Here is a 142,183-nt window from a genome sequence, read left to right as displayed (position 1 = left end):
AATTATAGTGTTATTCGCTAAGCTGGCTGGACCGTGAGCAAGTTTTTCCTCAATTTTCTAAACTGTGTAGATGGTCCTAATATTTTTATAATAAAAAGCCTAGAGCAAAGTATGGCAACTCCAACTGAAATCGGACTTAAAAAGCACTAAAATGGAGATATACATGTAAGGAATTTAGTATTTCTTAAGCACCCAGGTAAGCAAGGCTCTGAAATACACACAATATGCTATCTACCATGCACAATGGGTCCTCGAAGCAGGTACTATTACTCCCTCTCTACATATGAGGAAACAGCCTTAGAGAGGTTAAGAAACTTGCCTAGGGTCAGAGTTAAAAGGTGACAGGACTGAGTTGCTGCTGGACTTCAGATCCCTTGCTCTTCCTTCCACATCCCCATCCCATGTCACCAAATAAGGTCAATCCATGTGGAAACGGCACTAAGCTTCATGGCTGGGATTAGGCCGGAGCAGTTCCTGTCGTCTGACAAAGCTCTGAGGAAGCATGAAAAGAAGAGACCTTCAGGGGACAAATACCTTCCTGTGATTCTCCGGATCAGCAGAGAGTCTGGGATGCTGAATTCAATCACAGAATCAAGCTTCTCTTTCCTCTTCTCCATGAGGCCATCAAGCTGTAAAAGAGCGTGTGGCCCACCTAAGCTACCAGAGCTTGATAAGACCCATTTCCCTCAAAGGAATACAGAGATAGAGGGCCAGGATTTGCTTTCATGCAATGGTGATACAAAACCAAGCCACTCACCATTTCTGCCTGCCTCACAGTCCGAGGGAAGCCATCTAGAAGAAAACCATTTTTGCATGGAGGCGTCTCCAAATTCTTCTCAATGAGCTCCACGACCATTTCATCGCTCACCTGGAAGTCAAGAACAAAACAATCTTGGGGGTAAATCCATTAACTAGGTGGCATTAGCCCAACTCCAGGGTCATAAGTTTATGTCTGTATAACCTGATTACTAAACAGGTTCTTGACCCCAAAGAAGCAAAAATCAGAGCAAATATGGAGTGGCTCCATTTGGAAGATTCAGTTTCATGATTATTTCTGTGGTTGCCATATACACATTCTCTTCCCCTGAGATTCTCCTGTGTCCCAGTAATCTGGGTGAGGGAAGAGGAGTGCCTATCACCCCACCAGGAGACCTCCATTTCTCAGGTCCTGAGGGCCTCTCTGGCCATTAGTCAGAGTCCTAGCAGTCAGAGAACAGCTCCTCAGCAATCAGCTATCTTCAAGACATAAGTGAGGACATATGGCTGAGAGACCACCTGAGGAGGGCTCCAGGAGAGAATGGGCGTTGACCAGAATGTAGAAAGGCACCAACTTTACCTGTTTCACAATTTTGATTAGGCTAACAGTAAAGTGACCCAGGCTATCTCGGACATGAAGCAACAGAGAAGTTCACTGACCTTGGCGAGACTGGTTCAGAACCAAGGAACCAGGAAGCCAGCCCAACACTCCTCTGAGCCTCTCTAAAAACCCCAACAAGGATCCTTCCTAGCTTCCAAACACTGGTTTTCCTCCTGGGCTTTCACTGCAAGAAAAGTTCCCTGCCAGTATTAGAGTGAAGCCTGCCCATTTTGGTAGCTAATGCTCTTATCTCCTGGGACCAGCTGTGAACTTGGGGACAAAGTATAAGCTCTGCAACTAAGTGAAGGCTGGAGATAAGTAATCTCATTGCCACAACCCAATTTTTTCTCAGTACGGGATCTTCTACCAAGACCCAAAGTCCAAAATATCTAGCTTTATGGCTTGACTTACGGCCTCACTAACATGAAGGGAAACCTAGAAGTAAAGGGGCAGCTGGGCGCACAGGCAGGGCTACCCCAGGTCCAGAATCTCAAAGCCTGACAGGAGGCCCAGCACCCGCCCCAACCAACATTCTAAGATACGTAAAGACCAGAGAGCCAAGCACAAAATGACTTCTTCCCAAGGCCAAGTCCCAGAATAACTCAGTTACAATTAAGCTCTGGCACTAATCAAAAAACATTTAGTAGGTAATAAATTGTACTTCTCCAATCAGATCAACTGGACTAAAAACAAGAGAAAATGCTATTATATTCACCAGATAAGAAGGATTACTTTTGTCAACTGCCAAGCAACCCCTCTGTTAAAGACACAGAACAGAATCACAAAAGTAGATTAAAAACACTTCTGAGACTACCTGAGTCCTCTCTTGAGTCACCCTTGAGTTCTGGCCTAGGGATGGCAGCTTCATTCTTGGCCTTAAAACTGGGTATATTACAAAATGTGCCAGCACAAAGGAACTTCAAGAATACCGCGAATAAAATAAGTGTCGTAAATTCAGAATGAACCAAGTAACTTGCTACTGTAAAAGTTCACATAATGTGCCAGTTTGTTAAAATACCCCGCTGTACAGGGCTGTCCAAAAGAACTTTCTACAATGATTAAAATGTTCTATATCTGTGCGGGCTAGCAAAAACTTGAAATGTGGCAAGTGAAACTGAGGAAATTAACTTTAAATTAAATTAAATTAAAATTAATTTCAGTAGTTACATGTAGCTGGTGCTCACCCTATTAGGCAGGGCAGATCTAGACTCTGAGGAATATCAACATTCACTGGTACCACCAAACCTACCAGTTTCCCGGCATCCATAGTTGCCTTCAGCTTTTTTCCCAGCTCTGAGCCAGAAGCCACCATGGCCCTCAGCATGTCCCCAGTAGCCAAATGGCAGACACAGAAGTTTTCAGCCAACTTGGGTGCCTACGAAGGGGAAGACAAAAAACAAGATAAGGTTAACAGTGCAGGCCTTGGAGTTAGACTGCCTGGGTATGAACCTGGCCCTGCCACTTACTGGCTATGTGAACTCTGACAAATGCCTATTTCCTTACCTGTAACTGGGATAAAAGTACCTTACATTATATTCTAACATATGACTATAGGGTTGTAGTTAAGAATTACATGAGATAATACATATAAGGCACTTAAAACAGTGCACCTAGCACAGGAAGCCATCATAAATATCAGCTATTATCACTACCTCCACTAGACACACTAGTGACACGTAAGCCTCAGTTTCCCCATTATAAATGGGAAAAACAGAAACAGCAGTACCAACACTTCACACGGTTGCTCTGAAGTTTAAATGAGTTCATGTATATAAAGCACCTGGCACAACGGCTGGCATGTAATGTGCTGAATGAATATTCGCCAAAGGGATGGACGTGTGGCTGTCAAGTACTGTGGTCACCAGTGTGGGAGGCAGCTGGAGCCACGTGCAGAAGTCTCCCTCAGGTAGACTCGGTTCTTCCCCTTCCCTGTCACTAAGTAGCTGCATTATCTGGGCCAAATCACTTAACCTCTCAAGAGGCTCAGTTTTCTCATCTGTCTAAAATGAAGGCAAAAAGTCTCTGTCTCAGAAGGTAGCTGTGAGGATCAGATGAGACATATATATGAAGAGCACCTGGCAAACAGTAAGTGCTTAGTAGCTTTAGGGAGCAGTATAGCCTTTTGGCTAAGAGCATAGGCTTGAGAGTCAAACTGCCTGGGTTTCAGACACCAGGTCCACCAATGACTGGATATGTGACTTGCGAAGAATTATATCACTTTTCTAAATTTTAAATTTCCTCTAGGTAAAATGGAGATGTTACCTATATCACTGGGTTGATGAGATTATATAGAATTCCACATATGCAGGGCCAGGCACATTGTAAGTGCTCAGTGAACATCAGCTGTTACTGTAACCCCTGTCAATTCCATATTCATTCATACAGAAAGAAAATACTAATACTTCGAAGATGCCTCTTCTAAGAACCTTGCTGGGTACCAGGGAAACAGATGAATAGGAGACACAGACTCTGTCCTCTATGAGTTCATAGTTTGGTGGACTATACAACAGAATGAAGACTAGAAGAGAAGTGACCCTGGAGAGTTCGACATTGGTTTTGTAGTGGCCAAAAAGAATGCAGAATTCATGAGGAACAGAATCAGTTCAAGGAGCCTAACACCTTGCTTTCTGGTTCAATTGTTTTGGAAAAGAAGTAGGGTGGGAACCTTGTTCAAACCAGTTCATTGGGAGCTTTCTTAGGTGCACATGGTAAAGGCTAAATAGATAGGGCTCAGGGCAACAAGTGCTGGTTTGTGACTCATGGACTGATTCAGCTCAGAGAACCGACTGCATAGCAAAATGGAACCCAGATGAGGTATTTAAAACCGCACTTGGGAAACCAGTGAAGGTCAGGACGCTCTGGTGATAGAAAACTTTCTGGTCCTTCGGGCTGGCACAGTGGCCACAAACTCAGAGAGCTGTGCTTTTCTGCCGATCTTTCTCCTTGGTTGTTGAAATTAACTTGGGTGAAAAATTGGGAGGTCAGGCTTGTTCCAGGGGAAAGAGTAACCAAAACACCAGAGAAGAGCTGTTAGCACAGAACCTAACCTTCCAATTTTTACCACTCTAAACCATAGGACTCTTCTGTGCTATTTCAGGTGACTAGACTCTACGGCTGTGTGGAAGCACACTCCCAGAGGGAAGACGCGGCATGGCGGAAGACTAGCTCCTTCATTTCTTGCTGGCTGCACGGGAGTCAATGGGGTGGGCTGCAAAGAGCATGAACTTTGGAGTCAGGCAGATTTGCACATGAACCCTGGCTGCCTTCAATAGCTTTATGACCTTTGGTTAGTTACTTAATTTCTCAGAATCTGTTTCCTTACCAGTCAAATAGGGATAATGTCTACTTCACAGGGCTGTTGTGAGGATAAAATGAAATAAAGCACCCAAAATATCAGACACACTGTAGGCATTCAGTAAATAAAAGACCTCCTTTCAAGGTCTTTCTTTTTTGCATTACTCTTTACTTGCAAACTATAGAAGAAGCCTGATGAAATAGCTGTATTTCATTCCCCTTACACTTCACGCTTATACTTTTTTTAGAGGAATGCTTCTCCTACTCCAAACCACCTGAGGGTACTGCTAAAATGCAGATTCTGATTCTACAGGGTGGGCCCTGAGCATCTGCATTTTAAACAAGCTTCCAGGCCTGGCTGTGCTGCTGACCCCTGGGCCACACTCAGCTGCTGCTGAGGCCCTGAGCCACATGTGTCTCACTAGCCATGGGCTACTGTTGAGCCCAAGAAATAGGCCCCCCCTCTGTATGAGAAACCTGTGGTTTGGGAAGGGGGTGTGGTTCAGAATGGCTAAAACCACTAGGGAGGCAGCATGGTGGGGTTAGTGTTCTCAAACATCAGTGTATTATCACAATCATCCGGGGCACTTGCTAAAAATACAAAGCCAGGCCTGCCCTTATAGTGTATGATGGAGTGGTTTTCAGGTAGCGTGGTGGGATTCTGATGCACACAGATTGTGAAGCCCTGGGGCAGGGGTGCAAGACTGGGTTTTATAGTGGTACAGATCTGGGATTTACAGTTTACTCACTGTGTCACCTTGAACAAGTTATATAGCCTTAGGCCTCGGTTTCTTCATCTCTAGAGTACAGTAAGTCCCCTCCATACAAACCTTCAAGCTGCAAACTTTCAAAGATGCAAACGTGCATTCACATGTCCAATCATGTAAGTTAGTTCACGTGTCTGGCATACACTGTCACGTGCATCCTCTACAAGTGGTTGCGCTTTTGTGTACCTTACCGTACAGTACTGTAAAAGAGTACAGAAGTATAGTATCTTTATTTCAAGCCCAGGATGTCCTGAAACAAGTGTAAAAGAAGCGGTGATGTAGCTGGTACTAAGAAGTGCCAGGAATTGGAGGCCCAGAGAAAGGACGAAGACAGAAAAGAGGAAGAAGTAACTGAAGAACTGAAGAGATTCACGATGCAGGAAATGGCAAGGGGATTTTCTTTATTTGAGGAGGCACTTTTAAAGGCACAGCACCTGAAAGCAGAATGGTACACGAAGGTTGCAGCAGCTGTTCAGAATGCAATCCAGTGGTACTGTGCCATCTATGACGAGAAAAAAAGAGCTACTACCCAGACATCACTGGATCATTTTTTCAAGAGGGTAGATAGAATTGAATCCAGCTAGGAACCAGAACCTGTGCCATCAACGTCAGGCGTGAGTGAAACTGCAGCTTGCCCTCTATCTCCTACTGCCGACGATCCTTCAGCTCTACCATCTCCCACCTCTTCTCCCTCCTCCAGTCAGTAGTAACTCTTCTTGCCTGTTCACCCGATGCCCCTGTATGCCAGCTGTTGTACTGTACCACTGTACTTTTCAAGGTACTGTACTGTATGATTAAAAATGTTTTATTTTATGTATTACTGGTGTGAAAAGTATTATAAACCTATTACAGTACTATATAGCTGATTGTGTTAGTTGGGTACCTAGGCTAACTTTGTTGGACTTACGAACAAATTTGACTTACGAACGCGCTCTCGGAATGGAACTCATTCGTATGTAGGGGACTTACTGTACAGACAACAATGTCTACTTTCAGAGCTGTTATGGGGATTTGGCAAGATCATATACGCAAAAGAATCCAGCATAGTGCCCAGCATTTAGGGAAATAAAGGGAAAATGTCAGTCTTTAAGATTTGATTTAATCAAGTTCACTTGTTTTCTTACCTCGAAATCATCTTTCTGCTGCAGTCTTTCCCACTTCCACCTCCAATGCTTCTGCACATGCAGCTGCAATCATCTCCTAAAATACTGCTGGACATACTACCCACCCCCCCAACAAACATACATTCAGAAGCCTCAACGTTCCCCCAGGGCAACAGGGGAGAAGTCCCAATACCTTAGTCCAGCACTCCGTGTCCTCCACAGCCAACTTCCTATACCTCCCAAGCTACTCAAATTTGCCTCCACAAGTCCCCTACCAGGATGCCCTGCACAACTGCAAACAGCTGCTCTATATATGTTTTCCAATTACATAACATAAGCCTCTGCATGGACCTCGGCTCAAGATCCTCTCTATGCAAGAATGCCCTCTCCCTTCCTCCTACTGATCCAAGCTCTACCCTCCTCTGTAGTCAAATTCTGAGCATATCTCTCCCACCAAAAACCTTCCCCAACTACCCTTTCTTCCTCCAAGAAGGAATCATATCAACATCAGCTAACTGGGTGTTTGCAAGATGCCATGCAATTTTTCCATGCATTGTTTTACAGTATTTAGTATGTATAATACATAACAAATATGTGAGGTAGTAACTATTTTTATCTGCATTTTACAAATGAAATTCAGAGGCTAAGTTGCCCAAGATCACAAAGCTAGTAACAGCAGATCTGGCAACTGGCCTCAAGACTGTCGAGCCCTAGCTCTTATCCGTGACACCACATGGCTTTACTAACAACAACACCACCCCTCCACCCCAGAGCCTTAGTGGCTGTCCTTGGGGAAAGTGTGTGTATATGTGTGGATGGGAGCACAAGGAGGCCTTCACGGTGCTGGCAATGTTCTGTTTCTTCATATGGGTATAAGCTACACAAGTGTGTTCACATGTGAAAATTCATCAAGCTGCCCACCTAGGATATCTGCACCTTTCTCTATGTATATTATACTTCAATTAAAAAGTTTTTTAAAAGCACAGAAACCTGTGTTTGAATTTCAGCTCTGCCTGTTAATTGACCATGTAACCTCAGGCCAGTGATCCTTTAATCACTATAAATTGGATATATTAGTACCAACATCACTGGGTGTGTAGGAGGAAGAATGGAAGACTCTCAACAAATTATAGTTCTTTTCTAACCCCAAACTGTCCTAGCATTTGTCAGTCACTCATCTCACACTTCCCATATGGTACTGTGCACTAGTAAGTACTGCTTGCATGCATGTTCATTTCTGCCCCTACACCTAGATTGATAGCAACAATAAGATGGTAACGCTGTTCAAGAATCAGTCACGAATTCAAATCCTATCTTTGCTACTTTATGTATGTCCTGGGGCAAGATACACACTGGGCCTCAGTTTACCAGGCAAAGGCAAAGATAACAACAGGACCTTCCTCCTAGGGTTGCAGGATTAAATCAGATGACACCTGTAACATCTTTGGTTGTGGGGGGTAGGGTCTGTCACATAACCCAGCACACGGTGACTATTTTGCAATATTAAACCCTCCTGAGGGCAAGGGCTGCCCTGCATCTCTCGCACGGAACTTATCCAACAAAACATGCATAGGGCAGGAGACAAATCTAACCCAGGGCAGCAGACAGCAGCAGAAAGAGCAGGAGCTTTGAAGTCATTCAGATGCAAGATCAGCCAATTACCTGCCCTGTAACCTAGAGAATAAGCTCTTTGAGCTTTAGTTTCTCTACCTGTAAAAGGGGGAGTAAGAGCATGGGTCTCACAGAATTGTTTTTGCACTGTGAGCGTCAATGCACCGACATAACTGACAGAGCCTGACCTGCAAGATGGCAGGTGACGGCCTAAGCGTGCTGGCCTTGAAGAACTGGTGACAGCTGGACACATGGAAGAAACTATGAAAGGGGCTGGCAGAGGAAACAGAAAACATACCCCTGTTTTGGCCACACCATAGGAACATCTAACCCTAAAAGGGAGACAGGGAAGTAAGGTTATTTAAACAAAGCAACAAATCCAAGTGTTCCAGATGTTTTAGACATTATTATGTTGATGCAAAAGCAGGTAGTTTTAAAATGTTTAACTATTTTAGTTAAAAATTAAAAGTTTTAAAAGGAAACAGATTATTTCAGTCATGCCAACATTAAATACCTAAAATACTGAGTTATGCAGGTTTAAAAGGAAGCACTAGTGGGAAGAAAACAAACATTACTGAGCAGGCACTAGGCACTAACCCAGGTTAGGATTTTACATCAAAGATCACAAACATTTACCAGGCAGGCAACACAAATGAAGCGGGTCAAATATAAGCAACAGGCAGTAAAAAGGGCTATGCAGGGGACAGGAGAGCACATGGACCACCCAAAGCGGCATCCCCACTCAACTGCGTGCCACGCTGGAATGGAGGCCCAGAACCACCAGATCTGTCTTCTCAAGAGAAACGAGAGCTCTGGATTTTTAAGTGAAATTTCACAACTGAAAACACTGTGTGGTCAACTTATTATTTGGAAGGCTGACAACTTAAAGGAATAAATCAAGCATTTAACCTACCCTTACTGTACAAACCATACCAAATAGTAGGTGAGAAGTTTCTCTTTACAGAAATATTTCAGCTAATAAATGAAAAGGGAATGATATAAGTAGAACATCACCATTTTGCCACCCACAGTGAATTCCTGGACCCAGGCATTGAACACCAGAGATAAGCAGACACAGTATGCCTCCTAATGGACAGCACACCACCACCTGTGATGTAGTTGGGCCAAAAATTGAACCCAGATCTGGTTAATTGTTTTTTTACAGGAAAGAAAGAGGAAGATGTTAAATATGGCATGAGGATACAATAAAAAAATTCTCAGAAAGAGGGATACTCCCAGAATAAACAACTTCCACAAAAAAGCTGCAAGGAAAAAAAAAAGGGGGAACCTGTAAATTAAAAGGGACTTGAAATGATCATATTTGTGAGACAAATGAATGGAAATGTAAACATTTACTGTTATTATTGTTTTTAGGGGATAGTGTGCTTGTTTACAAAAAAGAATTCGTCTTTTAGAAATACACATTGAAATATTTACAAATGAAGTGTTATAATGTCTGGGAGCTGCTCTAAAATAATCTGTGAATGGAGAGAGGATGGGGAAGGAATGGCCATCAGCTGGGGCTGGATAATGGGTACATGGGGGCTCATTACACAATCCTGTCTTCTTTTGTGTATTCAAACTCTTCATAATAAAAAGCTGGGGTGTGTCTGCAGGCTAAATTCTGCTGCAGGCTGCCACTTTGCAACCTCTGATTTAGGAACACTGTTTTTTAAAACTCCATAAAACTACAACCACCAGTATTCCTATTGTTCCAGTTACGGAGAGAAAGGTGTACAGAGGTTAAGCGACTTGTGTAAATCTTACCCTTAAGTCCCAGCTCTAATCACATCTCCTCAACTTCCACAAGGCCTTCTCTGACCAACTCCCATCATACATACACCCTTATAAATCAGCTCATAGTATAATTTTCTTCAAAACTTCCTGAAACATCACCCTTTACACCGAGATACAGCTGAGCTGGGGGGTGGGGGGATGTGTTACTAAGATAGGGAATCAATAATTGGTGAACACCTACTATGTGCCAGGTTGTCATCTAGGTGTGCTTTACACACATATATAACATAATTTTCCAGTATCCTTGTTAACTTTTGGTCTAGGGGGGCAAGGATCTTATCAGTCTTCTTTACTGCTGTCTCCAATGTTCGGTGCTCATGACATGTTGAATGAGTAAGGTAAGTATTAGCCCCATTTTTCAGGCGAGAGCAGTGAGGCTTAGAAGTTACAAAGCTTGCTAAACTATAAAGCCCTTGTCTCAGCACAGGGATGGGTTGTCCATTTCACAACTACTGAAATTATTAACTTCAATATGAACTAAGAAAAAACAACTGATGCATTTGAGCTACCTTGTTTATCTCGGTCACTCACAGCAAAAGTCCGTAGAGTTTGGGATTAAACATTCCTAAACTGCAGGTTACCTAATAACTGAGGGTGGTAGCAACAGGAAAGAGGAGCATTCAATGTTACTGAGGACAAGGGGGTTAGGTAACAATGACCCCCAAGGGCAAATCGGCTCTGGCTATAGAGAGAAAAGGGAAAGTGGTCTTTCTTCACCTAGTAGCCAGAGCCAAAAAGCAAAGTCACAGGAATGAACTGAATCTCCAAGACTCCCCTTCTCCTCATCATCCACATGAATCTGTGTTCATCCATTTCCAGTAACCTCATCAAATAATGTGCTGGGTGTCACGGGAGCCCCAAAAATGAGTAAGACAAATGATCTGTCTGCCAGGACTTTGCAATCTTTGCAAGGGCTCAGAAGAGAAGAGGGGGCACAGAGCAGCACCCAGAACCCCATACCCTTAGCAGCTCAGACTTTCAGGAATTCCCTCTTTAGACCCTAACAGCAATCAAAAACTTGAGCGCGGGTGGCGGGGGTGGTGGGCAATGCCAGACCCCAGGCAGGAGGAGGATATTGATAATCCAACCTATGGGCTTCGAAATCCTAAGTGAGATCATAAATCCCAACCTTGATCTATGGGCCCATTATGTCCCAGGTGCCAAGTGAGGCCCCACGGTCAGCAGAAGGTAACTTCAGACTCCAATCACTTAGAGCCCTGAGGTTCCAGGCTCCATGAAGTCAATTTTGCTAACTTGAGAAAGTCGCCTGACCCCTCTGGGCCTGTTTTCTCACCTGTATATTGAGGTACTCTCTCCCATCCCCCCAACTTAACTGTCTCAGGCAGGTCATACCTCACTTCTCTTAGCAGTACTCCTAACCAGCACAGGCCAGCTCCCGCTTTCCCCCATGAGCGGGAGATGCTACTCCACCTTCAGGCGTTAGTCACTACCAGAAACGTCCCCCTACCCCGAGTGCCTGGAAGTAACCCTCGACAACCCATTCCAAATGGCAGGCAATCTGGGGTCCCTGCGTCCACTCGGGTTGTAATCTACATGCCTCAGCCCAGGGCTCACCTTACCCTTCAAATCTTCCCAGCTTCTAAACCCTTAAGGGATCTAATCAGTCCTTAGGATCACCTAACACGGCACCTCAAGCCTGGGTCCCTCAAGATCTCTAACTCAGACTCCCTCGACCTCCAATTTGGACACTCCCCCAAACACCTGCTAGAATCCCAGACGCCAGCCAGGGTACCCCTCCTGGCTTCAGCCAGCGGCCCGGCTCAGGGGCGACCCGGACCTCCGGCAGCCCTGACCTTGGAGTCCCACGGGCTCTGCCGACAAGCCCGGCTCAGCAACTCACCTGGGTACCCTTGCCGGCTCCGGGCGGCCCCAGAAGCACGGCCCGGATGCCTTCAGGACACTCTCTGGCCGGTTCGGCCACGGACACGCTGGGAGCCATGGCCGCCGAAGCCTCTCGCTGCTCAACCCGCCTGCACTCCTCGCAAGTCCAGCGCTTCCAGGCCAGCGCGCCACGCACGCCACGCACGCCCCGCTCGCCGTTCACAATGGCCCGTCGACACGTCCGTCAGTCCGCTACGCCCACCCCTGAGCGCGACGGACACTTCATCTTACCAACCACTCACCGAGACTGGGGAAGGCTGCTTTTGATTGGACAGAATCGGTAAGGGAGTAAGGAAGGGGCGGGCCATCGTGGACGTGGGTGTGGGGCGCGCGGAGGGTATGCGGAGTGGGCGGGAAAACATGAAGCAAGCTTAGAGGCCCGGCTGGGAGTTCTAGGTTGGCTTTTGACAGTTAATGACACCGGCAACCCCAGTGAGTCCTATAAAATTGCCCGTGGGAGTACAAATGGGTGAAATCAGTCTTAGAAGACAAATTGGCAGATATGTATCAAATTTCCTTTGGTCCAGCAATTCCACTTCCAGGAATTCAAAGGACATAATCTACGATATACGTAAAGATCTGTCTAACAAAGATACTAATTGAAGCACTTATAACAGCCCCAAAGTCCAAAACAAGTAAATAAAAAAACAAAAACGAAAAACAAAGGCAATATGCTAAATGTTCAACAATAAGAGCTTAGTTAAATAAATTGCAACAAATTTGTATACTGGAATCCCCCCCCCCCATTGCATAAAATATTTAATTGCATGGGAAAATGTTCACCAAACGGGATACAAAACTACAGTTGCAACAAAATCCCAATTTGTTTGATAGTTACAAGTGATGATCTCTGTATAGTGTGATTACAGGAGCTTCTCCCCTTCTTTGTGCATATTTATATTTTCAAAAAATTCTATAATGAATTCTGTAATAAACAGGAAAAGGTAGTTTTTCTCAAAAGAGATGACCTTCTCTTGGACAGATTTTTGGTGTGTGAAAGTTTCATCCACACCCCCATGAAGCAACCCCTGAGGTCCTGGCAAGACCTTTAGTCCAGAGAGTGATTATAAAACAATTATGTTTCCCCACAGGCTTACTGCAACTCATTTCTTTTTTTTTCTTTCTTTCTTTTTTTCCTGCCGCGCCACGTGGCATGCAGGATCTTAATTCCCCGACCAGCGATCAAAACCCATGACCCCTGCAGTGGAAGTGTGAAGTCTTAACCACTGGACCGCCAGGGAAGTCCCAGAACTCATTTTTTGTATCCTGGAAATGAATTTTCTATCTTTTCAGCTTGGTCTCTTCTATTCTACCTCACAAAAGAAGTTAACATTCATTCCTCATGCCCGCACTGGACTTTTACAAGGTTCCTGACCTTGAAGGATGCAGGAATTTTTATGCCCATTTTTCAGGAAGATATGCAGTGACCAGCCCAAAGTCACACAGTAGCAGAGTCACAATTAACACTGAGAATGGCAAACTGGTGCCCCAGAGAGCACAAGATTCATGGGCGTGAGGGTGGGGAGCAAGCATATTTTCTCTGGTGGAAGCCTCTATGTGCCCCAAATTCACCTCAGTCCAAGAAGACCAGAGTTTATCAAGGTTTCATGTGCCCGAGGCACCAGACAAGAGGGAATAAGAACAGCCTTTCCCTTCTACCATCACTCCCCACAGTGATCCTGACCGGGCATGGAGCCCCCGGGAGACAAAGCAGCTAAGATTACACAGAAATACAAAAAACATCAGGTTTATTCATTCAGGTTTTTTAAATGTCCTAGTTTTGGGGCATGCTAAGGATCATAAAGGGAATATTGATAGCCCAGGGAAAGGAGAGAGTACTCCATTCATTTATTCACTCAACTATTACATTTAAAAAAAAATATTTTATTTACTTATTTATGTATTTACTTGGCTGCGCCAGGTCTTAGTTGCAGCACGCAGGATCTTCGTTGTGGTGTGCAGGATCTTTAGTTGCGGCACATGTGGGATCTAGTTCCCTAACCAGGGATCGAACCTGGGCCCCTTGCATTGGGAGCACAGAGTCTTATCCACTGGACCAGCAGGGAAGTCCCCCAACTATTAAATTTTAATAATAGCTGCTATCATCTACCTGATATTGGGTACTGTGTGCCAGCACTGTGCTCAGCACTTTATATGCATTGTCTCATTTAATTCTCACAACAAATATAAATGAGGTAACTACTTTATTATCTGCATTTTTTAATTTTTAAAAAAATTTTAAAAAGATTTCTTTATTATTATTTATTTATTTTACTTATTTTTGACTGTGTCGGGTCTTAGCTGAGGCACACAGGACCTTTTCGTTGCAGCGTGCGGGCTTGTCTCTAGTTGTGGCGTGCAGGTTTTCTCTTCTCTAGTTGAGATGTGTGAGCTCAGTAGTTGTGGTGCGCGGGCTTAGTTGCCCCACAGCATGTGAGATCTTAGTATCCTGACCAGGGATCAAACCCACGTCCCCTGCATTGTAAGGCGGATTCTTTACCACTGGACCACGAGGGAAGTCCCTGCATTTTTTAAATAGAGGAAACAAAGGCACAGAAAGGTTAGATCTGTCTGACTGGCTGGTACCCAGCACTGCCAGGTGACAAGACAGTTTCTGCAGATGTGGGACTCATGGTGCAGATGCGTTCCAGCCAGAGGGATCATGGAGGTTTCTGTGAGAGGGACCTTGAAGGTTAGAGAGGATTTGGTTTTGGAGTGGGGGAACATTTCAGGCTGAGAGAACGTTTGGAGCAAGAGTCGGGTGTGTTATGAGGTTTATTCAATGGGCTTTGGGGAATCAGGAAGTTTCTTAGGTAGGATCGTCATGACTAGATTCACATTTTATAAAGATCACTTGCAGGACAGACTGCAGAGGAAAGAAATGAACGCAAGACAAGCTAATAAATCTTTCTGTTAGTGTTTTGTGGTAGACAAAATAATGCCCCCCAAAGATGTTCACATCCTAATCCCGGAATTTATGGTCATTTTACCATACTTGGCAAAATGGACTTTGCAGATGTGATTAAGTTAAGGATTTTGAGATGGAAAGATTATCCTGGATTATCTGGATGGGCCCAATATAATCACAAAGGTCCTCATAAGGATAAAAGGGAGGCAAGAGAGCCAGAGAAGATGTGATGACACAAGCAGAGGTCAGAGTGGTGTGATTGCTGGCTGGGGACCACAAGTCAAGGAATGATGGCAGCCTCTGAAGCTGGAAAGGCAGGAAACAGTCTCCCCTAGAGCCTCCAGAAGGAGCACAGTTTCTGCTGACACCTTGATTTTAGCCCCATAAGACCCATTTTGGACTTCTGACCTCCATAATTGGAAGATAATACATTTGTGTTGTTCTAAGCCACCAAATTTGTTAACAGCAGCAATAGGAATGAATGCATGTTCTTGGGGTGCAAGCAACAGAAACAGACTCTGGCTACATTAAGCAAGAAACAAGTTAATCGGGAGGATACAGCTGTACAACTCCCAGCCCCAGGAATGAGAGGAGCCAGAGCTGCTTTGGGTAATCTACAATAGATTTCAGGAACAAGGGGACAATGCTGAGGGGAATGTTTATTTCTTCCTCCAGCTTTTTTCCATGTGGAGGGACCCCTTTTAGAGTAATACTCTTGCTTCCTGCCACACCCCTCATCCATCTATCCTCCCCAGAAGAGGAGGAGGAAGAGTGACTTATCTGATTGGTAAGTTTAGGGAGAAGGAATGGAGCTCAACTCAGCTCTTCCTCCTTCTTTCTCCTTCAGATCCACCTGCCCACAAGAACCATGTTTTTTGCTCTCTTCCTCAATGTTCTAAATTTCCCAGGGTCTGGCCCTCACAGGAAAGACTACAATTTTCCAGCACTGCCTAAGACTGGGTGGAGAAGATTAATTTGGGGGTTCAGTATTAGTAAACCCGCTTGTCAATCGGACCTAAAGGGACATCCCCTACAACTTTGTCAGTAATAAAGCTGATATTCTGATCTCCCTCTACCCTACTTCTGTAGCTGTCTCTCTTTTGGTTCTAAACTTGGGTGAGGCTACCCCCAAACAAACAATTTCTCATGGATGCTATGATTGGAATGACTCAGCTCAACTGTTTTCTGTATCTGTGCCATTCCATTCAATAGTCAAAGTCCTGGCTTGGCTTGGATCTCATGTTCGCCCCTTGGCAAATGTGGAGAGTATCTTGACTGACAGTCTTCAGGACTGTCAGAAGGGAGAAGTAATTCCCCCAAAGCAAATGATGACAGTTTCCAAAATAAAGAGGGAAGAACTGTTGGACATGACAGCTGTCAAGTCACAGGTAGCTATTGCAAAGGTCCAGGAGAGAGGTAATGAGGAACTGGACTCTTCTATGGGGGTAGAATTAATGGGACTTGACACCAGACCAGATGGGGATGAGAATGTCCCAGTCTTGGGCCAGGTGAATAGGGGGATGCTGGTGCCATTAATATTCATCTCATTCATTCTTCAGTTGATTGATTCAATATACACTTAGTGAGCATATATTATGTGCCCAGTATTGTGCTTGGTGCTAGGGATCCAGTGGTGGACGAGAAGGGCAGGGTATCCACCCTCACAGAACTTGCAGTCAAGTGGGGAAAAAAGACAAGATGGTGAATTTCAGTACAGTGACGGAGGCTATGCTGGGGAAAGAACGGGCTGCAGCAGGAGTACAATGGAGTGGCACCTAGCCCGGATTTGAGGGGACGTGACATCTAAGAGAGATGAAATCTCAAGAATGAGGAGGATCTGCCTAGAGAGGAGGGAGGAGACAAAGAGAACAGTGTGTGCAAAGGTCTGGAGGCAAGAGAGACTATGGCAATTTGAGGGAACCGTGGTACTCAGCAGAACGCCTCTCTTACGTCATTGGAAATTCTATGCTGCAAAGGGCTTGGGGAAAAAAGAGCCATGGCTCACCTACAGAAACTGAAAGGGTGGAACCTTGCTTGCCTTCCTGGCAACTGGGGAATGAGCACATAACCAGGCCTGACCAGTGGGATGTTCCTGCCCAGGACTTTGACCTTTGAGAGAGAGAGGTGAAGTGGCGGAGCCTGTTCTTGGGGGGAGGGGAGAGTCCCACAACAGCTGGTGGTCAATGGCCAGTAGTGGCCGTCCAACCAGGCTTTTCCTGTGCCACGTCTTTGCCTGTGTTCTTAGCCTAACTGCTTTTGGTTCCTATGCATGTTTGGAATTCATAAACACCCCACGTTATTCAATCAATTCCTTCACTGTTTAGGTTAGGCACCAAAACCCTGATGGGTACAGAGCTGAGAGAGGGTCAGCCTGGATGCAGCTACAACTTGAGAGGGTAAGAGAAGAAAGAAGAGGGCGGGGAGGAAGGGACTCACAGGAATTTTCCTAGGGGCTTCTATGGAAGGCTTTCTTCTCCAGTAAAAAGAGAGATGCCCAGGAGGAACATGTCCCTTCCTGCTTGCTTTTGGGTGTTGAGGGAGGATGCAATACTTAGCTTGACAGCCATCCTGGGACCATGAGGGAGGAACCAAGAGACTCAGAGAAGCTGACCCAGAGTCTGACATTACTGAGCTGCTCAATTAAACAATCTAGTAGCACCACCTTCCTCTAAGTTTCTTGTGATGGGAGATAAATCCCTCATGTTCAAACCACATTCATTTGGGTACTCTGGTACCTGCTGCTGAAGGCACCATATGGGACGTGGGCAAGTTACCTAACCTCTCTGGGCCTCAGTTTCTCTTTGCAGAGTGAGGATGATCATACCTGCCGCATAGGATCGTGGTGAGTATTGAATTAGATGATGGATATAAAGTATTTAGCATAGTGCCTTAACTATTACTACCTGCATCAAAACCACGGAGCAGATGCATTTGTCTTAGGATAGGGTAGAGAGAGGAAAAGGGGAATGAAGACTAAATCAGGGGACCCAGAACTTAAGGGGAAAGAGGTAGCCAGCAAAAGAATTGGGGAATGATTAGAGAGTTAAGAGGAAAACTTGAAATTTCATTCTACCAACCATAAGTTTTTTCATCTGGAAAACTCCTACTTTTCCTTTAAAGCCCAGTTTACTTATTCCCTTCTCTATGAAGTCTTCCTGGGCACTTGACCCACAGCCTCACACTCTGAGTTAGTTGTCCTGATGCTCTGGCTCCCAGAGCACACCCTCCTTTTCTTGCACTTGTCATGATTTATTGTAATTTTCTGCTTTTATTGTGATTCCTGCCTCAGACTGCAAATAAACTCCCTGAGAGCAGGGGTGCCCTGACTGGATCTTTTGCTCCTAGTGTGGGGCCTCGTGGCTAGGGGTAATAATACAAGCTAACATTTAATGATTGATTACCCTGTGCCAGGCACTGTGCTAAGTGCTTTGCACATATTAAATAATTTAATCCTTGTGACAACTTTATAAGGTAGGTGCTAATATTAGTCCCATTCTTCAGATGAAGAAATGGAAGACCTAAGAGGTTAAGTAATTTACCCAAGGTCATGGCTAGTCTATGGCAGAGCTGAGCTGGACTACAAACTCAGGTGGCCTGGCTCCCTAGCCTGTACTGTTAACCGTATGCCACATTGTCTCTCATATACCGTGGGCACTGATAAATGTTTGTTGATTGAAATGATAAGAAGGAGTGTTATCAAAGCCAAAGAAAGAGTTTCAGGGAGTGCATTAGTCAGCTTCAGCTCAGTCATGCTGCAGTGACAAATAACCCCAAAATATTAACTTACAGAAAAGGGTACATGTCAGCTGCAGGTCAGCTGTGGTTTTGTTATACATCGGGGATGGTGGCTGAGCAGTCCTTATCGAAAACAGTGCTGTTCTCAGGGGAGGGACAAAAGGTACACAGCTGTGTTAGAAATGGCTTGTACTAGTGACAGCTGATAGTGTGAATATCTTCCCAAGTCCATGCTCAGTGATGTCACATTGGTAGCTTGAAATCAGTCATAGTGGGAGCATTTATACTATAGAAATTGGCAAATACTTTTTTCCCCTTAGAGGGCCTGTTGTTTAACATTTACCAGCCCAGCACTAAAAAAGGACAATGATGTTGGGTCTTAAAGCTTCTGCCCAGAAATGGCACAGGTCACATGCACTCACATTTTACTTGCCAAAGCAAGTCTCATGGCCATACTGCAGGCAATGAGAACAGGAATATACTTCTCCCACTGGGAGGACCCCAGTAGAAGGAGCAGTGACTATTCATGAACAATAATATAATCTGCCTTCGTGAAGGAGTCAAAATGAGGACTGAGAAAAGCTCCTTGGAACTGGCCTCAAACAGTTTGTCCATGACCTTTAACAAGGGAGCAGTTTCAGTTAGAGTTTGGGGTGGAAGGTAGATTGAGGTGGGGGAGGTGTGAGTTAAGATTCCGCATCCTTGAGGCTGGGCGGGGAAAGGACAGAGGCAGTGGGGAGCTGATAACCTGAAGAGTAGCCAAGTGGAAGGCAAGGTGTCTTCTAGAAAGAGGCAGGCTCTTTATCAGCCTGTCATTTTTAGTATCAACCAATCTCTTTCTGCAACTATGGTTTTTCCACCTTCATGCTTCATGCCAGGGATGACACTAGGGAAGGCAAAGAAGGAAAGAGAAAGAGTCTCATTTGAGGATGCTAAAAGTTGAGGTCCCAGCCTAAGGAAAAAGAAAAACAGAAGAAACAGAATCCGTTCCCCACTGCCAGAACCAAGCATTTTCATAAATATGGGGAACCCTGGGGGTAGGTGGTGTGGGGAGTGGCAATAATAGGATTCCCAGACAGGTGTGGGAAATCCTAGAGCAGATGAGGATCTATCACTTTTCTGGGGGCAGGATTGTGGGGTGGGAGGGGGGCAAAGAAAGCAAAGGATCTCAGAGTCCCACCCCCACCCCCAATTCAGGGCAAGACCAGGGACCTGAGACACCCCCATGGGCCCCCTCCTGACCCGGTGTGCTGCAGGGCATCAGGATGTGTAGTTGCCCGTTGTGGGTTGGGGAGTGGTGGGCACGGGTGACCAGTAGACTAGAAGAGGCCTTGAGGGGGTTACAAGGAGCTCGCAGTAGGGACCTCTGTGGACTGATGACTGGAAAGCAAATGGGGACAAGGACGGCCCTGCATGCCCTCTTAGGAGGAGCCTAGTGGGGTGGTGAGCTGCCGCCAATGCTAGTTTAACAGGCCCACAGTCCCTTATCTAAAACCAGATGTGATTCAGAATTTGGAGTTCTTTGGGACTTTAGACAAAGGTGACACGGGGCACAGCAGTGCATGATGTAACACTGTTAGCGTGGTCTGGGGCAGCCCCATGTAATGAAATACATTCACATTTCTTCAGTAAAATGTATGGGATGCCTAAAGATTACAGAGTCTCATATCCTTCAAACCAGACTGTCTTTCAGGTCAGATTTTGCTGTCAAGTTACTTCTGGTGCCAAATTTTCAAAGTCTTTCCTAGAGCAGTCCTGGAAGTCGGCCTGACTCCTTCCTTTCCCTCCTCCCCCTCCCCCAGATCCACGTGGTCGGCAAGTTGCATCTGTCCTATCTCCTTAACACCTCTCGTGTCTGTCTCCTTCCTTCCATCTCTCCTGCTACCTCCTGGCTCAGGCCACCTTCCCCTCTCACCAGGATTATTGCAGCTACCCCCCTGGCTGACCTCCTACACCCTCCAGTTTCTCTCCCATATTGCCCTCAGAGGAGCTGATCTAGAATGCAAACTTTTGGCCTGGCTGGGGTGTTCCATCAGGAGCGTGAAATGATTAATGAAAAATACCAGCAGAACTAAAGAATGTCAACTTTTCTTTAATGGCCCTGAGTATGGAAACATCTGTTTTTTGGGGTTTTTTTTTTAAGTCTTTACTGAATTTGTTACAATATTACCTCTGTTTTTGTTTTTTTAAAAATTTATTTATTTATTTATTTATGGCTGTGTTGGGTCTTCATTTCTGTGCGAGGGTTTTCTCCAACTGTGGCGAGCAGGGACCACTCTTCATCGCGGTGCGTGGGTCTCTCACTGTCGCGGCCTCTCCTGTTGCAGAGCACAGGCTCCAGATGCGCAGGCTCAGTAATTGTGGCTCACGGGCTTTGTTGCTCCGTGGCATGTGGGATCTTCCCAGACTAGGGCTCGAACCTGTGTCCCCTGCATTGGCAGGCAGATTCTTAACCACTGCGCCACCAGGGAAGCCCCTTGCCTCTGTTTTTTGTTTTTGTTTTTTTTGGCGGAGAGGCATGTGGGATTCCAACTCCCCGGCCAGGGATTGAACCCGAACCCCCTGCATTGGAAGGTGAAGTCTTAACCACTGGACTGCCAGGGAAGTCCCTGGAAATATCTCTTTGGAGTCCACTAAGCAGGAGACGACGTGCATGTTCCCAGATGGAGGTACGGGTAGCTCAGGACTCCCAAAATTCCACATCAAGACGTAAGCTGCTGTTGCTGCACAGAAAGAGGGTTCTTCTGGGTGTGAGAAGCTCCCATCTCCCATTCTCAGGAGTCTGGTTCCCTCCTGGCTCCTCCTGACTGCTCAGGCAGGAGCTGGTTATGTGCTTACCTGGTACAAGCAACTGGTACAAAACACACATCTCCCACCTGCCAGAGTGCACCCCTTCTTCTGTGCCCTTCTGGGGCTCCATAACCTCTCCTGACCTGGCACCACTTCCCAACCTCTGCAGCATGCTTGCTGTCCCTTTGCCACCCAAACCACAATGCTGAGATGTGGTTGTCTAAAGAACTGGCTAAGCCTTCCCTGGTGGCGCAGCGGTTGAGAATCTGCCTGCCAATGCAGGGGACACGGGTTCGAGCCCTGGTCGGGGAAGATCCCACATGCCGCGGAGCAACTAGGCCCGTGAGCCACAACTACTGAGCCTGCGCGTCTGGAGCCTGTGCTCCGCAACAAGAGAGGCCACGACAGTGAGAGGCCCGCGCACTGCGATGAAGAGTGGCCCACACTTGCCGCAACTAGAGAAAACCCTCGTACAGAAACGAAGACCCAACACAGCCAAAAATAAAATATAAATAAAGAAAAATTAAAAAAAAAAAAAAAGAACTGGCTAAGCCCAAGAGACCTAAACAAGCAAAGCCTTTCAGCTCACAGTGTTTTGAGGTCACTGTGGCCAAATGCTAATTTCCATAAATGCTGCAAGCCTCCCAAGAAAAGGCTTATGTTGTTAACAGCAACAAATACATGCTTTGGGGGGAATGCTGCACATTGGACACTGCCTGTGAGGAAACCCTTGTGGAATGAGCCAGAAGTTCTATTGGAAAATGATGACACAGAGCAGAGGGCACTGGGTTGGAAGTGCTCCTAGAACAACAGTTATTGAGCACCTATTATTTCTGGCACTCAGAACTCTGTGGTGCCTGTGTCAGGGACCTCAGATGGTGGTGGACACAGACAAGAGAGTGAGCAGAGGATGATAGTACAGTGTGATAAATGAGGTGGGTTGGCTAATTTAGTCTTTCATTCATCTGATGTGTATTTATTGCGCTCTCCTGATATGCTGAGGACTGGGCATTTAGTGTAAACCAGACAGGGATTCTCACTGCCCTGCTGAAGTTTATAGTCTACCAGACATGAGAGATATACACAATGTACTAAGGAAGCATTTAGTAGAGGTGAATAAACTAATCTGGGATGGGGATGGGGGTTCTGGGATAACTTTACAAAGGACATGACTCCAGAACTGAGTCCTGACGGATGAGCAGGAAGGAGGCAGCAAAGAAGAAGCAGGAAGGGTGTTCTAGGCAGAGGGAACTGTTTAAGCAAAGGCCTCGAAGCATGAATCAGCTTAGTGCATTTGGTAAGTGCAAGTAGTTTGGTATGACTAAAACATAGAGTTTAAACTAAAGAGGGGCAAGAGATAAGGTGAGAAGCTAGTCTGACAGGCACTATTTATCTCAAAGGGTCCTGAGTTCTGGGTTCACTTGCTTGGACTCAGCCTGAAGATAGTAGGAGACACTGGAAGAGTTTTAATTTGGAGTGTTTATTAGTTAGGAAACAGGCTCAGCTACTATAACAAAGACTCCAAAATAACAATGGCTTAAACAAGATAGAAGCTTACTTTTCACTTATGTAAAAACCCGGGTAGATAAGCCAGAGTGGGCATGGTGGCTCCACAATCCTCAGGGACCCTGGCTCCTTCCCGCCCGCTGCCCGGACATCCTTTAATATACAGCTTCCTTCTAGTGGTCCAAGAGGGCGGCTCCAGCTCCTACCATCACATCTGCATTTCAGCCAGCAGGGAAGAGTAAAGGGGATGTGGAAGACACACCCCTTCCCTTGAAAGGCATAACCTAGAACTTGCACACATCACTGTCATTCACATTGCTCAATCCAGAATGTAGTCACATGACCACCACTGGCAGCCACGGTGCTGGGAAACATAGTTTTTATTCTGGACAGACATGTGCTTATCTAAAATGTAGAGGCTCTGTTACTAAAGGAAGGATGGATGCTGGGGGACAACTAGCTGTCTTCAACAGGGAGTGTTAATCCTATTTGCCTTTTGGAAAGGTGTCTCATGGGTGGAGAATGGACTAGATGGTAAGAGGTCAGAGCCAAGGGTATAATCCAAATGGTAGCTACTGAGGCTTGAACCAAGGCAGAGACATCTGGGGTGGGGGATGTGGACAAAAAAGGCCTAGGAGATATTTGGAAGTTGAATGGACAGGATCTGGTGACCAGTTGACTATACTTTTAATTTACTGTACTTAAGATAGTACTGTGCCTAGCACAGTGCCTGGCACCCAGTAAGTGCTTATGAATGAATGAATATATGAGGTGAAAGGGGAGTGAATAGCTAAGTGAATGAATGAGGTGAAATAGGAGGAGTCAAGAACAACAGTAATAATAATGGCTTCAGGAACTAGTTTGAGGAATATCAACATTTAAAGGTAAATATCAAACAGTTTAAAAAATAACATACCAGTTGTAATCTGTCACTCCCCCTTTCCTGATGGGCACTCCCCCCCCCCCCCACCGTGATGTCTCCAGCTGGTTCCAAAACTTTCAGTCATTTTTAGTTTTTAGTGCAGTTTCTCTCTCTCTCTCTGTTTTTTCCCTCTTTTTTTTGGCCGCCCCTCACGGCATGGGGGATCCCAGTCCTCCAACCAGGGATCGAACCCGCGCCCCCTGCAGTGGAAGCGTGGAGTCCTAACCACTGGAGCGCCAGGGAATTTCCTAGTTTTTAGTGCAGTCTCTTGTTTGGGGGCATTAACTTGGTTTTTCCTTTTTCAAAGATCAATCTCTGTTGGATTCAAAGTCGCAGCAGGCAGGACTGGTGTCGGGAGAGGAGATGGGCGTGCTGTGTCCTGCCCTCCGGTGGAGGAACAAGAAGGAAAAAAAGACTTGTTTCCTTAGGTGTCCCCAGCTGGCCCTTGGCCGACCCCTCCATGACTGCTTATGACCAAGCCGTTCGGCTAAAGGGCTCTGTGTCAAACAGCTTTCTCTGCTGGCAGCCTCGGGCTCCCGCCTCACGGCTCACCTCGTAGCCCCCGCCGGCCTCCCGCCCGCGGAGCTTCTACCCTGTGCAGCCCCAGTCCCGGGACCCGTGGACATGCGCAGAATCAGTCTTTCTTCCTCTTCTTGCCCAATTGCCACCCGGTCACCTCCTTGGCCTTGTCTCTCCAGTGCCCTTTCCCCTATCTCGGTAGCACCAGGGCGGGTCGGCAGGGCTGAGCTGACAACCACGGGGAATGAGCGGTGAGACGCCCTCTGGTGGCACTCCGAACCGGATGAATAATTCCCTTGGCTCTGTTCTCATTATCTACCACTGTGTAATAAAGCACCCCAAACTTCCCGGCATAAGCAATCAGCACTTGATCATGCTCATGGATTCTGTGGGTCAGGAATTTAACAGGGCACCTGGGGTGCGGGGGGGGTGGGGTGGTGGTGGAATGCTTGGGCTCTGCTTGCTGTAGGCAGCCTCCAAGATGATTCCCAATGACCCCTGCCTCTGGGTCTTCAAGCCCTTGTGTAGTCCCCTCCCACTTTGCATCAGGTTGGTCTGTGTGCCCAATAGCATATGGCAGAAGTGATAGTATGTCACTTTGGAATCTAGGTTATAAAAGATACTGTGGTTTCTGCCTCTCTCTCTCTCTTTTTAAAATTAATTTAATTTAATTTTTATTTTTGGCTGCGTTGGGTCTTCGTTGCTGTGCACCGGCTTTCTCTAGTTGCCGTGAGCAGGGGCTACTCTTCGTTGCGGTGCACGGGCTTCTCATTGCGGTGGCTTCTCTTGTTGCGGAGCACAGGCTCCAGGTGCGCGGGCTTCAGTAGTTGTGGCTTGCTGGCTCTAGAGCTCAGGCTCAATGGTTGTGGCACACGGGCTTAGTTGCTCCGCGGCATGTGGGATCTTCCCGGACCAGGGTTTGAACCCGTGTCCCCCGAATTGGCAAGCAGATTCTTAACCACTGCGCCGCCAGGGAAGTCCATCTCTCTCTCTCTCTCCCTCTCTCTCTCTCTCTCTCTCTCTCTCTCTCTCTCTCTCTCTCTCTCTCTCTCTCTCTCTCTCTCTCCCTCTCTCTCTCTCTCTCTCTCTCTCTCTCTCTCTCTCTCTCTCTCTCTCTCTCTCTCTCTCTCTCTCTCTCTCTCTCCCTCTCTCTCTCTCTCTCTCTCTCTCCCTCCCTCCCTCCCTCCCTCTCCCTCCCTCCCTCCCTCCCTCTCCCTCCCTCCCTCCCTCCCTCTCTCTCTCTCTCTCTCTCTCCCTCCCTCTCTCTCTCTCTCTCTCTCCCTCTCTCTCTCCGCCCCCCCTCCCCTCCCTTTCCCTCTCTCTCCCTCTCTCTCCCTCTCTCTCCCTCTCTCTCCCTCTCTCTCTCTCTCTCTCCCCCTCTCTCTCCCTCTCTCTCCCTCTCTCTCTCTCTCCCTCTCTCCCTCTCTCTCTCCATCCCTCCCTCTCTCTCTCTCTCTCCCTCTCCTTCTCCCTCCCTCTCCCTCTCTCTCTTTTAAAAATTTTGATTGACCTTTTCCCAGATTTAAAAATCTCAAGTAAAACTCCTACTATTTCCCCCAATGAATTATAATACAGAGCATTTCCCAGCACATCCCAATAAGGCCAATAGAAATTACTTTGAACTTGGCACACTTTTCTCCCTGGGGAAACCTGGTAATAGTGTTGAACACACTCTGAGGCTTGGCCTCTCTTTTGGATCACTCACTCTGGGGGAAGCCAGCTGCCACGTTGTGAGGACACTCATATATGGAGAGGCCCATCCGGAGAGGAACTGAGGCCTCCGGCTAGCCCCAGAGGAAGACTTAGATGACTGCAGTCCTAGGCAGACCACTTGACTGCAACTTCATGAGAAACCCTGAGTCAGAACCACCCAGAGGGGCTGCTCTCGGATTCCTAACTGTCAGAAACTGTGTGAGATGATAAATGTTTGTTGTTTTAAGCTGTTACACTTTGGGGGTAATTTGTTATACAGTGATATATAACTAATACATTGCTCCATGATGTCTGGGGCCCTTAGCTGGGAAGACTCAAATAGCTGTGGGCTGACGTGAAGGCTGCTTCATTCACGGGGCTGGTGCCTGAGCTGGGATGACTTGAAGGCTCAGCTGGCACTGTCACCTGGAGGGCCGACATGTGCTCTGTCCACGTGGCTTGTCTTCTCACAGCAAAGTAGATGGGCTCCGAGAGGGAATGTCTCAAAAGGGAGAGTCTACAGAGTGAGCTTTCCAAGAGACTAAGGAAGAAGTTGCAAGGTTCTTTTTGATCTTGTCTCAGAAGTCACATGGGTCACCTTCTGCTGCATTCTGTTGTTACAAGTGAGTCACCAAGACCAGCCCACATTCAAGGGGAGGGGATGTGACTGGTCCTCCTGATGGAGGAGTGATCAGATTACACTGCAGAAGACCAAGTGGGACAACAGATACTATGGTGGCCATAGTTGGGCATAGCAGCCCGAGAGGAACCAATCTATCGCTCCCTGCTCTGCCCCTCAGGGAGAGAGAGACACAGCCTGTGTCCTGTGAGTAGTGCTGGCTCTGCTTAAAAGGCACTTCCTACCGAGCCCTGAGGGGAGCCAGCAATCCTCTGAGCTTGGAAGGTGGAGTACTTCCAGCCTTTTGTTCTCATCTCTGGATTCTGGTGTTAATTCTACCTTTCTGGATAAACAGAGAAGGTCCCACCTGGCACCTTGTCCCACCAAGTTGCACTACCGTTTCTTTGCCAGCCACTGCAATTAGCATTTTAAAAAAAATATTCATTTATTTGTTTATTTGGCTGCACAGGGTCTTAGTTGCGGCATGCAGGATATTTTATTTATTTATTTTTTTTACTTGAGTCATGTGGGATCCAGTTCCCTGACCAGGGATCGAACCCCGGCCCGCTGCATTGGGAGCATGGAGTCTTAGCCACTGGACCACCAGGGAAGTACCTGCACTTAGCATTTTGCCTCAGTCTGTCCCACACTCATCCTACTAGCTATGACCCCATTTTATAGAGGAGGGATTCATCTGGCCAAGGTCATGTAGCCGGAGGGTGGTAGAGCAGGGACTCAGCACCCTGACCCCTAAGTCCCTGCTCTAGGGACCCTGGGATTCCAAAAAGCTTACTGGGTGTTGGAGCCTTAGCCCTGGTCTCCTCAGGGCCCTGCCAAGGATGAGGCAGGTGTGCGCAGTGTGAGACAGAAGGGCTGCTGGGAGGTGTTCAGAGAGGCTTGGCTTCAAACCCTTGCCTAAGGGTGGGGGCTAGTTGTCAGGTGCACTGTTCGGATGAAAAGGGAGGAAACGAGAGAAGGAGAATCGGCTTTTACTTTCTTCTTGGGCCTGTCCTCAGCCAGTGAGCTTTTTAGTGGCCAGAGGTGACAGCCCTAGCCTAAGGCCCCTCTGTGTTTGTTGGACAAGAAGCCCCTCTCTGTCCTGGAACCTCTGGGTGGAGATCCTTCTGAGCTCATGGGTCCTGTGGATTCTGGGTCTTAGAGTGATTTCTGGCCTCAGTGAACAGGTCCCCGGCCAGTGTCCGGCCTGCCCTACCCCACCACTTCGCTCCCTGCCGACCCCTACTTCCCATTATGCCCCACTTCCAAGTCCCCGGATGTGACATTTCCCCGCACTTACTGCCTGCCAGGCACTGAGCTCATGTTGGGGACCCAAAAATAAATGAGATACAGCTTCTGTCCTTGGGCAGGTCAGAGTCCAGTAGAAGGAGAAACATGCAGAGTTAACTGACAGATGTCAGGTGTCAGCTGAAAAAAAAAGCACAACCTAAAAATTGAGAATTATGTTTTATTCAGTGGACATACTGAGGACTAAAGCCCAGGAGACAGCCTCTCAGACAGCCCTGAGGGACTGTGTTGAAGAGGCAAGGGAGGAGACAAGATATATAGGAGTTTTGCAAAAAAAACCCCAGGTAGTCAGAACGTCGAAAGATTACTGTTTCCTTTTTTAAAAAAATATTTATTTATTTATTTGGCTGTGCCGGGTCTTAGTTGCAGCATGTGGGATCTAGTTCCCTGACCAGGGATCAAACCCAGGCCCCCTGCACTGGGTGCACCGAGTCTTAGCCCCTGGACCACCAGGGAAGTCCCAAGATTACTGTTAATTAAAGAAAAACCAGACATCTCAAGTTAATGAATTTAACACTTTTCTATGCATGGGAAGAGGCAAGAGTCTGGGCTTATTGGAATCATTCTCTTGGTATGCATCTTAGCTATCTAGGGCCAGGATCCTGTTTTTCTCCATCCTGAATCCCCTCAGGGTACATGGTTGGGGCAGTTGTAGTGGCTGATGGCTTGATGGCCACAACATCCTTTGTTTATTGAAATGGCAGGTGACATTCTTTGCCCACACAGTTTACAGGGCACACCGAAGAAGGGTAAGACTCATACCGAGGTGAGAGTGCTTCACTCAGCAACAAAAAGGAACGAAATATTGATACACACAACAACAGGGACGCATCGCACAATCATCACGTGGAACACAAGAAGCCAGACACAGAGTACAGACTGCCCGATTCCATGTTATGAAGTTCTAGACCAGGCACAACTGTGGATTACGTGTTGATAGAAATAAGATCAGCAGTTGCTTGCGAGGAGGGGGGATCGACTGGGAAGAGGCATGGGGTGATGGCTGTTGTGAGGAATGTTCTGAGGATGAGGGGCAATGTGCGGTGATGGAAATGTTCTACACCTTGACAGGAGTGTGAGTTTCATGAGAATATTCGACTGTTAAAACTGATCAAACTGTATACCTAAGGCCTGTGAGTTTCATTATATGGAAATTATACCTGTGATGAGCGGCATTCAAAGTAGCTCCCAGTGACCCCCACCTTGGGTATGCACACAACCTGCCACATTGTAGCAGGTTGGTCTGTGTGGCGAATAGAATATGGCAGAAATGATGGCGTGCCACTTTTGAGATTAGATTACAAAAGATGCTAAGATTCTGTTTTGGGCTCTCTCTCTCAAATCACTTAATCTGCCAAGTGTTGAGCATCCCTGTGGAGAAATGCACCAGGCAACGATCCAAAGCTTCCTGGCTCTGTGAGGGAGCTTCCAGTAAGTGGATCCTTCAGCCTTGGTTAAAGCCTTCAGATGTCTGCAGCCTTGGCTGACCACAAACTCATGAAAGACCCTGAGCCAGGCCACCCAGCTAGGCTGTCTCCTGATTCCTGACCCTCAGGAACTGTGTGAAATAATAAATGCTTGTTTGAAACCATTATGTTTTGGGAGTTTTTTGTTTTGCAGGCGTAAATGACAAATGCAATATTTTGATAAACTAAACGTGGGGAATACATCTTCTAAGGGCGCCTGACCCAGATGGCTTTCCCAGAGACCTTCAAGTGCTTTCTGTGACTCAGACTTCTGGGCTCCATCTCCACGATGGGGAAATGAGAGGGCTGAGCTCTGTCTAGACGTCAGGAACTGGCGTCTCCGAAATAGCCGCAGCCTCCACCCATGCCCACAGCAGGAGCCAGCTGCACACAGCGCCCAGGCCCACAACTGCAGAGCAGAGAGGACTCCAGAAATGCTGCCCCCCCCCCGCCCATGTGCACCTGCAGGAATCCACTCGGGGCTCAGAAGCTAATAACAGCTACAATTTTTAGAACACTTCCTATGTGTCAGGTGATATGCAAAGCATTTTGTGAGCATCTTTTAACTTACTCTTCCCAACAACCTTCTGAAGAAGATATTACTAAACCTATTTTACAGTGGAGGAAACGGAGGTTCAGAACACTCAAGCAAATTGCCAGGGTCATAGAGCTACTAGGGTGTGGCAGCTCTAGATTTAAATCCAGATTTGTCTAGTTCCCAAACTGGGAGGCTGGAAAGCAGCAGCCCCCGATCTGAAAATACTTTTCTCATCTATTGCCTGTAAGAACAAGCCACACATTCTTCCATCAGAGGAAAGGGCACAATCTCAACCCAGATTCCCCAGGGCAATGATGTAAAGAGACTGCGGAGGATATCTGAGTCACCAAGAGTCTCAGAGGTCGTGGGAGTCACAGAGGAGGGAATGGAGACCCAGAGAGGAAAGTGACTTTTCCAAGGGCTCCTGCCCAGTGCTCTTGTTTTTTTTTTTTAATAAATTTATTTTATTTATTTGTTTTGGCTGCAATGGGTCTTTGTTGCTGCCCGCAGGCTTTCTCTAGTTGTGGCGAGCGGGAGCTAGTCTTCGTTGCGGTGCCCGGGCTTCTAACTGCGGTGGCTTCTCTTGTTGTGGAGCACGGGCTCTAGGCACACGGACTTCAGTAGTTGTAGCATGTGGGCTCAGTAGTTGTGGCACACGGGCCCTAGAGCACAGGCTCAGTAGTTGTGGTGCGCGGGCTTAGTTGCTCTGCGGCATGTGGGATCTTCCCGGACCAGGGCTCGAACCCGTGTCCCCTGCATTGGCAGGCGGATTCTTAACCACTGCACCACCAGGGAAGCCCGCTGCCCAGTGCTCTTTGCACCGAACTGCCCTGTCCCTGCCACACAGGAGGGGAATGGTTGCCACATGGGGGAAGCACACTGGGGTAAAGGGTAGCTTTGGGGTGGGGGAAGGAGAGAAAAAGGGAAGCCAAGGTAACAACAACAAAATGGAGATCTCATAATTTTGTCTTGGGTCATCCCCGCCGTGGCTAGGGTCTACATTAACCAGCATCACAGATGGACTCAGTGAGAGCCTAGGCAGCCCCTGAGGACATCACAGAAAAGCTCCAAGGACAGAGCCTGGCCCGTGGCAGCACCTGACGAAAAGCACTGCGCCATCATTTGCTGTGACCCTGAGTCGCCTCATTCATTCATTCATTCATTCATTCAATAAATATTTATCAACTATCTGCTTTGGGCTAAGTTCAATAAATATTTATCAACTATCTGCTTTGGGCTAAGTTCTGTTTTAGGAGCTTGGGATATTTCAGTGAACACAAGATCCTTGCCCTTATGAAGCTTAAAGTACACAGACTTAATATATAAATTCTAAAGTATATTCTAGAAAGTGAAAGGTGTGTAAAAGAAGAAAAAGTAAGGAGGGGTAAGAGGACCAAGAGTGACAACAGTGTGTACGGAGGGGGTGGGTTGAAATCTTTAAAAGGGTGATCAGGGAGGCCCCCTTGAGAAGGCTTCATCTGAACTCTCAAAAACTTGAAGGGGGTGAGGGTGTGCCATATCCAGAGTGAACCATCTGGATATCGGGAGGAAACACATTCCAGGCGAAATACACCCTGATGTATTCGGGGTGAGGGGGAATCATGTCTGCAACTTAAGACAGTTCCAAGAAAATTAATTATATGGATAGATAGAAATAGATATATAATATGTATGTGTGTATTTACATACGTAAATATAGTTGTATTTAGAGAAAAAGAATGATAAAGCAGTGTTAAAATGTTAACATTTGGGGAATCTGGGTGAAGAGGATATACAATTTTTAGAAATTGTCTCTATGAAATTCCAAAATAAAATATTTTTTTAAAAGATTTATATTATTTAAAGAGGAAAAAAAAGCATTCCAGGTAGAGGGAGCAGCTTGTGCAAAGACCCTTAGACGAGAGGGTGCCTGGTTTGTGAAGGAGACACTCAGGGCACTGGCAAAGGAAATACAGATGGAGCCCAACTTATGACGGTTCGACTTACAGTTTTTCAACTTTATGATGGTGTGAAAGCGATACGCATTCAGTAGAAACGGTACTTTGAATTTTGAATTTTGGTCTTTTCCCAGGCTATCAATATGTGGTACAATACTCTCTTTTTTTAAAAAATAAATTTATTTATTTATTTTTGGCTGTGTTGGGTCTTCGTTTCTGTGCGAGGGCTTTCTCTAGTTGCGGCAAGTGGGAGCCACTCTTCATCGCGGTGCGCGGGCCTCTCACTATCGCGGCCTCCCTTGTTGCGGAGCACAGGCTCCAGACGCGCAGGCTCAGTAGTTGTGGCTCACGGGCCTAGTTGCTCCGCGGCATGTGGGATCCTCCCAGACCAGGGCTCGAACCCGTGTCCCCTGCATTGGCAGGCGGATTCTCAACCGCTGCGCCACCAGGGAAGCCCCAATACTCTCTTGTGATGCTGGGCAGTGGCAGCTGCAGCTCCAGGTCAGCCGCGTGGTCACAAGGGTAAACCATACATACACTTACAACCATTCTGTACCCACACAAGCATTCTGTTTTTCCCTTTCAGTACAGTGTTCAATAAATTACATGAGGTATTCAACACTTGTGTTAGATGGTTTTGCCCAACTGTAGGCTAATGTCAGTGTTCTGAGCATGTTTAAGGTAGGTTGGGCTAAACTATGATGTTTGGTGGGTTGGGTGTATTAAATGCATTTTCAGCGTATGATATTTTCAACTTATGATGGGTTTATTGGAATGTAACCCATCCTAAGTTGAGGAAGAGCTGTAAAGAGAATGCATCGGTGTTTATTACCTGCCTAGAATGCATCCTCATTCTTCAGGTAACAACACCCACTTTTCCTTTGAGGAACTTCCCCTTCCCCACTCTCCTTCCGTACTCATCCCATCTCCCAGCTTGGCTGGAGATGCAGGTCTGGCCGATCAGAGATGTGCACATCAAGCAACAGGGCCAAGGAGACAGAGTCCCGGTGTCCAGGGCTGGCGGATGTGGAGAGAGCCTGCCTGAGGAGGAAGCCAACTCCACGGAAGGCCCAGCTGAGACTTGAAGCAAAGTCTGTGTCTGAACTTTTATCTCTTGGTGGCTTAGTTACATGAGGCAACAAATTCCCTTTTTGCTTGAGCCAGTTTGAGTTGGATTTTCTCTTACGCGCAACAAAAAACGTGTTGACTGATCCCAAGTGTTAGGGTCAGCCTCTCTGAGGAATGGACATTTAGGCAGAGACCTGAAGGATGAGCAGCAGTTGGTTGGATGAAGAGGCAGGGAAAGCATTCCAGGAAGAGGGACCGGCAAATGCAAAGGCCTCAGGAAAGGAAAGGGCAGTGAAGGTTTGAGGAGTTGCAGAAAGGTCCGGATGGTGGTGGCAGGTAGAGTGAGGAGCCTGGAACTTGGTCCCTGATGGAGGGCCTCACAGGTTTTGTGAAGGATCTGGGACTTTCTCCCAAGAGCCATGGGAAGCCATTGCAGAGTTTAAAATGGGGATTGACTTAATTTGCATTTGACATTGTTTGTATTTTAATAAGAACACTGGTGGCAGTGTGGGACTAGATTGGCAGGAGGTAAAAGTAATGCAGGGGGATCCCTTAGAAAATTATTGCAGACCTCCAGGCTAGAGATGATGACAATTTAGAGTGGGGCTATGGCTATACAGAGATTGGTTGGATTTTGTGGTGCTAGTCCCCAAAGATGTCCCCAATGAACCATGCCTCCCAATAGTCATGCCTTGTGTAGTCGCATCCCACATTGAATCTGGGATAGCTCTGTGACCCACTTTGACCAATAGAATGCAGAGAAAGTGACACTGTGCCTTTCAAAGGCAGGAGGTCTGGTGTCCATGCTATAGAGGACTCTGCTATGTGGTCTCTGTGAAGGGGTTTAGCCAAAGGACACAGGGCCTCTCATGGACACCAGGCAGGGCAGGAACCCTCAGAGACAGAGGCAAACACTCTCTGGCTCCCTCTGGAGAAGATTCCACTGACCCTGGCTCTGACCTGTCACCTGACCACAGTCTCTGTGTCTCTGATTGGTCAGTTAACTGGAGGCATATGGATGCTGTGTGGTTCTATTGGCAGTGGGGCAGGGGAGCAGGATCCCTGAGGTACAGACATGGCTGCCTGTCTCCACTCCACCCTGGGGTGAGTGAGCAGTTTTCAAAGGGAGAACATGACACTACAGCAGTTTAGAAAGAGGCCCAGCTTGGGGCAGGCTTCCATGACTCAGTGCTCAGCACACTGGCTCTGCCCCCGTAAAATCCCATGGGGTTGGAATGGAATTCCACCACCCATCCTCTCACACTGCGTGGACTCTCTTCCTGAGCCTCTGCCTCCTACTGGGTGTTCCTCAGTTCAGGTCCCAAAACCTCCCTGTGGGGCTGCTTCTCCCATCCTGTCCCAGCAGTATCACTCTGACACATTTCTGAATTTTCTCCTCTGGGCCCCTGCACCCCCGGCTCAGGGTCATAATACTAGCAGCTACTACTTAGAATGCATTTACTGATGTTATGTGCCGGGCACTAGGCAAGAGCTTTTACATGCTCATGAATTCCTTACACCAATTCTAGGAAGTAGGTACACTTATTATGTCCATTTTACAGATGAATAAAGTGAGGCTCACACAAGATAAGTAACTTTGCCAAGGTCACACAGCCAGTGAGTGTGGCCCCAGGAGATGGAGTAAAGCTTATATACCCATGAAGTTTGTTCTCTTGTTATCTAGAAACTGTACAGCCATTCGGCTAGCCCAGGTTGGTTTTTGCCCCACTCTACTTCCCTGCCAGAGAGGGGATGGGCGGAAGAGCCTGACGCCCTTTTTTAAGGGTACGCAGCTTTGACCTCTTTACCTGCTGTGCTTCAGGTTCGTGTAGGGCAAGGGTTCTCAAAGCGGGGTTCCTGGGCCAGAGCATCAGCATCACCTGGGAACTTGTCAGAATGCATATTCTCTGGCCCACCCAGACTTACTGAATCAGAAACTCTAGGGTGGGGTCCAGAAATCTGTCATTTAGCAAGCCTTCCAGGTGCTTCTGATGCACACTCATTTGAGAATCATTGGAGAATGCCGAAGAATCAACACGCTTTTCCATTCTACTCCCAGGTGGCTCTGGCGACAGCAGCTGGCCAAAGTGAGAATTTTCATTCGAGTATTTTTTATTTTTTTATTCGGTGGTTGTTGTTGTTGTTTTCTCAACACATTTGTCAGAGATGACTCAGGGTTGGCGAGAGATAGTGTGTGAATTCCTTAATTGTCGCACCTTATTATTATTTTTTCACATTTGTGTTCAGCCTAAAAGAGAGTGAAGATAAACATAAAGAAATCCAAAGTACCAAATTCAGTATCTTAGCATCCTGTCTGTCTAGGGAAGGGTTGCAACTATAATTCCACACTCAGTCAACACACTCAAGCTTTGCCTCCTTGGTGCCGGGTCCCGGGCTGGGCTCTGAGGCACAGACTGGGCCTCTGTCCTGCCTGCTTTTGTGTCAAGGGACACAGACACCTCACTAATAACTAGAATTGGGGGGTTCCAAGGGTTGTGGTTCAGGGTCTGCTCCAACACGACTCTGGACTGCAGCATTTCAAGTTCCTCACCAGCGCACAGCCCTGAGTTTGGGTCCAGGCTCTACCACTTACCAGCTGTGTGATTTTGGGCAAATCACTCGGCCTCCCTGGGCCTCAGGTTCTTCTACTGTGAAACGAGAGTAATAATTCCCACCTTGCAGGCTTGCTGTGAGGATGGAGGAAATGTATGTGGCATAATGGTGCCACTCACTAGCTGTGTAACCTTGAGCAGGTTTGTTAGTCTCTCTACCTTGCTCCCTGCTCTGTAATACCAATAGCACGAACCTCACAGCGCTGTTGTGAGGTTAAAGGTTATATAAATCAAGGCTGCAGGATAGTAAGTACTCTGGCAATGTTAGCTGCTATTGTTATTATTAAGCACACAGTACAGTGCCTGGAGCACAGTAGATGCTCAATAAACGGCGGCTGCTGTTAGTACTTAGTTTCCATCTTAATGTGAAGACAGGTCTGACCTAACAGTGCCTAATGCTGCTTTCAGCTTCTGGTTTCTGGTTACTTCAGGGTCTCCATCTCACTGATGCCTTCAGGGAGTTTGCAGTGCTGACTTGGGGTTGGTGCCTTTTCTGCCAATCCGTCTTGTGTCTGACTCTGAATTCCAGCCTCTCTCAGGTCTCCTGCTGTTTGCGCTTGGTTTGATCTTGAGCAAGGAGGTAGATGGGCTCCAGGCTAGACATTTACAACCGGCCTCCTGTTCACACTTCCTGGGATGAGAAGAAGATGGGCTCCAGGCTGGACATTCATTACCAGCCACCTGTTTACATTTCCTGAAGCAAGAGACAAACGGGCTCCAGGACTACATATTTATGACTGGACTTGTGTCTATATTTCGAGATCTGCACCTCGATATAAAAACCAGCAACAGAAATAGGGTAAATAACCAGACGTTGGACATTTTTATGGCAGGGATAGAGTGGGACTAAACCCTGTTAAAAGATCAAGAGGTCATACATTCCCCACCCTTGGGGCAAGGGAAACATTGCACATGCGCAGAAAGGCTCTTTGGGGGTCATAAAGGAGGGGGCACCACCCCATAACATGTGACGCTAAGGCCATCCCACAGGCCTCTGGGCTGTAATCCATCTTGGAAAAAAGCTGCGCACACATGTTGGAGAGGGTCCTAAGGCAGGTCAGGTGTGGAAAAAGAAACCAGATAATTGGCCAAAGGTAAACAAAGGCCCGGAAGACCTGCCCTATATAAAGGACTTCACCACCTCTTTACTGCACTCCTCCTCATTAGGGAGGACGCCCACACCCTTGCTCTCCGGGTGTGCATCTCTGCCTTGCTTCTGTCGTAACTAAACAAACTGTGCTCTCCCACTTGTTGTTGCGCTATGTGTCTAATGATAAACTTTGTACCTGTTTTTACAGTTTTTGCCTCCGTGAGAAATGCATTTTTCACTGGGGGCAAGAGCCAGGGGGTGTGGTAGCTAGGATTCCTGGTTTTCATCCAGGCTACCCAGGTTCAATTCCTGGGCAGGGAATTAAGACCTTGCTTCATGCCACCACTCACTGCTGCCTCTCTGAGATCAATCTCAGCATTCTTTGTTCTGGAGTCATGCCCTCTTCCTGGGACCCATCTCACAAGCATAATGTCAGTCAGACCGGAGTTAAGTCCCAGCTCTGTTACTCACCAGAGAAAGGATTTAATCACAATTTTCTCATCTGTAAAATGGAACTAATAATGCCTATCTTGCAGGGTTGTCTAAAGATTAATTGCAATCATGCATTCAGCATGATGCCTGTCATACAATGAGTGGTCAATAAATGTTTGTTTACTTCTCTGTCACCTCTCCCTATGGAGTAAATCCCATAATCCTTCTGAACTGGTTACTTTCTTCTTTACTATTTTGACTTTACTGGGGGTGGGAGGAAGCAACAAGGTACCAGACTAAAGACATCTTCCTGTCTCCGTTGCAGCTAGGTGGCGCCATGTATCTATGTTTTGGCCAATGATATGAAAGGAAGTATTGGGTGCTGGTATGGTGTGAATTGTGTCCCCCCAAAAGATTAGTTAAAGTTCTAACCCCCAGTATCACAGAATATGACTCTATTTGGAAATAAGGTCTTTATGCAGGTAATCTAGTTAAAATGAGGTCATTTGGGTGGGCCCTAATCCAATATGACTGAAGTCCTTATTAAAAGGGGTAATTTGGTCACAGGGACCGACATGTATACAGAGAAGATGATGTGAAGACACAGGGTGAAGAAGATGGCCATGTGACCGGAATGATACATCTACAAGCCAAGGAATGCCAAGGATTGCCAGTGGACACCAGAAGCTAGAAGGGGCAAGGAAGGATTCTCCCCTAGAATTATCAGAGAGAGCATGGCACTGCCAACACCTTGATTTTGGAATTCTAGCCTCCAGCACTGTGAGACAATAAATAATATTGTTTTAAGCCACCCAGTGTTTGGTACTTTGTTATGGCAGCCCTGGGAAATTAACACATGTGGAATTTGGGGGTGGCTGCTTTCTCCTGCCTGGAACGTGCAGGGTTGGTGTTTAAAATATTTAGCAATCAATATGAAGATGGGCACTGATCAATCAGAAAGGACAATGGCCGTGAACAATTTTTCTGGTCACACTTGTGTGTACTGGTTAAATATTAGCCCTAGGAATGTGGCTGGAGCTCTTGCAGCTATTTTGGACTATGAGGCTAGAAGCCAGTCAGTGAGGATGGCAGAGTTGAAAGAGAGGAGGCACCTTGGTTCCTGATGACCTTGTGGAGCTGCCATGCCAGATTTGGACAGCCTACCTCCAGTGTTATACTACATACATAGTAGAGTAAACCTGTTTGCTTATGGCTCTATTACTTTTGACTTTTCTGTTTTCCTCAGCCAAACCTAAATTTAACTGATATCCAATCTTACAAAGTACTGTGAAGCCCAAATAAATGATGAACAGGAAAGTATTTTACAAACTTTCCAGTTCTATGCACACGTAAGGCATTTTTGTTATTGCAGTGTTTGTGACTACACTTATGATTAATTTAAGAATAGGTTGAAATTGACAGATATGATCCTGGTCAAAGATCAAAGGCTCTTTGTCCTCCTTCAGCAACATGTTTTTGAGGGCTCTGCATAGCATCCATCGATAACAGTGGCATGAGAGACCAGCAGGAGAGGAGCCACCAGACTTTGGGCTGGATGCCAACAGGATGACTTTTTTTTGAGCTGGGGCCTTAATGCTCAGTTACTGGTTGGCAGTTAAGCATGAAGGTTAAGGGTCAGGCCAGATGGGTTTAAATCTGAGCTCCACCCTTACTTGCTGTGTGACCCTGGGTAAGGTACTGAACTTCTCTGAATCTCAGATTCCTTATCTGTAAAATGGGGATAATTATAGCCCTATGACATAGGGTTGTCATGGAGATTCAGTGACATCACATACCCAGTAGGGAAAAAGATAAATCCACAGCTTATTTGTATCCAGTCCAGGAGACAGATTTTTCTGCTCTGACTACCAACCCTTGACAAATTACAAATGGACAGATTGGATTATGGTTTGTTTCTTTTTACCTTTATCAATTCATTCAGTTAGCATACTGAATGTGCCTATTATGTGCCTACTATGTACCAGGTAATGAAAAGAGCTAGTGAGGCAGACTTAGACCATGACATCCAAATAAAGTCAGCTCAAAGAATGACTTAAAAAAAAGTAGAGCCATTTTGTTTGGGTGCCTCTCCCATCCTCTTACTGTCATCTTTTCTTGAGGGCTCCCTTTGAGGTTTCTGCCATGGCCATCCTTATCTACCCCTTCCCATTCAGTAGATACTTATTCTTAGGAGGACTTCAGTCATTAATTCACACTATGGTGCAAATGACTACAGATCTCTCAAAGAATGGATCTCAAATGACTCCTCCTGTGAAGGTGACTGCCTACTGAAAGTCTGTTCCTAGCATAGAAAGCAAGAGTGTTCAAGGCAGAAGAGCCCAGATAAATCATTCAGTCTGAGCTCTCTCAGTTCACAGGGGGAAATCAGGCCAGGCAGATGTGACCCTGGTCTCAGCAGGATGATCCAACCAAGGACTTCCAGCAGTTATGTGGCCAGGCTGGGTGGGGAGCAGAAAATGGCTCTTGCAGACTCCATGGTCACTGCTCTATACCATCTGTGTGCTGAGGATGCTTTGACTAGGTTGTGCAGGGTGCCCTAGGGAGATACTGATGCAGAACAAGAAGTGCCTCTGGCTTTCAAGAAGCCTACAGCCTGACAGGGGACATGAGCACATATGTAAGGCCAAAAGCTCTTTGGCCCCACTGATTTGAAATGCTGCCTTCACTGTGAACAAATTCTCCAATATGCACAAGACTGTTCTAAACTCTGTTCTGTTCTACCACTGTCTTTTCCTGTACCAGCACCATGCTGTTTTAAAGACCATAGCTTTATAAAATATCTTGATGTATTGTAGAAGACGTCCTCTTCTTTTTCAAGAATGTCTTGGCTGTTCTTGTACAATTAATGTTTCAGATGAACTTTTGAATTAGCTTTTGAGTAGCATAGATATTGAATCTTCCTCAGCACTCTTTTTTTTAAAAAAATTTATTTATTTATTTTTGGCTGCGTTGGGTCTTCGTTGCTGCATGCGGTCTTTCTCTAGTTGTGGCGAGTGGGGGGCTACTCTTCGTTGTGGTGCACAGGCTTCTCATTGGGTGGCTTCTCTTGTTGCAGAGCATGGGCTCTAGGCATGTGGCCTTCAGTAGTTGTGGCATGCGGGCTTAGTTGCTCCGCGGCATGTGGGATATTCTGGGACCAGGGCTCGAACCCGTGTCCCCTGCATTGGCAGGCGGATTCTTAACCACTGTGCCACCAGAGAAGTCCCAGCACTCTTGTTTATGCCAGGCCCTGGGTGTTCTGAGGAGCCAGGCACTCAGCTGCTGCCCTTGGGAGCTCACAGACTAGCTGGGAAGTGTAACCAAGCAAGAAGTGTAAAGCAACAACAGGAATCTCACGCTATGGGTAACAAAAGCCAAAAGAGTGAGGAGTCCACACGGATGTAAGTGCTGTGAGTTCCATTGTTCCTCTGGCTAGGGAAGTCATGGGAAGCTCAACAGGGGAGATGACATACTGGACTTTGATGAATGTGCAGGAGCAGGAGTTCAATAGGTATAAAAGAGAAGAAACGCTTTGAGTTGAGGAAGTCAGAGAACGCTTCTTGGAAAGGGAGACATTTTATTTGAGAGGTAAGAGTTTGCCTGATCCAGAAGATGGGATGAAGGGAGGGATTGCCCTGAGCTGGGAAAGTCGCAAGAAGCATCTCTGAAGACATTTCATCTGGGTTTTGAGTTGGAGGATGCTGGAAGAGGCAATTAAATAAAAATGATTTTATTAGAAAAGTAAAACAAGGAGATGACATTTGACCTGGGCTTTCCGGGATGAGTGGGCAATTCACCAGATCGGAGAGGAGAGGCACCGTCGAGCTGAAGTAGTCACAGAAAAGGCTTTCCAGAGCAAATAAAAAACCTCCTGGCTTCCTGCCCACTCTCCAAGATCCAATATCCAGGAGCTAAGCGTCCCACCGCGTAGACGCTCGGGATTCTGAGCTAGCGGGCCTGCAGTTCCTATTTCCCAGCGTAGGGTAGCGGCGGAAGGGTCTCGGTAGGACTAAGAATCACGTTTGCAGAGCCGGCTATAAGGGTTGAATGCTTTATGTCGGAATCGACCAATGGGATGGTGGCACCCAGTTGCCAGGGCTACGGAGGGGGGCCGAGCGGAGGAGGGGCCTGAGCTCAGGGGCGGGGTCTGGGTGGGGCTTATATAAGTGAGCGGCGGGCGGAAGGCGGGGCGTGGGGTCGCTGGCTGCTGGGCGGGCGGTAGCAGGCCGCGGGCCCCAAGCCGGGGAAAGCTAGCGAGTGGAGGCGCGGAGGAGCAGTTTCACTCGCTGGGGAGACCTATGGGCCGAAGCCGTGTAAATGCGTTTTAAGGCGAGTGCGGGGGAAAGGCTTGGGGAGCCTCGGGAGCGGGCGCTCTCGGCTCCAGTGCTGACCTGCTCCCTGGCCCCTCTTGTCTCCTCTCAGCAGGGGCCTCGGCTCCGCAATTGCCACTCCTCCTCGGGGTGCTGCACAAGTTTCGAGGTCACCGGCGACCCCCCCTAGCAGCGCGCCTGGCTCTGGCCCCCGCGAAGGAGCACGGGGCTTGGTAAGGGGGTTTGGGGGGGGCGGGACCTCGGCCCTGCACTCAGGAGGGCTCACCCGGACAGAACCTCAGCCTTCAGTTCTTGCCCGAGAGCCCGCGGCCATCACCCACCATGTGGAGCCCCCATGCACGCTTACCATCCTAGCAAGTCAGGACCAGCCCGGCCCCTCTTTACAAACGGTGAAACTGAGGCTCCGAGAGGGGACGGGGCGTACCCAGGGTCACGCAGCAGAGAGCGGACTTGAACCTCAGCTCTCAGGCTGACTCCTTGGTGGGACCACCTGCAGCCACTTTAGGTGGGCGTGGTCAGGATGGGGGGTCACCTGGAAACTTCCCCACTCGGCTTTCCTGCACCTTCTCTCTCATTCTTTCCCTTTAAACCAAAACCCTAATTTCAGAACTGGAAAGGATCTCCAAAACAATGCATCCATTTTACAGATGTGGAAACTGAGGCTCGGAGAGGCAGTGACATCTAGGCAGATAATGACTTGGCCCAGTCCAGGATTCCTGATCGTCCCCACTCCTCCCAGTGAACCTAAGCTCCCCAGGCTTGTGCTGGGGGCAGGGTGTGACAGGAGTGGGCGCCCTGGCCTGGGGAGGTGAGGGGTGCGGCTGACGCCAGCCCCCCAGAGGCCCCCTCACTCTCCTCCCGCAGTGTGTTGCATACTTACTAAGGCGCCTGAGGCAGCGGCAGCTCCATCCAGCCCATCGGCTCCTCCTCGGCATGGCTGGCTACCTGAGTGAAGCGGACTTCGTGATGGTGGAGGAGGGCTTCAGCACCCGAGACCTGCTGGAGCAGCTCACTCTGGGGGCCTCACAGTCCACCACGGTGAGGACCTGGGAGTGGGGATGGGTCTTCTGTTCTCCCAGCAGGCTCAGGTGCCTCCTAGGGCCCTCATCTGATTCTTTCATTTATTTGGTATTCATTCCTTTCTATTTGTGAGAGACGTCTCTTTTTTTCTCCAAATTCCTGGTCCTTGCCCCCAAACCTGCCCCTCCTGTGTTCCCTGCCTTCATGAACAACACTACCATCATCTACGCAGCCCTCTAGGTCAGAAACCTGGGAGTCCTCACTTCCCCTCCCACACCTGGGCACCCCTAAGCTCTGTGAATCCAGCCTCCTTAAATTACCCTTCAGTGTGTTCTTCTGGGACCTCACTGTGTAGTTTAGGCCTCATCTCTCTAAAAACCCCCTAACGTTTTCCCTGCCTCATCCCACCCCTTCCAACTTTATCACAGCCCTGCTCAAAATCAGAATTCTTTGGCAGTTTCTCACTCCCTACAGGATCCAGGTCAGAACTCCTCTGCCTTCATAGCCCCATTTCTGGCTTTTCCCACGGTATATATTATGCTCCATCAGAGCTGAACTACTCTGCTCATATTTCCCGAGGATTCCATGTGCTCCATTATCACTCCTTTGCCCAGGCTGTTCCCTCTTCCCTTCTCCCAGCCTCTCTTGCCTCTTACCTATTTCTACTCATTACTTATTACTCATCCCTGTCACCTTTTCCTGATTGCCCCAGGCAGATTTTGTACTTTGCTTCTCCATGGATTTTCTCCTTCTCTGCATTTTGTAGAAACTCCTGCTTAGCATTTATTGAATGGGCTTGTAATTGCTTAAGGGGTTCTTTTGCAGACCCAAGCATACTTAGCATACTTGCATAGGTATGCTTGGTCAGACACCAAGTGGGCATCAGTAAAAAAGTGTTGCATAAAAGGGAAACTGAGTCCCAGAAAAGGTTTAATTAACGTGGTCTCACCAATGGCCTCATATGTGTTCAACCCTCAGTAAACAGTTGTCCTCAGGCATGGGTTGCAGTGGCAGTGGGGCTACTTCAAGGCTTCATTGAACACCTAAATGTGAAAGGCAGTGGCTGTAGGCTGTGGGTCTTCAAGGAATTTATTTTTTTTCTGGAGAAGACAGATGTCTATATACACAGAGCTCTGATACTTTGGAAGCATGTGCAAAATGCAGTGGGAGCATTAAAGGTGGAGTTGCCTTATTGGTTTGGGGGAAGGTGGCATTTCAGTTGAAACTTGAAGGTGGATTAGGAACTTGCCAGACACATGTGGGGGAAGGATATTCTACATGGAGGACATGGTGGGAGTAAAGGCTGGGAGGTGGAAAATGATCTAGGATAGAGCTGGAGTTTAAGCTGAAATGAGGGAAGGGACTGGAGCTGGATCACAGAGCCTCGAATGTCCTGTAGGCTTGGGGATCCCCAGAGAATTTTAGAGCAGGGTACTTGGGAGGACCGTGGATGGCACGCACTAGGAGGAAGCTGGGTGGGGTCTCATATTCACCCTTCTTGTTGTGCAGGAAGAGGTCGCTGCCTTCTTTGTGGCCGACCTGGGTGCTGTAGTGAGAAAGCACTTCTGCTTTCTGAAGTGCCTGCCGCGAGTCCGACCCTTTTACGCTGTCAAGTGCAACAGCAGCCCGGGCGTGCTGAAGGTCCTGGCTGAGCTAGGACTGGGCTTCAGCTGTGCCAACAAGGTGAGCTCCTGCCCCCCACCTGCACACTGACCCTCACTGCCTACTGAACACCCGCATGGCCCGGCTGCAGCTGCTGTGGGTGGACCTGGGGAAGCAGGAGTGACCTGTAATTGGCCCCTGCCCTCTGGGAGGGGCCACCCACATGCAAGGGGTGTAAGGGATGAGGGTGGAATTTGCCAGCCTTGAAGTTCCACATTGGAACCACGTGTGACCCTGGGTAGGTGGGTCACCTTTTTAATGGAGATTTTCAAACTTCTTGGCATAGAGCTATATGTGGTATTCTTCTAATTAAAACAAAACAAAAACACCGTTTTATCATTGGTTTTATTTTTTTCTTTTATAATATTAATAACATGTGACTGTACATTTTCTTAACTAATGCTTGTAGAGTTTTGTTGTTGCCAGTTCTGCTGCCTTTCTGATTTGATTAATGCTGTTGTCTTAATTCCCTCCTGCTCTCTTTAGATTTGTTTATTACTGTCATTCTCTATTCATTGAACTCTTGCAGTGTGCTAGACACTGTGCTAGGTAGGGCTGGCAATACAGTGTTGAGTAAAACAGACTTTGTTGTCCTTGAGTTGAATACACAGCTTATCTATTTCCATTCTATTCTTACTTGATAAGTCTTTTAGCTATAGAGTTTCCTCAGAGTACAGCTTTGGACATAGTTATTCATTCAGCAACACTTATTGAGCACCTACTAGGGAGTCAAGTACTTTTTTTTTTTTTTTTTTAAAGTCAAGTACTTTTCTAGGTGGGGATTTAGCAAGTGAACAAAACAAAAAAGGTCCCTTCATGGAGCTTGCTTTCTAAAGACCAAACAAGTTAAACAATGAAAGTCTATGGTATTTTAGATGGTAAATGTTGTGGAGAAAATTAAAGAGGGAAAAGGAAGTAGGGAAGAGACCTGGATGTCAGGAAAGAGGATTGTACTTTTAGATGGTTTGGCCAGGGAGGGCGTCACTGAAATTTGAACACAGATCTGAAGGAAGCAAAGGATCCAAGCCAGGTGGATAACCAGGGGAAGAACATTCCAGGCAGAGGGACCAGCAAGTGCAAAGGTCCTGAGGTGGGAGCAAGCCTGTGGGCATTGGTTTGTGATATTGTTATTACAGTTATTTTTAAATGTTTAGTAATGATTGTTTTGAGGGGGAATCCCTTTTAAACCCTGGTCAGCAATATAGCTGGGTGTTGTGAGGAGGATTCTAGAAAGGGATCTGGAGGAGACAGGAGGAGAGCTCATCTGGGTAGGAGGCTGGAGGGATTCCAGGTGGGAGAGAGGTGCACACCATGGTGGACGGTTGGAACGAGCAGGTTCACCTTTATCAGAGACGCATGTTAGTGTCCTTAGTGGTAGATGAGTCTCCCTCATGTCACCTGTGAAGCCCCTTTGCATCAGCTCTTGTTTTGCACACCTGGTTTCATGCATGCCCCACATAAAGCCCCATGGGGTGCCTAGGGGAAGAGATTGCCATTTTGCAGTTGAGGAACTGGGGGTCAGCTTCACACAGCTTGCTGGTAGCAGAGCCAAGACTTGCCCCCTGCAGCATGCCGGGTCTCTGCTCTGACCGAGGAGGAAGGGGACCCCTTTCCAGCCCCCTTGGTCTAGGGGTGAAGAACAGGACCAAACCTCACTGACTAGAGTCCTCTGCTTCTGGAAACCCAGAGATGGGGCCCTGTGCTGGCCCTCAAGACTCAGGACTGGCCTCCAAAGGGCAGAGTTGTGGGGTGTAGGGCTTAGAAGTCGGGTGGGGGTTGTTTGCTGAGGGCTCCTGTTGTGTCAGGTGCTTTGCCAAGCATTTTCTGTACATGATCTCATTTGACTCTTGAAACAACCCTGTGAGGTAATTATCACCGTGATTTTGACAACAGCCCCATGAGGAAGCAGTTAGTGTATAAGGAAAGGAGGCACAGAGGTTTGTGGGATGCCCTGGGAAGGGGCCGCTTGAGTATGGCAGGGGGTCTCTGACTTTATCACTGCTGTCTTTGCCAAGATCCCCGGGGAGGGGATGGCAGAGCTGAGACCCCTCCTGGTAGGTGGGATCATGTGGCCCTTGGGTGCATTTCCTGAGAGGTGGCACAGCTTTTCTTGGAAGGCCGAGGCTGCCCTCTTCTGGTTGGCTGGAGCTGGTGGCCACGCTGTACAGCACCATGCTTTGGCGGCCACTGACCTAGGGTCAGGCATGAGCTGGGGCTGGGTGTACAGATATGCATCAGACAGGCTCCAGGGTCAAGGGCACCAGCCACGCCTTACACGGGGCTCTGGTCCACCCACCCACCTTCCCAAGGACCTTATGTCATCTCTCCTACCCCATCCCTTGCCCTCTCTGGCTGTCTCCCTCAGCATCCTCCCATCTTAAAATGCCTTCTCTGGACACCACATCGTCCCCCAGCCCAATCCCTTGCTCTCTCTTCATGGCCAAACTGAGTTGTCTACACTTGCCTGTCTGCAGTCACTTGTCTCTTTCCCTTAGCACCCACTCCTTAAGCCACTGCTTCCCGACCTCCATTCATCATTCCAAGGAATCTCCTCTTGCCAACGTCCCCAACAATCTCCAGGATCCAGTGAGCACTTTATTCTAAACATTCATTTTGAATTATTCAAATAATACGTTGATTCATCTGCAAAAAAAAAGTAGAACGTCAGCTTTATGTCTCCAGAGATAATCAACATTGTGAGTTTGAGTTTGGTGGCTACATGGTATTTGAAAAATACTTACAAATATGATCCATAGGAAACATAGAAAATATCTTGTGATTTTGTAACAAAATATAAGATGTTCACGTGGTAGGTATTGTGCCACATAGCTTTATTTTTATTTTTTTAATAAATTATTTATTTATTTATTTATTTATTGGCTGCATTTGGTATTCATTGCTGCGCGTGGGCTATCTCTAGTTGTGGCGAGTGGGGCTACTCTTTGTTGCGGTGTGCAGGCTTCTCCTTGGGGTGGCTTCTCTTGTTGCGGAGCACGAGCTCTAGGAGCGCGGGCTTCAGTAGTTGTGGCGCGTGGGCTCTAGAGCGCAGGCTCAGTAGTTGTGGTGCACTGCACGGGCTTAGTTGCTCCACGGCATGTGGGATCTTCCCGGACCAGGGCTTGAACCCATGTCCCTTACATTGGCAGGTGGATTCTTAACCACTGCGCCACCAGGGAAGTCCCTTACAATAGCTTTAAGCTCAGCAGATTTTGGAGATCTGTCCATGTTGAAGCTTTTAGACCTTGTAGGGGACAGTCCTTGGTCCTCCTAGCTTTTGATCTCACCATGAAAAGTGTGTGTGTGTGTGTGTGTGTGTGTGTGTGTGTGTGTGTGTGTGTGGTGGGAACACTTAAAGTGAGATCTACCCTCACAAATTTTTAAGTGTTTAATAAGGAATTGTTAAGTATAGGCACCATGTTGTATAGCAGATCTCTAGAACTGATTCCTCTTGCAGAACTGACACTTTATACCCATTGAGTAGCAACTCCCCATTTGAAACATTCTTTTTTTGTTTTTTTAGTATTTTTTAAATTTATTTTTTATTGAAGTATAGTTGAATTACAATTTTGTGTTAATTACTGCTGAACAGCAAAGTGACTCAGTTATACATATATATACATTCTTTTTCATATTCTTTTCCGTATGGTTTATCACAGGATACTGAATAGAGTTCCTGTGCTATATAGCAGGACCTTGTTTATCCATTCTATATATACCAGTTTCCATCTGCTAATCCCAAACTCCCAATCCATCGCTCTCCTACCCACCCTCCCCCTTGGCAACCACCAGTCTATCCTCTATGTCCCCGATTCTATTTCTGTTTCATAGATAGGTTCATTTGTGCCATATTTTAGATTCCACATATAAGTGATAATCATATGGTATTTGTCTTTCTCTTTCTGACTTACTTCACTTGGTATGATAACCTCTAGGTGCATCCATTGAAACACATTCTTTTTAAAAACACAGGCCTAGCCTAGGATATTGTGGATTGGGTTCCAGACCACTACAGTAAAGTGAAGATCACAATAAAGTGAGTCACATGAATTTTTTAGTTTCCCAGTGCATATAAAAATTATGCTTACACTATACTGTAGTCTGTTAAGTGTGCAATAGCATTATGTCTAAAAAAATACTTTAAGTAAAATGTACATACCTTAAGTAAAAAATATTTTCTTGGTAAAAAATGCTAACCATCATCTGAACCATCAGCGAGTCGTAATCTTTTTTGCTGGTGGAGGGTCTTGCCTCAATGTTGATGGCTGCTGACTGCTCAGGGCGGTGGTTGCTGAAGTGTGGGGTGGCAGTTTCTTAAGAGAAGACTCTTCGTTTCACTTGAATACCTAGAGGTCATTGTAGGGTTATTAACTGGCCTAATTTCAATATGGTTGTGTTGTTGTATGTCAGGGAATAGGGAGGCCCAACGAGCGGGAGGGAGATGGGGAATGGCTGAGGGGTGGAGCAGTCAGAACACACATTTATCCGTTAAGTTCACTGTATGGGCATATGGGCGTGGTTCGTGACCCCAAAACAATGACAATAGTGACATCAAAGATCACTGATCACAGATCACCATAACAAATACAGTAACACTGAAAACGTCTGAAATATCGCAAGAATTACCAAAATGTGCCACAGAGACGTGAAGTGAGCAAACACTGCTGGAAAAATGGTGCCAATAGACTTGCTTGATGCAGGGTTGCCACAAACCTTCAATTTGTAAAAATTGCAATATCTGCAAAGCACAACAGAGTGAGGCGAAATAAAATGAGGTATGCTTGTACTCAACAACAACACGTGCTCTTGGTTTTAAAGACTTTAGAAACATATCCAGTGAAAGTGGACGCTGCTGGGAGCCTGCTCCACCCTCCTGGGGTGCCTCTGACAGTGGAGAGGTCTCCTTCTGCACAGATGTGAATTGCAAGACAGGATTTGCTTTGACAGGAATGGCATAAGAAACCTCTGCGTTCTGCCTCTTCTGGAGATGCTCTCTCCTCCCCTCTCTGCCGGTCCTGTGCTGGCTCTTCCTGCTCTCTAACTGGGAGAGTTCCTCTGGATTCCGGCTCAGGCTCCCTTCTCTTATAAACTCTCTGTCTTTGTAGGGGATTTCATCTCCTCCCATGGCTTCAAATACCCCTAATATGCCACCATCTCCCCTGTTTTGATCTCCAGCCCAGACCCTATGTATCCAGGTGCTGACTTGTTGCCACAGGATGCCTGGAACCCAGTGTGTTCAAATGCACTCATGATCTTCCCTTTGAGAGGGGCCCCTGGGCCTGCTGGGCGAGGAGTCCCCCTCAGACATCTAACCCCACATCCCCATGTGCAGTCCCTCACCAAGTTTGCCAGCCATGCCTACAGATGACACCACCCCCCTTTCTATGCAGCCTGTCCTGTTTCCCAGGGAGGTTGTGAGTGTCTCCCAGAATTCTCCTAGGCCCTTCCTTGGTCCATTTTCACACGGTAGCCACAGTGACATGCATTTAGACCTTGCATTCAAAATGCCCATCTGATCATGTCCTTTTCCCTCTTGAGACCCCTCAAACTGTTTCCCACCACTGGCAGGGTCAAATATAAATCACAGCAGCCTTCTTGGTCTCCCTGTTGGCTCTGCCTGCATCCCTCCAAGCTCATCGTCCCCCACGGTGGTCACCCTGCCCAGGCCACCCCAGCGTTCTCTGTTCCTCCCTCAGGCTGAGTACATTCTTGCCTCAGAACCTCTGCACAGGCCACTTCTCCTACCAGAAACATTCTTTCCTTCCCTTTCAGCCCGGCCCAGGCCTCCTATGGGGCTCAGCTTAAATTTCTTTCTTTCTTTTTTTTTTAGATTGAAGTATAGTTGATTTTACAGTACTGTGTTAGTTTCAGGTGTACAGCAAAGTGGTTCAGTTATACATATATATGTATATATCTATATTCTTTTTTTCAATTCTTTTCTATTATAGTTTATTATAAGATACTGAATATAGTTCCCTGTGCTATACAGTAAATCCTTGTTGTTTACCTGTTTTGTATGCAGAAGTATGCATCTGTCAATCCCATAGTCCCAGTTTATTCCTCCCTCCCTTCCTTCCCCTTTGGAAGCCATAAGTTTGTTTTCTATATCTGTGAGTCTGTTTCTGTTTTGTAAATAAATTCATTTGTATCATATTTTAGATTCTACATATAAGTGATATCATATGGTATTTGTCTTTCTCTGAGTTATTTCACTTAGTATGATAATCTCTAGGTCCATCCACATTGCTGCAAATGACAGAATTTCATTTTTTTATGGCTGAGTAATATTCCATTGTGTGTGTGTGTATATATATATATATATATATATATATATATATATATATATATATATATATACACACACACACACACCACATCCTCTTTATCCATTCATCTGTTGATAGACACTTAGGTTGCTTCCATGTCTTGGCTATTGTAAATAGTGCTGCTATGAACATTGGGGTGCATGTATCTTTTCAAATTAGAGCTTTTGTCCTTTCCAGATATATTCCCAGGAGTGAGATTGCTAGATCATATGGTAACTCTATTTCCAGTTTGTTAAGGAACCTCCATACTGTTTTCCATAGTGGCTGCACCAATTTACATTCCCACCAACAGTGTAGGAGGGTTCCCTTTTCTCCACACCTCCTCCTCAGCTTAAATTTCTGACCTTCAGAAAGCTGTCCGTCACCCCCTCACATCCAGGTTTCCCCATCCCACATTCTCTAGTATCCCGTACTTTTTCTCCATGGCTCTTATCCATTTGTAATCCTATTATTATTCAGTGTTCATTCATTCCTCCCCTTCTTTCCCATCTGCCTGAAACCTCCACAGGGTCAGAGACCCTGTCTGCTTTACTCACCACTTGTTTTCATTAGCACCTGTCTCAAAGCCTGGCAACTCAATAGATGCTCTAGACACACTTGCCAATTCAGCATCAAGGTGTCTTCTCCACTGAAGTGCTGTGGTTAAGAGCTGGTGTGCTAAAGTCGGACGGTCCTGGGTTAGAATTCTAGCAGTGCCACTTGTAAGCCGTGTGACTTTGGACAAGTCACTTAAGGCCTCTCTGAGCCTCTGTTTCCTGCCTCATAAGATTAACATGGCGATGAAATGAGAATGTCTATAAAATATTTAATGCAATGGCTGGCATACAGTAATCCTTTAATGAATGACAATGGTTATTACTTAAATAATTTTAATCAAAGCTAAACCACAGGTCCCCAAAGTGTTACCATTGCTGCTTCCTCTCACCTCTTGGGTGAGGCAGGGAGCAAAACCGCATTTTCATAACTGCTCAGACGTGGGGTCTTTGGAAGCAAGCTGTGATGACAGCAGTTCCAGCTCTGGAGGTGGACCTTTGTGTCTCCCTCTGCTACTCACTGGCTGTGTCACCAAGGCAAGTGGGTTTCTTTGAACTCAATTTGTCCTCTGTAAAATGTGGCCGATAAATATTTCATAGGATAGTTATAGGCATTGCATTAGATAATGCACAAAAATACCTCATGCTGAAAAGTTGCTACGTTAAAATTACAGTCTTATTACAAACTTGGGATGGCTAAAGATGGCCCTGTGTCTCCTACCGTGCTTCCAAACTGCCACCTTCTTAATCATGGAGGGTCAGGCTTGAGTTTGAAAGTTGGTTCTGCCTCCTACTTGCTGCATAGCCTCTCTGAGCATGTTTCCTTCTCTATAGAATGGAGCTAATACCATCTGGTGGTGTATTGTAAGGAGTAAATAAAAGAGTGAATCTAAAGCAAGGGTTGGGGACTTCACTGGCAGTCCAGTGGCTAGGACCCTGTGCTTCCACTGCAGGGGGCACGGGTTTGATCCCTGGTCGGGGAGCTACGATCCCACAAGGTGTGCGGCGAGGCCAAATAAATAAATACATACATACATAAATAAATAAGTAAAGCAAGGGTTGGCAAACAATGGATGGTGGGACTTGTAGAGTTTTATTGGACCACAGCCATGCTCATTCTCTTATGCATTATCTGTGGCTGCTTTGGTGCTACAAAGACATTTGAGTAGTTGTACAGAAACTATATGGCCCACAAAGCCTAAAATACTTACTCTCTGGCCCTTCATGGAAAAAGTTTGCCAATACCTGATGTAAAACCTCTCATTCAGTGCCTGCTTGTGGTAGGTGCTCTGTGACCATGGTTGCTTTCACCATCATCATTATCATTGTCTGGATCATTAATGCAGCAATCAGGTGGAGCACTGTTCTGGAAAGGTGAGGAAGAGGAGGCCCTGTGGGGAGAGGGCCTTGCTGGAGCCACCCAGCACCATGCCATGCACAGAGCAGGTGTTTGGATGTTGGATGACCTGTGTCAAAAAGACTATTGGTCTGGTGAACTTTCTAATACATCAAGTGATAGTCTCTAAACATTTAAATCTGCCAGGAAAATGTGTCAGAAACCTGTTTTCAGGGCTACCATGAATCTGTAGAGTGTCTTTGTGTGAATTAGAAAATGTATCCTTTCCTTAAGACACTTAATCGTTGTAAATAAATATACTGATTCTGTTAGAGCAAGATGCTTTACTGTTAGGAAGTCGTAATAAACATACAAATCTACCATGTATTCTCTGAACGGGACCCCTCCCTCCCTAGGATTGTGCAGTAAACCACCCACACAGCTGTACATGGCAGCCCTGCCTGTCAATGGTGAACCAGCGTGCGTCCTGATTTTTGTATACCTGTTGTCTAAAAGTGAGGCCCACTTTTTATGGACCTCCCCAGGCACAGCCATGACTTTGCGCCTCATCTGTGCTTCCTTGGCCTCTGTGGGCCCAGCAGGCTTTGGTGCTTCCTCACCACCACCTTTGGGATCCCACAGGCAGAGATGGAGTTGGTCCAGCATATTGGTGTCCCCGCCAGTGAGATCATCTACGCCAACCCCTGTAAGCAAATTGCACACATCAAGTATGCTGCCAAGCATGGGGTCCGGCTGCTGAGCTTTGACAACGAGATGGAGCTGGCAAAGGTGGTAAAAAGCCACCCCAGTGCCAAGTAAGCTGAGAAGCACTCATGTGGGAGGCTGGGCTGTGTGTGAGGGCAGAGGGAGTGGGAGGAATGGGGCCGGGGCTGAGGACCCTGCCTTGGACCCGGCCGGAGTCACAGGAGTTTGGGGCAGGCACTCCTGGACTGGACCCAGGATGTAGAGCCTGACTAGGACAGAGGTAGAAATGATGGATTACCGGCCAGGCAGAGCAAAGCCCACGGTACTACGGAGGTCAAAGTCACGGCAGAGGAAGCAAGAGGGGGTGGTTGGGGAAGTTTCACAGAGGAGGTGGCATTTAAGGAGGGCCTTGAGGAGTGACCAGCATCTGGGGAGGGCATAAACAGTGTGTCAGAGTGAACTGCGTGAGCAAACGCATGGAGGCCAGAAGCAGCATGGGGCATTTGAGGGATAAGCAGAAATTTGGTGTGGCTGGAACATACCATGTGCAAGGGGAGAAGGAGAAGTGAATGACGCTTGTCACAGGGCAGGGACCCCAACGCATGTGGGCTTTGGGAGGGGTCAGGGCTGGACATCTTGCTCAGGCTGTGCCTCTCACCTGGTCACTGGACACCCTGGGGAGCCAGATGGCGGGCCACTCTAGTTCACCCAAAGCAGCTTCCATTTTGTCTGTTTTACATATTGGGGATATCGGGGTTCTCAATAAGACTGTGTTTAAAAAATGGTCCCCCCGATACAAGAGAAGTTGGAAAAGCCTGGCTGGTGTTAAGGCTGATTCGGAGAAGTGGGGCTGCCCAGAGGAGAACTGGTGAGGTCGGGAGCAGGGCAGGGGCCCCAGGGAAGGGCCCAGGGACATTTAGGGAATGGATTGGACAGGACTCAGAGGCTGACTGGCTGTGCAGGGAGAGGAAGGGGTCCAGGGGCTTGTGGGGTTGGGTAGCTCTGAGCCGTGAGGGTTCACGCCCCTTGACTTAGAGAAGGCTTGGTCGGGGGCGGGGTGGGGGGGTGAGGCCTGGCGCCCCCCGCAGAGGTGCTGCGTGTCTCCTCAGGATGGTTCTGTGCATTGCCACCGATGACTCCCACTCCCGGAGCCGCCTGAGCCTTACGTTCGGAGTGTCGCTGCAATCCTGCAGACACCTGCTTGAAGATGCCAAGAGGAACCACGTAGAGGTGGTGGGTGTGAGGTGAGTGCCCAGGAGCCCCGCCATCACCACCCACGCCCGCTGCCCACTGCCTCTTTCCCAGGACTTAATCAACTCTGTGTGAGACCTCCCTCAGTGTCTCCAAGGAGGGCCTGTCCCTGGGCCTAGAATTCTGCCATTTGAGAGCTTCCTCCCTTTGGAAAGAAGGTTTGGAGTGTCCCACTGCCCCAACCCCACAGTCTGCAGAAGGTCCTGTCCCAGGAGGTTCCAGGAGGGACCTGGCTTTGCAGGAGTTTTCCCAGCCTGAGGCCAAATGTCGTCCAGGCACACCTTGGCTCTGCCTCTTTTCTGGTAGGGGATATGGAAGAAGCAAGAACTATGACCTAACAATATAGCTTTCCTTTTTTTTGCACTTAGGTTGGCCAGGCACTCTGCTAAATGCTTCATGGACACTATCCCATAATTGTGGGATCTTATCCCCACTTTATAGACGGGGAAACTGAAGCACAGCATGTCAGACTGCTGAGTGAGATGTACATCAGATGTGGCTGAATCTGGGGCCCTAGCCCTCACCCCAGAAGGCTCAGCCCCGGGGGCAGCATGGAGGGATGGGGGGGGGCGCCAAGTGCCAAGGGACCTTGGATCTAGTCTCCTGTCCACTCCTCACTTGCCACATGGCCCTTGGCAGCCCATTTAACCTTTTATGCCCACAGTCACTATATCTGGAAAATGGGCACAGCATCCAGTGTGCTCGGCCAAGGTTGCTCCTGGCTGGGACTGAGGTGGTGGTACTTGGGCCCCTGTGTGTAAGCCGAGGCTCTTCCTCCCTTCCCAGTTTTCACATTGGCAGTGGCTGTCCTGACCCTCAGGCCTACGCTCAGTCCATCGCAGACGCCCGGCTTGTATTTGAAATGGGTGCTGAGCTGGGCCACAGGATGCACATCCTGGACCTTGGCGGCGGCTTCCCTGGAGTGGAGGGGGCCAAAGTGAGATTCGAAGAGGTAACCCTGGGATCGCAAGTGTCACACTGGGCTTGGTGGGGGTGGGGATGGGGGCGGGGAGGGTTATAATGATCCCAGGAAGCCCACTGGGAGTGGGTCCCAGGTGCTACGTGCTGTGCTTAGTGCTTTACCTGGATTATATTATTATTAACCCTATGTTACAGCTGAGCAAACTGAGGCTCGCAGACGTTACTTCACTTCCTGAGTCCACGGCAGAGCCGGCTGCGTACCCAGCTCTGCCTGACTCCGTCCATGCACCTATTTGAGGCTTAACCAGGCCATATTTGCATAAGTCATAAGGCTTTCTGAGGGTCTGGGTGTGCCCTATTCACCCTCCGGCGGACTGATGAGAAGTCAAGTGGGCAGGGGAAGGAAAAGCCAACCTTCTGTCCACTCCTAGTCCGTCTGTCTCCTCCCATCTGAAAGGTGAAATCAGGAAAAACGTGTCATTGCAATCCCGACTGGAACCACTAGGGGTCGCTTTTCCTTAGTAAGTGCCTTGCCCTGGAATACTCACATCTTGGAACTGAATTTAAGAAAATAATACGTGATGGACACTAAGAATTAGCTTCAAAGATGAGCATTGCAGCATTCTTCATAACAGAAGTCCAGTGGACTTCCTTGGTCCATATAGCACTCAGGGATTGGTTAAATTATGGTATATTCTTATGGTGAAAACATTTACACACATGGGGAGGTCATTCAGTTTATTGAGTGAAACAGTTTATAAAAACATATAATTATAGCTCTATCATGTTTATAATAAAAAAATCAGGTTTTTAGGTTTGTATAAAAAGGAATTAAAGGAGCTACTCCAAAAAGTTAACACTGATTAGGTTAATCTGGGTAATAGAATTAGGGGTGACTTTGATCTTCTTTTTCCTTCTCTGTAGTTTCTATTTAAAAAATGTGTTATTTAGCATATTGGTTATTTAGGAAAGAAAAATCCACGTCAGGGCTTCTGGAATCTGAGTACCAAGTGTTAGATTAAGAGTGTCTTTTCCCATTGTAGGGTCATTGAAGGGTGATTTACACAAGTGTGAGGGTCTTGACCCAGCTCTGTCTCTGCCTACCTTCTTCTCCAGCTGTCCGTGGTTACCAGCTGGGGTAACCTGAAATCAGAGAGGCTTTCAAGAAATAGACTTGGAGCTGCAGCAAGTCTTCAGCATAAATCCCACATTTCAAACATGTAATTGTCCCCCATCCTCTCAGATTTCTTCTGTGGTCAACTCAGCCTTGGACCTGTACTTCCCGGAGGGCTGTGGTGTGGACATCCTTGCCAAGCTGGGGCGCTACTATGTGACCTCGGCCTTCACCTTGGCAGCCAGCATCATCGCCAAGAAGGAGGTTCTTCTGGAACAGCCTGGCAGGGAGGGTAGGTGCCAGGTGGGCAGCAGAGCCCCATTCTTCCCTAAAGCCAGGGACAGTGGCTGGCTGAGCCGGGTCTGATTTTAAGGGGTGGGGGAATCTGGAAAATGGGTCCTTGCTTTAGGGAAATTTACAATCAAGTCTCCTCACCCCAGGACACTCTTTAGCATCTTTTTTTTTCCTATGCATGTTTATATTTTGTGAAGATTGAGATCAGAGCAACCTTAGGGAGAACAGATGCTTTATTAACCCTATTGTACAAATGAAGAAATTGAGAGCCAGAGAGAATACAAGTGAATTGCTTAATTGCTAGTAAGTGGTAAAGCCTGCATTTCACCCCGTGTTTGTCTTCTCTCCAAAGTACAGGCTCTTACCCACCCTACTGCTTCTCACAACATTTTGAAAGTAATTAATGACAACTTATATTTGTCTAAGCCCACTTTATAGACGACAGAACGTAGGCACGGAGAGGTTGAGTCACTAGCCCAAGGTCACACAGCTGATAAGGGGCAGTGCCAGGGTTCAAGTCCAGGCTGGGCTGACTCAAGGCTCTTCTGTCCACACTGCCAACATCAGCGCTCTTCCCTGACCTTCCAGATAGATCAGTCCTCCCAGCAGCCTCTTGAGTGAGAGGTCTGACTCTGATCTTGGGGCTTTTTTCTCTGCTCTGGGACCCCCAGGCAGGAGAGGCTGAGGTCAGTGTGCTCTTCCTCGGAGAGGGGTGGGGGGCTCCAGGTGGAAGGTCTTCTGTGTGTGTGTGTGTGTAGGGATGGAATTCTGGCCTCCTTTACACATCTGGGGGATTATACTTTCTAGTCCAGCCGGGAGACCTGGCTTCTCATTCCAGCTCATGCACTGCCCCATCGTGTGCCTCTGAGCAGGTGGCTTAACCTCTTGGGGTCTTGAGTTTGGGTGGGCTGCTCTCCTGCCTTTGCTGGGGCATTGAGGCGCTCAGATGCAGGCAGGGAGTGTGTCCTGGGCAGGGTTGCTCAGCTGCAAGGTGTTTCCAACACAGTAGTGAACCTCCTCTCACAGGAGGAGGCTGGCCACCTCATAGCCGAGGAAGGGGCAGCCCTCTTGCTTCAGTAGCTTGTCCCCTTGCTGAGCCCACCATTGTTCCAACCCCTCATGTGCTGCTTGTGCCGCCCCGCCCCCTCCCCTCCCGCTCCCCTCCCCTCCCCTCCCGCTCCCCTCCCCTCCCTGCAGAGGAAAACGGTTCCGCCCCCAAGACCATCCTGTACCAACTCGGTGAGGGCGAGTATGGAATCTTCAACTCAGTCCTGTTTGACAACACCTGCCCTACCCCCATCCTGCAGAAGGTGAGCCTACCCCACTGGGCCTGTTTTCAACTGGGTGGGTGCATTTAAATAACATTTGTGTGTGTGTATTGTTATCTAATTTTTAAAAAGTAACACATGCATTGTGGAAAACAGACAATAAGAATGAAGAACGTTATCACCCATAATTCCACCACAGAGATAGACTCTTTGAACATTAGATTTCTTTTTTTTTTTTTTTTTTTAATTTATTTATTTATTTACTTATGGCTGTGTTGGGTCTTCGTTTCTGTGCGAGGGCTTTCTCTAGTTGTGGCAAGTGGGGGCCACTCTTCATCGCGGTGCGCGGGCCTCTCACTATAGTGGCCTCTCTTGTTGCAGAGCACAGGCTCCAGACGCGCAGGCTCAGTAATTATGGCTCACGGGCCCAGTTGCTCTGCGGCATGTGGGATGTGGGATCTTCCCAGACCAGGGCTCGAACCCGTGTCCCCTGCATTGGCAGGCAGATTCTCAACCACTGCGCCAGCAGGGAAGCCCGAACATTAGATTTCTTTTCAATCTTTTAAAAAATGTATTATACTTTTTTCCCATAAAGTTGGGATCATATCAATTTGTAACCTGATTTTTTTCCCACTTAATATGGGGTGTAGCTCTTTGCATTGCCATTAACCAATCTTTGACAACACGCTTCTTGATGACTACGTAATATTTTAGCCAATCTAACTCTAGTGATTGTCCATTTGGTTTCCTGTTTTTGAGCTTTGTCGGTCTATCTTGACATCCATCTCTGATCACTGCTCTGGGGTAAATTCCTAGAAGTAAAAATTCATCTTTAATGAGTTTTCCATGTTAACAAGGGAATAGGAATAGACAGAACATTCCTTCTAGCCTGCAGAATCCAGCCCAGGGCCTCTGGCAGCTTTAGCGGGCGTTGTTAAGAGGGGAAAGAAAATCAGACACACTTGTAAGATTTTCACATCTCCAGGCCTTTGTGTGGTCTTGCTTTGGGAAGGAAACTTAAGTGCCTAACTAGCACCTAGACCATCGTGAGCTTTCAATATGTGTTTTTGTTTTTCTTTCCGTTTCCATGCTGACTAGTTTTTCCAGAGGCAATCAGATGTTAGCTCCTCTTTGTAGCTCTTCTTGCCCCTCCTCTACTGCTGGCAGAGGGAGCCCCTCTCTCCTCCAGGCGCCCCCACCCGCGACTCGATGGATATTCATTCCATAGCTGCCTTGTCTGAGTAAGCCTTCACGACGTGCTCAGGAATTCAGTTTTCTACGGTGATGCACTAGCATTGCCTGCATTCCTGTGGTCTCCCACATCCTACCACACAGAGGAAGCACCAGGCCTAGGCCAGCCAAGCCCCGGGCTACACAGCAGGCAGCAGCTGCTTCCTGGTTACTCTCCCTTCCATTCCCCCTCCCAGTCCCAGTTCCGCTCCCTTCTTTCTGTGGCAGGCCGTCCCTGGCCCTCTCCCCATTCCCTTCATCAGCTCCGCAGACGATGCGAGCGGGGCTGTAGTCCCAGCCCAGCCCCACACCTGCTCCAGGAGCTCTGGCTGATCAGTCTCTAGCTGGTGTTCCTGACTTGGGCTCCAGGATGTTACTGACCCTCTCTGTGGTCTGTGCTGCTCCTCCTCTGGTGGGTGCTGAGGTTTCTTCTTCAGGCTGTCAACCACTTAGGAGTCCTGCCACGTGACCATACCCAGGGTGGGGCCCGCGGTGTGGCCGTGGAGACAGATACCGTGTAGGTGACAGCACACATAGTCAGTTAGCTACAGTTGTGCTGGGAGTGTGTCAGAGGGACCCAGCCTGGCCAGGGGTATCTGCACTTTCTTCCCCAAGGAAGGTGCCCCTCACTAGTCAGGATGGCAGCTTTGTACCCTGCTCTTCATGCCCAGGCACTTTGTTTTTGGACCTCAGGTAGAAAAACTCATATTAAACATAATCCTTGGTTCAGGGTTTTCTTCTCATCATTGGAATATGCATGACTCCGTTTTGTTTCTTTTCTTTTACTTTTTAAAAATTCAACAAATATTTGAGTACCCTCCACATGCAAGGCATTGTGCCGAGGTCTGCAGAAGACAGTAGGTGAGGAAGAATTGCCTGTGTCTTGGAAATACAATCCCGCTGGGTAGAAACACACGTGTGTGTGTGTGTGTGTGTGTGTGTGTGTGTGAGAGAGAGAGAGAGAGAGTAGTACACAAACTACAACAGTGTCATGAGAAAAGTACAAAAACTACAGAACAAATGTTATTGATGTTTTTTCAAAAATATTTTAGTAGTTGTCACTAGAAGATAAGGACTTAAAAAAAGAACACAGTAACATCACCAAACTGAAAAATGAGCAGTTCCATAGTATCCCCTGTCATCTAGTTGGTGTTCAGATCTCCCGTCATAAATGTTTTTTTTTAAAATTAATGAATGAATGAATGAATGAATTTTTTGGCTGTGTTGGGTCTTTGTTTCTGTGCGAGGGCTTTCTCTAGTTGCGGCAAGCGGGGGCCACTCTTCATCGCGGTGCGCGGGCCTCTCACTATCGTGGCCTCTCTTGTTGCGGAGCACAGGCTCCAGATACGCGGGCTCAGTAGTTGTGGCTCACGGGCCCAGTTGCTCCGCGGCATGTGGGATCTTCCCAGACCAGGGCTTGAACCTGTGTCCCCTGCATTGGCAGGCAGATTCTCAACCACTGCGCCACCAGGGAAGCCCCCATAAATGGTTTTTATAGTTGATTTTACAGATGAGAAAACTGAGGCATAGGGTGGTGAAGCAACTGACTCAGAAGTCACACAGTTGATAAAGGAATAAACTGTGGACCCTTGGGGGCAGAGTTCATGTCTTATTCATCTTTGATTACCTGTCTGCTGCCAAAGAACAAGCTCTTGACTATTGATACTTTCCTATAAAAGGATGGCCTCTCTATAAAATCACCGCCTCCTTGTAAAATCTCGCCATCGTTGGGCATTTGGGCATTGCTGATTTTTGGTTATTCTTATTCATGTTTCTATGAGTACTCCCTCTGCCTAGAATGCTCTTTGTTAGTCTCTTTGTATGCTGGCTCAATGCACATGCTTAAAGTATATTCCCTTTTAAAAACTATTTTCTTTTTTTATACATCTTTATTGGAGTATAATTGCTTCACAATACTGTATTAGTTTCTGTTGTACAACAAAGTGAATCAGCCATATGCATACACATGTCCCCATGTCCCCTCCGTCTTGAGCTTCCCTCCCATCCTGCCTATCCCACCCCTCTAGGTCGTCGCAAAGCACCGAGCTCATCTCCCTGTGCTATGCAGCTGCTTCCCACTAGATATCTATTTTACATTTGGTAGTGTGTATATGTCAGTGCTTCTCTCACTTCGCCCCAGCTTCCCCCTCCCCCACCCCCATCTCTGAAATAGGACTACCGGGTAAAATGATTTGAGCATTTTTATGCCTCTTGATACATATTGTCAGATTGTTTTCCTCAAAGCTTGGACCAATATATATTGTTACCATTTGTACCATTTCACAATAAGCTCACCAGCATTACATGCTGTGACCATTTTCTTTTTTCTATTTTTTCTTTTTATTTAAAAAATTAAAAAATTTTTTGGCTGTGTTGGGTTTTTGTTGCTGTGTGGGCTTTCTCTAGTTGTGGCGAGCAGGGGCTACTCTTCGCTGCGGTGTGCAGGCTTCTCATTGTGGTGGCTTCTCTTGTTGTGGAGCACGGGCTCTAGGCATGCAGGCTTCAGTAGTTGCAGCACGCAGGCTCAGTAGTTGCAGCGCGTGGGCTCTAGGGCACGCGGGCTTCAGTAGTTGTGGTGCGTGGGCTCGGTAGCTGTGGCTTGCGGGCTGTAGAGTGCAGGCTCAGTAGTTGTGGCGCATGGGCTTGGTTGTTTCATGGCATGTGGGATCTTCCTGGACCAGGGATCGAACCCGTGTCCCCTGCATTGGCAGGAGGATTCTTAAGCACTGCGCCACCAGGGAAGTCCATGACCTTTTTCTTGTTGGCTAATTTATCTGAAATGGTATACCTCAATATTTCTTTCATTCTTGTTTCTTTGACGAAGATAAAGCTTTTTTTTTTTTTGGTTTATTTTAATTTCCTTCGATGTCAATGTCTTTTTTTTTTAAGTGATCCTTTTTTTAAAAAATAAATAAATTTATTTATCTATTTATTTTTGGCTGTGTTGGGTCTTCCTTGCTGCGCGGGCTTTCTCTAGTTGCGGCGAGCGGGGGCTACTCTTCATTGCGGCATGTGAGCTTCTCATTGTGGTGACTTCTCTTGTTGCAGAGCATGGGCTCTAGGCACGTGGGCTTCAGTAGTTGTGGCACACGGGCTCAGTAGTTGTGGCTTGCAGCCTCTAGAGCGCAGGCTCAGTAGTTGTGGCGCACGGGCTTAGTTGCTCCACGGCATGCGGCATCTTCCCAGACCAGGGACTGAACCCGTGTCCCCTTCATTGGCAGGCAGATTCTTAACCACTGCACCACCAGGGAAGTCCCGTCAATATATTTTTATATCTTCTGTTCGCCTAATTTGGGAGGTCTTAAAGTTTTTTTTTTCTTGCAAATGAAGATGAGCCTGCATATGCATGTGTGTATGTATTTAATATAATATTTGATACATATATTTTTTCTTAATCTGATGGTTTATTATTTTAGTTTTGTGATTCTTTGTTATTCTTTCATAGAAGTTTCAACACACTATCATATATCTTAACTAAGTGTGCTGCAATTAATAGTAAGGAAATTTGTCTCTAACTTCTCTGCAGGTTATAGATTACCATATATATGGTGTATATATATAACAAATAGAACATTTATTGGAGAAAAATTTAGCACAAACAGTAAAATAAAATAACCCACTAATCCCACCATTCAGAGACAACTATTGTTAAAATTTACTTTCATTCCTGTTTTTTTTTTTTAAGTGTCATAGTGCACATTGTTTTTAACTTAAAAAAAATTATATACTATGAGACATGGTTTTCTTTACTGATATGTTAGGTGGACTCTTTATTTATAAACATTTTAAATGTCCAATGAGTGGTCTAAAATGACATATATTTAGGGTATAAAGATGCAATTCAATAAATGGGTATTAGCACTTCATAAATGTAAGGTATAGTTAGGTGTGGGGAGGGACCCAGAGGGGGCAAGTACCATGGGAGTTTTACGAGAATCATGGGAAGCAAAATTCAGGGTACAAGCTCTAGTTGCCCCACTCTGTACAGAGACACCCCCCTTGCCAAGATTGGGCTTTCTTACTTGTCATTGTATTTTATTCTAATTATTTATGGTTTAAAAAGTGTGAATCCGTATGGAATATATTGCAGTAGTACTTGTCAGGTCTGGGTCTGGTTAGTTCTTTTTATTTTTTATTTTTTTATATCTTTGCCATTTATTTTTTAAAATCTTATTCAAAATATTAAATAAATATTAAATAATACAATTCAGATATGAAAAAAATTACTGCAATAAATCAGTTCAGGTGTATTTCTGCTTCCCTTCCTTATTATAACAGTAAATTGTCCACCCGAGAGCAACAATGGACTGCCCTGCCTCTTCCATCTCTACACAAACCGCATGCCCACTGGCTCATCCGGGCTTTGTGAGTGGTGTTTAACATATATTAGCGGTTATGTTTTCTAAAAAGTTGTCGTGACACTTGTAAGAAGTCAGCCAGGTTTCAAATCACATATTTACATATTGATCAACTCCTTATGATAGAAAGACAGGCTAAAATTAAATACAGTAAATAATTTCCAGTTTCTATTAAAAAAGAACAAGAAAACAAAACAAATACAGGGGGAGAAAGAGTCAGCGTACACATATATCCTTCATGTATACAAACAACTTCATTCAGGTATAATTTTAATTTGAAAGACTTAGATACAATATTATTTAAGTGACATGGCCCCTAAAATTTATTCAAACTTACTATAAAAAAATAAACAAGTGAACAAATATGGTATAATTTTAAACTCTGCCCCTAGCTTGAAAGCTTGGAGAAACCCATGCTACAATCAGTTGCTAAGTAAAAGCAATTATTCACGTATTTAAAATTTTATGACAATTTCTACCTCTAAATTTAATTCAGTAATTCAAACCAAAAAATGCTCTCTATAACATTTTATTTATGTCCACTGCAAACTGCAGAGTCTCTACTGCCAGAATTTCTAGACAAATTTATTAATGTGTTACTTAAAATTGTGGTCAGAATGAGCAATAATAAATTATGTATAAGTTATCCAAAAATATCCAAAGCAATTTTCCTGGAAGAAAAAAATGTTACTTATATATAAAGCATTATTACATACATCCTTACATACATAGATACAGTTTGACAGCACAAAGAAATGTGTGCTTAAGAAACAGTATTTGGATGGCAGAAAGAGAATCTGAGTCAGCAGTATCAGATGTGTTAGAATTTAATTGTAAGTTTGGGATCTTTTAAAAGTAGCATTACTAACACTTCCAGAAAAAGCACAATAAAGAAATTTAAAACAATAAAAACAGGTAATGCTTAGCTCCACATTTTGGACACCTGATTGAATTCAACTCTAAAAATGTAGATAAAAAAATTATATACTCCTTGTTCATGATACTTAACTTCCAAAGCACCAAGGCAAAATAAAGAGAGGCCCACCTCTCATTTAAGTACTAACTGCCAATGGTGAACATCTGCACAATATCATATAAAAAGTCAAGCAAATAAAATTACGTAATAAGCAAACGCAAATCCCAGTGCTTTAAAATATATAATCATTGGTAATCTTCAGAGAAGGCATTGCCTCATTAACATTCTGGTCTAGACGATGATATTCCACTGTTTTGGAACAAAGACCATCACACCATTTCATGCTTTGAACCAGAAGGAAAATCTTCCTTTTGTTGTGATATGTAATATAAACAACAGCAATACAAAAAGCAGAAATAATAAGATGGAAAAAGAAATGGCTATCTTCTTCTTCTATATTTGAGGGTGGGGTCTTAAAAGGTCTCACTGACTGTTCAAGTTCCATATAGCTCCTGTTTTCTTCCAAGGCCTCATTGGACTCATCGTCCCGGGGGCTGGTGGTCCAGTCGTAGTCTGGTTCTCCATAATCTCCATTGTCCAGAGTGTCTTTGGCAGTGGACGGAGAACTATTCAGTGTGAGAAGATCCTCCTCCTCTATGCTAGGATTTTCATTGTTATCAGCTTCCTCTTGGGACAGAGAAGTAGTAGGCGAGGGATGAGGGGACAGAGATGCCACTCCACTTTTTTCTGAACTAGTTGTGGGAGGGAGAGTGGTGCTGATTTGGGAAATAGAAGGTTTGGTTTGGTTTTCATTTGTTAAAGCATTCGTATTTGGAGTAGAAACATATGTCTTGAGTACAGTCTGGCTCAGCGAATCAGTCTGTGATAGAGCACTGGACGTGGTGGCGGACGCAAGCAGAAGCGCCAGGACCAGCGGCAGCGCCAGCCCTCCGGGGACCTGGATGGCTGGCCTCGGCCGCAGTTTCGCTTGCTGGGCTCTCCTCATCCTCCTCAGGGCGACAGTGGCCATAACGGTCTCGGCTGCGACCTGGTTAGTTCTTGTCTTAAAAATTCTTAAGTAATGATTTCTAACCCTTTTTTGTTTTATTTCTGCTTTGCCATACTGTACATTAATTTCATTTTATTTTCAATGATCTCTAGTTTTTATCCAATTCTTTTGACAACAGCTTTGTGCTATGTTTAGAAAACTGGTAGGGTGCCTTCTCTTTCCAGCAATGTGGTAGACTAGATACCCCAAACAGCCTCCCCACTGACAACAAAGAAAACTGTGTCCTGACTTAGAGATAGCAGGGAATCTTCAGAGGTCAAAAAATAAGTGAAAGTAGGAATCTCCATTTCACTTAGAGTAAAAGCCAGTCAACTCACCAGCCTGAGGGATCCTTTTTAAATGTAAGTCAAATCATGTCTCTTTTCTACCTAAAACCCTTCTTTGGCTCCTGCCTCACGCCATATTAAAGCCAGAGCCCTTACAATAGCTCCCGCAGCCCTTTGTGATCTGACCCTGTTTCCTCTCTGACCACCTCCCCCACCCTCTTCGCCTTGCTCACCGCACTCTAATCATACCAGCCTCCTTGCAGTTCCTTGAACTCACCCAGCATGTTCCTGCCTCAGCATCTTTGCACCAGCTTTCCCCTCTGCCTGGATCACTTCTCTTCTAGGTACCACACTGGTTCACTCCTCACCTCCTTTAGGTCCTTGCCCTAAAGGAGGCCTACCCTGACACCTTACACCTTATTTAATATTACACCTGTACCCCCCACCTGGTCTGTTGTTTTTTAATTACTTTATAACACAGTATATAAATTCTTTATTTTGTTTTCCTCCCTCCTGCTAGACTATAAACTCCATGAGGACAAGGATCTTTGTCTATTTTGTTCACTAGTGTGTCCCAAGCACATACAACAGTGACTATTCAAATATGTGTTAAGTGAATTAATTAATCCAGAGAGAAAACCTAACTCTGAAACTGGCTTTCTCTCTGGAAGGTGTATACTGAATCCTTTTAGCACTGATCTTCAGTTTTCATAGTTGTGTGTGTTCCTAGGGACTAGTCAAGATAGAGAATATGATAGGATCCCTCACATAAAGCTGGGAACCCTGAAAAAGTACATAATCATTAGTGTAAGAGAATATTAGGAAAAACTCCCACAGAGGAGGACAGCAAGAAAACTTGTCTGTTTTGATCTTATTAGTAGTTGGAAGAGAGCAAAAAAATGAGAATTTGAAACCACAAGCCGGCCTTTTCTTGGGTTTGTTGCCCAAATTCATATTAACTGTGTGGTCTGAAAAACCTCAAGCCTAGAATTCATTTTATCTTGCAGAAGCAAACACAAATTCTCTCTGGAGGAGGACTCCTCAACCTAGGCTTTTAAAAATTCTCACAGATAAAGTTCCAAGGTACATGAGATCACAATAAAAAATCACAAAACACAAAGAAACAAGTCACCATGAGGGGAAACCAGCAGAAGCAATAGACAGCAGATTCAAACCTGCAATTATTACATGTACTGGAATTATCAGATGCTAAAAATAAAAATATTTACAATGTTTAAAGAAATAAGAAATTGAAAATATGACCCAAAAGTAAGCAAATATAAAAACATGAACTAGCAGATTTTTAAAAGGACTAAATAGAACTTCTAGAAATGAAATATATGAAAATTGAAATTAGGCACAGGGTAAGAAAGGTATCAGAGACAGTTGAAGATAGAATTAGGGAATGGGAAGATAGAGCTGAAGAAACTATGCAAATGTAGCACAAAGAGACAGAGATAGAAAAGAAAATAAGAAAGGCAAAGGAAGTGGTAGATAGAATGAGAAGGCATAATGTCTAATCATAGTTTCAGGAAGAGATTGTATCAGGATACAGAAACGAGACAAGTAATTTGAACAGGGGAATTTTAATATAAAGAATTGCTAACTTTAAAGATGGTTAATTACTAAAAGGATAAAAGCAGTTACTACCCCTGGTAAGGGAAAGTGAAAAAGGAAGAAACTTAGAGGAGGGCTTCTCTCTCCAAGGCTGAGATTGAAACCTTTGAAGAGAGGCTGTGGCTATGCAGCCTACCAGTGGCAAAGAAACTTTCAGAGGGTTCCCAACACAACTGCATCACAGAAGCAGCCTGCTGCGGAGTGGAGGGAAGCTTGTTGGACTGTGCAGGCCAAAGTTGAACTGTGGGGGCCACTGAAGTGAATGCAACCAGACCCTCATACCCTGAACCAGAGGTGGCCACACAGAAAACATCAGGCTAAAAGGAGGAAAGTCCCTTCTTCCTGATCTGTTCTTGCAGTGTCTTTCCAGCAACTTCTATTGACAAAGCCTAACATAGAGATGGATAGTAAAGAAGAAATGTCTTACTCCAGCATCACAAACCAGGGCAAAGAAGGGTGGATTTGGAGCTGAGAGGCAAAATAAATAAATTAAAATTAAAAAAATTAATAGCTGGCAGAGAGTTAATAAAATGAAAGAGAGGAACACTTATTCTTAGATTTGGGAAATCCAACAAATTCCAAGTATGTTACCTAAAAATAAATCCATACCTAGACAACATATTAGTGAAACTGAATACCAAAGACAAGGAGAAGATCATAAAACTAGTGAGAGAAATGAGACAGATAGAAGAATACCTGTAGAAGAATGTTAATTAGACTTACAGCTTATTTTTCTCCTGTAACAATGGAAGGCAGAAGATAGTGGAATAGCAGCTTCAATCTATCAACCTAGAATTTTATATCCAGCAAAATTGTTTTTCAAGAATGAGTATGAAACATAGGCATTTTCTGACAAGCAAATACTGAGAGATAGATCTTCACTAACGGAAATTCTAAAGGATATATTTCAGACATAAGGAAAATTATCCAGATGGATGGTCTGAGTTGCAGGAAGGAATGATGAGCAAAGGTATGTAAATATGCGGGTATATTTAAAGGATCACTGACTGGTACCAGCACCACCACCACCAACAATTACGTGACTAGAACAAGACATTGAAGTTTATTTTACTCTTATGCAACTGTCTGGATGCAGGCAATTCGGAGCTGGTATAGTGGTTTCATATTCCCATGGAACCATATGGCTTTCAGTTGTACCTGTTTCTAGGTGTTGCCCCCATCTTGGTAGGTGCAATTTGAAGCTCCAGCCATTATAGGAAATAAGAGAAGTCCCTCTGCCAGTTGTCTTTCAAGGAAATTTCCTGAAAGTACTTATGCTTTTATCTTATGGCCATAACTACCTGCAGGGGAAGTTGAGAAATATAGTCTTTATTCTAGGTGGACATGTGCCCAGCAAACATTGAAGATTGGAATTGCTGGGGGTAGGCAACTAGCAGCCTCTGTCACAAACAAGATAGACTAAAATACTGGATAGCAATAGAATGTAAGTTGGGAGGCAAAGTGACCAAGTTGGTCTTCTAAGTTTTTGAATTGTTTGAGCAGAAGGTAAAGATATTGATTAATTTTAGACTTTCTGTTAGGTATGCATGTTAAAATGTAAATGTCTAGAGTAACCACTAAAATAGTAGAAGTTTATTAAAATAGTTTGGTTTGGAGAGTGGCATAAAAACATAGACCAGCAAAACATAGTTGAGAGCACAAAAAAGATCCACATATATCTGGAAACTTGATTTTGACAGCACTTGCAAAGCATATAGTTGGGAATTGTTTAATATATGATGCTAGACCACCTGATTGTCCATATGCAAAAAATGAAACTGGATCCCTATCTTACACCATACATATATATAAATTCCAGAGACCAATATAGGAGAGTATCAGTTTGGCCTTGAAATAGGAAAGAACAGTGAAGAATATCTTTAAAACCAAAAAGGAAAAGACTGATATTTGTCTACATTAAAATGAAGAGCTTCTGCTCATCTGTTAGTGAAAGGAAGGAGGCAATCATAAAGTGGGAGAAAAATACTGAAACACATATATAATTGATAAGGGATTAGTAGACAGAATATATGAAGGATTCTTAAAAAGGAAACAGAGACAAATAAGAATCTTACGAAAATAAGGGGCAAAAAGTGAAGCAGAAAGCAATAGAAATGGGGGCAAAAGACTTTAACAGGCAGTTCACAGAGGAGGAAAGCCAAATAGAAAATGCAAAGGTGCTCAACCTCATTGGTAATCAAGGAAACGCAAAGTAAAAGTAAAACAAGATACATCTTCTACCAACTAGATTAGAAAAAAATTAAAAGCATGACAATATCAAGTGTTGGTGGCATATAGAGAGTTGGATCTCTTAGATACTGGCTAGGTGGAGTTGGTATTTCTACTTTGGGAAACACGTTGGCATTATTTAGGTAAAGTTAGACATGTGTATACTCTCCCAGCAAGTTCATAGGTATATATTGCATAGAAACTCTGGGCATGTGTATTTGAAGAGATGTCAGGATGTTCACAGGAGCAATTTATATAATACAAAATGTTGGAAACAACCTTAATGTTGTCTTGATGCTGGGTAATAAATAAATTACAGTGTATTCCGTACAATGAATTCTATGCAGCTTATTGTGAATTATATCTACATGCATCAGTTGGATGAATCTTGGGAATGTAAGTTTCAAATAAACAAAAAAGCAAGTTGCAGAGATTACATACCCTATATTTCCAATCATATACATTTTAAAAAGTGCAAAATCAAATTCTAAATTGTTTAGGGTTAGGTATACTCATGGAAAAGAAAGTAAAGCAAAAGAATAATGAAAACAAAATTCAGGATAATGGTTACCTCTGGAGGGGTTTGGGAAGGAACATGTCATTGGGATGGGGATTTCAAAGATAGAGGAAATGTTCTATTTCTTTAGCTGGGCAGTGGGCACACAGATATTCATTTTATCATTATTCTTTTTATTTTACACATGATACAAATGTCCTTTTGTATGAATTAAACATTTAACAAAAAATTGAGTCTGTCACTGCTACTTATTAATATTCTGTGATAGCCTCATGTTTATTTTTTGTCATATTGTTTCTAACGTTTAGAAAAATAGCCTGGGAGTTTTAATTAGTCGTAGCATATTTAATCTACCTATTAAATTGGAGAGAATTCTCTTTTTTGCTTTACTAAGCTTTTCTAGCTAGGAGAGGGTAGAGCTCTTGTATTTTATCTCTCCTTTTAAGGTTTTATTATTTTCTTTGAATAAGTATTATTGTGGCCCAAGTACATCCCTGAGTTTAGTAATGCTTTCATTACTGTCGTGAGTGAAGACGGTCCCCTGTGTGTTTGAGCTGAGACACTGGCTTGCATGCTGAAACTCACTGAGCTCTTCTAGTAACTACCTCTCTCCCCTTTGTTTTCCCGGTGGGCAAGTGTTATCTGCAATTTGGTATTTTATTTCTTCATTTTCTCTATATTGTTTCTTTTTTCCCTGCTAGCTATTGCCAGCATTTCTCATGCTATATAAAATAGAAATGATGACAGAAAGCTTCAGACTTGGAGTCAGAAGATGTGGGTCTGAGTCCTGGCTCTGCCATATAGTAGCTGAGTAACATTAGGCAAATTACTTAACCTCTCTGGGCCCTGTTTCTCTCGTTTCTTCATCTGGAAAATGAGGGGGCTTAACTTTAATTACTAAGGTTGCTTCTAGTTCTGAAATGAAGCCATTCTAGTGTATCTCCATTAAGTTAGAGTTGGCTCCTTATTTTAAATAGTTTCTCGTCATTGTGGGGTTTAGTTTTGTCTGTAGTTTTAATCAAGAAGAGATGCTATAGGCTATTGAACGCCATGTTGACATGTATTGGGAAAATTAAATTTGAATTGTTGATCTATATTTTCCATATTATGATGAAGCCAGTGATTGCCTTGCTCATATCATCCCTGCCTTCCATTTAGAGACAAATTATCTGATCATTGAAAGTGATTCTTTGAATATGAGTGTGGATTTGATTAGCTAAGGATTCATTTTGGATTCTTTTTTTTTTTAATAAAATTATTTATTTATTTATTTATTTTTGGCTGTGTTGGGTCTTCGTTTCTGTGCGAGGGCTTTCTCTAGTTGTGGGAAGCGGGGGCCACTCTTCATCGCGGTGTGTGGGCCTCTCACTGTCGCGGCCTCTCGTTGCGGAGCACAGGCTCCAGATGCGCAGGCTCAGTAGTTGTGGCGCACGGGCTTAGTTGCTCCGCGGCATGTGGGATCTTCCCAGACCAGGGCTCGAACCCGTGTCCCCTGCATTGGCAGGCAGACTCTCAACCACTGCGCCACCAGGGAAGCCCCTCATTTTGGATTTTTGCCTGTATGTTCACGAGTGAGATTTTGATCATAGGCTTTTATTCTGTTTCCTCTTTTTCCTTTTTGTGTGCAGCCCTTGCTCATCCCATTTTTTTTCCCTTTGAAAATATTTCTGTACACTTTATGCAGTATAGGAGTTAATTGATTTATTCTTTAAAGGTTGGGGAACTATTTAGGGATTCCATCAGAGCCATGTGCCATTCTAAATGTTTCACCTTGTTTCATCTGTGGATCTGCTCACCTATTGGGCCTCTTTGAGGAAAGCAGCCATTCAGGTGCAGCTAGGAGGCACCTTTTCTGGGACCACCTGGAGTTCTGCTGCTAACCCCCTCCAGAACCTGGAGCAGGTCATTTCTTCTGAGTTTTCTCATCTGTAACATGGGAATTGCAACTGCCTCCCAGATGAGGTGTGAAGTAGTGGTGGGCATGCTTTGTAAAGTAGGAACCCCCTGCCCTCTCTCTCAGAGGGGACCCTAGTAGCAGACTGCGCATCTTATATTTTTACAGGTGCCTGTCCATTTCCATTCAGTGTTCTGACTCATCAACAGAGCTGAGACTTACAAGCCTGTCCCCACATGCTTTTGGAACATTTATTTTGCATATTCCTTTTTTTTTTTAAAAGGTTTTAAATGATAATTGCATTATTTCCTGTGAAGTTTTAAAATCTTTCTTTTCCACCCATTTTTAATTTATACCACTATTAAGAAGTGAGGGAACTCTGATTATAACTCAAGGGTTCCTTTTCTTTTTCTTTTATTGTGGAAGAATCTTTGGAACCTATTTTCTTAAGGATCCTCATGGATACAATTATATAGCATTTCCTCTCACAGTTCTTTAAAAGTTAGCTTATTGGGTTTTTTTTTGGTTTTTTGTTTTAATTTTTTAAAAATTATTTATTTATTTGGCTGTGTTGGGTCTTCATTCCTGCGCGCGGGCGAGCGGTGGCTACTCTTCGTTGCGGTGCGTGGGCTTCTCATTGCGATGGCTTCTCTTGTTGCGGAGCACAGGCTCTAGGCACGCGGGCTTCAGCAGTTGTGGCACGCGGGCTCAGTAGTTGTGGCTCGCGGGCTCTAGAGCGCAGGCTCAGTAGTTGTGGCACACGGGCTTAGTTGCCTCACGGCATGTGGGATCTTCCCGGACCGGGGCTCGAACCCGTGTCCCCTGCATTGGCAGGTGGATTCTTAACCACTGCACCACCAGGGAAGTCCCTAGCTTATTGTTTTTTAACAACTGGAGCTAAGGGAAATAATTCAGAGCAACTAAGATGAATTTTACTCATTAACAAGAAGCTTGTGAACAAGCTTGTTAAGTTATATGAACAAGGATGTATTGGTTTGTCTTGCTTTCCTAGAATGTGAGCTTCATGAGCACAGGAACTTTGTTTTTTTGTGTGTGTGTTCACTGATGCATCCGCAGCTCCTAGATCAGAGCCTGGCATATAGTAGGTGCTTAATAAGTACCTATTGAATGAATTAATGAGTATAGGATATTTCTCATGTTTGATTTTTAAAACGTGCATGTTTTTCTTTATTAATGAGACAATGGCTTATGCATTAACTTTTTGTCAACTATGAGTATTATTTCTGCTTATGGCACCCATGACTCTTCTCAGTCTGACTCATTCCTGCTCCTGGCTGAGGTACTGAAACACCTTTCCTTCATCCTCCATTGGTTTCCTCCGCTGCCTCCTTCTAGGCTCTTTGATGGCTTCCATTCATACCTTCTTTTTCTTTCTTTTTGGCTGTTTCTCTTTCTCATCACTCATGTATTCCCTATTCATTTATTCATTCATTCACTTAAGAAATATTATTGACAAAAGCACCTACTGTATGCCAGACTGCTAGGCTTGGAGGAGATGGGGGTAAACAAGACTGTCGTGATCTCTGGACTCATGGAATTTATAGTCTGACGGGGAAGACAGGCCTGGGTGATACATTTCATAAATATCTAATCATAAATCATAGTACATGCTGTGACGACAAAGCTTGGGGAGCCTTAGGAAAGCTTCCATGAGGAAGCTGAGATCTAAAGGAAAATTAGGAGTTGGTAGGTTTGGAGCCTCAGGGAATAGCATGGGGATGGCTGGGGCTGGGGCAAGGGAAGCAGGGTTTACCTGGGGAGCCCAGAGCAGCTGGACTAACTGGAACGAGGGGCTTTCAAGGGCACGATTCAGCCAGGATTCGCTCCTGTCCATCTTTCAGTCATGACTCCTCCTCTAGGACCTGCCTGGCAGGATCCCTACACCGTGACAAACTGCGCTGATATCTTGGTTGTCCGCAAACGGCCTATGTTAACAGATTTCTTTCCTGGATTTGGAAGTCACTTAAAAAAAAATAAAAATTTTATGTCATTGTTAGTTGTGCCTTTGGGTAAGTCACTTAACCTCTCAGAACCTTAGTTTCCCTGAAATGGGAGTAATTCTATCTACCCTGTGAGGTCCTCTGTGACCTCTGGCAGGTCACCCTGTGACTGTCTGTGGGAGGCCCATCTTCCTCACCAGACTGAGAGCCCGAGGGAGGGAGGGAGGGAGGGAGGGTCTAACTCACTGGTGTGCTTTTGGCTCCTGTTACCAGGTATGGCATGGAAGGAGGGGATCGTGGAGGCCTGCATAGAAGAAGGAGCCCCAGGGCTGGGCCCAGAGGACAATCTCTGATTTGAGGGAGGGGGAAGGGCTGCAGAGGGGGGGAAAGTGGAAGACACACCAGTGAAGGCCGAAGCTGGGAGCTGACAGCAACACCAGCAATAATAAAGATAGTGCTAACTTACTGGGCCCTTGCCATGTGCCAGACACTGTTCTACATGCTCTACCTATACTCATTTATCCTTTCAGTAGCCCTGTGAGGTAGGTACTGTTATTATTCCCATTTTACAAATGAGCAAAGTGAGGCACAGAGGGATAAAGTATCTTGCCCAAGGTCACACAGCTAGCAAGTATTGGAGCCTGGATGTAAGACCAGGCACTGTGGCTTCAGAGTGTAGGAAGCAATGAATGTAGAGAAGTGGGAGGCCCTTAACTGCCGGCTCGGAGGCCCATCAAGTCTTTATTCTATTGGCTCTGGGAGCCATGAAGGCTTCGGAGGGAGGGGGTGCTCAGGCTGTGCACGTATGCCCAGGAAAACTGACCGTTGTCATCCCTCTCTCCTGCAGAAACCATCCATGGAGCAGCCCCTGTACAGCAGCAGCCTATGGGGCCCAGTGGTCGATGGCTGTGACTGCATAGCTGAGGGCCTGTGGCTGCCGCAACTACATGTAGGGGACTGGCTGGTGTTTGAGAACATGGGCGCCTACACCGTGGGCATGGGTTCCCTCCTCGGGGGTGCCCAGACCTGCCGCATCACCTATGCCATGTCCCGGGTGGCCTGGTAAGGGGTCCCTGCTGGGAAATGGAGTGGGGGGAGAAGGGAGCAGCCTGGGCAGAAGCAATGAGGGGAACCCCAGGTTTGGGTCCCTGCTCCTGTGTAACCCAATGTGACAAGTAGCTCTTGGCTGCTGATTCCAAGTGAGGCCTGTACTTGGCTGTGGCCGTGAATGAGACTGAGCTTCCCTTGAGGAGCTCAGAGTCCCGTGAGAGACACAGAAGCAGACAGACACTCCTGATAATGCAGTGCTGGAGGGAGGGGGGCAGGCTCTGGAGGCTTAGAGCCCCACCCCCATCCCAAGGCCCAGATCTACCTCCCTGAGGAAGGAAGGATGAAGCCACAGCCTGGTGGACGAGTGGGAGTTAGGTGGCAGGAGGGGCGGGAAGGGGGTTCCAGGCAGAAGGAACAGGGAGCGAGCATAACTTCAGGAAACTACACGAGGTTGTTCGGGGCTGGAGAAGGAGCAGGGCTGGATCTGGGAAGGGCCTTGAAGGCAAGTTGAGAGCTTTGAGCAGCAGCAAGCGGGGACTGGTTCGAAGCCTGAAAGACCACTCTAACTACTGGGTGGATTAAGGGAAGACAAGGGCAGATGTAGATAGAGCTGATCACTTGGGTGGCTGCTTTGTGACCCGGGAAAGACAAAGACTCGCCTGCTCACTGAGCTTGCCCATGCCAGGCCAGCAGTGGGATCCAGTGAGGCCAGATGGAAAGAAATTCACATTTGTTGAAACTTTCTGTCAGGTCCTACCTTAGGCACCTTTTGACGATTTCCTTTTACCCAAACAGAGGTCACTTGCTTGAGGTCGCACAGCTGGTCGGTGATGAAGAGGCCCCCTCTTTGGGGGCTGGGGCAGTTGGGAGGGGCTTTTATGCTGGGCCCTCAGGAGTGAGTGCAGCCTGTGTCCCCAGGGACATGCTGGGTTCCTGAGCCTCTTCCCTGCACCCCCCACCCCCGCCCACCCCCGCCGGAACAGTGCTACCAAATGCCAGGCCTGACGGGGCTCAGTATCAAAGTTGCATGTCATTTATCCAGTCAACAAACCTGTTGTTTCTACTCCCTGCAGGGGCACAGGATAGGCTGATGCCACCATTTTGACATCAGGGGTGTTTTGACAAGGCCTAAAAAACCAAAGTCAAAAACCAATAATCACACAGACTTCCTTATCCCATCCTGGCACCATCACCAGCAAACACAGTTGGATGAGGTTGCAGGGAGTCAGATGCACTCATTACTTAGGAACACAAAATTTTGATGTATTGAAATGGCCATGTCAAAAAATTCCCCATATTAAAGGGGCCTCATCAAAACGTCCTACTTTAGAGTCTGGCTCTGTGCTGGGTCCTGGGGGGTAAAAGAGCATCTGAGAACGTGGTGAGCCAAGGTGCGGACCGGCATACACAGACCCTGGCATAGAGAGTGCCAAGGTCACTAGGGAGGGAGGGCCAGCGGGCTGGGGAGGGTGGTCAGGGCTGCTTCTCAGGAGGCCTGATGGGTATGGAGGGCCAGGCGAGCTGACAGGAGGGTGGTCTGGGCCAGAAGGGGTAGGGGCTTCAGAGTCTAGTCCATCCAAAGAATTTTTAGTAGCTCTGGCTGGTTGGAGTGGCCTGTGGGGAAGAATGGATCAAGAAGGACCATGGAGGCCCAGGTTGGACTTGAACTTGAAGGCAGTAGGGAGCCAGTGAGGGGTTCTAAGAAACTTATCTTTCAAAACCTATTTTGAAAGATAAGGAGACAGAGGCTCAGACAGAGGGTGCTTGGCCCAGAGGACCTCCCACCTGGAAGGGAACGGCCTGACTGGACTCTGCAAAGATACTGACTACTGATTTGCTGCTGAATTGCACATATCGGCAAAGAGGGAGGCCTTCCTGCAGGTGGGGGACTGGAATAGGCTGGAAGCATGAAGGGAGGGAAGGGAAGATGTAGATGGAAGAGGGAGGGTGTTGTGGGGAAGCAGAACTTGGCAGAAGTAAAGGACAGGCTGTCATGCTGCCCCTACCCCCAGGCCTCTTGATACTGAAGCCAGTGCTCTTTCCCTGTCCTACCCGGCGTCCACCCCTCCTCACCAAGTGTTTACCATGTGCCAGCCTGCTGTTGGGGCCACGAGGCAGTGAGTAACTCAGACGTATTCCCTGCCCTGCTATAGCTGGAGGAATGTCAGGGAAGCAGGCATTGAACCCTTGTTGCTATGAAGGAGTACACTGGGCTGTGGGACTCAGCGAACGGTTGATGATGCAGGCAGAGGCCGGATGTGCACAGGCCTAGGATGAGACGTGAGCCCAAAAGATGGCTGCTGTGGCCGGCAACCAGGCAGCCCTGTTGTGTGTGATGGGAGAGGCTGGCAGGGGCCAGATCTTGTGGGGCCTGAGAGTGGAGGGAAACTGCTGGTGACTCAAGAGCAGGTGTTTGCGTTTTGGGAAGTGAACCTGGGTCAGAATTGTCCAGAGGGGGCAAGAGCAGATCAGGGAGACTGCACTTTCCCAGCTAGAGATGGTGGTCTCAGCGGAAACGGAGAGCAGCAGGTACCTTTGAGGATGCTCAGGAACTAGGCTCAGCAGGGATCTACTGGCTGTGGGAAGAAGACAACCTGTGGCAAGAGCAGGAGCCGTTTATTAGCGTGGGGATGTAGGAGAAACAGCTTGTAGAGTTTTTGAGGGGAGGCAGATGATTTTTTTAAAGTACCAAGCTTGGGATATAAAGAATGTGGGCACTGAAGTGAGCGTTGGGTTGAGTCCTAGTTCTACCACCTTCTAGGGTAGAAGATGTGACCTTGGGCAGGTAACTTCTGAGTCTCAATTTCCTCAGAGTAAAATGGGGACGATAATGTCACCCTTACAGGGTTTTGGGAGGATACTAGATACTGTAGTAAAGTGCCTGGCACAATAGTGGGCATATCAGTGAATGTGGGTTCCTCTCCCTTGTGGGGGTAGACTCGGGGGAGAAGGGAGCAGCGGAGGAAGAAGGGGCAGCAGGCCTTCCCCCGCCCCTGCCCCTGGGTTCTGTGGCCCCAGCGGCACCAGGTCTTCCAGTGCAGCAGCCATCAGGAGTTCCTGGCCTGCGGGCCCCGTGCTGGCTGCCTCCAGGGACCCCCTCTCACTTGCAGGGAAGCCCTGCGAGGGCAGCTGCTGCCTGCAGAACAGGACGAGGACGCCGAGGGCACGTGCAAGCCTCTGTCCTGTGGCTGGGAGATTGCAGACACCTTGTGCATGGGCCCTGTCTTCACCCCGGCGAGCATCATGTGAGCGGGGCCCGTCCACCCACCCCCGCCCCGGAGAACCCCAGCGGGGCCGCAGAGATGCCTCTGGGAGCGGAGGGGAAGGTGGCAATCAGGAGCACCCTCTGGCCAGGACTCCGGCGCTCGCTCTGCCGGCCCCGCGCTCCCCCTGCAGTGTTTCTGCCCTGTAAATAGGAACAGTCTTACGCTCCCTGTAGTTCAAGTATGCAACATAAATCCTGTCCCTTCCAGCTGTGTCTGCCTCCTCTGCAGTGCCAGGGGCCTGGTCAGCCAGGTATGGGGGTGTTCTTGGGGTGTCCCTTGGTCTCCTTCCCACCTTTGTAAATATGAAGTGAATAAATATTTAGGTTGTTTAATACGCCAGTGGAACCCGGCGGTTCAATCCACGAAGCAGCCTGCGTGAGGCCAGGACTTCCCCACCCTACTATGATAACCCCATGCCCTCTGCTTCGGTCCTGACCCGCTGCAGTGTGGGCACCTCCCACTGCCACCCAGCTTCCTGACTCATCTCTCTCGTCTTCACAAGCTTCCATGCCTGGCTTCATGAGGAAGGGGGAGCTGTCAGGGGCTTGGGTCGGGGTCACGGTTGTCTCCGTGCGGCACCGGGGCTGCAGCTCATGGCTGGTGAGGGGCTTCTGTGTGAACCCAACAGCCAGCTTAAGTCCCGGCCCAAAGTGGGGAAAACTGAATATTTGACACCGCTTTTGGAAATTCATACCAAAGATAAAGAGTAAAGAGGTGGGTCCCTGGGAGGTTCTGAGGAGACCCCGTACCCTTCCTCTCCTTGCAGGCCAGCAAGGCAATCAGAGTAATGCAAATATGTGCTGGTTGGTTTTGCTTATTCAGGCAGTAATTGTTAGAACATGGTTGGCTACAGACTACTGCCACATCCAGTGCCAACGGCTCTGATGCTCATGTCTCCTCAGACACTGGCAGTTCTCTTCAGGACTTCACAAGGGTCTCAAGCTATGCAACTGGGGTGTGTGAGCCGCTTAGAAAAGGAGTTCAGATTTTAGAGTTCCCCCAGCTGCTACCGGTGACCCTAAAGATTCTTCTTCTGCAATTAAAAAAAAATTGAGATATAATTCACATGCCTTAAAATTCACCCTTTCAAAGTGTAGAATTCAGTGGTTTTTAGTATATTCACAGAGTTTGTGCAACCATCACCACTACCTAATTCTAGAACATGTTCATTACCTCAAAAAGAAACCCCATATCCACTAGCAGTCACTCCCCATTCTCCCCTCCCCCAGCCCCGGCACCCACGAATCTATTTTCCATCTCTGTGGACTTGCCTGGTCTAGACATTTCATTGCGATTGTTTTTATATCTTCACTTGAGCTTCTCACTGGGTAAGCCTAGTACAATGTGTGGTTTTTTTTTCCCCCACCACCAAGCAATTCTCAGACACCAGCCGGGCATCCTACAACTCCACTCAATTCTGACACTACCTACCTAAGAGATAGAATCAGATCCCACAGGTTAAGGGCTCAGTCCTACAAATCTGAACAACAGAGCAAGGAGTCTGAACTTAATTCTGCAGGCAGCAGGGAGCCCTATATGCTTCTGGAAGAGAAGCATGACAGGGCCTTTGAGAGGAAAATTGAAAGTGTATTCAAAAGGGGCCAAGGAAGACCTAGTGCGCTGGTGGTAGCATGCACTTCCTTCACTCCCTAGCCTGTTTAAGGCAGGTCCAGCCAGCGAGCCTGATGGGGGTCCAAGGGACACAAGTCGTCATCTCTGTCCACCCCTGCTCAGGAGGAAGATGGTGGCTCTCTGGGTGTCCCCCCCACCCCCCGCCACTCATTCCAGCTGTAAAGGGATCATACGGAAGGCAACAGGATGTGAGTTCCCAGTCAACCCTTTGCTCCATTTTAAACCCTCTTCCTGGCACCTAGGGGATGAGTAGCTAAGCCCGTGTAAACTTAACCTACAAAATTATCTGATATAGGCTCCTAACAGTCAGAGGGATCTTTATGAAACATGAATCCGATCTTGTCAATCCTCTGCTGAAAACCCTCCGGTGGATTCCCACTGTGATGCCAATGAAAGTTAAATTGCCTGAGATCTCCGCCCACTTTCCAACCTCATCTCCTGCCACTCTTCTCACCATGCACCGGCCTACTGGCCTCTTTTCAGTTCCTCACGTCTACTGAGTTCTTTTTTTTTTAAACATCTTTATTGGAGTATAATTGCTTTACAATAGTGTGTTAGTTTCTACTTTATAACAAAGTGAATCAGTTATACATATACATATGTTCCCATATCTCGTCCCTCTTGCATCTCCCTCCCTCCCACCCTCCCTATCCCACCCCTCTAGGTGGTCACAAAGCACGGAGCTGATCTTCCTGTGCTATGCGGTTGCTTCCCACTAGCTATCTTCCAGACCTTTGCCCTTGCTGTTCCTTCTGCCTAAATAGCTCTTTTTCCAGCTTCTCCAGGGCTGACTCATGCCTATCTTAAAGGGCTCACGTTAAATGTCACCTTCTCAGAAAGGCCTTTTCTGTACACCCTATTTAAAGTGGCCCCCCAGCTAATTATGTGGAGTCACATTTTACAGAAGTTAGATTCTAAAGGCAGTATTTAAGGCAAGAAACACATTGTCAAAGTTGTCACTGAAAATCCCTGAGAAAGCTATCATACTGGAGGCAGTACATCATTCCTCTCTTTGTGTTCCTCTAACACACCAGGCACATTTCCTTATAACCCCAAATAGCTCCATGATCTTTCTCCCTCACACCTTCAGATCTTTGCTCACGTTACCTTCTCAGTGAGGCCTTCCTGACCACACTCTTTAGAACTGTGATACTCCCACCCCAGTATCCCATGATCCCCTCCGTAGCCTCACCTTTTACTCCTGCACCCCACAGCTCATCATCTGACATGCATTTTACTTAGAATTAGGCTCTTAAGGGCAGAGATGTGTTTGTTTACTGCCGTGTTCCTAGTGCCTAAAGCACTGCCCACAAACAAATATTCAACAAATAAGTTGAATGAATCTTTCAAGTCTCAGCTGGGGTATCTCCCTTTTCTCTTACTCTCTGCCTGGATATTGCACCTCTGTGCTTCCACAGCGTGCTGCATTTACCCATATTAAAGAACTGTTGATCGCAATGTATTGTAATCTTTCTACTCGTCTCCCCGCAAATCTGTTAATTCCACAAAGAGAGGGAATATTTCTCCTACTTGCCAGTGTCATCTGGAGCCTGGGTTTGTGCTTAGCACAGAGTAAGTGCTTAGTGTCTTTTGAATAAACTAGTCTTGGAGGATGGCGGTGGGGGGCGGTTACCCCTGAACCTCGAGGCAGAGGTATCTGGCCCCTTCTCCTCAGCTCCTGAACAGCAGCCTAGATCCTGCGAAGGGCAGGCCACTAACTGGAACGGGCTGGGGTCGCTGCAGGCTTCCAGGGTTGCACCCAGGAGGAGCGCGGGTCCACATACTAGTGAGCCTTAGGTGGGGAGGCATACAGGATGTCTCAAAAGCTCTTCCTGCTCTTCCACTCAGCTGGGTGACCGTGAGGTAGGACTGCCATACAAAATATGGGAAGCCCAGTTAAATCTGAATTCAGAAAACGACGGCTACTTTTTCAGTAAACGTATGACCCATAACTATTAGGGGTATCCTTATACTAAAACACTGTTGTTCCCCTGAACTTCAACTTTAACTGGGCGTCCTGCATTTTAGCTGCTAAATCCGGCAACCCTACCCTGCAAGTTCCTGTCTCTCTCTGGGTTCGCTTTCCCCATCTGTGCAATGCGGGTATTCCTGTGACACTTGCCTCAGGGCCTCCTCAGGCGGAGCAAACCACCCCAAGGCCGTTCCTCCGCTAAAAGGAGTCGTGTGCGAAGCGCGCTGGTCTCGGGAGAGGTTCTCGCTGGGTGAATATGAACAAGCCCCGGTCTCCAGGAGCTCACTTGTCTCATCTGAGCCTCCGAGCCTAACCGGAGTGGAAACGATGCCCTTAATCACCTCCTAGCGTAACCTTACACACTCGGCTTTCAGCCGCTTCAACTACCCGTCACACCCCCGAGTCCCGGCGGACGCGGATTTCCGGCGGCATGACGTCACTTCCGTGTCAGAGAGCCTCCCAGGCTTCGAGGCCCGTCTTCTGGCGCCCTCTGCTTGAGCGGAGGAGGACTTTACCAAACAGCGAGAAGAGACAGCCGAGTCCGTTGGCTGAAGGACGGACAGACGCCGCCCGCAGCCTCCACCAGGGGAAAATCGAGCCTTCGCCGAGGGCGGGCCCCCACGAGCAAGGGGTCCCGTTGGCACACAGGAGGCAGGCAAGGGGGCGACCGTGCCCCTGCCCGGCTAGAAAGGCCCTCAGTAACACCGGAACTGGGCTTCTGCCCACCAGGTACTTCCGCTTCCCCTTACAAAGTAGGAGCATCCCTGAGTAACGGGACCAGAGAGCTGTATCGATCTTAGGAGGCTCGTCCCCAGTGTCTTCCCCACTCATCCATTTCATTCCCTACAGGAGACACCCGATGAATTCACGCAGAAAATCATGGGCTTTGGAAGAATTCCTGGCTTGCAGGCTAAGGTGTTTTACGTTTTAAAATAATAAAGAGTACTCACTGTGTGCCATGCCCTGCCCTCGCCCTTGACTCGCACTTTTTCGTTTAATCCGCACTAACCTGTGAAGTGGATTTTATGACACAGACTCTGACTTCTCAGTGCCTGTGTTGGAATCCTGGCTCTGCCAGTTATTACCTGTGTTTTCTGTGCCACAGTTTCTGCATCTGTAAAATGGAATAATATACCTACCGCATATCCTAATTCTAAGGATTAAATAAATTAACATATTTAAAATGCTCAGAATAGCAGCTGATCTGTGGTCACCATAGGAGCCACTTAGGTTATTTCCATTTATAAATTAGGAAACTGAGGCTTAGATATGACGTAACTTGTCTAGAATAGATAGTAACTAGTGGAGGCAGGTTGGGAAGCATCTCTGCCTACTCTGGAAGAACCTCTCAGTCATACTCACCCAGCCCTCTTCCTATGGAAGCCTGTGGGGACCAGAATTGCCTTTAGAGCAGCACATGTATTTATTTAGTAGGACACTATTACCAAATGACTGCTCTCTGGGCATTTAATAATGCCAATTAAGATGGTGAGGTTCTATAGCTTGTTCTATACATCTCCATTGAAGATGGTGAGGCTGCAAGATCCATCTCCTGCTAAATTTCATTGATATAAAAATCAGCAGAAACGAACTTCTGAACATGTCGACTTTGAGATCCAAGTGGAGATAATTATAATTTGGTGTGCTAAGTGGTGTGTTAGTGGAAAGCACAGGGTGCCAAGGGAAGTCTGATTAGGGATAGACGTAACTGCCTGCTAGAAGTTAGGATGGACTTGGCAGAAGCAATGGATGGAAGCAGAAACCTTGATGGGTGAGTAGGAGTTGGCCAGGTAGAAAAGTCTGGGGAGGTTGAGGGAAGCATTCCAAACCAGGGAAGTGGTGTGTAAAGGGATAGAAGTGCGATAATTCAGAGCTCTTTCTTAGGAACTGGAGTACAGGATGGAAGATGAGAATGAAATAGTGATTGAGGAATATTATGAAGGGTTATGTCCCAGTATCAGCAAGTTAACAGAAGTTTCTGAGAAAGGGAGAGAAGAGATCAGCTTTGCACTTTAGGTGGCTCACTAGGAGGTAGTGATGAGGTTGTGGTAGGCAGGCTCTAAGATGTCCCCAGTGATCCCAAACAATAGTGTTCACATACTGATATGATTCTCTCTCCGTGAGTACGGACTGGGCTTATTGATTCCATTCTAATGAATAGAATATGTTAGAAGTGATGGGTTACCATTTCTGAGATTAGATTACAGAAAGACCGTAACTTCTGTCTTTGGCACCCTCTCTTTCTTGCTCACGTGCTCTTAGGGAAGACATCTGCCATGTTGCAGGCTGCCCTATGGAGAGGTTTAGGTGTCCAGGAACTGATGTTTCTGTCCACTAGCAAGGACTTGAGGACTTCTAATAGCCACATAAGTGAGCTTGGAGGTAGATCCTCCTCCAGGTGAGCGTTGGCATGACTGTAGCCCTGGCCAACACTTGGTGGCAGCCATGTGAGAGACCCTGAGCCAGAGGCACCCCTAAGCCATGCCCAGATTTCTGACCCACAGAAACTTTGAGATAATAAATATTTGTGGTTTTAAGTTTTAACAAAAATTTAAGGTAATTTTAATGCAGCAATAGTTAACTAGATAATAGAGAGGGATTAGAAGCAAAGAGAAGGCAGGGGGGATTAGGAGGGGACACTTGTTCTAGGTCAGGGAAGAGATGATGAGAATCTGGATTGGGGCAGCAGCTCTGTGGGTAAAGAGCAGGGAACGGATTTGAGATAGGTCTGGAAACAAAGGAAAGACATTTGGCAATGGAGTTGGATGTGGGAATGAGGGAGGAGGCGGAGGAAAGAACAACACCAGTGTTTGGTAAAACGGGGGGTGGTGTTAGCTAGAGTTGCCAGCATGCAGGCCACTGGGGATGAGTTTAAAAAGTAGCTCCTTGAGATTTCTGGCAACAACAAGATAGATCAGCAAGCAGACTCTAGGTTGGACAAAGAGAACAGTCACTGTGGTCTGGGGAAAAAGTACTGCAGAAAAATAGAATCAAGGGAGTAAGAACTGGAAGGAACTCTCTTCCCTGAATTAGGTTTTCTTGTCAAAGTGTATGGTATACTACTCTCCCCTTCATCTGGTCATTCATTCAGCAAATATGTATTAAGTGCCTTCTCTGCGCCAGGCACTATCCCAGGCACTGGGGATGTAAAAGTGAGCACAAGAGTCTCTGCCTTCATGGCATTCCTATCTTCATTGCAGGAAGAGAAACAATAAGATTTTTGGCTTCTGGTTCTTACTCTCTCCTACATTGCTTCTGTCTTAATCTTTGACGATTTCAATATACACAGAGATGATCCTTCCAACATTGTTCTCTCAGTTTCTTGCTTCAGAGATCTTGTCCTCTCTCTACCTCAGGCACTCATTCCATGGTCATACCCTAGACCTTATCATGAATCTAATGCTCTAAACAATACCGCATGTCTTTCCAATTATTCTCTCTCCTGTTCTGACCCCATCAATCCTTCCATGCCAGGAAGTGAAATCTATTAATCCTACATTTTGCATTATCTCTCTCCCTGTTAATGTCCTCTCCTCCAGTTATATCAGTCAGGATAGGCTAGGTGCTGCTGCAGTAACAAATACTCCCAACATTTCAGGCTTATATTTAAGGCTTACATTTTAAGCTTTAATACAACGAAGAAAGATTTATTTCTTGCTTGCACAACTTGAACATCGTGGGTCAACAGAAGGCTCTGCTTTTCGTAGTCAGAAACCCAGGGTGACGGAAAAGCCACCATCTCAAATAATGTTGGTCACTATGGGAGAAGGAAAAGAGAACTCTGGAGAGTCATGTTGGCAATTAACTGCTCCATCAAGAATCTGTAATCTGATTGGCCAGAACCAGTCACATGGCCATACTTAGCCTCAAGTGGACTGGAAAGTGCATTTCTACCCAAAGTCCAGAAGCAAGGGGTGGGATTGGAGAACTGGAATATTTGTGAATAGCACTTAGAGTTTCCCATGCCAGCTGAAATTCCATGGTTAATCTTTATCATCACTCCCTTGCATTCACCCTCTACTTCCTTGCCTCTTTTTCATTTGTTGTATGTGTACTCTCTTAGCAAAACCACAACTCTGGTTAAATATAGCTTTCCACCTTCACCTATGCAGCTGAAAGCTCCTCTTAGAGTTGCCAACAACTTCTCAGGACAGTACCTCCAGCTTACCCTAGATTGGGCCAATATTCCTGTCTTTCATACTTCAGGATTGGAGGTGAGGTGTGGACAAGAGCATTCACAGAAGACTTCACTGAGGGAGGAAAGAAACTTTTGTGAATTGATCTCCTACTGTGGACCACTGTGTATGCATAACTACCCTGGACTATGCCTTGAAGATTGGGGAGGATTTGCCTCTTTGGTCACCAGAGAGGAAAGGGGGAAGATATGTGGGATGGAGTGATGGGGAGGAGATACACAAAGATGTGCAGGTGGGAAGTAGATTTAGTGTGTAGGGGCAGCAATGATGATGAGGCATGTTGCTCCTGCCTCCTAAGCCTCTCTTGAGTTCAACTGTGTCTTAATATTCCTGCTGCTGCTGCCAAAGTCTACCATCATAATCTTTACCTCTCCTCTCTCTTCAACTCCTCCTAGCCGATCTCCCTAACTCTAGCCTCAATTCCTGTCCAGTCCATCCTTTAAGTGGAAGTTAGAGTGACCTTCCTAAAATTATCTATCTATCTATCTATCTATCTATCTATCTATATCTATCTATCTATATCTATCTATCTATCTATATCTTATCATGTTACTTCCTGGCTTGAATCTCTTCAGGGGATGCCCACTGCTTTCAGAATGAAGCCAGGATTTCTTAGCAGGTCCTTTGCTGCCTTGAAGGTCCTAATCTGTGCTGTCCATTATGTTAGCCACCAGCCTCATGTGGCTATGGAGCACTCAGAATGTGGCTAGTCTGATTTGAGATGTGCCATAAATGTAAAATACACCCCAGATTTCAAAGGTGTAGTTCAAAGAGAAGAATGTAAAACATCTCATTAGCAATTTTAAAATATTGACTACATACTGAAATGATAATATTTGCCTATATTGGGTGAAATAAAATATTATTAAAATTAATTTCACTAATTTCTTTTTACCTTTTAAAATGTAGCTACTAGAAAATGTAAAAGTACATATGTGGCTCATATTATACATATAGTGGACCATGCTGACTGTATACCCCACCAGTTTCATCTCTCTGCACTATGTTAATTTTAGTTAAAGTTTTTTCATTAAAATGAACAGAAACTGACTTTGAAAGAAATGAAAATTAAAAGTTTGGGGAATTGATTGCAGGGGGCTTCAGAATCAAAGGGATTATTGATGAGTGGGTCTGGAAAGGAGGAGGGCAGCTCTAAGGGCCTCAGCAGCAGAGGTTCACAGACATTGATGTAACTCAGCTCCATTTCTAGGTCTCACATTCCACATTTCAAATTCCTAGGAAGAGAGACTCTGATTAGATCAGTTTAAATCAGGTGTGTCTACTCCTGGATCAATCCACTGTGGCTGAGGAAAGAAGGACTCATTGTGAGCTGCCTACTGCACAGTTCCCACCCTCAACCCTCCAGCTACTATGTTCCTAAAAGGTAGTATAAGCACTCTAACCTCTAGGAGTCAGCAAGCTTTTTCTGTCAAGGGCCAGATAGTAAATGCTTTATGCTTTGTGAGCCATAGCATCTCTTTGACAACTATTCCACTCTGCTGTGTAGAGCGAAAGCAGTCAGAGACAATACATAAGTGAATGGACATGACTATATCTCAATAGAACTTTATTTATAAAGCTAGAAAGTGGTCCATAGTTTGCCAACACCTTACCTTGTACTTTCTGTTCCCTCTGCCGGTACTATCCTTTCCCACCTTCCTTCCAGCAAGCTCCTAGTCATCCTTCAGTTCTCGGTTTAGATGCCACTTCTTGGAAACTTTCCTTAACCCTCCTCCCCTGGCTAGTTAGTGGTCTCTTCTTTATGCTCCCCCAGACTCCTGTACCCCATCCAAGCGCTTCTCATACTCTGTCGTCATTGTTCTGTTACGGCCACTAGATTACTAGCCTGGGTCTCATTTGTTGTTATAAACCCAGCACCTGGCATGCCCAGCACATGGTACACACCTGAGTATCACTGGATGAATGGAAGAAGCCGTGAACCTGTGGCTGGCAGACAGAGCAGATATCCTGAGATCTTAGGGCAGTGGTGAGAATTCTGGGCTTTTGTATTAGCTGCATGAAACCCATTTCCTCACTTTGTTGCTCCTCTGAATCCCAGGGCTCAGGCGGTAGACAAGGAGAGAGGAGGCTCCAGGCCGGGCAGGGGTCCAGGGATCTGGCAATTTCCATGCCATCCAAGCCTTGCCTGTCAGGGGCCTTAGGGCTGTGTTCCCCCTAAGAACCATGTAACAAGCTGAAACACCATGACCTCAGGAAAGCACTGGTGATGTGAGTGTTTAAAAATATGAGAAGTGGAAAGTTCTAAGGACTGCAAGCCTTGGATAATATGATAAGCCACACCCCAACTGGGGTGAAACCAGGAGTGCTCTCATCCAGTCCTTGGAGGAGGACTTCCTGCTCCTTGGTCAGGTTCCCTGTGGAGGCCCCACGAGGCAGGGGGCATCGCAGGGAAGTAGGGGGGCAGCGTGTGGCCAAGGGTCTTGGCCTTGGTCTCATAGTCACCGAAGGCCACAGTTACAGGGGCTGCAGAATGGGCTTCCTCGCCCTGAGAGGTTGATGAGTAATTTCCAGCAGAACCTGGACAAGGGCACAGGAGACTATGAGGTCCCACACGTGGTTGTGGCCTCTGTGAGGCTTCATCCAGCTCAGCACATCATCCCCTGTTGCCTCAAGAGAGTAAGGAGAGTTTCTCCTCTTAAGGGAGACAAAGAATAAAGCTGAAATAGAACCTCCCTGTCCTTATGGTCCTTGAGTGACTTACCTGGGCCCCTCATGTGGATGGCAGGCTGGGGTGGGTGACCCGAGACCACCGACGGCAGGTCTTCCATAAGATGCAGCTTATGACCAGCAGAGTGGACGAGGAGAGCAGGGTTGGGATGATGATCACCGCAGCCTGCAAGCCACCCACATCTGGCCGAAGGGATGGAGGCATCAGGGCAGTGGTAGTAGACTGCTCCCCAGGGGCAGGCTGTGCCCCTGCCCTCAGTAGCTGTGACCCACACAATACTGGGCTCCCAGGTCTGGAGGAGGCATGGTACAGAGCAAGAACAGGCTTGGAGGCAAAGATTGAGTGACCTTGGACAAGCAGCCAAAAGTACTTTTCCCCCATTGTTTGGCACTTGTTGCTTGGTACATGTTTGTGGACTAAAAGGGAGAGAAGTGATGCTAATAACACCAGGTGCTTTATATACCTTGACTTATACAGGTTGGCAAGATGCTATTCCCATTTACCAGATGGAGAAGGTGAGATGCAGGGGCTGCCCCTTTGCCTCATATTCAACCCTTAACTACATGACCTCATTTCCGGACTCCTATCCCTAGCACATGCTGTTCCCTCTTCCTGGAACACTTTCCCCAGCTGTTACTCATGCTGCAGGTTTCAGCTTCTGTGGCACCTCCTGCAGCAGGCCCCTCTTCTCTGAGTTCCTGCACCTCCCCTATTGTTCTAGCCCAGCCCTCCGCACGTGTGCTGCGACTGCCTGGTCACTGCTGGCTCTTTGCTGGAGACCTGAGATGCACCTGTCCTTGCTCATCTCAGTGCTAGCACATCGTAGTCACTCAGTAGGGATTTGTTAGGTAAGTGATTGAATGGGAGAATGAGGGAGTGGAGAGGACAGTGGGACTCTCTAGGAGGAGAGTGAGGATGGGGCTCCTCTGGCCCAGCCCTCCCCCCACCCACAGGTAATGCTACCTTTTCTCCTTCGGGACCTGCCCAAAGTCAACATTTCCCTGGAGCTGGGGGAGGGTGGACCCAGGCTGGGTTGAACAAACACGGCCTTCCCCACCTGACTGCCCCACCCCCAATCAGTTCTGGGCATTTGGCTCCAGTCCAAGGACTGTTTCTGGTTCACCAGCTTCCCTCTGTGAAAACTGGTCAGTGCTATGTAGGAGGTGAGGGTGGGCTGGGAGGCACAAAGCCTGGATTCACCTAGCTCTGCCATGAACATGCTGTGTGACCTTGAGGAATTCACCTCCTCTCTCTGGCCTCAGTTTCCTCAACTGTAGCTAGGGAAGAATGATCCCTGCACACAGCACAGTGGTATGGGTATGGGAGGATAATAACAAGTGTGGGTTTGGGAGTCACACAGCCCTGGGTTCAAATCTGAGCTTTACCACTTAATTGGAAAATCACCTTAACTCTCTGGACTTAGTGTTCTCATCTGTAAAATGGGAATAAAATGGTACCTCCTCTCAGGCTTGTTGTGAGGATTAAACGAGATGACAGCTAATAATATGCATTCTGTTAATGATCCCTCAAGGCCTGGCGTACAATTAGATTTAACAAATCATAAGGGTGTTCAGGGGCTTGGAGAGAAAAGAGAGCATTTGGAAACATGGGTTCGAATTGGGTTACAGAATTTCAGAGCTGGGAATGTGCCTTAGGAACCTTGTGGCATGTCGGTGAGGAGACTGAGACCCACCCCTAAACTTCCCGCAGAGCAGAGAAGCGTCTTGTGCAAGATCACACTTAATTCCACACTATTTGGCTGGTAAATTCCTGGGGCAGAGCATGGGCTTGGGTTGGGAAATTGGGTATTTGCTTTGGAAAACTTTCAAGTGGCTCAGCTCCTTCCCCCATCCTCCCCCCACCTCCATCTGCCCCTGTTCCTCCCCCAATCTGGTCAGTATGAGGGAAAGCTGGCCGAAGAGCTGGCTGAAGTGCAACGGCAAGTGGCACTCCTCCCCTCATCCCCCACTTGATTCCAGAGGCCCTTCTCCACCTCAAGGTCAGGATCACCCAAGTCCCCTACCCCCCAGGATTGGAGGAGCCCAGGGTCCAGGAAAGCAGCCGAGGAAAGGGCAAGGCAGGTATCTACTTACTGCACCGGTGGGCAGCAGTGGAGAAGTTACAGGGGGCCTCTGAGCCCATCAGTGAGGTGTTGGGGCCTTCGCTCAGGACGGGTGGAGGCAGCAGGTGCTCAAGGCCTTCCTGGGTCTTCCCTTCCTAAAAGTAGGGACAGGCCAAGGTTACACCCTGGAGCAACAGGTTCTGGCCCACTGTTGTAGCAGGTTCCCTACTCAGAATGGGGCTTAGGAAGAGCAGGCTTCTAGGGGGGCCCTCAAGGTCAAACAACCTTACTGCATTAAACTGACGTTGTAGAAGACTATTTAACAGCATGGAAAAAAAATTCAGTGGAGAAAAAAATAGGCTATGGAACAATAGGAGAGTGTGTTCGATTTTGGTAAATAATACTCACGTGGAAAAAAAACCTGTAGACCTTATCACCCAAACGCTAGCAGTGGTTATCTCTGAACAGTGGTTGATGGGTAATATTTACTCTGCGTGTCTTGACTGTATTTTCCAAATTTTCTATGATGAACATGTTATAAGAAAAAAACATTTACTTAGGAAAGCAACACATTTAAAATGAGCAAGCCTTTTGACCAACAAATTCTATTTGTAGGAATTTACAGAACTCATAGGAAATAAAGAATGAACATAGTTTTGTAAAAGAAAATTCTGTTTTTGTTTATGCATAAGGAAGAATGCCTGGAAGGACCTGCACCAAACTGTTAATAGCTGTTGACTCCTGGGAGTGGGAGGAGGGGACTTTCTGTCTTATGGTCTTACGTCTATTTGAATTTTTTTGCAATAAGCAGAAGTTATTTTATAATTGAAAAAAATAAAAAGAACAAACAATCAGACAATGTCCCTAGTCTTTGCCGGCTCTTCCTGGTTCTCTCTGTGCACAATCTGGCTGGGGGTGGTCAGTGTGCTCACCCTGGGCATCTTTAGCGAGGAGCCATCCCTGGTCTCTAAGCTCCCTCCCAACTTGGAGATGGAGTGCTTTTCATGACTCCAGCTTGGACACTAACCAGGTCCAGCCGGCAAATATTTTCTGAGACACTCTCTGCACCCACGTCCCCGGGGAACATGACCCCCGCTTCAAGATGCTCATGGTCTAGTGGTAGTGGAAGACCCAAAGTGCTACAAGGGTCCAGAGCATTGAGTTCTGCTGGATCTGAACGACCAGGGCAGCTTCACCTTGAATGGGACGTGAAGGATGAGTAAGATTTCAACAGGAAGGAAAAGGAGGGCAAGGGCATGCTAGGAGGCGGATGGGTATTACAAAAGCGGAGGTGTTAAGGACCAGAATCTGCTTAACATTTTCCATTTGGGATCCTAATATTCTGAGTGCTCTGATTCTAACATTATATGCACCATTTTTTTCTCCTCCACCGTGAGATCCCCAAAACAGAAAGGCAGTTGTTGTGTCACCATTAGCCTGTTGGGTACTGGTGAGGGGGAATGAGGGCTGAAAGCTTGGCCAAGAGTAGGACTTGGATCGGTTCAGTGCATGGGAGCCACGGTCATTTCTGGCTGGGTCTGTGCCCACACAGTAACAGCTGCTGTAGAGCTGGCCATGTGGAGTTGTAAGAGTTCTCCTCTGTCTTCCTATCCCTACTATTATCTTTCTCCCACCTGCTTGGTGTGGTGCCTGAAATCCCACCACTAGCTACTCTTTAAGAGAGGTCTCTGGGACTTCCCTGGAGGCACAGTAGTTAAGAATCCACCTGCCAATGCAGGGGACACGGGTTGGAGCCCTGGTCCAGGAAGATCCCACATGCTGCGGAGCAACTAAGCCCGTGCACCACAACTACTGAGCCTGCGCTCTAGAGCCCGTGAGCCACAACCACTGAAGCCCGCGCCTAGAGCCCATGCTCCACAAGAGAAGACACCACAACGAGAAGCCCACGTGCCACAGCGAAGAGCAGCTCCCGCTCGCCGCAACTAGAGAAAGCCCACACGCAGCAACGAAGACCCAACGCAGCCAAAAATAAATAAATAAATTTATTTATTTATTTATTTATATATTAAAAAAAGAGATTTCTATTATAAATGTGCATGGGTCAGGGAGGGAGGCATTGCAAACCATAAGTCAGTTACCCCGAGGAACACAGGAGGGTAAGTTTTGTTGGAGGAGTGAAAGGGATGGAGAAGCGCATTCCAGAAGTGTGACAGAAGGAGACCCTTAAAGAAGAAGAGGGGGCGGTGAAGGGGGTGGGCACTGCTGGACAAACTCCATGAGGCTGCCTCAAGCTAGAACCCTAGAACCGGGGGTTGCCCCATAGCCCAGGGCCACCCATCTCTCTTGTTGAACCAACGAGGAGTGGACACCCATATGGTGGCAATGCCAGGAGCTGTCCAGGGTCACTGGTGAGTCAGGCACCAAGTCAGGGCCCACTCCAGATTTAGCAGGTTTGCCCAGATCTCAACCCTCAGTCTGCATCTGTGGGACGCACATACCTCCAGCTGGTCTCTGCTTTTTCTGGGACCTCCTGGGGCCCTTATCTGCTTCTCCCTTCTCCCAGTGGCAGAGGAGAGCTGCTGGGCCCCAGGGCCCCATTCCTGGCTTGTAGATCTGGCAGCTTAGTCATGGAGGGGCTTTGCCTGGGGTGTGCAGTGGGCAGAGGAAGCAGGCCCAGGGGCTCAGCCTACAGGGAGTGAGCGAAAGCCCCTTCTCCGGGAAAAAAAATTCCAAATCCCCGACCACCTGGGGTAGCAGGGCTGACACTAGTGCCATGGAATCAGGGGATGCCCTCGGGTCAGTGCCCTCACTTACCTGCGACTCCCCGTGGCTCCAGTAGCTGCCCAGGTGGCTTTGTCCTTGCTGTGGCTAGTTCTGGCTCTGGCTCTGCTGCCAGAAAGGGAGGTACCAGGTGTGGGCAGGCACCGACTGACTCTGCCCTGGAGGAGGGGCTACGGAGGCCCAGGCCAGTTCTCCATTCTCTTCGGGGAGGAAGATGGAGAAAGGTACCCGCTGTTGGTGCCTGGAGCTGCAGGGACACAAGCCACTCCCCTTCTCCTTCCGCTCTGATGCCAGGTTCCCAGGGGGTGGGAGGAGGCATCAGCATCCACAGCGGGGAGATTAAAGGTTGTGTGGAAAGAGCCGATGGCTGTGAGTCTGCAGACCTGGGTCTGGGCCTGGCTCTGCCTCACGGGCTGGTGACTTTCCTTGTGGGCCTCGGTTTTCTTACCTGTGAAATGATGGGGTTGAGACCAGTGGTCTCTTAGCAGCCATCGTGGAATCTGTGATGCTGGCTAGCACGCTCAGCTGGGCTCACTCCACCCCGGAGAGGACTTCCTGACTCTGCTTTGCTCCTCCTCCTCGCCGAGGAGCTGGAGCCACCACTCCGAGGGCACCCTTACACCCCGCTGACCTTTTAGTTATGGGGACCCTTCTCCTCTGAGCACCACCCACCTCAGCCCTGCCCCTGCCCCCTCCCAGCTGGCCCTCTGTGCTCCTTTTTCTTTCCTGGGTGGGAGGCCCTCTCAGCTGGCCATTCTCCCTCCTCAGTGACTGGGAGCCAGGACACCTGGGTTCTGGCCTTGGCTCTGCCATGTGCTGTATGACCTTGAGCTAGAAACCAACTCTCTCTGGGCCTCCGGATTGGGCTGGAGGAGCCCCCAATCCTCCAGCATTCAGACTTGATCACATCATGGCCCACAGTTTGGGGGAGCTCACCAGGACCTGGGCTTTGTGTCCCTGGCTCCAGCCTCTTGAAAGGCCCTCCCTTGTCATGACATCAGAGTAGGAAGCCCCTGGTCCTCTGGTCTAAAGTGTCCACTCTTACCCTAGTTCACTGAATTTCTAGAGTGAATGGGGGTTATTTTGTAATAGTCAGAAATATGATAGAACTGTCAAAATTTTGAAAGAAGATGGAAGACTGTTCTTTTCTCTATCTAGGGTAAACAAAAATCCACATAATTTAATCCAGATAGAAAAGAAAAACAAAGGAAAATGAGCATATTTCAGAATAAAAGTATCCCCCCCTGCTATTTTTTTGGAGGCTGTGCTTCCTGAATGCATCTCTACTCCCCTCTCCTTCCCTCTCCCTCCCCCTCCCTTCCCCCCTCCCCCCTCCCTCTCTCACTCCCTCTACTTCTGATTTCTGCTCTGCTTTCCATCACCCCTTCTTCCCCAGAGACACTGGCTAGAATTGTAGGTGTCCCAGAGTAAGGAGAAATTATCATGCCCTGGTGGCCAATGACAATTCAGCACCTTGGCCAGCACACCACCCCTCCCCCGACCTCACCACTCCTGGCCACCTGCATTTAAGCCTGTGACATGGTCCTTTGCGACGGACATTCTGGTGGAGCATTTGAGGATAGTGAACAGGGCAAGACTCAGGCAGGAGGGGACGAAGCCAGGAATTCTGCCCAGGTGTGAGCAGTCAGCCTCCCGGGATGTCCTCTCTGGCAGGAGGGAAGGCCCATCTCTAGAGCCCCTGAGCTGAGACTGTGCTGTCAAGAGACCTCATCTCCTCTCTCCATCTTCTTCTCCTTCTCTCTCTCTTTTTTCCCCCACTCCACGTTGGGCCCTCTCCCCCTCTCCCTTTCAAAGCTGAGCTAACGGGAGACTGTTTAACTTCAGTGTTTCTATAGGAGTCTGTTGTAGTTGAACTCCTGCACACCAGTAGCTGAGATGAACAAAGGAGAGACTCGAGGTCCAACTATTCATCCTTTCTTTGCACTTCAAAAAAAAGAAAAAAAAAAACACAAAAAAGAGACCTTATCTCTGTTTTTTGTTCTTGCTGCCTGCTGCCACCCCAGAGAGAAAGACCCAGAGCTAATGGCCTTGTTAGGTGCTGAGCAGGCCAAGCCCTGGGACCAACATTAGACTTACAGAATCCTGGACCATCCGAGCTAGTACCTAGGCAATCAGTTAACTAGATCCCTAGCCCCTCCCTAATAGAGATGGAGAAACAGAGGTCCAGGAAGGGAGAGGGACCCGCTCAGGGTCACACAGTGCCTTCATGAGTCCCTCTCTGACCTGGGAGGTACATGAGGCGGAGCCTGCAGCTGAGACTTGACTCACAATTGTGTAATTCTTTTTTTGTTTTTTTTTATGGCAACGAATGTTAACTACATTTATTATGGTGATCATTTTGCAATATATACAAACTTTGAATCATTATGTTGTACAGCTGAAAGTAATATAATGTTTTATGTCAATTATACATCAATGAAAAAATTGTTGGTTTCTCAACCTCATGACAACTAGGTTTAATAATCTTAACCATTGGCATGAATCAACTATACCTAACATTTTAAAATGTCTGTACATGAGCAATCTTTAAAGCTGTATTAGTCTTAGGCTCTGCCTCCATTATTCATAATTAAAATGATGAGCAAGATCTTCAAAAAATAGGAGGCCCATTTAAAGCTCTGCCTTTTACTAAATCTTTGCTGAATATTGGAAGTCTAGCACTAACAGGCATACCATTCCTGACAGGCTTCTATTATGAAAAAAGGACAACGGAAGTAAGGCCAATCTTTTGAAAGTTCTTTACATTAAATAGATGAAGTAATCTTAATCGAAACAATAAACACTAGCTCTGCCCCCATATGGGCTTGTTAAGGTAGCGGAGCCTGGTACAATTGTGTAATTCAATGGTGTGGAGCCTGGGTTAAGCTCCCACCTTGAATCCCAGGGGGATCACAGTTCTGGTGGCTGCTGCGTGTCACTGAAGCGGTCCTCAAAGTTGAAAAGCATTTCCAGGGCGGTAAGTGAAGAACTGGGCTTCGGCTTTGGACAGGCCTGGGTCTGATTTCCAGCTCTGCTGAGTACTGGCTGTGGGTTCCCCGGCAAGTAGTGTTTCCCAGCTCAAACACTGAGATAACGATACCAACCTCATGGGCTTGTCTTGATGTTAGAGAAGGTGCAAAAAGTACTAGCGCTTTGCTTGCTGACCACAAACAGGGATGCAAATGGGGGTTTCTGGCATTCTATCAATTCTTTCCTGCCCTGGGGAAGATCTTTCCTGATCCCTCCTTCCTCTCCAAGGCTGTGCTGCCTTTACCTCCCCTCTTTGCTTACCTGTTAAATGTGGGGTTCCTGGTATTAGCCTGATAACCCCAGATTCTTACATTCAGGATTTCTCTGGACACATCATACCTCTTAGTGGTACCCTGATTTCCCAGAGTCCCCAGTTGTGTGTTCAGATTAGGTCCCTACAGTTACTCCCAGACACTTGGAAACTGGGAGTGAAGACTGGGTAGCGACCAGCCTTTCTTGGACCTGGTGCTGAGACTGAGTGGGGGAAGGCGAAAGAAGGAGCGTGGATGGGGTGCTTCTCCTCCAGAGGACAGATCCACTGAGCAAAAATAGAGGGGTGTGGCTTTGGGGGAGTCACAGGGATCTGAGAGCATGGAGGTGGGGGTGGAGACACTCTAGCTCCAGTATCAGCCCCTACAACTTCTCTGTAAACTGGGGTGTTCTCCATCAGCCAGTCAGAGACCTCTCCCTCCGCCCTTGCCAACGGCCCCTCCTCCTCCTCGTTCATGTCCCTCTTCTTAGAACTGCAAACAAATCAATGACTGGGGTAGTTCCCTCTCTTCCCTTCCCTGCCTCCTGGTATAGGTGAAGGTCCACCTCAGAGAGCATCCAGTATAACCTCCCTCATTCTGCAGGTGAGGAGACTGTGGAAAGGACCCTCACGGTACAAAATGAGTCAGCACAGAACAAAGACTAGGTCCAGCAGTCCTGTTTCCAAGGCAGCTGCACTGCACAACTGCAGGGGGTCCCAGTGGCCTTTCTACTTACAGTGTGAACAGCCTGTGTGTCCACATGCAGGGCCCTGTCTCCTGGCCAGGCTGCTTCCCCGTCAGTCAGAGGTGGGATGGACCTCCTTCAACACAGCAGACCTGGGGACCTTCCTGGCCTAGGTGGTCCCACACCCCTCACAAGGCACAAGGAAGAAGATAGACTGCCTAGGGGCAGAGCCAGCCCAGAGGTTCAGAAAACCCACACAGTTCCAGGCACTGATTCTGGGTGGCAGCTGGTGTGAGAGGCAGGTCCTCCCTAAGTGCACTGCACTTTGCAGCTTCTCCTCCAGAGGACAGAGCCGCTGAGCAAAAATTATGTGAGATTGGTGTGATTATCCCCATTTTCCATGTGAGAAAACTGAGGTCCAGAGAGGTTAAGTCATTTCTCTAAAGGCACCCAGTGACGGAGCCTGGATTTAAGCCTAGGTCTGTGGGGTTCCAGTGACTAGGCTCTTGCCACTGTCTCATAATCTCCCCTCTGTCTGTTCTCAAGGCTACCACCATGCCCTCCTCCAGGCAAAGACTGACAGTCTGCCCTGGCTGGTAAGTTCTGACGTGAGTGCTTTGGGCTCATTCAGTTCTAAACTCACTTACCAGGTGTGGGACATGGGACTGTAGGCAAGTCATGTCCTCTCTATGAACCTCATTTTTCCCCCTCTGTAAAATGGGCATAATACTATCTACCTGGTAGGGTTGCTTTGTGGTTTAGCTATGCTGATGTATGTATGCTGCCTGGGCCAGGATAGATGGGCCTCTGTGTGTGTCAGAATGAATGGAACTGACCGCTCACAGCCTGTAACTTTAATTTAATACAAATTCATCATAACTCACAAAATGGGCAACATTTAAAATAAAAATACTGCTGGGGGTGGCCCAGATTCTGGTAGCTGAATGGGTGGGGTGAGACCGAGGAATCCTCCCGCCCAAGGGAGGCCCCAGTGGGCAGCAGTTGTGAGGTGGGAGCCCCCCAAGTTCAGCTAGTCTGGCTCCTTTGAGGTGGGTGTGGTCAGAGACCCCAAGTTCAGAATCTAGGCCCCAGGACTAGAAGGAAAAGCTAAGGCCTGGGAGACATTTCAGCTTGGTCCTGCAGGCCTGCTCCTGGGGCTCCTGTCCCAAACAAGGACAAAGCCACGGAGCAGGACACCTAGAGGCTCTGCTGCTTCAAAGCCAAGGCCTAGAGGTGGATTCCAACGGCAAAAACTGAAGGTGGGCTTGTTCAACATCCATTCTAACTTTCTTCTATTGTGCCTTTTTTGTATGGATGAGGCTGGAAAGAAGAAAAGTACATTTCCCAGACTCCCTTGCAGCCCAGGTTCTGGATGTGACTTAAGTTTCCCCACACAGAATCCCTCGTAGACATTTGGATATGGAAATTGAATTGAATGTGGGGAGGCAGCCCTCAGGACATCCACTGACTGGCGTGGACAGTAGCAAAGTCAGCGTAGTTCTGCAGCCAGCGGCTTCTTGATGCAGGGGCTTCCTGCAGATGGGAGCAGTGTTCCTGGTCACAACAGACATGATGAATTTGGCGGCTGGGAGCTGTTCCTGGAAATTCAGCAGAGTCTGCTCCTCCGGCCCTTCCAATGATTTTACAAAGCCACTAGGGACCTGGTAATAAATCCTTGTCTAAAGCTAAAGCAGCTCTTGTTTTCTGCAACAGGATCCCAACTGAGACAGATGCCAAGATTGATGAGGGGGGGTCCAGCTGACACCCACCCCAGTGCTCAGGGCCTGACTAAAATAACTGGTCCCCACAGCCTCGCTACACCCTAGCCTGGTCACAGAGGCCTGGCTGGACCCTTGTTTGGAGCTGCTGGGGACCTCCACCATCCAGTGATGTTTGTCCTAAGTCGGGGTGTGCCATTATCTGGCCTTAAGAGCTGTGGGCAGGAAGGTGGTGGCACAGTGACTGTAACACGTGGGCTTAACCACTGGGTGCCTTCCACAGGCCACAACATCACTTCTACCCGCAGATAAGTGGGAAAATCATGAAGCTCTTGGTACAGGGATGGAAGGAGAAGGTGGTTCTCAGGCAACCCTGGGACTAGCTACCGCCTGTGTCCACTGTGGGCTGGGATTGAGGATAAAACGGCCCATCACTAGCTTCATCAGGGGCAAGTTTTAGGCCTGGAAGCATAAGAGGGTTCTGTGTCTCTTTCAGGCAGCCACGTGCTGGCAACAACTGACACATCCTGAGCTTAGGGCATGTGGGCAGGAGGGAGACATAGGGACGCAGTCCCCTGCCCCTGAGAGGAGGGGGATGAGGGTTGGGCAGGGGCTGCCCTGAGGAGAAGCCATGTCACATCCTTGGACCAAAGCTGTATCCCCATTAAGGTCAGAGCTACAGAACGTCAGTGCTGGAAGAGCTTCGGAATCGTGGAGCACAACCCCCATTTTACAGACAGGGAAATGAGGGTAAACAACTGGCCTGAGATCTCGGGTTGGCCCGGCTGGGCTGGAGTCCCGGCCTCCGCTGTCCGGGGCAGGGCTCTCGCTGGTGGCCATGCTCAGGCCTGCGGTCTCCCTCCGCAGCACTAGATGCGGACCGTGTTGATCCGCAGCGGCTGCACGTTCTTGCCATTGGCGTGGCTCTGCCCGGGGCTGAAGTAGGAGCAGAGCTTGCCGGGGAACTTCTCGCGGAAGGTGTACAGCCAAGACATGTCATCGGCGTTATAGAAGATGAGCAGGCCTTGGTCGTAGTCCAGGAAGACGCCCACCTTGTCGAGCTTGTCGCGGACATTGAGCCGCGTCCAGGGCTCGGTGCAGGCGCTGTACTGGTTGCCGTCGTGCATGACGATGCAGTAGAAGCCGCGGCTAGGCTGGATCTGGATGCTGCCCTTACGGCTCGCGGCTTCGTGTGCCAGCCCGATCACCCACTGGGTCTTCTCCGCCACCACCACCTCCCAGTAGTGGACGCCGCCACTGAAGGCCTCAGAGCCCAGCACCGACACCTCCACGTCGAAGCGCTTCGGTGAGTCCTGCAGCGGCTGTGGGTGCAGGTTGCCGTAGGCCACGATGGTGCAGTCGTCGGACAGGATGAGGCGCTGGTGGGCGGTGCCCGGGTCCAGGGTCAGGGCGGCTGGCACTGCCGGGGATGGAGGAGGAAGAGAAGATGAGTGGGGAGAAGGCGGTGGACCCACTCTATGGCGCCTCCCTGAGGACGGGTTCTGGTTGGCCCCCAGGAGGCTGTGTGGTGCTGAATACAAGCCTGCCCTCTCTGGGCCTCAGCTTCCTCCTCTGTAAAATGGAAGGGTGACAGCTAAGGTCCTTTCAGATTTCAACCTGGCTGCAGGGGACAGGAGCTATGGCTGCTTGTTCACTGATGGTGTCCTGGGGCAAGGCACACAGTGGGCACTCCACAAGATTTGTTGAATAAATATGAATGTGGTCCAGAATTGGGTAATTTCAGAGCTGGGAGGGAGCTTAAAGATAATTCGGGGGTTGGATAATCACCCTATGGGGTGCTTTGGAAATTTGTTGGGGTGTTTGGGTTGTCTCAATAGGTGGGATCCAGGGATGCTAAATGTCTTGTATGAAATGCACAGGGCGGGCCCATGCCCCCACCGGTGAGTTTCAGACGCTCCACCAGATATTCATGTGGATGAAAAATCTTCACAATGACCTGAAGCTACAGCTTAACTCCATTTTACATATAAACATGAAATAACTTTTTGTACAGTTTTAATATATACTGAATGTTTTGAAATGCAATTACCATATAAACTGGGGGAAGACTGAATTTTTTTGTCTGGAATGTCACTGAGAATTGTTCACTTTTTTGGAAAATACATCTCTAAGAAGAACACCATTGACCAATAAAACCTACCTATTTAAGACTGCATTTGAGGCAGAATGATGTTTTAGCCATGGTGTGAGCACCTGACTCGTTCATTATGTTTTCTAGGGTGGTTGTGAGTGAGCATCTACATATTGACATATACAATATTTTATTATAAATAATTTCCTTCTATTTTTCCTTTATATCATAGAGTATATACACTCATATACATATATATGTATATGTGTATATATACTTGAACTTGTGAAAAGGTCATACTATCTTTGAGACATTACAAATTATTTGTTATGAAAAGTAGATGATGGGTCTGAAAAAGTTGAAAACCACTGATTCTAGGCCACCTCTCCCATTTGACAGATGGGGAAACTGAGACCCAGAGAGGAGATGTGACTAGTCTCAGGTCACCAGGCAAACACTGGCAGAGCCAGGACTAATCAAGACCGGGTGGAATCCAGCCCCAGCCCTCTCTTCCTGCCTGACTCTCACTCAACACCCGCCACCCCGCTCAGGCCCAAAGCCTTCGCCCAGACTGTTCCCTCCACCGCCTCATCTCTGCTTGTTGTAATCACACCCCATGAGGCTCAGTTCCAGGGCCCATCCTCAGGGAAGCCTTCCTGGTTGCCCAGCAGGTATGCTCACTCTTTCCTCTGAAATTCCTTACCTTTGTTTGTGCCCCTCTCCTGATACGTGGGGTAGTCTTCTGTGCCCATATCTTACCCCCATGTACACCAGGAGGGCAAGGACTGTGTACTCTCCTACCAGGCTCTCCCTGGTGGGCCCAGTGCCCAGCACACGGCCTGGCATGCGGAATGTTTCCAGAAAGGCTCACCAAATTAAACTTGTGTTGGTCTTTGGGCAGGCAGCACAGGCTGGGGCACCCGGCTCTGGGCCGGCCACACTGGCTTAGCAGGTCTGGCTCTCAAAGTCTCATGAACTCTTGTCAAGGACTCTGTTTACTCTCGCCTCCCTGAGGGAGCTGATGCTCAGCCAGAAGGAGGAACCTAGAATTGGCTCTCATTAGCCTGATGAGCATTTCCAGGGCAGAGTAAGGCAGAGGGGAGAACAGGAGAAGGAATCCTGTCACTAGTTCCTTGGAGCAAAGAAAGGACTCCTCCAGCTGGCTCTCCGGTGCTTTCCTTATCTGGCGGAGTGGAGGCATGAGTGCACGTGGCAGGAGCAACATCACCTCCTACTTGAGCCACCTCTGCTGGCTGCATATACGCAGAGAAAGAAAATGCCTCAGTGATGGCAATCATCTCTAACAGGGGGTGACAGCCAGTCCCTGAACTGTGCTCCTGTTCACAGCCCACTGACAAAACTGGCCATTGACTTACAGCAAGCTGCTTCCATGAGCTCTGTCAGGGATAAATTTAGTCTTGAGTTTTACACTCTTCTTTCCTGTTCTTAGAAGTCAGAGGGCTGTATGGAAACAATCAGCCCTGTGACTAGAGGGGTCAATGGAAACACAATTTTCTATCCAGGGACACAGAAGAGGGGGGCCATGAGAAGGAGGACACTGAGGCAGTGTGTGAACGTTTCGCCCTGTCATCTGGTCACAGTGCAGCCTGTCAGACCAGAAGGCTCCTGCCATGTGGAATGTGGGTGTTCCCACAGTGGGGTCCAGAGGTAGGAGGTGGAGGGGATGTAGGAAGTATGTGTGAGGGGGAGCTGGGGAGAGAAGAATCATCTAATCAGACACACATGGGGCCACTCCTACTGGCTGTGGAATGTGGGTCATACTCAGGTGTCTATGGCAGAAGGGCAAGAGGGACAAAGCGGGCACATTGCCAAGGTGTGGGCAGCTGCGGTTGAGTGCCCCACGGTAAACTGGGCCTTATGTCTGAGGTGCCCAGGATGATTTGAGGAGACCAGCGACAGGCAGAAACCGAGGTTAGAAGGACCAGTGGGGAGACTAGCACGCAGGCAAAGGGCTCAGCCCCATACTCTTAAGCCTAAGTAGGGCAACGTGGGCCCTTTCAGTGCCACTGATGAGTGGGGAGGACACCCTAGGAGGCAGGCAAGTGGGCTTTCAGTGGTTCTGAGATTGGGCCCGTAGGACGGAGGAAATCCTCACTGCACTGAGGGCTAACTCCTTGGCGCGGACCCACATCCTTGAAGCCCAGGGGACTTGCCGGAGATAGGACCTGCCACTCATTGGGTGTGCTTAGGGGCGGGGTCTGCCGTTCATTGGTCAGTTCTGGCAACAGAGGCGGGGCTGGGGGGGTGGGACCTGATCCACAGGGGGCAGGGCCCAACAGCCCATAGGGTGAGGCTAGGGGCAGGGCCTGGCATTCTTATTAGGCAAAGGGTGTGGCTTGATTCTTAGGGGGCTTTTACACCCCAAAGGGTGGGCTGAGGTCCACCTCCTCATAAACAGAGGTCCTGTCTTCGGGCCTCTCTCAAGTCCTCCCGGAGGCTAGGGCTGACAGGAGTAACAGCCTTTAGACCAGAGAGGTACCCAGCTGGGGACATGGCAATACCTTTTCCCCCTCTGAGAAGTCAGTCCCTGTGTGGGGACTGGCAATCCCTCCACCCATCTTTTATTCTCAGGAGAGGTGACAGACTCGTCAGACAGACGCAAAACAAATCCCGTCCCCTGGGGTTCACAATTTTACAGGTCAGAGCTCTTTTCTAGGTCCTGGGACACTTTTATAAAAACAGAAAGCAGGCGCTGAGGCAGTCCATCTGGTCTCCAGGTGTGTTCTCCATCCATTTAAGCCTCTCTGAGACCTCAAGGTCAAAAGGCAAGGAGCGTGGACTGCGGGGGGCCCAGGAACTGTCTCCTGGACACCATCAGCCACATACCGCAGTGGCCCAAGCGGCAGAGAAACCCCAAAGTCCAGCACCATCACTTGGCAGCGAGTGGCTTGTGCCTCTTTGTTCTCAAGGACAATCAGCTCTTTCCTCTGGCCAGACCTTCAAGAAGTCTGGCCCCTCAGTCCTCCTGCCTACTCAGGCCCTCAGCTGCACAGTACGGGCATTCGAAAAACATTTTCACACCCTCTAGCTCATGGGACCAGTACAGCAGCTCCAGGAGCACAAATTACTATACCCATTTTTCAGAAGAGGAAACTGAGGCTCCAAGGAGATTTCTCTGAGGTAAGTGGCTTGCTCAAGTTGCCACTTTGGGTGGAAGCAGAGCTGGAACTTGAGCTAAGATCTTTCACACTATGTCCTTTCCTTTATGTGGGCCTAGAAAGCCTGTTCAGCAAGACTGAGTAACCATCTGATGATTCATGATAATCATAAGAAACAGGTATCAAGCATTTACTAAGCCCCAGGATTATTGTCACAAATAAATAGTCTTATTTAATTCTCCTACTTACCCTGGGAGACAAATCACACCTTCCCCATCCCTGTTTTACAGATGAGGAAACAGGCTCAGAGAAGGCAGACATGTGCCCTGCGTCACACAGCTAGGCAGTGAACATGCTGGAACCCAAAATGACTGGATTCAGATAAGCAGGAGGAGGAGAGAGCAGCCCAGGAGAGGGAGGTGGCAGGAGCAAAGGAAGTAGTGTCTGGTGTCCTCTGGACAATGGCCACCTGGCCTGGGTGGGGAGGAAGTTTGTGCCCGGGAGCTGGGGCAATCAGGCCAGGCAGTTGGAGGAGAGTTTCCAGTGTCAGCTGAGAGGTGGGGCAGGGGTGTGGGTGGTGGTGGAGAGTGGAGGTTCCAGATCACGGGAGTGACAGGTGCTATATGGAGTTCTCAGGTGACCCAATAGGAAGGCTGAACTGGAAGGGGGGCAGGCAGGAAGCTGCTAGAATCCAGGGCTGGGTCCCTGGGGGCACCTGCCCCTCCCAACTGGACAAAAAGAGCCTTGGTTTTGGTAGAGGAGCCAGAGTGACTTCACAGGCCCTACAGACAAAGGAAGGGGCCCAGCTAACCAGGTCACTGTTCTGTGAACCCCCAGGGGCCGCTGTCCTTGGCAGGATGTTCAGGGCACACCCTACTGCTCCCTCAGCCCCTCTCCTACAGGCAGCTTTCCCTGGGGCAGCGGTTCTTAACTGGGGCGGATTTGCCCCATACGGGACATTGGGCAATGTTTGGAGACAAATTTGGTTGTCACAACTGGAGGCGGTGTGTGCGGCATCTAGTTGGGTAGAGACCAGGGATGCTGTTAAACATCCTACCATGCACAGGACAGCCCCCAAGACAAGGAATTATCCAGCCCCAAATGTCAATAGTGCTGAGGCTGAGAAACCCTGCTCTGGGGCAATCAGCAAATTCCCACATCCATTTGTTCATTTGTGAGGGAGTCAAGAAGGGAACACTAGCACCCTTATAATACAGAGGAGGAAACTGAGGTTCAGAGGGAGGAAGTGACTTGTCCAAGGATGTGCAGCAAGTTCCTTCATTCACCAAATAATTATTGAGCACATACTTAATGCCAGGCCCTATTCTATTGGGTTGGCAAAAAAAGTTCATTCGGATTTTTCCATATGTAACGGAAAAACCTGAACGAACTTTTTGGCCAACCCAATAGTAACAGAACTGAGAGCAGGACTCATTCATTTCTGTATGCATTCATCCACAAACATTTACTGTGCTGGCTGCTGGGGATGCATAGTGATGAGTCAGACTCAGCCCCTGACCCCTCAGAGCTCATGGTCTAGTAAGAGAGACAGCCATGCAGACATTAACAAAACAGTGAGACCAGGAAAGCCCAGGGCTACCTGGAGAAATCCAGGAAGGCTTCCCAGAGGAGGTGTTTATAAACGAAGATGTGTAGGAGTTAGTCATCAAAGATTAAGGTTTGTGTCGAGTGTTCTTGGCAAAGGGAATAGCATGTGCAAAAGTGTGGAGGAGAGGGAATATGGCTCATGTAAAACCTGAAGATGGTTCAGTGTGGCTGAGTGTGATACAGAGGGGAGAATGAGGGAATGGCTGGGCCCAGATCTCATATGGCCTTGACTGTCAGGCTGAGGTGCCTGGGTTGCCTCTCTGAGCTGTGGCAGCTGAGATAAATAGAGCTCCTGAGACCATCTGCCTGAGGGGCTTCCCTGGGTCAGGGGAGGGGACAGGACCCTTGGAGGGGCTTCTTGCCTCCTTCAGTTATGCTGCTTCACCCATGTGTGGCCCTCACCCTGCTGGGTCCCAGTGTGCTGGTCTCTCCAAGGCCGGGAGCACACAGAGACCCACAACCCCAGGAGGAGAGCCAAGAGCCCCACCCAGTTGGCTGGAAAGTGGGCCCTTCCCCCAACTACTGCCCCCTTTGTCAATGAGGGCACAGATCCAGATTTAAGGGTTCTAGGAGATGTCCCTTCACTTTTGTGCAATCGGTCATGATGCATCCATCCAATGAGGTCTTCAGTCACCTGGAGGGGAGCCCCATCCCTGTCCAGCATTCACACCCTCAGTGATTGTCCTCAGTCCTTCTCCATCTGTACCTGAAGGCCAATCGTGAACATCCTGGGATCATTCATGCCCCTGCCCTCCCCACCGCCTTTGCCTACACAGTTCCCAATGCCGGGGATTGTCCGGAGGCACCTCCAGGCCCCACCCTTTCCTGAGTGGGAAAGCCCTCAGTTTTCAGCACTCAGTTCAAACATCATCTACGCAGTGTTCCCCTGGCTCCTCCCTCACCCCATCCAGAGCCTCCTGTTGTCCCTCTGGGCTCCCATGACCCAATGTAAGTCCCTCATCATGGCCCTGGTCCCACTGGACTACCAGGGTCTGTTGTCCCATCTGTCTCCCCTGATCCTGAAAGTGCCTCGAAGGACTTTCAGTGTTTGTAGATCGAAAGAATGAATCCAGATAGGTGGAAAGAGCACTGATTGCTGTGTGACCTTGGGAAATCAGTGAGCCTCTCTGAGCCTCAGTCTCCCCAGCAGTCTTCCTGGGTTGGTAGTATGAGGCCAGAGAATGCCTGGTTAGTTTAGTAGGTAAGGGCACAGGCTCTGGGGTCTGACGTGTCTGGGTTTAAATCCTGGCTGTACCATTTACAGGTTGTGACCACGACAAGTTCCTAACAGCCCTGTGCCTCAGTTTCCTCATCTAAAAAATGATAATAACAGTGTCTACCTCTTAGGGAGAAGTCTCCTCTATATCCTTGTCTCACCTCTAAAGGACATTGCGCCTGACTCAGGAACACAGAAGTTTCCCTGCTGCCAATAGGTTCCACTCTGATGCCCTTGTGGGTTGTGTGATCTCGGGAAGGCGTTGACCTCCCGGTCTCAGGGTCTACTAACTCTACTAGAAACCCATTTCAGACTTTCTCCTCTCTCGGCAGATTTCCCACGACCTCCTCTAGCCCATCCTCATCTCAGAGGACGACCTTGCTTCCTGCCTTACTGGGAGAGGTGAAGAGAATTCCCAGGAGCCCCCACCACTGCCCCCTCTGCTTCGCGGCCCATTTATTCCACCTTCTCCTGGCTCCCAGCAAAGGCAGAGGCAGATCCCACTCCTGGTGGTCACCCCAGCAACTCTCTCTCCTTCACCCTCAATTCTGCCTTCTGCTACTGGATCTTTTCCATGCCCCCCACCCCCCCATATATGCTGCCATTTCTTCTATCTTAAACAAATAGCCACTGCCACATTCTCTCTCCTTCCCTTAAATAAAACTCGTTGAAAGCACTGTCTCCACTTCCTCTCTCATTTTCTCTTGGACGGCCTCCAGTCAGGCTTTTGCCTCTATTGCTCCACCAAAGCAGCTCTTGTCAAGGTCACCAAGACCCAGAGAACAGTCAGTTCTGCTCCTCCCACACTTGGGGTCACAGCTTTGCCACCACTATCCACTCTCTCCTCCTCGAAACACTTTCTCCACGTGGCTTCCAGGACAGACGCAGGTCTTCCTCCTATTCTCTGGCTGTTCCTTCTCGGCCTCCTTGGCTGGGTCCCCTTCCTGTCCTTGACTTCTAGGAGCGGCCTAGGGCTCCATGTGTTAGAGTGGCCCTCTCTCTTTTCTCTCTACCCCCACTTCCTAGGTGACCTCATTCAATACCGTCCACATGTAGACAACGCCAGCCCTGACCCTCCTCCCGTACTGCATACGTGTCATTCCCACGACCTTCTCCATGTCTGCACTGAAACTTCTAACTGGCATCGCGAACCTCACGTGATTACAACTTCATCCTCCCAGTCACCTCAGCCAAAATCGTTGTAGTCTTCCTTGTCATTTTTTTTCTCACACCTGAGATCCAATCCGTTAGCAAATCCTGTTGGCTCCCTGTTCAAAATAGATCCTGAATCCGATCACTTCTCACCACCTCCACTGCCACCACCCTGCTCCAGGCCACCATCATCTCTCACTTGCATTGTTGCAGTAGTCTCCTAACCTCCACCCTTTACCCCCTGCAGTCTATTCTTAACCCAGCCCCCAGAGGGATACTTTAAAAACTTAAGCCGGCTTATGTCACTTCACTGCCCCAAACCTTCCAATGGCTCCCATCTCACTCAGCATAAAATTTAAAGTTTTCATATGGGCCTCCAGGATCTCATGGTCTGGCTACTGCTACTGACCTGACCTCCTCACCTCCACCCTCCCTCTCACTCATTCCACTCCAGCCACGCGAGTCTCCTTACTGTCCCTTGAACATGCCAGTCTTGCTCCTGCCTCAGGGCCTTTGCACTTCCTAGTCCCACTGCCAGGAACACTCTTTTCTCAGATACCTATGTGGCTCATTCTTCTCTTTCCTCCTTCAGGTCTTTACTCTACTGCCTCCTTCTCAGGGAGGTCTTCTAACTGGATCCCCTACTAAACGTTCAATCCTACCTCAACATCCCTTAGCCCCTTTCCTTATCTTTTATCATTATCTAAAAAACTATGTATTTTACTTATTTAATTTTGTTTTCTTTCTCTCTCACACCCTAGGATGTAAGTAAGATGCACAAGGGTAGGGATTTTTGCCTGTTTTGCTCACTGCTATATCTCTAGTACCTAGAATAGTGCCTGGTGTGAGGTAGGTGCTTGATATATCCTGTACTCATAGAGTGAATGAGTGAACCACCCAGGGCCTCAGTCTCTTCATCTAGAGAATGGGTACACTAGTAGAACCTATCTCCTCTTGTGCTGGTGCCCAGCACAGGCCCTGGAACATAGTAGGTGCTCAGCAAGGCACTCTTCTCATCCCTCTGCCCTGCCCCCATGTCATGTGTAGAGCAAGGGGTGGGCTGGGCTGGGCCCCATCTAGCTCCAACCCATGATAATCCTTGCCTCTTCCTGAGCCCTACTGGAGAGTGGCAGGAAGGGCCTTACCTGGGTGGATGTCCTGGAACAGGGACTTCCAGATGGTGTACTGCAGGGGGCCTGTGTACTTGGAGGTTGGGAAGTCTTCGTAGGTCAGATTGGTCTCATGGATTTTCCCTTTGAGCCTGGAAGGAGAGCAAGAGAGCAGGCCCCATTGGGGGCTGGATTCCTGTCCCAGCACCTCAGGGCAGCTGGCATAGGGCGAGGTCATGTGTGGGAAGTCTGCTGGACCCATGCGCCGACTCAAGTGCCTGCTTGTGCCACTTCCTAATTCTCTAGCTATTGCACTCAGTTTCCTCATCTTTAAAATGGGTACTATGATAACACCTGCTTCTTAGGCTTGTGAGGATTACATGGCATAATGTATGTAAAATGCTTAGCACGGTACTTGGCTCAAGGTCAACACTGAATACATGATGTTAGCTATCAGTATTGGTCATTAATGAACCAATAATTAAGTGTTATTATTATTAAAGGCAGCTATGGAACTAGAGAGACCTGGGCTTGACTCCTGGCTCCCCCACATACTAGACGAAGGGCCTTGGCCAATTGCTGTAGCTTCTTTGTGTCTCAGTTTCTACATGTGTGAAATGGGGAATGCCAGTGGTAACTACCTCCAAGGGGCTATTAGGATTATGATAATTTACATATTATTATTTATTACATATAATATCAACGTTATTATAAATAATATAATAGATAATATAAAACACATATTTGTAATATAATATAAAGCACATAAAACAAGTAATATCCTATATGATTATAAATATTATATATAAAATAATATGAATACATAAAGCTTTTACCCTAGGCTCTGGCACATAGCAAATATCCTGTGTATTTGATGGAGATTTGAATGAATGAATTCTCTGCTAACCACCCCATCTGCCTCCAATCCCACCATCCCACAAGGGCCAGGGAGGGGATACCCTCTGGAGAAGACCCACAGCAGGCAGGTACTTACCGCTCAGACAGCGAAGCCACCCCGGCCAGGAAGGTGTGCCGGTCAGTTTCAGCCAGCCGCTCCTGCAGGATCTGGGCCCCCTCCTGCACCTTGCGCAGCTGCTGGCTATAGCGCTGGACTTTCTGCTCAATGTCAGTCAGTGTGCGGGCCGTGTCTGCCTCTAGCTCCTCCAGCATGGCCTTCTGCCGTTCCCGCAGCAGCCGGTGCAGCCGCTCAAAGACCTCCCCAATGGTGGTCCGCAGGCTTTTGGTGGAAGACTGTGGAGACAGCCATCAGGGGTCAGTCAGGGAGAGTGGATGGGGTGATCTCTGGGTGAGAGGAGGAAACCGAGCGTCTTGGCACGCACAGAGAAAAGGGTGGGAAAGGCATGCCGGTGAGGGGATGGCACATGCAAAAGCATGGTGGCAGGAGAGAACTGGCATAGCAGGGACAGCAGATAATTGTTCTCCATTAGGAAACTAATGAAATGGTCCAGGTGAGACAATGAGGCTTGAACTAGGGGAGCAGCAGATGGAAATGGCTTGAAAGACATTTGTAGGAGAGCCTCTTTGACCCTGGTGACCAACTGGCTGGCTGTAGGGGTACAGGAGAGACAGGTGTAAGGATGACGTCTAGATTTCTGGCTTGGGGGTGGGAGGGATGGGGAAGCTGGCAGGAGACGTGGGGGGCAGGGAGAGGATGCTGAGTTCAGTCTGGGAGACAGTGAAAATTTTATTTATTTATTTATTTGGCTGCACCACATGGCTTGTGGGATCTTAGTTCCCCAACCAGGGATCGAACTTGGGCCCACGGCAGTGAAAGCGCCGAGTCCTAACCGCTGGACCGCCAGGGAATTCCTTTAAATTTCTATTTTTAAAAAAATCACTCATGGGGCCCAAGCAAAGATGACGAGATCACAGACGTTAAAGAGCTTTATACTTGGCAACGTGCTGGGCAAAGCTTGGTGGTCACTAACCCTGTCCTGCCACCCCGAGACCCTCTGGCCAGGGAACAAGAGCTGGGGGGTTAAAGCCATCATCACAGGAGACAAGCATGGACTTTCGTGGTTCTCTCTGCCCCCAAGGGCACTGTCAGGCCCAGGAGGGGTTGAGTGGTAAAGGGCACAGCTTTGGTGCCCAATGGCTCTGGGTCTCCAGCTGTGGCAACCTTAGTTGCCTGATATCTCTGAACCTTAGTTTTCTTATCTGGGAAAAGGGTATACAACGACACTGCAGGTCTATGGTAAGTGAGGGAACATTCACAAAGTGCATGGTATTGTTTGAGGTGCAGACCCAGAGCCTGGTTATTAAAACACTGGAACAGCCACAACCTAGAAGTGTTCATGGAGAGATGACTTCTGAGCTGGGGCCGGAAGGATGGGCAGGATGTCAGTTGGGGGGTGTGGGCAGCGGGCCGAGGGGACAGCACGAGGCAGGATGACACAGGGTACACAAGTGCGGCTCGCTCAGCTGCAGCAGCAGCGTGTGGGGCCTGCCTCTGCAATTTGACTTTGTGGGATTCTGGCTGGGAGTTCACGGAGTCAGAGACCCTGCTGTGATCAGTGCCCAGGGCTCTGTGGGAGGCTCCACAAAGGCTCAATTAGGGCCTGTTCCCTCCCAGTCGTCGCGGCTGCCGGCTGCCTGCCGCAGGAAGAGCTGCTGGCAGTGGGCCAGCCTCCCTGCGCATGCCCACCCAGCACGCAGGGCAGACAAAGGGGGTGGCGGAGAGGCTGGGGATGAATCGCCAGGCTGCCTGTGGCCTCCCAGAGCCCCCTCACCCAGGCAGGGCCAAGGCTCCGGCAGCAGCAGGTCACGGTGGGGAAGCTGGGGCCTGCCCTCCCTGCACCGTCCGCCACTGCCCTCCAAAGAGCCCCAGATCTCATGGCCACCCCTTCCGGCTCCTCTTCGGCCAATCTGCAGCAGCGTTTGGCCCAAGGGCCACCCTCTACTGATAGAAAATTCTGGTTTGCCTCCCACCTCTGTGGCTGCTCCCTCCCTGCCACCCCTGTTCCCGAGGACTCGTCCAGGTTGGCTCCTTTTGTTCACACCCCGCAACTCCCACTGCTTTGAGGATGGCTTCCAAGTCCATTTCTAAGGTCTTACATGTCTCCTGAGTGCCACATTCATCTCTCCACCTGCCTCCTCCACGCATGCCCCTGGGTCCCACCAACTCACTGGTTCCACGTGTCAACTCCACATCTTTGCCAGCAAACTTGCCGCCAGAGTGATCCTTCTAATGTGCAAACTGGGTCACAGCCGATCTTGTCTTTAGGAACCCTTCTTGGCTCCTTGATGACTAGTACAGTGCTAAATTTCTTAGCCTGGAATTCAAAGTCCTTAATCTGATGCCAGCTTACCTCTCTAGTGCTGCTGCATCGTAATTCCACCTGCCTAGAGTGGACCCCTCCCCCAGCAAATGCTTTATTCAACTGACAAACTCCTACTCATCCTGCAAGACCCAGATCAAAAGCCACCTTCTCTGTGATACCTTCCTTAACTTTTCCAGGCAGTTAAATAGTTAAATGTTCCCAGAGCATTTTGTAAATATTCTGAATATACTGCCCCACATTTTATGTGGCTTCCCAGTTAGTGGATGAACCTCTCCTGGTAGGAATGACATCTTCCTTAGCCCTGCATCCCAGAGCCTGGCACAAGGCTGATGGTCAGGACCTGCTTGAGAGGTAAAGGAGGGAGGGGTCTTGCCCAAGATTGCTCTGTAGAGGTGGGTGCAGACTCCACCTTCTCTCTCACGTAGGGGCCCAGTGTCCCCAGGACAAGAGGAGAGAAAGAGGCTGGGAGAGGGCAGCTCAGAAGCGGAACATCAGCCACCCCAGGAGCCCAAAATATGTCCCTGATGGGTTCTCCAGGCCTACCCGGCTTGCAGCCCACAAACCCAGAGAGCTCGTTGAGGACATTCCAGCATGAGGCTGGAATATGCACTAGGCTCAGACAGAACTGGACAGTAAGGTCTCAATTAGCTACTTATTAGCTGTGGGGCCTTAGGCCTGTCCCTCAACCTCTCTGTGCCTCAGTTTCTTTGCCAATAAAATGGAGACAACAACTATTCCTACCTCAAAAGGTGTATCTTTTCCCCCCACTCATTTGTTCCACAACTATTTACTGTGTGCTAGACACCGTGTAGGTTCTGGGGAATCCTGCAGTCATGGAGGTGACATTCTGTGCGGTTCGGCGAGACAATGAATGGGGAACACAGTTCCCAGCACAGAGAAAGGTTCAGCTAAACTGGTGTGTCCCATTTACTCTAGTTTTTTCTAGGGCAGAGCCAGCCCCGCCCCACTCCCAATCCCTTCAGTCACGACTGGGAGAGCAGCTCCCACCCTGACCCACCACATCCCTGGGAACACACTGGGGCTTGGAAGAGCTGGGGCCATTTCAGAACAACACCCTGCCAAGAATGCGTCACTCGGTCAGGGCCGACCAAGGAAAACATTGGGCTGGGGGAGGGAGATCAGACGGGCCCTCAGGCCGGGCCACTGGAGGGGCAGGCGCCACAGGAAAGCCGAGTCAGGCACCAGGTGAAATATGACCTCCAAAGCATCCATAGGCATTTCTTGTATAAACATCCCAGTCCAGACAGGAAGCAGGGCTGGGGGAACTGGAGGGGAAGGTGGCCCCAGAGGACACCCTAGAGGTAGACAGATGGACAGGAAGGCAGGGGAGGGAAAGGTCAGTGGAGAAAAACAATGCGGGTGGGGAGTGGAGAGAAGAACAGAATGCTGGGGAAAAGAAATAGACCACAATATTCCCCTCTCATCCAGACAGAGGCTTCCATTTGCTTCTCTTCACCTAAGAGGTGTGGGATCACCGGGCAGGTGGGGAAAATGAGGCTGTGAGAAGCAAAGAGGCCAGAGTCCTGTGACCGCTTCCCATCTGTTGCCCACTGAGGGTCCGGCCCGGAGGCACTCCAGAATGTTCTCTGATGAAATGTTCGTCATGACCTCCCTAAGACCCCACAGTGGGTTGGTGGCCAAGCTGCGGCACAGGTCTGGATCACCAATGGCCTCTCCAGGCCCCAGGGGGACCTCTGGAGGCCCAGAGCATTCCTAAGGCTCTGCTCCAGCTGCTGCTGGCAGTGGCACCCCTGCAAATGGAGTGGAGCCACAGTGAAATCACCCAAGAGCTTAGCAGCCAGGCCTGGGTCCCCATTGCTTGGTTCCAGAAGGGCAGCAGAAATCAGGGCAAGCCTTGCCCAGTTAGAGGTATCTGTGGGGGACTTGGAGGGAGCCCCTTGGAAGTGTGCTAGGATCCAGAACATCACGGCTGGAAGGAGCCTGGCAGAGTCCCTACAGCACAGATGGTTAGACTAGGGGCCCAGATAAGTATGCAGTTTACCCAAAGTCACACAGCACGGTAGTGGCTGGATCAGAACCCAGGGCCTTCCTCTCAGGTCAAGAAAAAAGGCTTTTCTTTTCAAACCACTGTGGCCAGAGCCTGCAGGGTTTGACGCTACTTTTCAGAGTCTATATCTCCACAGTCAGAGTTGAAGAGGGGAGCTGATACCAGGGCTGAGCCACAGATCATCAGGAGGGCTTCGAAGGAACATTCTCAGGATTGGCTCCTTGGGCAATGGGTGTGTTTAGCAACGGGAGAAAAAAAAAAAAAAGAGACTAGGTACATTCTTCCAGCCCCGCAGGACGCCAGGGTTTTCCAAAGGGTCCCTGGTCCCACCTCAACTTTCACCCAAAGCAGGAAGGGAGAAAGGATCCCACTTGCCCTCAGTCATCTTGGAGTGGGTCCCCGCCCCATTTACCTTCAGGGAAGCCCCAGCCTCAGCCCCACCCCCATGCCCCGGCCTAACACCTGGAGTTTGGACCCTCGAAGCCCCGCCCCCATAGCAGGCCCAAAGCCACGCCCCTCAACTTCCCAACTGGCTCTGCCCCCACGAAGCCCCGCCCCCACCACAGCCAGCCCCGCCCCCACGTGCAGGGCGGGCTCACCTTGGTCTCCGCCAGCTGTCGCTTGAGCAGCTGCAGCGCCTCCGTGTGCTCCCGCTCACTGTCCTGAAGGGCCTGAAGCTGCTCCTTCAGCTCCCTCTGGAACACAGACAAGATCGGGATGGGGGCGCGGGCCAGAGCCGGCCCGGGTATTCCGTGGTGATGCAGAGCCCAGGCCCGTCCACTGCGGGCGCTGGAAGCTATCCTGGCCCCGTCCGTCTCCTGCACCAGCACCCGCCTCCCTTCACAGTTTCACAACCACCACGTTCCGCAGTCTGTCTCCTAAGTATCTCCAGAGTCTGTTCCCATCTTCCATCTGGAGTTTTGCAACAGCCTCCTCTCTGGCCATCCTAGGGGCTTCTGGTCTCCCTGTTTCCAGTCTACCTCCACATACTTTCTGACCCACCCTGATTTGCTGGCCAAGACTCCTTGCTTAGAATCCTCTGGCAGGAACCAAGCCTGTACTGCTGTCCAGGGCTACGACTGACTGCCAACATCTGCTGAGCGCTTCCGGTGGGCTAGGCACTGTTCTTAGACCTTGGCTTGTCATTTAATCCTCTCAATAACCCTGACGTAGGCACTATTATCAGCCCCCTTTTCCGATGCAGAAACTGGTACAGAGAGGTCAAGAAACTGGCCCCGAGGCATACAGCTAAGCATGCAGGGGTAGTGCCAGAAATGGAACTCAGGAAGTCTGGTTCTGGAAACCATGATCGTGACACCAGATGACATGTTTTCTATAGTGATGACATGATCGTGACACCAGGTGACATGTTTTCTATAGTGATGACACCCATGATGAACAACAACAAAAGTCCATGATAGACAACAGGTCAAGTTTTTAAATAAGGACAGGATCGGTATTACTCGTTTTTCCTTTGCATCTGGTTCCTATACGGCTCAGCATGACACTGCTAGTCATCTTGTCTTTATTTAAAAATTTGATATTTTGTTCATCATGGGGGTTTTGGCATTAATTTTGATTTTTAAAAATTGCATTAAATATTATCTTCATTACTGAGTTTTTGGGCGCCTGCTTCAATTTTGCACCTGAAGCAAGTGCCTCAGTCCCCTGTCCCTAGTCCCACCTCTGTCTCCACCATCCTTCCCCCATCACTCCCATCCAGCCAAAGCGGTCTTCTTCCTGTGCCTCACGCTGGGCTCGTTTCAGCCTTATGACTTTGCACTTGCTGCTTCCTCTGCCTGGTGCACTTCACTCTCAGATTTTCTCCCTGTGATTCCTTTGTAGCATTAACGTATCAACTCAGATGCTGCCTCCTCGGAGAGGTCTTGCCTGACCAGCCCACGCGCAGCAGCAGCCCTTCCACCCTCCTGTTTAGTGGTCTCCATAGCACCTCCTGCTGTCCATGATCTTGCTTATTTATTTGACATTGTGTTTACTGTTCATCTCCTCATCGGCATGTGAGTTTTATGAGGGCAAGAATCTTGTCTGGCTTGTCCACTGTTCCATCCCCAATGCTTAGAATAGTGTCCAGCACACAGTAGGGCCTCAATAAGTATTTGCCAAATGAATGAATGGGGTATGGAGGCCGGTGGCCCCCAGTACTTCTGGACTTGTAGCCCATTGCATCACAGCTCGTTGTTCTTCTGGCTGTCCGTTATCCATCCCCATGCAGGGCAGGCCCTCCCTACCGTTTTCTCTCTATATCCCCTGTACCCATCAATGGCCTGGCACTGAGAGGGGGCTCAAGGAAGTTTGCTTTGGGAGTGAATTTCCATGGAAACAGCCTCTGAGCAGGGCCCGGGCTCCCTAGTCAGCCTGTGCTGTGATAGATGCCAGGGAGTTGACTTCCCTGTTCACACTCACCTCCTGCCCACTCATCTTGTCAGAGCAGGGAGGGCGCTCAGAAAACATCTAGTCCAACTAATTTTACAGACTAAATAGCAACATGAGAAAATGGTCATGATGACACACTAAGGGAAGCATGTAGAAAACAAAATGATCTGTGCTTACTATCCCTTATTCACTCAAGTATTTATTGAGCAATTATGATGTACCAGGCACTGTTGAGGCACTCGGGACACAGCAGAGAACCAGACAGATGCAGTCCCTACTAATAGGGATCTTCCAGTCTACTGGGGAAGACAGATAATAACAAGGAAAATAATAAAAGAATCAGAGAGCTACCCGTTATGGTCTATGCTCTAGAGAAAAGAAAGCCGAATGGGATGGGTGGCGAATTTAGGTAGCGTGTCAGGGAAGGCTTCTCCGTGGAGGTCACAGCTGAGATGACAGCTGAAGGATGAAGAGGAGCCAGCCTTGAAAATACGAGTTAGATAGAAAAATTGGAATAGCTGGTTTTGTGGGAGTAGAGAGCTTACACAGACATAATGACTGGAACTCTGGTAGCCATCTCAGGCTGTAAGGCAACCAGAAAGATGGGTGTGACAGGCTGAAACCAGAGAAATAGAAGGAAGATGCAGCCTGGGTCCCTGAAGGGGTAGCCACACCATCACTGCACTCAGTGATGTGCTAGGAAGCTTGCCCTCCGGAAAAAAGAAAAACAGCCCCGATTTATAGTGTTGGCCAATTTCCTTGGTGTAAAGGCTCCCCTCACAGCCAACTTGAAACTCTCCATGTGAGGTCACTGGATGCAGAGCTGGGAAGAGATTTGCACAACTAGTTCTGAGGAACTGGGACAAGCTGGCTCTGGCACACCACTGCCTGTGGTCCCGTCCTATAGACCTGTTTTACGTGGGAGAGAAATACACCCCTATCTAATTTCAGCTACTCTGGGCAGCTCTCTATTACTAACAGCTGGAAGTCATTCCTAGTAGATTCACGTGCATCAGAGCCACTGGAACAGACGAATCGTGTTCACCTAAGAGTACAGAATGACTACTCCTCCCTGACGGCCTGGGGTCTGTCCAGCTTGGGACAGTCTGCTCGAGACACAGATTTTGAGGAGATGAACCAAATGCTACAACCCTTCCCCTTGGTGGTCCTCATAGACCCAGCCACCCAGGCAGCTCTTCAGATTCTCTGAGAAAACTGCCCTGGAGGCCATGTTCCTCACATCACTCAGGGCACCCCAGGGACACAGTCAAATTCCTCCCTGCTTTCAGGGCCAGGGAACAACGGGATCCCGGGAGTAATGGAACACTCATTCGTCCATTCCGCAAACATGTGCTGAATGAGGCCTCCTTGGGCCCCACATGCTGCTGTGTCAGCGACAGGAAGAGGGATGGGGTACGAGTCCCAATCCATGATGCCTCAGGAGGTGTGCAGATTGGCTGGGGGAGACAGGGACATAGACACTCACATAACAGTGGACGCTGGAATAGTGGTACGGGACCCCAAAACTGCCCCTCATCCACGTTCCCCATCGCAGTGAAGGGCACCCCCACCCCCGCTGCCATCCAAGCCAGAAATCTAGGGGTCACCCTTGACATGGCCCATGCCCCCAATCCAATCAGTCATCAAGCTTGCCCTGGAATTTGTTCTCTCCTCTCTATACCCACCACCCCGGTTCAGTTTTCATCACTTCTTTTCTGGACTGTGGCCCCAGGCTCCTCCCTGCCCCACAAAGCAGCTGGGGTAATCGTTTGACAGGACAGATGTGCCGCTGCCTCTCCTCCCCGGGCCACTCTGCAGGGTTTCTACATTGTCTGGGAAGAAGGGCATGAAGCCTGAGTGTGGCATTCAAGGCCCTTCACTACTGGCCCCAAATTTCTTCTCCAGCCTTTTCTTTTCATCCAGACCTGTACTGTTCAATACAGTAGCCACTAGCCACATGTGGCTATTTAAATTTAAATGAATTTAAATGAAATACAATTGAAATTCAGTTCCTCGGTTGCACCAGGGTGCACATTTCAAGTGCTCAATAGCTACAAGTGACCAGTGGCTACGGTATCAGCACAGATGCAGAACACTTCCATTATCCCAGAAAGTTCTACTGGACAGCGCTGCTCTAGATGCACTGAACAACTTGCCGTGCTCTCTGCCAGGTCTTTGCACATGCTGTTCCCTCTGTCTGGAATGCTCATCCACACGGTTTTCTCCACTTGTTAGGCTCATGCTCATCTCGTAAGATCTAGATCAGACATCACCTCCACTGAGAAGCCATACCCCAAACTCCATTCTGTCTTCAGACAATCCTCTGTGTACAGAGCCTTCCCTCACACTATCTGGCACACACTGCATTTTAACAGCAAGGTGACCTGTCAGTCTTCTCCATGAGGTATGGGCTCTTAGGCCAGGGACTGTGTCAGATAGATTTTCACACTATCAGTACCTAGGACAGGGCCAGGCACAGAGTTTGCGGAATGAATCTGCCCACAGAGGAGGCTGGGCTGGGTCAGAGCTCACCTCCAAAAGGGTAGGAGGAGACCCCAGGGAGGCAGCTCTCCTCAGGTGGGCTACTGAGCCTGAGGGAACAGCTAACTTAGGAAAAACAAAACCTAGAACCCACAGAGCAAGACTAGGAGGCAGCCTGTGCTTTGTCACTTCCTCTGCCTTCCCTCCTTCCAGGCCTGGGACCAGACCTGATTCCCTGGGTTAGGAGACTGGTTTTGCCACCCACTAGCTGTGTGACGTTGGGCAGGTACCCTAACCTCTCTGTGCCCCAGTCCCTCATGTGTGAAATGGGGATAACAATACCTCCTAGGGTTGGGAGGGTGAAATGAGATAACAGTAAGAAGTGTTTAACCACAGTGGAGAGCCTGGCCATACTGGCTGCTCGGGAGACAGAGAGGTCGCCATGTCCCACGTGAGGCTCCTGGATCACTTCTCCACGTCCCCACCATTCACTATGTCCAGGCCCCTTCTTTCCTCCTCAGATGGCCAGAGCAGGAAGGAGCCCCAGGGACCATCTGGTTCAACCATCTGGATTTCTTGAACAAGAAACTCAGGTCCAAGAAAAGTGACTGAGTGGCCCATGGCCACACAGCTTTACAGAGAACCAACTGGAAAACTTCCTCCCAGCAAAGATTAGACAGGAAACAGGAAGCTGTTGATAAACTCCTAAGCAATAGAGCTAACTGTGAGGAAGGACGCTGGCCATGCCAGAGGCTCAGAACCATGTCTGGAGGTGGCATGGTTTGGGTTTGAATTTCACAGGCATCATGTCACTTAATTCTCACAACAGCCTCATGAGGTTAGTGCCTTTATCACTTCAGTCTCACAGAGAGGGAAATGGAGGCTCAGAGAGGTCAGGCAGGTTGCCTAAGGTCACCCAGCTCATAAGAGTCAGAAGTGCGGATCTGAGTGACTCCAAAATCCATGCTGGAAACCGCTCGGCCTCTCTGCCTCCCGCTCAGTTCAATACAGCCATCACGTCCGGGCACCCACGGTCAGGCGGTGTGCCAGCCGTTCTGAGTCTACAGTTTCTAGGGGAGGCAGAAATGCAGATAGGTAGACTGTAAGGGAGAGCAGGACAACGCGGAGGGAACACCAGGAAGCCTGCTGTGTATGTGACACCCTCCCTCCCACCTCAGCTTCCAAACCTGTGAAGTGCAGCTAATGACAGGGCCGGATCTGTGGTTGCTGTGAGGATTAGGTGACTTAATACCTGACCTGAAGTGAGGCACAGGAAACGCTCAGTCACTCGTAGTCTTTGTCATTATCTTCACCATAATTATAATTGTATGTGGGGGCTTCCCTGGTGGTGCAGTGGTTAAGGATCCGCCTGCCAGTGCAGGGGACACGGGTTCGAGCCCTGGTCCGGGAAGATCCCACGTGCCACGGAGCCACTAAGCCCGTGCACCCCAACTGCTGAGCCTGAGCTCTAGAGACCGTGAGTCACAACTACTGAAGCCCGCGCGCCACAACTACTGAAGCCCGCGCGTCTAGAGCCTTAGGCGCCCAACAAGCTCCGCAACAAGGGAAGCCACCGCAGTGAGAAGCACCTGCATCTCAATGAAGAGTAGCCCCCGCTCGCCACAACTAGAGAAACCCTGCGGGCAGCAACGAAGACTCAATGCAGCCAAAAATAAAAAATTAAAAAAAAAAATTGTATGTGCAATAGGGACTCAGAGTTGTGGGAGTTTCTTGGAGAGAGTTGATTTCTGACAGGAGGATCAGGGAAGATGGATGGATGGATGGATGGATGGATGGGCAGGGTCCCTTCAAGTCTCCAGGGCGGGGCCAGAGCATTCCAGGTGGAGCGAACAGGGGCACACCTGGTGCGTGCAGGAAGTAGGGGGCAGTTGGGGATGGCGGGAGCCAGGTATGCGGGTGGAGTCACAAGCTGGAAAGGCCAGTGGGGCTAGCAGGGGTGAGGACACTGTGGGTGGGGTGGAGGATGCCTTGGAAGTCAGCCTGGGGAAGCCGGACTCATCAGGCCCCATCAACTCTGGGGCAGGGCAGGAATCAGGGATGGGAGGAGCGCCCTTCTGAGGGCAGAGCCATAGCTCTGTACCCCTCCCTCTGGAGAGAGGGCAGAGTCAGGGCTGGTGCAGACCTAAGCACACAATTATGCAAATATGTCAGCTGAGAGGCTCTGGGGCTCCCACAGGCATGGACAGGCCAGGACTCGGGCAGCCACTGAGGGGGAGAACAGAGAGCCAGGGCTCACATGCCCCGAAGGCCAGACCTCCCCTCCTACAAGGCCATCCCTCTCCCGGCCCAGAGGAAAAAGCTGTTGCCGGAAGCCATCTCCCCTGGCTTCAGGGACCGACACCCCCTCCCCCTGACCCCCGGTCACCAAGCAGTGCTGCCCAGTGGAAACAGCATGAACTTGGGTGTGAGAAGAACCTGGGTTTGAATCCTGCCTGTGTGCCCTTGGGTAGATCATTTCTTCCCCTCTCAGTGTTCCCCTCTCAGAGCCTTATCTGTAAAATGAGGACCGGAGCCACTCGCGGGGATGTGATGAGGATTAAATGAGATGACACCCTTGAAGGGCCCAGTATGACGCGGCACACAGTAGGTGCTCAAGGCCCGCTCCCCTTCTCCGTGCCCAGTTACTGCCTTCTCTTCCCCTCTCTGACCCAAGGATACGCCAAATCTTCACATGGCAAACTGAACTTGCCTCTTTTCTCCTTTCCCCCCTTTTCTCTCTTCTACTTGCAGCCCTCTACGCTCCTGCCCCTCCCGACAGACCTGAACTCTCGCACATCTTCTCTGCCTCTGAGCCCCAACCCTGTCCACACACCTCTGAGCCTCGCGGTCTCTGGCAGGCAGCACCTCATGGCTGCTCCCCCTCCTCCAGGCTGCCCCCCACCCGCCCCACCTGCACGCTGCCCCTTAGTGCACACCGACCCGGCCAGCCTCGCCTGCTCCAACCTGTTCCCGGCTCCCCCGAATCTCCAGGATCAAGTCCAAGCTCCTTGGGTAGGGGTGGCACATTCAAGGCCCTTTATGAGCTGGTCAAGCCTCACTTTCCCACCCCTTCCCCTGCAGCTACAACGAACCACTGGCTCACCTCCATGCTTGCCCCTGGCTGACTCAGATCATCTGAGTCTGAATTCTAGCTTCAGCGACACTTATTGGTTGTGTGGTCTTAGGCACAGTTTCTGAGCCTCAGTTTCCTTATGTATAAAAGGGGGCAATGAGACCCATCTCCTAGGGCTGCTGTGAGGATTAAACGAGAAAGGGTGCCTGCCCCTGGCACTCTCTGCACCCAGGCAGTGGGGCTGTGGATGTAGCTCTTCCCTCTGTCTGTAACGTCTCCTTTCTCTGCTCTCAGGATTCAGCTCAGTTGTCAGCTCCAGGGGGACCTGGGCAACCCTCAGTTATGGCCAGAGGAGCCTAGGACATGACCTTGCAGCTTCTGGGCCTATCCCCCAAGAACCACTGCAGGGCCAAGCTTGTCCTGCTCTCTCCTGGGCCCAGGACCTGGCCCTCAGCTAGCTATAGCAGGAGTGTCGACTGAAGAAATTATTGAATGAATCCCTGAATCCAAGATAGAACCATCTCCAAATCCTCCACACCTGCCCCAGTGTTCAAGCAGAATTCAAGGTCTGGAAGGTAAACGATGCTGTGAAAATAGCACTGGACTGAGATTCCAGGGAGCTGGGCTCTGGACCAACCACGGGCAAGTCAGTTTCCCCATCTGTAAAGTGGGGAGAGGATGGAAGTGGATGGTTTCTGAGGTCCCTCCCCACTTGGACGCTCCCTGAGGCAGTTAGCGTTTTGGTGAGGTTGAGTTCTGAGCCAGACAGACCTGAGTCTGAATCCCAGCTCTCCCTCCTGCTTGCAGTGTGATCTTCGGCAAGTTACTGAGCCTCTGAGCCTCAACATCTTCTTCTGTGAAATGGGGCTGATCCTAGTCCCACTGGGGGAGTAGGGAAAGGAAAAACGGCCACTGTGAGGATTCAATGCCCATAACAGCACCTGGCACATAACAAGTGTCCAATACCCTCTGACTAGTGTTTTTTTACATAGGGTTGTTACTGTTTCTGTTGTCACTTCCTACCAGATCCTTTTCTCTCTAGAAGATAAACATCCTGGGGCCCCAACTTCAATTCTGAGTTTTGACACCGTGGCCTGTGCTTAGCCAAGGTGTCCTGGATGAACAGGCTTTCCTGGCTGCTGACTGACACACCTGTGAAGAGGGAAGTAGAGATGCTAACAGCAGCCCGGGGTCTGACTCACTGCCAGCCTCGCCCCCATGGAGGCTGCTCTTTGCACACAAATCCTGCCCTCTCTTGGGAAAAGTAACGTCAGAGGCCACTTCCCCAGGACACAGACAACCTGGCTGCCTCCCTGTCCACAGTACAAAATAAAGTGCCTTCGCATCAGTTGTCTCTGGATAGGCAGCAATTCTCTTTCCCTCTTTATACATTAAGTGGACGGTTTTGTTCTTATTTCCACTTCCCAGGTTGGGAAAGCGTGCAGAGAAGGCAGCACCTTCCACTCAGCTGGAAGAAGCCAGTGCCAGGATTTGAATCCGGTCCCCCAGCTCTGTTCTTTCCCCGTGTGGCTGCCTCGGCATCTCTGGAGGCTCATGCCCAACTCCTCAGGGCTCCCATCCCAGGCTGATCCACTGCTGTCTCCCTTGGCATGAAGGAGGCCTTGGGAAGGGCTCCAGTGGTCACATGAGACCTGGAGGGGGTGGCTGGGACTGCATCCAATCCCTCCTCTGGAGGTTAGGAAGCTGAGATGGCCAGAGAGCCGGATGGCATGCCTGAGCAAGATGACATCCAGCACCTGCCCTCGGTGCATCAGCTGGCACAGGCAGACTGTGTCCTTAGCCTGACCCTGTGCTGAGTACACTTAAAATACAAAGACAGGCAGGGTGTGGGGGAGACAACTACCCAGCCCTCAGAGGCAGCTCGGAGGCCATGTGTGGCCAGTTAGCTAAGCTTCAAATCCTGTCCCTGCCATTTACCAGCTGGGTGACCAAACAAGTCACTGAATTCCTCTGAGCCTCTGTTTTCTTATCTGTAAAAAGAATAAATTACAGTACCCACTCGACAGGGTGTTATGAAGATTAAATGAGGCAATACCAGAAAAGCGCTTAGTATAGTCCCAGGCAGTGGGCTAGGGCTCAGTAAGTATTGGCCGAGAAGCCCCCAAACCCTTCTGAGATGGGGCTCCTTCCATCCCCTTTGCTCTATGGTCCAGTGCTCAGCAGTGAAAAAAAAGGGAAGGTATGCGCACACACACACACACACACACACACTCACACACACAAAACATGCTCACATGCCGTTTACACAACAATAATTCCGTAGAACTATAAAGCAAATCTTTAAGAAAAAGACCATGTTTTTCCAAGGGGTAGAATTATGGGGGATTTTAACTTTTACATTATATAGCTCTGTTTATTATGTTAATTTTATAATCAGAAAAAATAAAGATATTTAAAAATTGTCGTGTGCTACTGTGTGCCAGGCACAGCATCAGGCACTTTTGATACAGCCTCCCTAACCCCTACAACATCCTTCCCAGGAAGGTCATGTTATCCCCATGTTCTAGACGAGCAGGTGGAGGCTTAGAGAAGTGAAGTGATCTGACCAAGGACACACAGATTATCAGTGACGATGAAAGGATCTGACCCCAGTATTGGAATCTGGGGTACAAAGCGATTCTGCCTGGCAGGTCCGGGAAAGCTTCATGAAGGAGGTGATATCTGCGCTGAGCCTGGAAAGCTGAGTAGGACTTCTGTAGGCCTGGGTTCTCAGCCAGGGGTGATTCTGACCGTAGAGGACATTTGATGAAGCCTGGAGACATTCTTGGTTGTCAGAGCCTGGGGTGGGTGGTGCTACTGGCATCCAGTGGGTGGAGGTCAGGGATGCAGCTAAACATCCTGCGATGCATAGGATTGCCTTGCATAACAAAGACTTATCTGGCCCCAAATGTCAATAGTGCCAAGTATGATGTAACATACTAGAGCTGTCATTTATCGAGTGCTTACTATGTGTCAAGTTCTGTACCAAGTTCTTGCAAATGTCATCTTACTTAATTCAACCCCATTATTCCCATGCTGTGAACGAGGGACCTGAGGCTCAGAGATGATAAGGAACTTCCCAAAGGTCACACAGCCAGAAAATAGGAGTGCAAGGTTTGAGCTGCCTGAATACAAAGCCAGAGCCTTTAACCTTTCTGCTCTGCTGCCTCCAGGATTTATAATAAATGAAAAAAGCTCCAGGCCAACTGCTAAGCAGCGGGGTGTAAGGAGACTCTGGCTGACCCAGGAGTCTCCTCTGGCCTCAAGGCCTTGGGAAAGTTTCCCCCCCACCCTGGGGCATTTCCCCATCTGTCAAATGAAGTTTGCATCAGGCGATCTCCAAGGCCCTGCCGGCTCTGAGTCTGTTATTCTCCAGGAGAGGGGTCCAAGCCCAGGCTCCAGGAGCCCTGGGGACAAACCACCAGCTGCTGGGAGAGGAAGGGGTGTGATGGGCAGGCTCAGCCTCATTTCCAGTGCATAACTAGCTAATGAGCCCCACTTCCCCATGAAGAGAGGGCGTGGGGTGGTGAGGGTGGGGAGTGGCTTGAACCTCACCCAGGAGCTTACTTCTCCAGGGGGAGGCATGTTTCTCTGCTACTTTCTTGCCAAGCCCAAAGGAGGCACCAAAGCAAGGCCTCCTGCTCAGGTGAGAGGCAGGTCTGGGCATTTGCCCAGCTGGGCACATGAGTTCTCAGAGGTAGAAGGAGAAATAATGGGAGCACTTGCTGATCCAGCCCCTACCAAGTGCCAGGCATCTCAATAGCAGGTTCATCTCAGGTCAGCCTCATGAAAATCCTGGTAGGAAAGAATCATCCTGACCCCGGTTTACAGGCGAGAGCATCAAGGCTTCCATGAAGAGATGTGCTGATTACACAGACAGTGCTAAAGGAAGGTTTGGAACCCAAGTGTGACTGACCCCAGGACAGTACACTAGAGGGTAAGTGAGTGGCAGTCCTCTTTTTCTTTTCACCCAAGAATGACAGTGTTTCAATAACGTTGGGGGAAAATATATGTTCAATTTCTCCTGCCTGCCCCAGGTCATGGAATGGACTGAAAAAAACCACAACACAATAATTTGGATTTGCTGGTTTGCAGACAGGGGAACCAAGCCTTGGAACACAGAGTTCTCTCCAGCTAGCAAGTCAGACAGGGAGAGGAGGCGGTGAGCAGCAGGGGCGGGATCCAGCCGGGGTCAGGCTGAGCTTTCTTGGCCGGCGCTCTCACTGTCTGGCAGTGTGGCTTTGGGTAAGTCACATCACCTCTCTGGACCTCAGTCTCCACATCTACATAATGAAGAGGTTGGGCAGATGGTTTCAGACGGAGTCCCTTCAAACTCATGACCTGCACCTAGTCCTGTCCAAGCTTCTCTCCTCCTCCCTGTTTATGCGATTTCATAGACGGGGAGATGGGTGTACCAGTGCCTGGCACAAGGGGCTCTGGGGGTGGACGGTCAATGCCAACCTTGTGCAAGCTCCCAGAGCCCCCAACTCTTGCTCTCCATCCTCAAACAGCCAAACTGGAAGGGAGTCAGTGGTGGTTGGGGATTAAAGGGACAAGGAGTGGGTAAGGTGAACATGGAGTCATTTCTCCTAGGGCCAGGGCATCAGCTGGTGCAGGCTGGCTCACAGAGACTCATGTATAAGGGGGGGAGGTGACCCCCTACAACAGGGAAAATAGTTATTTAGCTCCTGCTTAAGGAGTCAAAAACCTTCTTCTTCCGAAGGCTCCACAGTCTGGGCCAGCTCAGGTCAGGACTAGTCATTCATTCAGCCTTTACTGATGTTCACTGTGGGCCAGGCCTTGTGGCAGGCTTTGGGGCCATAGATATGATGACTAAGAGACTTCTCTTGGGGACTGTGTGCTAGCCTGGTATCCCAAGACCAAACACACTGCTGCTAGATTTAAATGGTTTAGCTGCTAGATTTAAATGGGCTGCTAGATTTAAATGGTTTAGCTTGAGAAAAAGATTCCAGGCTTAAATAACTTTGGGAATCATTTTATTAAACACAGCAAAATGGGCTTCTTTGCTACAAGATTTCTCCAAGCCTTTAATATGCAAATATACACTGAGAATCCTCCAAGGAGGGTATAGAGAATATACTATATTTCCCAAATGTAGCTAATCTTGGAACACTATTTTTTTTAAAAACATTATACTTATTAACAGAGATTGGGAAGATGCAGCTCTAATACTATTGTTTTGGCCAGTGGAGCTTAGAGAAGGCTTACACAGAGAAGGCATTTGAGCAGGGCTTTGAGAGTTGAGTAGGAGTTAGTCCGTGAGGACAGGAAGGCTTAAGGGAGACCAATTACAGTCCTAGGCTGACTATGTTCAGGTTACCCTGCATGTACTGTTTCATTTAGTCCTCAAGATCCTGATGCGGGTGACAGAGCTAAGGAGGTCACCAAAAGTCCCTGGAGACTTCTAGAGGTCCACCTCCCTCGCTTTTCTTGAATCACCTCACCTCGGGGCCTTATTCTCCAAATCTTGAGTCTTTAAGTCCTGTCCTCACTCTCAACCTGGCCTCTACTGTGATTTAAACCCAGAATGGTCTTTACAGTATCTGAACTTGATCCCAGCCTTAGCCCCTCATACACCTCGGCCTAGCCCCGGCACCCAAACCTGCTCTCTCAGCAGTTTGCTGACACTCATTTAGACCCTCTCTTAGATTTAACCCTGACCTGCTCAGAGCGATCTAGCCCAGGTACTGCTCCCCAGGCCCTGATGCATACCTGATTGAATCCCGGGTCTTCGTGCCCCAAAACCTGCAGCTCAGCTACTCCGTATAGTCCAGACTCATCCTCGGATGGCGGCCCCACCTCCTGTCTAGCCCCGACTTTGTCCCATTCCCCATCTGTGTCTTTGTCTCCAACTCAGTCCTGAACCCTTCTTGCGTGGGTCCTGTCTGCAGGTCCAGCCCCATGACCCCTTACAGTGGCCCTGCCCTTGCCCAGCTCTGATTCGGCTCCGTCCCTAACCTTGTCCAGGCGGTACCTGGTTCAGCTCTGATCTCATCTGTCCCTGCCGTTCCACTCCATTGGTGATCTCTCCCCAACCATGGACCCACCCACCCCCCACTTCAGGTCTCTCTGAGACCCCGCCTGGTGAGCACGGCCCAAGGCCCCACCCTCAACACCGCCTCCTCGCCGCGGCCCCGCTCCGTCCTAATTCTGATAGGGCCCTGACCCTGCCGGCGGCCCCGCCCCATGGCAATTCTGACTGGGCCCTGCCTGCGGTCCAACCCTGACCCCGCCCCCGGGCCGGCCCCGCCCCCGCCCCAGGCCCGCCAAGCGGCTCACCTGCAACTCCTCGAAGGCGTCATCGATGCCCGTGACCTGGTGCTGCTCGTGCAGCGCGGGTTCATCGCAGAAAAAGCAGAGCAGCGCGCGGTCCGTGAGGCAGAAGAGCTTGACCTTGTCGTGTGCCTGGCAGGGTCGCGCGGCACGGCGTGCGTTGAGGATGGCGTCCAGCGGGAAGGCGCTGTAGCGCTCCACGATGTTGGCCAGCTTGAGGCTGGGCGCGAGCGCGGGCTCGGCAAATGTGCGCCGGCACTCGGGGCAGTCGCGGGCGCCCTGAGCCTCCTGCCTCACCCAGTGCTCGGTGATGCAGCGGCGGCAGAAGTAGTGCTCGCAGCCCAGGCTCACCGGGTCCTGGTAGATGCTCAGACAGATAGAGCAGAGCAGCTCGTCCTTGAGGCTGCACGCCATGGCGCCGGGGACGGCGGAGAGGGTCCCCCAAGATGCAGGGGGCCGGCTGGAGAGCGCGACGCTGTCGGGGGCAGCACCTAGGGATGGGTGCGGGGAGCAGGCCCGGAGAAGCAGGAGCTACAGGAGAAGGAATGGGTGCTGTCTGGGAGTGGGGTAAGGCGAGTAAGAGGTGCGGGGTAGAGACTACCCGGGAAGCGAGCCCAGGAGGGTGGTCTCGAGGCAGTGGGTGACCCGGAGCGATGGGTGCTGGAGGGAGGGAGCCGTGGGTGTCTGAGGGAAGGTGCTCCTAGCAAGAAGCGTCTAGGGAAAGGGGCAGTCAGAAGGGATGTGTGCTGGGAAAAGGGGATCTAGGAGGGGGGCGGAGGCCTTGGGGGGGCTGTAATACCGGTATGGGTGCGGTGGGGGGAGGGGGAGAAGCTGGGGATGGAGAATTCAGCGGGAGGGGGAAGCCAGGCAGAGCCTCACCTCGGCTGTGCCTGGCAGAGGAGAGGAAGGCTGTGAGCACGCTCAGCTGCCCGATCCCGGCCCCAAGACCCGGCCCCGCGCGGCCCCTTACCCCCGCCAGCTCATCGGCCACTGCTCCGGTCCGAGCGCAGCCTCTCAACCCGGAACCAGCCGAGTCTGAGTAGCCGGCGGAGGTGGCTCCCTCCCCGCCCCCGGGGGCGGGGCCTCAAGGACTCCGCCCCCGCGGCGGGCGGGGGAGAGGAGGGCGTGGCCCGGCCTGCAGCCAGCTGACCCCCTCCCCGCCCCCACCATTCTCCAGCTCCCAGGGGTGCGAAACCCAGCTGTTCTTTCAGGGTGTGCACTTGGAACAACATCCAGGTCTTGCTTGGGGTCCCTGCGGCGGATGGGGGCTGGGGAACAGCTAATTTGAGAGGATAACGAATAAAGGAGGAATATCTTGTTGGATCATCAATGTGAAGATTTGGGAAAAATATTTTGTATTAAAACAAACACGGATATGTTGTTTAATCTGCATAGAATACAACTTTTGCATAAAATATAAAGATAAAACTCAAGAAATACCCTGCTTGCTTAGAGCAATTTCAAGTCCCTCACACTCCTAAGCCCTGGGGTCCCATTTCCTCTTCACTTTCTTAAGGAGTGCTAGCTGGAGAAGTTGGAAAGCCCTGGCCCTGACTAATGTCTGACCCAAGGAGTTATCTCCACTCAGCAGACATTTCTGGAGTGCTATATGTGGCCGGTGGAGGTGGAGGGGGGAGGAGGGAGCAGGAAAGAGGGAGAAAGAGTAATAGGAGACCTTGACTTGTATGCCAGATGGAGAGGGGATAAGGGATTTCTAGGCAGAGGGGGCAGCATGTACAAGAGCATGGAGGCGTGAAAGGGGAAGGCACATTTGGGGAAGTGCAAGTGGTTCTCTACTGTTGGGGGTGGGGTGGGAAAGGGGCTAGGGTGAGGTGGAGGACATTGAGGGTCATGGTGATGGATTTCCTGAAGGCATTGGGCTTTCAAGCAGGGGACTGACCTGGTCTGATGTGGGTTTCAGGAAGCAAGGAGATGCTCATTATCCCATCAGCAAGATGAAGGCAGGGACGCTTTCTGATGTGTCTGCATATGTGCAGCGCTCTTTGAACAGTGAAGGTGTGTCACTGAATAACAGTAGCAAAGATGTGGATTTCAGGAAGACTGCGCACCAGTAGATTACCATTGTCATAGTGTCTGCAGGAGATGAGACCTGAACTGGGGCCATGACAGTGCATAAGGAGAGAAAACCAGGGCACTGAAAATATAGACACTACGAAATTTTGTAATGGATTGAATATGGAGTGAGAAAGAAAGAGGCATGAGGGTGGCTCCCCCAAGTTTCTGGCTCCTCCAACAATATCTTCACTGGAGTTAAACTTTATTGAGGCACAATTTAAGAAAAAGCTTGAGGTTTATGCCTCTGCTATTTGTGTGTCCTCCATCACATCATTACCTGGTCCATGTCTCCATCATTGCCAGAAACAAGTTGGTAGCTCATGCAGCAACCATTCATTGACTTTTCTTTGCAGTCAGAGCCTTGATTTTGTTCAGGTGACCCCCTTCCCCATGTGACCAAGGAATGGCTGACCTCAGCCCAGCTCTAGCGGTAAATCCCGTTTGGTCCAAGTCCGTCATGGTGGTTGCATTCCTCTTACCAGTGATGGTTTGCGTTTAGACCTGTGATGCAAGTCTGGCCTGAAAAACCAGAGGGGAAGCCTGTGGCAGGGAGGTGGCTTTTGCAAAGGGTCTCTTCCCTTTCAAAAACAGTCTGCCCCCTTGGCTGGATGTGGATGTGTTTGGTGGTGATACTTGGAATTGCTCCCAGTCCCAGTTGGCTGAGGACGCAGCCAACACGTGACAGAGGTGGGGAGAATCCTGGGGAAGAGGAGCTAGTGCACTGATGCAGAGCCTAGACTTCTGGATATATGAGATGGTCCATCTTATTGCTTAAGCAGGTTTAATAGCAGTGTGCTGTCTCTTGGCAAACATAAGAATCCCAAATGATGCACTGATATGCACATCCAATTTTTTTTTTTGTAAAGAAGGCAGGGTCTAAATTATTGAAGCATTTGAAATGAAATGAAAAAAGGCTTGATGATGGGTGAAACAGTGGGTTTCGTTTAACTCAACATGTAATCCATCCTCCTCTTCTATGGCAATATAGTACCTGGAGAACTGGCTAGTCCACCAGACACTGCATTTTCCAGCTACTCTTGCAGTTCAGTGTGGCTTTGTGACTAAATCTTTTCCAATAAAAAGTAAATAGAAATAGTCCTTAAGGCTTTTGCTCTTCCGTGCTCCATTTCCTCTTGCCTCGAGGTGAAACACAGATGTGTAAGGAACCCAGCTTCAATAATGCTTCAAAGAGGCTGACAGAGCAAAGATAAGGAAGGAACCTGGGTTCCTGAATGACTGCATGGAGTGGAGCCACCCACCAACGTGGACTAGAGAATGAGAAATAAACTTCCATTTTCTAGAAGCCATTGTATTTGGGGGCTCTGTTGCTGCAGCTTAGTCTACCCCATGCTACTCTACAGCTGTTTTTAGAAGAGGCTTTGGTACTATTTTATGCTATTGTCTAAATCCTTTCAGTAGCTAAGTTCCTCTTAATATCTAGCACCAATATCTTCTGAAGTGTAGAGCACAGTTTTCTCTGGCTGAAAGTCACAGTCTCTTGGACCCTTCACAATACTTTCCAGCTTTTAGTCTTTTCACCTTTCTAGCTGTTGCTCTTCTAAACTTACCCCATCTCCATTAAGATGCTGAACGCTACACTCCCGCAGACTACTGGTTATACTTAAGTTTGACAAGTCATTGCCCTTTCTGGATCTGTTTCCCCAACCTGACGCGGTTGAGGGGTCTGAACCAAGACTTCATGACCCTGACTGCAGTGTATGCCACCCACTTCTATTCATCTCTAAAAAAAAAACATCAGGGGTTTAAAAAAAGTTTTTTTCACAGCTATCCAAGAGATGTTGTTGAGTGAAAAGAAAAAGGGAGACCCAAATACACACAGATACACAGACATGGACATATGCAGTCCTACCCATGCTCACAGGCATTATTGTGTATAGCAAAAATCTGTAGAACACTATAGCAATCCTAAGCGTGTTTATCTGTGGGCTAGGGTAGGGGGAGGACTTTAATTATGACACTGTATAGCTCTGTTTGTTTATTATTTAATTTTATAATCAGAAAAAATATTTGCTGTACAGCAGAGACTGGCACAACATTGTAAATCAACTATACTTCAACTAAAAAAAAAGAAAAAAGAAAGACAGTTGATTCTCATTATTCATGGACTCTGTATTTGCAAGTTTGCCTACCCCTCAAATTTACTTGTAACCCCCAATCAATACTTGAGGTGTTTTCACTGTCATCTGTGGACATACACAGGCCCAGGGTGGCAAAAATTTAGATTGCCCAACATGCATGTTCCCAGGACAGGTGGAACCAGGGGACGTTCTGCCTTCTTCTTTCAGCTCTCACATTGTCAACTTTTTGTGGTCTGTTCCATGCCACATTTTTCTCACATTGGGGCTTTTTTATTGGTGATTTTGCTGTTTTAAAATAACCCCCAAGCGTGGCACTGAAGTGCTGTCTAGTGTTCCCAAGTGCATGAAGGCTGTGATGGGCATTGGGGAGAAAATATGTGTGTTTGATAAGCTTCACTCAGGCGTGAGTTATAGTGCTGTTGGCTGTGAGTTCAACGTTAATGAATCAACAACATATATTAAATAAGGCATCTTTAAACAAAAACACACATAAAACAAGTTTATGTATTGATCGGTTGACGAAAATGTGGCCAGAGGCTCGCAGGAACCTAACGTTGTATTTCCTCAAGGGGCGATGATTCAGTATTCCCTATTTCAGTCTCTGCAGCAACTTAGTAGAACATAACTACATGAATGTCGAGAGTCACCTGTATTTAAAGTTGTGTCTAACAGCAGCCATCAATATGAGGTACCAACCCCCATGCCTCCTTCTGTCCAGGTAACATTGATTCAGTCCCGTCCAAGGGGGAGGGGCAAGACAATGAACATGGATTGAGCCACTCCTGTGTGCCAGACACTGCACTAGGTGCTTGGTGTCCGTGGCTTTATTTAATCCTCACAGCAGCCCTCCAGAATTGTCATTTTTCTCCCCTTTGCAGATGAGGAAACTGCAGCTCAGAGGAGTGACGTGACTTGCCTAAAGCCAAAGCAAGTAAGAGGCACGGGCTTCTCCACCCCCAGCTGCTGGAGAAGATCCCCCAGTTGTGGACCTTGGAGCTGGGCCAAATCTGGGTCCTTGGCTCCATCCAATGGTCTTTATAAACCATCCAGCTAGCCCCCCTTCCTCTGTCCCTTCCCCATCATGCCAAACATTTGCCTGTCTCTTCAAGCCCCATAGACACACCCCTGCTTCTTTCTCAGTGGGGGACCTGGACTTCTCAATGGCCACTCCCCTTCAACCTGTCAATCCTTTGTGAAATGACGCTGAGTGTAAAATAAACAAATGGATGAAGTCAGTGCATTTATAACTTTATTCCTCCTCACCTCCCTTCCTCTGGTTTGAGGATGAAGTTGACTTCTGTTCAAAACGAATTCCTCCACCTGGGTCTGGGTCTAATCCTCTCAGGCCTCCTCTGGGACCTGACTTCTTCAGTTCTCCCCTTCTCCCCTCTGTATTTTTGTTTCCTTCCTTGGCATTGGCTACTTGCCCTCAGCCTGTAAACAGGCTCAAGTTTCTCCTAAAACAGCCCTCCCTCCACTTCCCCCCCCTTCAGCGACCACCTCATTGCCTTTCTCTAGCCCAGCCTCTTGAAAGAATCGTCTACACACCCTCCCCTGCCATTCATCAACCATGGCAGCCTGGCCCTGCTCCCCACCACGCCACTGAACTCATTAGTAATCTCCTAATTGCCAATTAAATATAGCGGCTAATACATAGTGGTCGCTGCAGAAAAACGAAGCACAGAGACAAATTAAAAGGAACTTTGAAATATTCATGATTACACCACCCAGAAAGAACTAGTGTTAATACTTGGTTTATATCCTTATAGGCTCTTTTCACGTATTATCCATGCTTGTGCGCGCGTGTCACACACACAGGGGAGGAGGGGAGAAGGGAGAGGGAGGAGGGAAGGAGAGGGGGAGAAGGGAGGGGGTGGGGAGGGGGAGAAGGAGAGGAACACGCAGAGGGAGACGGAGAGAGATTTTTTAAAAATAGAAATGAGTTCACTCTCTAAATCATTGCTCCTTTTGAACCACATGTGTCTTTAGCATAGGTCCTTCCAGGAGCTGACCTGGAGAAAATAGTGTATTTGGGAGGTGTAAGTAACACTGCAGAGAAGTGGGAAAGTGATACAGGGAAGGGGAGGCAGCCCCCTAAGGCTGCACTATTAAGCCAGCTAGCACAGAGGGCAAGCGAAGATTTCTCCCACAGGGAAGCCCTAGGAAGTGGGATAAAACACATGCCTCAGAAGGATCCCAGCCAAAGGACAAGGGAGCTGGGCATTTATACATCACCTCTGAGCGCTGAAGCTGCTCCCCAGCACTTGTGACCTGTGATGTATGCAGTCAGCTTCCTGCAGTTCTGGGGAAAAGATCCCTCAGCCATGATGCAGATGCTGGCAGCTGGAAGTCTTGGGGGCACACTGATGGGTTTGAAGGATAAAGGCAAGGCAATGACAGTATCTGTTTCAGTCCTCCCTTGTACCTGCTCAGATCAACTTGCACCCCACACTGAGCTTCATGTCCTTCCACTGCTTCTTCAAGGTGGTGGTCAGTCACTATTTTTTAAAAAGGAAGACGATAGTAGGGTTAGTGGAACAAGCCGAAATGCCACTGCTGTAGCTGGTCCTGAGACTAAGTGATGTTCACCATCTTCCTTCTCTACCACCCATTCTAGATGCCCCTCACCTGGGCCAGCCGGGATCACTTACCCCTGCCAGTTCTTTTTTTTTTTTTTTTAATTTTATTTATTTATTTATTTTTGGCTGTGTTGGGTCTTCGTTTCTGTGCGAGGGCTTTCTCCAGTTGTGGCCAGCGGGGGCCACTCCTCATCGCGGTGCGTGGGCCTCTCACTATCGCAGCCTCTCTTGTTGTGGAGCACAGGCTCCAGACGCGCAGGCTCAGTAGTTGTGGCTCACAGGCCTAGTTGCTCCGCGGCATGTGGGATCTTCCCGGACCAGGGTTCGAACCCGTGTCCCCTGCATTGGCAGGCAGACTCTCAACCACTGCGCCACCAGGGAAGCCCCCCCTTCCAGTTCTGTAACCCCTTTCTTTGCCTGCTGGTCTCCTGGCATGAGAAGCTCAAAGTTGCCAGGAGGCACATATAATTTTAGATTTAGTAAAACCATTACTGTGTCCTCTGGTAGCAGTGTTCTCCCCTTACCCTCTGGGAACTAGGATCTCTAGTCTAACAGAGCCTAAGGATTTGGGGAGAAGAAGCATAAATTTACCAAGTGGGACACTGGGATTAATGGTGAGAAGGGCCACTTCGATGGTTCCCAGAGCTGTATAGTCTACTGATCAGGAACACAGCATGTATATATATAATGGCTATTGGCTGAAGGTATATAAATATATCGTAAGGACAGCACCTCGACCTTACCTTCTAGCTGATGCCTTAGTTCTACCTTCAAGTGATTATTCCAAGATTTTCTCAGGATGGCAGCTTCTGGTTGCTATGGCATATAGGAGGACCGGTGGATAATACGGTCATGCCCACATCCTCCATGGTCATATTATTGGGGGAATCCCATGATGAGAAATTAGACACTCCGGGAGCCTTCAGATAGTAGTGCTAGCCAAGACATTATGAATTGAGAACACAAACCTGTATCAATCCTATGAAGTCATAGAAGAATCATGGCCCCTCTGGAACGGTTGGGTTCTTTGTAATCAACCTGTCACCCTGTGGTTGGGTGGTCTCCTTCAGGGGTGGTACCGTATCAAGAGCTTGGCATCCGTCTTTGCTCTTACAGACTGGACACTGAGTAGTAGTAATGCCTAGATCAACTTTGGTGAGGGGAGCCTGTGCAGTTGGGCCACGCATGCCTTCCATCCTTGCCGCCATGGCTGCTTGGTCCACCCGCCCATTGTGCATGCTCTGAGGTGAGAGGATGGCTCATTTCGGTGGGATGAACCATGCTATCTAACTGGCTGTTCGGTGCCTCCTCCGCAGTGGGCACTGTCTGGTAGACATTGAAATGAGACCGAGATCCACACACTTTGTACCTACCCTCAGAGGTCAATCCACAAGCTTCTTCTCCAGATTTCCTTAACTCCAAGTTTTCAGTCTTGCCCTTTGCAGGTTCCTGATTAATCAACCAAACCATCACCACTGCCCAGAAGTGTCCTTAACTCAGGTCTCTTCTCCTTTTGAACCAAGATCAGAACGCCAAGGTTTATTAGCGAAGCTTTGGATCCCTGGGTAAAGGCCTTTTGGTAGACTTTCCATCCACCTTGCCTCTGATGGTTAAGTGCTGCCGCCTGGCCTCTGCAGTTCTGGAATCCCACTGTCACACCATTAACAGACACGAGGGGGGTCCATGCGCATAGCAGCCTCCCCTACTATCCTCTTAGCTTAGAAAGGACAGCCGCCACTGGGTTGCTCCATGATGCCTTCACGCGCTCATTTCTTATTGCTCCAGTGAAAGGAGCTTGCTGAGAACGTCTCAGCTGGAGGGTCCTCTGGTTTCAGGTAATACTTTTCTTCTAGAGAGCCGACTTCTCTGAGCCTTTTGACTGCTTCCTCCAGTCCTGGCAGTTCATGTGTTGCTACATCATTGATTGTAGCTATTCTTTCTGTCTGTTGTTAAGCTATTGCCTAAGCGCTATAACCTGTTGTTTAGTACTGGAGCCAGGACGCAGAAAATCATATTTCAGCATCTCCAGTTGCTCCCCATTATGTCCTGCCAATAAGGAGCGCAGAAGGGAGTTGATAAGGCTAAAGCACGAAGGAGGGACTTGCTTCTTCCTATTGGCTTCCTGTCGGCTTCCTGTTCCCACGAGCACCACCCTAGTGGAGCTTCTTCACCCTGGCACAGCAGTGACTTCCCTTCATGGCAGCTGAATCCGTTCTGCAGTGTTCCCAGTACTCTGCAGCACCAGTTTCCAACACTTTGGTGCCCCTCCTCAGAGATCGGAGTTTTAGTTTCTTGGAATCCCTCCTCTAAGCTTTTCAATTTCGGTAATTCCACCCTCTTACCTTATTTCACCAGCCCTGGGTATGGCATCTGCTCCTGTAACTGCTGCCTTTGTGATAACTTAGCGATCACGCTTTTTACCTTTTCAGTTACCTAGTTAATATCATTATACCTACTTAATACTTTACATTAGATTCTATTTAAATTAGTATTGTGGTTTCTGTCTCCTGATTGAACCCTGATCTTGTTTTTTTCTTTTTCTCCAAGTTTCAAGGAGTCATCCCAGCTCCAGGTGCCCTTGCCGGGATGATAAACCGAGAGACCCAGGAAAGTACCTCCATCTCAACAAACTTCTCTAATCCAGCCCCATGTTCCATTCCTCTCTTCACTCAACACCCTCAATATACATTCCCAGGTATGTTCTCCAGATTTCTCTTGCTACGTATTAGTCAGATCCTGCGGTTCTTTTTGTAAAAATTCAATTTCTCTAAGCAGAGATAGTACCTTCTCAGTGGTGCCATGGTGGGACTTGACCTTAGTGATTAGCCTAGAAGTCACAAGAGAACGTAGTAGCAGGCCTTGAAGAGAGCAAGTATCCTCTCACAAGGTATCTGCCTTAGGTGAGGCCTCTGCCTGTTCTCCAGGCAAGGAGGGGGAGCCTCTTACCCGCCAACAAAGCTGAGCGGGACACTTCTGCCACTCTAATCACTGGGTCCTGGACCTGGTTTTCAGCCCTTTCTTCCCTCCAGCTGCAGGAGATTAGGAGATTTTTAAATGCTGTAATAGAAGTCTTCTGGTTTTCATGCCATGACTTAGATTGGTAGTTGGCTAGTTAGTTACAGCGTATCATTTTCTTCATTCACCACATCAATGGTACTTAACAACAACCAACAAACTCCACAAGTTCTTTTAAGTACCATTGCCTCCGTATCTCTCAGATGTTAGAGAGGCTATATAAACCGTCACATCCCCTTACACTTGTATCCTAACCCCCATTCACCACAAGTGTCCTTGTAACAGAGCTTCTATGACATGTCAAGGACTGTCAACAACGGGGTCTTGTTACCATTGACTGGCAAGTGACCCAACTCTAGAATTCCATCGTAAGGACCTGCTTCCTAACACCACTTCTGGTACAAACTGTCCAGATTTGACAAGGATTTGAGTTCACTTCGTTTATTTGAGAAGTGTCAGTTACTTTGGGAGAGAAGTGGGAGGTGATGAAGGAAAGGAAGACAACCTTCCTTAAGGTTGTCTTACCTTAAGGTAAGGAGAGTGTACTATTAAGCCAGCTACCGGGACTTCCCTGGTGGCGCAGTGGTTAAGGACCCGCCTGCCAATGCAGGGGACACGTGTTCGAGCCCTGGTCCGGGAAGATCCACATGCCGCAGAGCAACTAAGCCCGTGCACCACAACTACTGAGCCCACGTGCTGCAAGTACTGAAGCCCACACGCCTAGAGCCTGTGTTCCGCAACAAGAGAAGCCACTGCAATGAGAAGCCCGCCTGCTGCAACGAAGAGTAGCCCCTGCAACGAAGAGTAGCCCCTGCTAGCCACAACTAGAGAAAGTCCGCGTGCAGCAACAAAGACCCAATGCAGCCAAAAAAAAAAAAAAAAATGCTAGCTACCACAGTTGGTAATCAAAGCTTCATCCATCAGGGAATCTCTAGGAAATGGTACCAAACACATGCTTCAGAAATAACCCATGTGAGGGGTGAGGGAGCTGGGGCATTTATATACCAGCTCTGAGCATCATTGGTTAGGTGTGGAACTGGCAGCATCTACATCTGAGCCATCTGATTACTTGGTTAAAATGCAGATTCCTGATTGGGGGAAACTATGAAGAGCATTCGAGACTTCTCTGCAACTTCTTGAGAATCTATAATTATTTCAAAATTAAAAGTTAAAAAGATAGATAGGATGACCAGAGAAACCAGTTATATGGAAAACCAGTTATATGCAATTAACAGACTACATATACTTAATGTGTGTTTAGGGATTTCCTTTCAGTAAGTATGGGATACTACGGTGAAGAAGAAGCCCCTTTCATATCCTGCTGTAAATAAATAGATACGGTGGATAAAATATAACAAATGTCTTTTTAAATATATAGCTGAGATCAAAAGCTGTAGATAGAAAAGAGTCACCTGAGAATAATTGTAATCACAGTTTGTAATAGTGTGGGTATGAGGGTTGTTTGTAATAAAAATACAATGGTGGTGGTGGTGGTGTTTGGGGGAAACCTTAGCCAAGAAATTGAAAGAAAATTTGTCATGGAACAGGTTAAGCAAATGGAGCTTCTTGTGAAACTACCCATGGCACTCCTCTGCAACTTAGGGCACATGGAACTTCTTTAGAAACAACTCCCACTAGTAAAATATTACAAAGTATGAGAAGAGAAAGACTTCTAGGAGATAAAGTCAGAAGATGAAACAACTTGGGTAATTCACATGCTGTGTTAGTTGGGTCCTCCAGAAAATAAATGCAGGGATGGAGTTAGGAGTGCAAGGGGTTTATTGAGGGGTAATGCTTGTGAAGGATAAGAGAGGAGGAAGCAAGATTGGGCAGTGAGAGCCTTGGACATGACGCAGATCTGACAAAGTCTTAGCTAACCCAAAGGGGAATTACAGAGCAAATATTGCCCATTAGAGAAGTCCCATGTTGAGCAAAAATGGCGAGACTCTAGTACCCCGTTCGTAACCAGTCATTGCTTGGAGACTGTCAAGGAAGAGCATGGCCTCAACTCAAAAGCCAAGGCAGATCCTGAAGGTACTAACATCCCTAGGTTGTCAGCTAACTGCACCCCTTGTGGCTGAATGGCAAGTTTTTTAATGAAGGGAGATCTGAATGGTGCACAAGCCAAAAATTAGGGTAACAGAATAATCTTAAAGACTTTAATAGAAGTATGTTTAAAGAGATAAAATTAGGAATAGAAGGCATATGGCTTATGAAAAAAAGAACCAAATAGACATAGTAGAAATAAACTATCAAAAACTCATATGATGTTTTGAAAAGTAGACTAGACACAGGCTGGAGTGAGAATTAATAAACTCAAATTGGTCTGAAGACATCACCCAGATTGCAGCACATAAAGCAGCACAAAAAGATGAAATTATGACAGCTAGTATAGAATATTAGCGGAGTGCATGGGCTCTGAAGCCACACACCTAGGATTAAATTTCAACTCTATTACTTACTAGTTATAAGGCCTTAGGTGTGTTTTTAAACCTCTTTGGGTCTCAGTTTTCCCAAAGGTAAAATGAAGATATACTAGTACCTACCTCATGGTATTGCCATTAGGATTAAATGAGTTTATAGTTCCTATCAACAAGTTATAGTTCTTATAGCACATAGTAAGTACTCAGTAAACATTATCTAACATTATAGAGGAATGGAAAATATGAAAGATAAATTAAAAGTCATGGTGGAGAAAATGAGAAGTTCCAACACTTATCTAATCAGTCCCAGAAGGAGACAATAGGGAAGAAGCAGCATTTGAACAAATGATGGTGGAGAATTTTCTATACATGAAGAAAAATGAGCCCCTAAAATGAAAAACACTAAGTTCTGAGTAGGTTTTTAAAATGTCATCCCTAGAGATGTTGTAGAGGAACTAAAAAAATCATAAAGATAAAGAAATAAATCTGAAAAGCTGCTATAGAGGAAACAGATTATCCACAAATGAATGACATTTGCCTGAAGCCAGTTTCTCACCAGCAACAATAGATGCCAATGGAATAGTAGCCTCAGAGTGATGAGAAAAACAATTAGAATCCTACATTCAGCTAACCAGCATGTAGGCATGAGTGTAAAATAAAGAAATATTCAGATATACACAGACTGAGAGATAAGGGAATCTTATCTCAGACTTTTGCTCCAAAAATGTATGAAGGATGAACTTCAGCAAGAAGAAAATTAAACTCAGAGGAAAAGACTCCTCTACCAGTCAAGATGGAATAACAAGAACCAGACTTACGTTCCTACCTGGAACAACTAAAAAGGAAAAGAAAAGAAAAGAAAAAGGACAAAATATATGAAACAGTGGTTCTCAAGGCATTGGACATCAGACAACAAAGGAGAGTGATCTCTGAGAGATGGGAAGCAAACAAAGTGAGCCCTATAATTGCCCTAGCTTACTGCCTAGAGAAAGTTTCCAGGTCATAGTGCAGGGAGAGGGAACTCAGACAGACCCTGGAGGTCTT

The 142,183-nt window shown here is 48.2% G+C and overlaps 3 protein-coding genes, 1 long non-coding RNA gene and 1 pseudogene across 15 annotated transcripts in view; 1 reads left to right on the top strand and 4 right to left on the bottom strand.

Moving 5' to 3' along the window:
- The window catches only part of AK2 (adenylate kinase 2), a 20,167-nt gene extending 8,203 nt beyond the window's left edge, over window positions 1-11,964 (bottom strand). For 2 of the 3 annotated variants that reach the window (XM_082424777.1, XM_082424776.1), the window contains exons 1-4: window positions 11,791-11,962; window positions 2,607-2,732; window positions 758-868; window positions 535-629 (exon numbers count right to left, since the gene is read on the bottom strand). In XM_082424777.1, coding sequence (XP_082280903.1) covers window positions 535-629; window positions 758-868; window positions 2,607-2,732; window positions 11,791-11,889 — 431 coding nt within the window. In that variant the 5' untranslated portion in view covers window positions 11,890-11,962. Of the gene's footprint in view, window positions 1-534; window positions 630-757; window positions 869-2,606; window positions 2,733-11,790 lie in introns of all 3 variants that reach the window. The other variant, XR_014253385.1, reaches the window with a different exon arrangement.
- Window positions 11,965-41,152: 29,188 nt separating this feature from the next.
- On the top strand, window positions 41,153-88,593 carry AZIN2 (antizyme inhibitor 2). Of its 7 annotated transcripts, none has more exons than XM_082424643.1 (12): window positions 41,153-41,299; window positions 41,393-41,513; window positions 42,166-42,339; window positions 43,831-44,004; window positions 52,818-52,990; window positions 53,990-54,124; window positions 54,918-55,083; window positions 56,296-56,458; window positions 57,658-57,770; window positions 74,633-74,847; window positions 77,946-78,080; window positions 85,912-88,593. In XM_082424643.1, exons 3-12 carry the CDS (start codon window positions 42,235-42,237, stop codon window positions 85,979-85,981), a joined length of 1,449 nt encoding a protein of 482 aa, XP_082280769.1. In that variant the 5' UTR covers window positions 41,153-41,299; window positions 41,393-41,513; window positions 42,166-42,234; the 3' UTR covers window positions 85,982-88,593. The 7 variants fall into 7 exon arrangements, with proteins under 7 accessions (XP_082280769.1, XP_082280768.1, XP_082280767.1 ...); XM_082424642.1 differs by lacking the exon at window positions 85,912-88,593 and adding an exon at window positions 82,080-82,536; XM_082424641.1 differs by lacking the exon at window positions 85,912-88,593 and adding an exon at window positions 78,309-78,581.
- On the bottom strand, window positions 63,552-71,167 carry LOC309642793 (keratinocyte-associated transmembrane protein 2 pseudogene; annotated as a pseudogene). The gene has a single exon. The product of its transcript is annotated as a keratinocyte-associated transmembrane protein 2 pseudogene (transcript).
- Window positions 85,382-92,480, bottom strand: LOC309642806. The gene is made up of 3 exons (XR_014253387.1): window positions 90,684-92,480; window positions 88,624-88,772; window positions 85,382-85,462 (listed from the first exon to the last, which is right to left on the bottom strand). It is a non-coding gene; the product is annotated as an uncharacterized lncRNA (long non-coding RNA).
- A 5,724-nt stretch (window positions 92,481-98,204) lies between these two features.
- TRIM62 (tripartite motif containing 62) lies at window positions 98,205-134,264 on the bottom strand. Of its 3 annotated transcripts, none has more exons than XM_082424685.1 (6): window positions 129,918-134,263; window positions 128,954-129,478; window positions 115,305-115,400; window positions 110,369-110,625; window positions 109,411-109,526; window positions 98,205-100,498 (listed from the first exon to the last, which is right to left on the bottom strand). In XM_082424685.1, the coding sequence occupies exons 2-6, from the start codon at window positions 129,359-129,361 to the stop codon at window positions 99,948-99,950; spliced, it is 1,428 nt and encodes a 475-aa protein (XP_082280811.1). In that variant the 5' UTR covers window positions 129,362-129,478; window positions 129,918-134,263; the 3' UTR covers window positions 98,205-99,947. The 3 variants fall into 3 exon arrangements, with proteins under 3 accessions (XP_082280811.1, XP_082280812.1, XP_082280813.1); XM_082424686.1 differs by having other exon boundaries at window positions 129,827-129,955; XM_082424687.1 differs by lacking the exon at window positions 115,305-115,400 and having other exon boundaries at window positions 129,918-134,264.
- Between the last annotated feature and the right edge of the window lie 7,919 nt (window positions 134,265-142,183).

The sequence above is a fragment of the Balaenoptera physalus genome, assembly GCF_965194825.1.
Source record: "Balaenoptera physalus genome assembly, chromosome: 1".
Taxonomy (NCBI): Eukaryota; Metazoa; Chordata; class Mammalia; order Artiodactyla; family Balaenopteridae; genus Balaenoptera; species Balaenoptera physalus.
This window is presented reverse-complemented; position numbering and strand designations above follow the sequence as displayed.

Coding starts and splice junctions, on each gene's coding strand:
- TRIM62 (XM_082424685.1), bottom strand. CDS start 129,361: ATGGCGTGCAGCCTCAAGGACGAGCTGCTCTGCTCTATCTGTCTGAGC. Junction 115,401..128,953: donor ACGCCTTCGAGGAGTTGCAG/GTGAGCCGCTTG, acceptor TCTGTGTTCCAG/AGGGAGCTGAAGGAGCAGCT. Junction 109,527..110,368: donor GTGGCTTCGCTGTCTGAGCG/GTAAGTACCTGC, acceptor CTCTCCTTCCAG/GCTCAAAGGGAAAATCCATG.
- AZIN2 (XM_082424641.1), top strand. CDS start 42,235: ATGGCTGGCTACCTGAGTGAAGCGGACTTCGTGATGGTGGAGGAGGGC. Junction 55,084..56,295: donor CCAAAGTGAGATTCGAAGAG/GTAACCCTGGGA, acceptor CCATCCTCTCAG/ATTTCTTCTGTGGTCAACTC. Junction 56,459..57,657: donor GGAACAGCCTGGCAGGGAGG/GTAGGTGCCAGG, acceptor CCCTCCCTGCAG/AGGAAAACGGTTCCGCCCCC.